Below are 144,179 nucleotides of genomic sequence, written 5' to 3' on the forward strand. Positions count from 1 at the left end.
AGCACAGCTGGATCCTCATGTATTGAGATGGGCTGCACACAACAGGTTCACTTCCATGGCTGAGCACTGGAGGATACAGTGGGACCTGGCCAGTATGGAGCCTCAAGGAGCCAGAGAAGGCAGTGATGGTGTAAACAGGGACAGGTAGGAACAGAGAAAGTGGCTGAATGATGGACTCAGAGGTTAATAAGGGGAGGACAGAGTCGGGGGGTCTGAATGATATGAGCAAGTGAAGTAGCCTTTTTTTAGTGCACAATGTCACATAGGACACACAGACAGGCCAGCTCTACATTACAACTTAAATTGGTATAGCTATGTTGCTCGGGAGTATGAAAAATCCACACCCCTGAGCAATGCAGTTATACCGACCTAGCCCCAGGTATAGGCAGCGCTAAGCCAACAGTGGGGCTTCTTCTGTTGTCGTAGCTACCATCTCTCATGGAGGTGGATTAACTAGGCCAATGAGAGCTATTTGCTTAGCTCCACAAATACATCTGACTTATTCCTATTTCACTGGCAGATTACATGAATTTTAATGCTCAGAGTCAAACTTATGGCCGATCCTGATCTGGCATGCCGTGATGCATCCATGTAAACTACCCTCAGTGCTAGAAAATGGTATGTGTACTATTCCAAGGCATTGCCAAAGCTCAGACTGCCTAACATCCCAAGTAGAGGCAGACTGTATGGTAATTCTGTGAGGCAAGTAGGCGCCCATGAGAGATTCATACAGCTGAGACCAACAAATTCTTTTCTCTTATAACGTGAAAGATCCTCCAAATATGAATTGCCGAGATGCTGCCCAACCCCTGGGATCAGGAACAGCTTGGCTTTATGCTGGCTTTGTCAATGTAGACAGGGCACAGGACCTAGCTATGCAGAAGGAGGTGTTCACCATCACTCACCTGCCACAAAGCACTGTAGGAGGCCAAGATAGCCTGAAAGCGGGTGCCGCCAGCAAAAAGGCATTGCTAGGGGAGCTGGCATAATGCAATGATTCCAAGTATCCCCTCAGCAGCCTCTGCCAGTGGGGCTCCCATGGCTGCCCTAAAGGAAGATGATGACAGTACCAACCACTGGGACTTAGGGAACAATGAAGAGACAATTCATACAACCTTCCCCCAGAGATCCTGGAACGAACAGGCTGTTTGCTGCCATTACACTGTTCGCTCTGCTGGTGTGTTCTACCCTCCCACACCTGCAAAGGGAGAGAGTCCTGGAGCTAGGCTCCAGCCCAAGCCTGAAAGTCTATATTGCAAATGTATAGCCCTGCAGACCAAGCCCCACAAGCCTGAGTCAGCTGACATGGGCCAGCCATGGGTGTTTTAGTTCAATGTAGACATACCTTCAGAGGTCAAGGGCATGCAGATCAGCGTTGTTAAAATTTCCAGTGCTCCCAAAGTTTGGGGTTGTTTCAGGCCAGTTTGTTACAAAACCTTATTCTCCTGGGCTATTATTTTTACTTTGCTCACTCATTCTACCTCTCTCATTCTCCCCCAGTTTAAATTTCTTGATTCAATTCATTGCTTTTTGAGAGCAGGATTAAAGATATATACTCCATAAGCAGATAGGAATGGTTGGTTTTTTTGTGACTACCAAAATTCATTTAATAAATCTGCAGATTAGGAATGTTTATGCAGACCAGAGTAATGAAATTAATGCCATGGTTCGGCAGGTTAATCTTTTTTTTTTTTTTTTTTTTGGGCGGGGGGAGAGGGAAGAAAAAAAAAAGAAAGAAAGCATCTCCAGCAACCCATTGTTCAGCTATTTGTGGATTATTCTGACCTTTGATGCTCTGCTGAAGGAAGTCAGGGTGAAGGGAGCACTGAACTTAAATGTGATTGGGGCTGGAGAGATGCCATCTGTGAAGAGTTTCAAATTTGCAATGCTTCAAGATTTAGATTTGGCACACAGCCCAGTTAGTGCATTACTTAAGAGGTCCGATCTGCATAAGCACCACGAAGGTTGTAAATATACCTTCCACACTTGGTCATGCTGTTACGCAAGAGCTCAGCTGTGTATCATTTCTACAGTGTTCTGGGGGTGCCTCCCACTGAGAGCCAAAAGGAGAGAGAACTTCATTAGGCAGTTTCTACCTGTCACCTCCCCCACATAAGAGAAACTGCTCCTGATTCAGCAGAGATTTTAAAAAAAGTCTACAGTAGCAAGCCAGCAAAGCTAGTTTTATAATTATTGCCAAACTAATTCAGCTCTGAAGTCTCCCAGGCATGTCTCCTTAACCAGAGGCATGGAAGTTTTGCAGGTAATCCTCCCCATAATACTCAAGCTCGATGCAGTCTAACTCTCTTGCATGACTACCTTTACGGGGCACTGTGCCCACTCAGAAATGCAGTACTCAGTGGCTCTCAACCTTTCCAGACTACTGTACCCCATTCAGGAGTCTGATTTGTCTCACATACCCTCAAGTTTCACCTCACTTAAAAACTACTTGCTTATAAAATCAGACATAAAAAAAAATACAAAAATGTCGCAGCACACTGTTACTGAAGAATTGCTGACTTTTTCCTTTTTACCATATCATTATAAAATAAATCAATTGGAATATAAATATTGTACTTTATTTCCGTGTATAGTATAGAGAGCAGTATAAACAAGTCATTGTCTGAAATTTCAGGCTGAACTGACTTTGCTAGATGACCTTTTCATGTAGCCTGTTGTAAAACTAGGCCAGTGTCTAGATGAGGTGATGTGCCCCCAGGAAGAGCTCTGCATACCCACGGGAGAACGCCTACCCCGGGTTGAGACCTGCTGCGGCACCCCATGTCCAAGGAGCAGTAAATGAACAGTCTACCTTTTGTGCAACCAATGCCGTTTTAATGCCTCCGTACATCTTCTGAAAGCGCCGGGCGGCTAACATGGCCCAGCTGAACAGTGGAATGGAAGACGACATTGATGCAGGTTTAATCTGATGCATTGATGCAGGGACCCCATAAGGAGGCAGGTCACTCAGCAGTGTTAGAACACCAAGGTAAATGGGGCAGACAACACATTCCTGTATGGTCCCAAACAAAAGGTTAAAACAACCGTAAAACCAGGTGCCCCTGAGAAGCCCCATAGGAGGAGGTGTGCAGCTGGGAGGTGCCGAAGGGATGCAGTCCCGAAGTAAAGAAGTGCAAGCTGCTTCCCGTGTGCTCTAAGGCTGTAATTCTGGCCCCAGCGAAGTCAACGGCAAAACTCTCATTGATTTTACTGTGGCGAGGATTTTACCCCAGGTTTCTTCAGCTCTTAGATTCTTTGTTCTATAAAAGACTAGTTTAAACTGTAGTTGTAACTTTTTTTTTTCAGTCTGCTAATGCAGAGTACCCCATTGTTTCTGACTCTGTAACACTGCCTCAGATAATCTTCCCGTATCTTAGATGGCCAGTCTAACACTATTCTTGTATTATCTATCGGGGGTGATATGGCTGTACATCTAAAACATCACATCACACAATTCTTTGATTAGCATTATTAATGTTTCCAGTTTGGGGCATGCTGACCTTAAACAGGGAGGCACACCATGGAAAAAACACCTACATCTCTGCAGTTCAAGCCACAATTGCTGAAGTACTAGAAGAGAGGCTGGTCTCACGGTCACGTGTCCTAACACACACACAGCAGCCGTATACGTTCGGTTGGAATGACCATTACTTTAAAAATTTTAAAGAAATAGAACAAAAGTCTTCACTGGATTCCAGTGATCCTGTAGCAGAGGTTTAAACTTTCTATCATAGGAATGGAGCTGCTGCCTAAGTTCCCCAAGGTCATTGAATGGTTAAGCTCCCCAGCTCATCAGAAACTCTGCCCCTCCCAGGGAAACAAACATCATAAACAAAACATCCAAAGATGCAATTAAGATCAGGTCCGTCTATAGCCAGCTGACCTAGGCTTTCCACCAAGAGGTTTAATGAACTCCCTTCCTGCTGCAGTGGAGGAAGCCGATGAAAGTTTCAACATAGCCTCTCCTATAGGCTCCAACTATGCACCCCTGAAAGGATGCAACTGACAACCCTTTCCGCCCACAATTTCCCCAGGTAAGGTCCCTTACCTCACCTAAATGTATTTGCCCCTTGCTGGGGTTCCCAAATACAGCTGATCAGAAATTTTTGAAATTCAGCATTTTTCAATCAGGAAAGAAAAAAAACCCGACATTTTAAAACACATGTTCCAGCTAACTCTATTGCTAAACAAAGTCCAAAAATAAACCACACTTCCTTGCCGGGATTTTTCCTTCTCTGGTGTCTCTACGAACATTTTATCCATAGTCCTTCGTGGTGTGCCTCACCTGCAAATCCTGGTCTGTCAGTCATCTGCACGATGGCGTACCTTGAAATACTTCCTGGTGTGAGGCCTAGAACTCCTAAGCATCCCTTGGAACTAGTTTCCAGGATGCCCTGCTGCACAATGAGGTAAAGAAAGATACTAGGCCTAGCTTAAAAAGGCCAGCACACATTGTTAGACAGGCCCATGCACCCTACTTTTATTTATATATGTATATAAAAATTGTATTGCTCACTAATTGACCAGTTCTCAAAGCTTTCCCCAAGTCTCACGTTTTGTCACTCCCTGGATGTCAGAGAGGTGAGACTGCCAAATCATAGTATGTCTGCCAAGGAGTCACACTCCTGGTATTGATAGTACATGAATTTGGCATAAAGCATGAGTTTTTCTTTAAGGATTACATGATAGTATTAAGGAAAATGAAATCTTCTGCAGAGGGTGAAAAGGGCAAATACTTTTGCTAAGAGGTTTCACTTAATCCCTGTCCAGAAAAAGCAATCTGAAGGGTCAGTTTTAGAAGGCAGAATTACTGTTTTCACCTTTCAGATAAAATAAGGGCACATATCAATGAGTAGAAGTAAAACTAGGACTTTTACTCATCATATCTGCTTACTTACCAAAGAAAAACAACAAAAACACCTCACCCTATCCTAATTGCTAGCTCTGACAAAACTCAATCTAGCAAAGTCAAGATGGGAGGGTCTTTCCTTGTCCTACATCAACAACCGTAATAAGAGTGCTGTAGACCTAATTTTGCTTTTAATTACATCTGTGCAACCCCTACTTCAAACTATGCTCTCCCTTATACCCATTGCATTCAGGTGTAATAAATTGTCTTCAGTGGGGTTAGGCAAGTAAATGAGGATCAAATTCAGTCCTGTGATAGTTAACAATGCTGTCGATATGTGAGATGTAGCGCTAATAAATATTTTCTACAGGGGTTTTTTTAAATGACAATTTTTTTAAATTATTCACAGATTTTTTTTTTCTGGTTTTCAGTTGATTTCAGTTTTTCAAAACCCAGAACATTTTGGGGTTTTTTTGTGAAAAAAAAACAAACCACAACTAAACTTCAAAAAACATTTTCCCATTACAAAAGGCATTTTTGTTTGTTTGCCCTAGTAAGAAGGAATAAAATACCCTCACTTTGTCATAGCAGTTTCCTCTGCACTGCTAACAGAATTAAAAGTATATGCAAAGCTGATGCAGTGCCAATAGTTAATCCTTTCTATAACAGCCGTCTTCCACCTCCAACATGGAGCTGTGTCTGCTGCCTCAGTATCCTCTCGTAGATGGGCTTCTCGGGAAGCTATCCCTGGGCTACCTTAATATGGGCACTTCATAACTTTTGAGTGCTCAACGTTGCCACTGTTTTAAGCATTTTTTGTGTGAAATGTATCTGATCACTGAACTAAGAAGATGCGGTGCTGAATACACAGGGAGCAGATTTGTTGCATGTGTTTCCAACAGACAGAAGCCCTCTCAGGTTTCACACTGAGAGAAAAGACTCAAACGTGTTGAATTTACAAGTTTACTTTACCAGGATGAATAGCTTCTATGATAAATCCTATGTTGTGATGTTGGGAGAGACTTGTAGAAGCGTGTAAAAGTGAATATGTTCTAGTGTCTGATCATGAGCGTATTTATGAATGACTTTAAAAGTAGGGCATATATCTGGCTGTGCTATAGGAGATCTGAGTTAAAAGGCACTGTCAGAGCAGGACGGCCTGGATTCCTTACTGCAAACAATCCTCATGACAAACTTAGTACCAAGTGCTTTATTTACAATGTGACTATAACAGCAAATCCCCACAGTTACATTGTCCCAAGGGGTGGGGCGGAGGGTCTCACCACTCTGAAATCTAGATCTTCACTAGTCCCTTCTTCCAGACTACCCATCCTCTCTTCCTCCTCCTGTCCCTCTTAACTTTCCTCAGCTGATGAGCTGAGCCACCTTGTTAATTGGTTTCAGAGTAGCAGCCGTGTTAGTCTGTATCCACAAAAGAAAGAGAGAACTTGTGGCACCTTAGAGACTAACAAATTTATTTGAGCATAAGCTTTCGTGAGCTACAGCTCACTTCATCGGATGCATTCAGTAGAAAATATAGTGGGGAGATTTATATACACAAAGAACATGAAACAATGGGTGTTATCATGCACACTGTAACCAGGGTGATCATGTAAGGTGAGCTATTACCAGCAAGAGAGCCGGGGGTGGGGTGGGGGGGAAGAAACCTTTTGTAGTGATAATCAAGATGGGCCATTTCCAGCAGTTGACAAGAACATCTGAGGAACGGTGAGGTGCGGGAGGGGGGAATAAACATGGGGAAATAGTTTTACTTTATGTAATGACCCATCCACTCCCAATCTTTATTCAAGCCTAAATTAATTGTATCCAGTTTGCAAATTAAATTCCAATTCAGCAGTCTCTCCTTGGAGTCTCTTTTTGAAGTTTTTTTGTTGAAAAATTGCCACTTTGAGGTCTGTAATCGAGTAACCAAAGAGATTGAAGTGTTCTCCGACGGGTTTTTGAATGTTATAATTCTTGACGTCTGATTTGTGTCCATTTATTCTTTTACGTAGAGACTGTCCAGTTTGGCCAATGTACATGGCAGAGGGACATTGCTGGCACATGATGGTATATATCACATTGGTAGATGTGCAGGTGAACAAGCCTATAGTGTGGCTGATGTGATTAGGCCCTATGATGGTGTCCCCTGAATAGATATGTGGGCACAGTTGGTAACGGGCTTTGTTGCAAGGATAGGTTCCTGGGTTAGTGGTTCTGTTGTGTGGTTGCTGGTGAGTATTTGCTTCAGGTTGGGGGGCTGTCTGTAAACAAGGACTGGCTTGTTTCCCAAGATCTGTGAGAGTGATGGGTCGTCCTTCAGGATAGGTTGTAGATCCTTGATGATGTGTTGGAGAGGTTTTAGTTGGGGGCTGCAGGTGATAGCTAGTGGCGTTCTGTTATTTTCTTTGTTGGGCCTGTCCTGTAGTAGGTGACTTCTGGGTCTGTCAGTCTGTTTCTTCACTTCAGCAGGTGGGTATTGTAGTTGTAAGAATGCTTGATAGAGATCTTGTAAGTGTTTGTCTCTGTCAGAGGAGTTGGAGCAAATGTGGTTGTATCGTAGAGCTTGGCTGTAGACAATGGATCGTGTGGTGTGGTCTGGATGAAAGCTGGAGGCATGTAGGTAGGCATAGCGGTCAGTAGGTTTCCGGTATAGGGTGGTGTTTATGTGACCATCGCTTATTAGCACCATAGTGTCCAAGAACTGGATCTCGTGTGGACTGGTCCAGGCTGAGGTTGATGGTGGGATGGAAATTGTTGAAATCATGGTTTAATTCCTCAAGGGCTTCTTTTCCATGGGTCCAGATGAAAAAGATATCAATGTAGCGCAAGTAGAGTAGGGGCATTAGGGGACGAGAGCTGAGGAAGCGTTGTTCTAAGTCAGCCATAAAAATGTTGGCATACTGTGGGGCCATGCGGGTACCCATAGCAGTGCCACGGATTTGAAGGTATACATTGTTCCCAAATGTGAAATAGTTATAGGTGAGGACAAAGTCAAAGTTCAGCCACCAAGTTTGCTGTGACATTATTGGGGAATAGTGTTCCTAATGGCTTGTAGTCCATCTTTGTGTGGAATGTTGGTGTGGAGGGCTTCTACATCCATAGTGGCCAGGATGGCGTTTTCAGGAAGATCACTGATGGATAGTAGTTTCCTCAGGAAGTCAGTGGTGTCTTGAAGATAGCTGGGAGTGCTGGTAGTGTATGGCCTGAGGAGGGAGTCTACATAGCCAGACAATCCTGCTGTCAGGGTGCTAATGCCTGAGATGATCGGGCATCCAGGATTTCCAGGTTTATGGATCTTGGGTAGCAGATAGAATACCCCTGATCGGGGTTCCAGGGGTGTGTCTCTGCGATTTGTTCTTGTGCTTTTTCAGGGAGTTTCTTGAGCAAATGGTGTGGTTTCTTTTGGAGGCCTCAGGGGGATCAGAGGGCAATAGCTTGTAGAAAGTGGTGTTGGAGAGCTGCCTAGCAGCCTCTTGTTCAAATTCCGACCTATTCATGACGACGACAGCACCTCCCTTGTCAGCCTTTTTGATTATGATGTCAGAGTTGTTTCTGAGGCTGTGGATGGCATTGTGTTCTGCACGGCTGAGGTTGTGGGGCAAGTGATGCTGCTTTTCCACAATTTCAGCCCGTGCACGTCGGCGCAAGCACTCTATGTAGAAGTCCAGTCTGCTGTTTTGACCTTCAGGAGGAGTCCACCCAGAATCCTTTTTTGTACTCTTTGGTCACTCGATTACAGGCCTAAAAGTGGCAATTATTCAACAAAAAAACTTCAAAAACAGACTCCAACGAGAAACTGCTGAATTGGAATTAATTTGCAAACTGGATACAATTAACTTAGGCTTGAATGGAGACTGGGAGTGGATGGGTCATTACACAAAGTAAAACTATTTCCCCCTTCCCCCCCCCCCCCCCCGCTGTTCCTCAGACGTTCTTGTAAACTGCTGGAAATGGCCCATCTTGATCACTACAAAAGGTTCCCCCCCATTCCCCACCCCCGCTCTCTTCCTAATAGCAGCTCACCTTAGCCTGATCACTCTCGTTACAGTGTATATGGTAACACCCATTGTTTCATGTTCTCTGAGTATATAAGTCTCCCCACTATATTTTCCACAGTATGCATCCAATGAAGTGAGCTGTAGCTCATGAAAGCTTATGCTCAAATAAATTTTTAGTCTCTAATGTGCCACTAGTAGTCCTTTTCTTCTTGTTAATTGGTTAATCACTTTATACTTAAACTGCTACCTCAGCAATTTACCTCATGTGAGGAGACTTCCAAAGTACACAGAGTGATGAGTTAGCCTAAGGCTATTCACTGTCATAGGCACATAGACTTGAGATTACGTAGCCAGGTGCAAGTAAGGTCCTCCCTCAACACAGATTGATTGAAGTGCTGTACTGTGCCTCCAGGAGCCACAGTACGGAAGGTGCAGCTCCAGGAGAGTGGGAATAAACGTGGCTTTAAACCAGTTGTGCTAATTTATAGCAACCTCCCATGGACTCTTTGAGCTGCTCCACTGTCTGGAGTAGCCCAGAATCATCCACTCAGCTCCTGATATGTCCCTGCCTCTGCATGACCCCTGCAATTCTATGCGCTGCCTTTACAGGGGATTCTTGCGCCATATTCCCTACTTCTGTACACCACTGCATCATGTATAGGGTCAGGAAACAGAACCTGCCCTTTTCTGTTATAGAGTTTGTTATATCAAAGTCGTACTGTTTTCTATAACCCAGTAGAGGACTCTGTGGTGACACATTTGTTTATTTTCTGTTAAAGAAGCCAACTAAGATTCAAGATCTATATCTGAGCCTGTCTCTTTTATCTATAGTCTGTTACCCACATCCCCACAATGCCCATTAAATAGCACAGATGGGTTTAAACTGTTTCCATTTTTTCTTTAACCAAACGTTCATAGAATTTGTTAAAAAACAGTTAGCTGAGGAGTAAAACAAAGTGAGCCAAATGTCTGTACATTACATTTTTAATGTTGCATTTTATGACATTAGAAGGAGGCGGGGAAACAAAGAAGTAAGCCTCAGAGGCAGAATATAAATACAGAGTGTATGAATATATGCACAGAGTGCAGCACATTGCATTTGTAAATCATTTAAATGCCGAAACAAAATTTACAAAAGCATTTATAATTTCTTTATACATGTTGACCTTCTTTTAAACATAAAAATAGTTTAGTGAATCTTACAAAGATCAAAGCCTTTCACCCTTCACCAAGTTAAGGATGGTGAAGAAAGTGTATTATTTAGAAAAACAAAATACAACTTCAAACAGGTACCAAAGAAACAGTATCTAGTCATCTTCGGTGAAATTCAGCCTCAGGCAAAAGGCCAGCAAAAAGCCAACACATCCTGAGACTTCAGTGGGCTTAAGTAGTGGGTGGGCTACTATTGGCTGAATTTTACCCCTAATTTCTGAAACTACTCCTCTCTAACATACTATTTATCATATACAATAATCAAGTGCCCCATTTCCTGCCCTTATCCAACAGATTTTTAAGATGTTTTCATTTACGTTATGATGGATATGAAAATAAAGTATTGTGCCTCATGTCCCAATATGAGACCTCAATCCTACAAAGAGTTTTGCAGAATTAGCTTTATGCATTGTGAATGGCCCCATCAAAATCAATGGTACTATTCACATTGTGTAAAGGTAATTACATGCATAAATCGTTGCAGGACTGGTGTCAATTCACATTACTGATATATATAAAAATCTCTCACTATATGTTCCATTCTATGCATCCAATGAAGTGGGCTGTAACCCACAAAAACTTATGCTCAAATAAATTTGTTAGTTTCTAAGGTGCCACAAGTACTCCTGTTTTAATTACAACACAGAATACAAAAAAAGTGTAGAGTCCTCACTTTATACTTTGTTTATTACAAATATTTGCACTGTAAAAATGATAAAAGAAAGTCTTTCAATTCATCTCATAAATACATTGCACTACAGTACTTGTATCATGAAAGTGCAATTTACAAATATCGTGTTTGTTACATAATTGCACTCAAGAAACAAAACAATGCAAACTTTAGAGCCTACAAGTCCACTCAGGCCTACTTCTTGTTCAGCCAATTGGTAAGATAAGGTAGTTTACATTTACGGGCGATAATGCTGCCTGCTTCTTATTTACAATGTCACCTGAAAGTGAGAACATGCATTCACGTGACACTTTTGTAGCCAATATTGCAAGGTATTTACGTGCCAGATATGCTAAACATTCATATGCCCCTTCATGCCTCGGCCACCATTCTGAAGGACATGCTTCCATGGTGATGACACTTGTTAAAAAAATTAATGTGTTAATTAAATTTAAGACTGAACTCCTTGGGGGAGAATTGTATGTCCCTTGCTTTGTTTTACCCACGTTCTGACATGTGTTTCATGTTATAGCAAAGAAGGTACCAATGTGAGATTTCTAAAGATCGCTACAGCACTCGAGCCAAGGTTTAAGAATCCGAAGTGCCTTCCAAAAATCTGAGAGGAACGAAGTCTGGAGCATGATTTCAGAAGTCTTAAAAGAGCATCAATCCAATGCGGAAACTACAGAACCCGAACCACCAAAAAAAGAAAATCAACCTTCTGTTGGTGGCATCTGACTCGGAGGATGAAAATGAACACGTGTCAGTCCACATGGCTTTGGACTGTTATCAAGCAGAACCCATCATCAGCATGGATGCATGTCCCCTGGAATGGTGGTTGAAGCATGAATGGACATGTGACTCGTTAGCACATCTGCATGTAAATATCTTGCGATGCCAGCTACAGCAGTGCCATGCAAAAGCCTGCTCTCACTTTCAGGTGACATTGTAAACAAGAAGGGGACAGCATTATCTCCTGCAAATGTAAACAAACTTGTTGGTCTGAGCGATTGGCTGAACAAGTAGGACTGAGTGGACTCATAGGCTTTAAAGTTTTACATTATATTTATTTTTGATTACAAATATTTGCACTGAAAAATGATAAACAAAAGAAATTGTATTTTTCAATTCACTTAATACTCTAGTGCAATCTCTTTATCATGAAAGTTGAACTTACAAATGTAGAATTACGTACAAAAAATAATTGCATTCAAAAATAGAACAAAGTGAGCATTGTACACTTTGTATTCTTTGTTGTAATTGAAATAAATATATTTGAAATGTTGAAAACATCCAAAAATATTTAAATAAATGGTATTCTATTATTAACAGCACGATTAATTGCGATTAATTTTTAACTGCTTGACAGCCCTAAACAAAACATGTTTACATGCTACTGTATTTTAACTTGTTGCTAAATGTACCCAAGTTAAAGACCATTTACACAGAAAATAAAATATTTGTCCCATGATGAATGATTAGAGTAAGGAACTTGCTGTATGATGTGTGTATGAGATTATTATGAGTGTAAGTGTTTGTGGAATCAGACCTTTAGTTTGTGTTCATCATGAATAACTGAGCTCCATGCCACAACTCAATAAATTGTTGAGGCCTCAATTCAGCAGTCTATCCCTGTTCAGCAAAGCACTTAAGCATATGCCTAAATGTTTTGCTGATTAAGGACTAGTTTTATTTAAAAATTAAATGTATACTGAAGTTCTCCAAAATCTTAGCAGTAAGTTTATCATACAGCAGTGTTTGCAATGGCGTGAGAGCTGACACTTCCAAGAGAGAGGTATTTTTATGTCTTTCATAAGCTGCTTATTTTAAAAATTATGTAGTATTTTATAGTGCTACTTGCGAGTAATGTCACTTGCATTTGTGAGTGTATGCAGGATCAGACTTCAATCTTCTGTGTAAGTTTACCAGAACTCCAAGTACATTTATAGGGAATTGGAATCCTAGGATGTTCAGCAGCGGAGTATAACCATGTTTGCATGTATTTAACATGAATATCTATCTGGATTTTTTTCCATCATAATCCCCAAAGACTAAAGACAACTGTCTCTCATCTGAAGCTCATAAGCACCACGGGCTTCTATCCCTGATATCTCTATCAGAGCAGTTAGTCTACGCATTCCATTACCGAATTTTAAGTTTTAATAAGATTTACAAAACAATCCAAGTATGAAATTTCTAGCTTCAATCATTAGCTGAATATAGAAGTTCTGATTATAACTTATGATATCATGCTGGGGGTTTTCATCCTCATGTAGCTAAACAGCTTCACTTATTTTGTTCTAAGATATCTGGCCTCAAACAAAGTGCAAAAAAGAAACCTGCCTGAGAAAGATAAGAGCAACTGAAAAGGAAGAACTACAATGGAAGCTGGAACTCAAGCTTAACAAAAAAGTAGCAGGCACTACCATGCAACCACCCATTGATACCCAAATACATGTCAGCCAGATGTTCATATTATCACACCTCTTTGTAACAACTGAGAGGTGAAACTGATCTTTGCTAATTTACGTATTTTCACATACAATAAGAAAATATGGTTTAACATTCATTTTAATTTAATCATGTAAACATTATGTACACTTTAGATTTTCTTTGGACTTCTTATTCTATGTTATGTTACTGGACAAATAGCAGCATGAACCACTTAACGTCTTCAAAGCACTGTACTAACATTAACTACTGTTAATCCTCATCCCCTTCTGTGAGGTAAATAAAACATACACCATTAAAAATAATCAGTTACTGCAGCATTGACTATGTATCGTCTAAGTTAAAACAGATACTGCAGAGAAGCATTTATACCATAAACATGGTAAATATTTACCATTTAATGGTGCTTATTGTAACCAGGTATTATCTCATTTTATAATTGGGATCTGAGAGTCACAGCGGGAGATTCTCATCTGGTGTATATGGCATAGCTCCATTGTCTGCAGTAGAACTATGAAAATTTACATGATCTGAAGATTTGGCCCACTGAAGTTAAGAGTCAATTTTCTGAATGTGGCCTCTAATTTTAGGTGCCACTCTTCAGACATCTAGAGCCTAATTTCAGAGATGCTGAGCAACCAAAATTTAAACCGAACTCCATGTTGGCACCTTTGAAGCTCAGGCTCCAGGGCCTATGTTCTCAGAAGTGACAAGTAATTTTAGGTGACCAACTACACTGATTTTCCCAAGGCCACAAAGCAAGTCAGTGTTATAGTTGGGACTTGAATGGAGAAAAGCTCATCCCATAAATCCCAGGCTCAGTCTATTAATCCATAATCCTTCTGAATATGCTAGCCTTCATGTTAGTCACTACAAGATCAAAAGCACTGGGGAAAAAAAAACAAACTGTAGATTGACAATAATAAGCGAAGTAAATTCTGGCACAGTATGAATCAAATCTGGTTCTGATGTCCAACACTCATTGAGAGTTTTTGGCGTTGTAAGCGGTTGTAAGAGATTCACGGTGGCATTACTTAAAGAAGGTATATGTACCCTGTGTCCCAGGACCCTTTGGACTTTTGGCACTATTATCTTGCTTACATAACTTGCTGCATTTGCAAACACTTTAAAAAATCTTCTGCCTCAAGTTATTTCTTTGGAATCCCGGAACAGATTCATTGTGACTGCTTGATTATCTGGCCAGTGGTGCAGAATAACTAAGCAACAGCTGCATCAAGCAAAAGAGCCCCAATGTTACCAGTACTTAAGCGTTCACGTAAAGTTAGCACATGGGCTAACAGCTGGCAGCATCAGTTCTTAGGTTGTTGCACAGCCTCAGATAAACTGTGCTTTCAAAAACCAGGATGGGTTGATGCAGCACACATACCCTTTTTAAGGAAAACCAGGCTGGTAAGGTTCATAGTTTTAAGTTTTAAAATACTGTTCTAGGGTAATTAGAGTACTGTGTAAAACATTGCTTCAGAAAAACTACCTTGATTCTAAAATAATGCACGCAAAGTAAAACGAAATTCTATCATCTGTTTTTTCAGTGCTGTGGCGTGCGTGTTTATTTAAATTAAACTAAATCTAGTATTCTGAATTTGCATCATAAGGAAATCAAACTTTAGATTCTGAACCATTTTATAAAAATCTGATGTTTGTTAAATAACCAGAGATTCACATTAAAATTTAGATAATTCTATAACACTGAAAAGGGACAGAATTTGCATGCTGTTAACAAAACTGAGGAATGCAATTACCTTATAGCCATCAATGTACATTGGGAAAAATTCTGCCCTCGGTTACGTCTGTATAACTGAGAGCAGAATTTAGCCCCTGGTTTGTAACTGCAGCATTAATGACAAAAAACTTTTATAATTAAGAAAGGAACTTCATTTGTTAGGCAACACTGGCTTCCAGCATAACAAGAGGGGAAGAAGTGTACCAACCCCACTGAGTGGACAGTTGTTTGGACAGAATGAATACATACAAAATATGAAAAACACCATGAGGTTTAACAGGTGAGGGATATTGAATATCATGCCATTGGTTATGATTAAAAAGACTTTACAACTCTCCAGCAATTTGCCCTTGGGAGTTTGTTCAAGTGAGTTTCTCTACTAGAAGTTCATGGATAAACTGGAAATGACAGTGGTGCTGTAAAAGTGTAGGTAGAAAAACAGTGCAAGGCCAAAGGCTGAACATTTTAATTTGTCATGAGTAACCCCCAACACTACCATTACCACTCCTAAAGAAAACACATACATAAAATACTCTCAGCTTATCATAAATCACATTGGCCTGCATTGTACTCTATGTTTAGAATGTACTGACTACCTTCCTGCTTCACTTAGAAGCTCTGGATGAAGAATAAATACAGTCTTTCAGACTAGTACACTGTCTACCTTCCAGTCATTATTGGTAGCAAATACATTCAACATTAATTTTTTTCAAAGAGAAGCAGACACTATTATTTAAGGCCTTTGTCCCTGTTAGTCTGTTCTGCAGACTATGCTTCCTTAAAATAAGATGTTTACCACTGTTTCAGCAGCCAGAGAGCGAAGTTGAACGAAAAGGTCACATTTACAGCTGCCAAGAAGGCAAAGTTCCTGAGGCTTAGCCAAACAAAATAAAATTGATGTTCACTTTAGTTTTCTCTTTGTACTCTGGGAGGGAGGGTAGGCTAGAGGATTGCATACCTTTTTCTGACTTTGCATCACATTTCATTCTCCTTACAGCCCTTGCCAACTGGGGTTGGAATTACTACTGATTGTAGAGAAAATGCATGTAAATTGCCACAAATATCAAATGCACAAACAGGATCCCATAACACAAGTAAGCACCAACTAATGGTGGTATAAACACCATGGATCAGAATTTGATCTCAGTTATTCCCATGCAAATCCGGAGTGAAGTCCATGAGCTTCAGAAGAGTTATTCTGAATTTACATTGGCATAGTTCAGATCAGGATCTGAATCATGCTTGCAGTGAAGAACCAAATTAAACTAGAACATTAAATAACAGCCTTTTAGAGACATAAAGTAACTAATAAATTAATAACAGTGCTCTTTACCCTTTTGGGGGATAGAAATAATAACTACCAATGAATACAGCTAATATTTATCCAGGGATTTGTGTTAGTTGCAATAATTCTAAAAGGGTTACTTGGTGGGTTGGGTTGGCCACATCTGAAACCTGTATGAGTAATTTTTACAAGTTTCTTGTTGCTACCCTGTATAACCTGTTTAAAATGTATAAAGAACTCTGTGTGTGTGCGCGTGCATAATTATTAATTATGTACTTTGTGTGGATACATACATACACACACCATACATATACATACATGCATCGTATATGGTTTCCTGCATATCCTATGGGAGATGTAGCATGGCCTTCGCTAAAACATTAGATTTGTTTCCAGAAGTTTACAACATCCACAGTACTCACAAAAGGCAGAGGGAAATGGAGCCACAAGTAGGTAGAGCAGTCAGCCCAAGAATGAAGAGCCATGTATATAAACCTAACATTTCAAGAAAGATGTGCCATGGTTGACTTGTAACATCACCTTTTAACACAGCATATACAAGACAGTGATTTCCACTGAGGCATTGGCAAATGAGGTTTTTGTTTTTTTTTTTTAAATAGGAAAGAATATTTTATTGGTTGCTACTGCTCCCACTGAAATCAATAGTAAAAATACCATTGACATCAACAGCAGCTAGTTTGGCCCCTTTTTCATAGTTATGAATATCCAATTAAGATCAGAGTGTGCAATAGCTAGATCATCTGGTTTTATATTTGTGCCGATTGTGAGATGCACATGGTATTTTCACAGTTGTTAGGTAATACACCTAAATAATATAATTTAAACATAGTTTAGTGTGGTGTAGATCATTGGTAATTTTGTAATACACCAAAAATCACTGGTGTGGCATAAGTGAGTGTGTTCACTGTAGTACAATCCATACAATACAATAGTTTAGCTATGAAACGATAATTACCAGAATCCATTCTTGGTAAATATCCTCTTCATTATTTCTCTAGTATTCCCCTGCCCCCACCTGCTGTGGCATCTGGTTGAAGGGAAGTTATCAAATATATATGTTATTTTAAATAGGTCACAAGCCAACAGATAATGGCAACATGCTTTTTCTTCTTTTACTTTATAAATCAGCAGAGTACTAAGAAGTGGGCTTGTTCATTTGCCTGTACTCCCTCTACTGGCTGCATGACTGGTTCTGCAGAAGCAGAAGACCAATATTGCATAATAAATACATGCTCAGATTCTGGAAGATCCCTCTTTCTACAAGATTTTAACAGTTTTAAAGGTGGATCATATTTGTGGCTGAATTACTTGACAGTGACCTTTTTTTAAAAATTACATTTACACACTACAATCCCCCAGTCATTTCCTGAACTGTGGTTTGCAAGCAATATAGTGGTCTGAAAACAATAGGCACTTAGCCTCAAAGTTGGCAAGTAGAGGGAGAATTATTTGGTACGTATGGCACCAAAACCCAATCTTTGTGCTTTCTCACATACATCTACTATATAGACTGAGGAAGAAACAGACAGAGTTTTAGGTTGTCGGTGGGGCATGCTTTTTCTTTTTGCCCCTGCAGGATTTGCAGACACAGCAGATGATGCATGGAGATGCCACAAGCAGCAAGGGAGAAGTCACCAGCGCTATGATACCCAATCCCACCAGGATCCCCACAACCTGCAAAGTTTAAAGGGAAAAAAATTAACCAACAGGAAAATAAAAAGTGTGTATGTGTGAGTTGCAATCTTGACAGATGATTGTGGTGAAGGAGATTTCACCTTTCCCTTAATGTTTGTCATTGCTCTGTTTGAGCTGGTTATCAGCATACCTGTGTTCTGTTCCACATAACTGAGGCTCGAGAATGGCCCAGTTTGTTTCTGCAGGGGCCTCTGTCATAATGTCGTAAGAAGATATCATTCTGAAAGATAAAAGAAAAACTGTACTGAGCAGGTCACACTAATGTGGGGAGATTAACAGGACAGGAGTAGAACTGCCACATTTCTGACAGTGCAGTAAAATTAACTGTTCTGGCAGAGAAGTTTGCTTGCCTGTTACTTAATTACTTTGAGAAATTAAATAGGAAACTTTAGATCTATAAGACACACTGTCTAAGGTATTTCATATCCCTAATATTTATCTTCTGTATTCCTAATTTTTCTCGGTTCTCTAGTCAGTTCTTCCATGGGGTTAATAGGCTGCTCTTTAAAATAGAAAGTCCCCACTTTTCTCCAACATCAAACTAATATTTATCAAACTAATTACTTTATCTCAAAAAGATGAGGGGCACTCAGTTTCCAAACACCCTCCCCCTGACAGTTCCCCTGTAGCTTGAGCCCTGCTTTTTCCATTCATTCTTTAACCTAACTTTATTGTTATATAAGCATTACCTTGCAGTAAAGTTTGAATACCTGAATCTTTAGGGGGTTTATAAGAGCTATATTGTAACCATGCAATGACTACACCTTGTCAAAGAAATCATTTAATTGCCTTATCTTTAACTGATTAAAACCAGCTAAGGGCATATCTACAGACAACTATCACAGCTTCACATGTTTAGACTACTATGGAAACTTGACACCCCTCCAATTTTTCATAGAGTTACACAATCATTGTGTACTCTGTGTACTCCAAAACAGACTTGAAAAAACCAGCACCCGTAAACAGACTGAACAGAAAGTTGAGCACACCCTGTTTAATGTATAGAGAATAAAGAGGAACAAGGAAGTTTCACCATTTCCAAACTGTGTAGCAAAAACCCATTTAACTTTATTTTACCTCAAGTGCTGGTACAAAGAGTTCTTTTCCTCACCTCCCACAAGTATTACTACTCACTGTGCCAAAAACTGATGTTATCATTGTACACCAGTATGTTCCACAGGACCTAATCCTGTGAGGAATTCAAAGTCAGTGCAAGTGGAGAATATTTGATGTTTTGGTGGCAGTGCTTGGCAACTTGCAGATCTGAGCACTTTTTAATGATGATAGTGTCCCTCAAGTTCAGACTTCCTGTTCTCCCCTCCTCTTGGGCTCTTTGTATCCCTAATAAGATTGTGAACATGGAAAGTAGTTTCCAAAACACTTTCATCCTCAAACTTATTAACTGGATCATTCTCTTCTGCTAATACAGCACTAGAGACTGACTATGGAGAAGTGACCTAGTTTAAATGAGCTCTGAATTGACCCCAATTTGAAACTGTAGCCTTTATCTGTGCCAGACCGAATCCGAACATTTTTAACAGGTTGGAATCCAATGAATTGGGGGGGCGAAGGGGGAACACAATTAAATTTGCTGTCCTTAGCTCTCAACCCAACTATCTTTAGCTATAGTATTGGAAAATCCCTCTTCCTCAAGAGAATTAGCATTGGACCAAGGGATATGGCTACAATCCACTTCAATTTAGGAAAAAAAGAAAAATCTCTTTGAGGCTCATTGGAGGCAGAAGTAACTTAAGCTTTGGCCACCATGAGGATCCATTTAAATATAAGAGCATTCACTCAAGTAAAGATCCTTTTATCCTTAGCATAAAGGAACAGAACTAGAACATACATGATTCCAGTTATGACATATGGAACTTATCCCCCAAATCCCAAACTAGCCTTGTTCTAGAAGCTTCATCACATGGCACTTACATCCAAGTTCTGTAGGCAGTACCAGCAAAATGTATGCTTGCAGTTCCTACACATCATTTGAGCGCAGCCTTCATTTCGTTCAATATAGATCCGGCACACTGGGCACTGTTTAATTGGAGCCTCTGTGTCCGTCCTGGTAAGTGCTCTAGAAGGGTAAGGAAATATATGAAAGATGAAATTTCAGTGCAAAACCTGTGGCTGTATGACTGGAGTACCAATGTCAAGTAGTATATCATAGAATCATAGAATATCAGGGTTGGAAGGGACCCCTGAAGGTCATCTAGTCCAACCCCCTGCTCGAAGCAGGACCAATTCCCAGTTAAATCATCCCAGCCAGGGCTTTGTCAAGCCTGACCTTAAAAACCTCTAAAGGAAGGAGATTCTACCACCTCCCTAGGTAACGCATTCCAGTGTTTCACCACCCTCTTAGTGAAAAAGTTTTTCCTAATATCCAATCTAAACCTCCCCCACTGCAACTTGAGACCATTACTCCTCGTTCTGTCATCTGCTACCATTGAGAACAGTCTAGAGCCATCCTCTTTGGAACCCCCTTTCAGGTAGTTGAAAGCAGCTATCAAATATGCATCATTAGGTTCTTTAGGGCCTCTAGTTTGCACTCAACTCCATAGTCTGGCACGGTCCGTGAGTTTCAAGATTAAGAAGCTAACATCAGGCAATGTACTGGAAGTGTAAAATCTCATATTCAAGGGAATGCATTAAAACATATACTAAGAGCAAAAAAAAAACCTGCTCATGCAGCATAGAGACAAATTAAATGTTCAATTCCACTGATTTTACACAATGTACAAAGTAAACACCCACTACAGCCATGCATGTAACAGATATAACATTAAAAGAATGGCACTGGACAATGTGGAAAAGAGCTTCTGTATTTTGTTAAGATGACTGGACTGTGTAACTCAAAGTACTGTCCTTGCTTCTGCATGACAGCTTTAACCGCAAGCAAAGCCAAAGATCTAGTTTGAAGATCAAAATCATATGAAGACCTCACAGGCAATTCCAGTTTGATGAAACACCTCCTGCTCACCAGAATGCTTAGTTGTAACTCTTTCAACTCGTGCAAAAATATTCACAGTGGTGGAAGCCACAGAGCACAATAGAGAGTTTAAAGATGACACTGTGCATGCCAGTGAATGCTGTTCTGTTTCTGTAAGCACAGGCTAGCCAGAGAACTGGTGTGATGTAAGCATAAGAGTATTTACAGAATTCAGAGACATACAGCCATTGCCAGAACTACGCATCCCCACTAATAGGCTGTTGTAAGCACACACCTAGTGCAGTCATTTTCATCCATGCAAAGTGAGTGTAAATGGCTACCAAATGAGAATTCTCCACTCACACCAGTGGAAGAATTTTGCACCTACTTAGCACAAGAGTTAGGCCTAGTCTATGTACCGTTTTTATACCAGTTCAACTATTATGGTTAAGGGGTACGATTTCTCTACCAAAATAGTTAAATTGGTGTAATACCTAGTATAGACACAGTTATGTCGTTTTAAAGGTGCCTTATGATGGTATAGTTTATTCCCCTTTGTGACAGGTTGTTCACCCCAACTCTGGCCTGAAGGGGTAGGCTAAGAAGGGGGCCAATTAACCAGACAGGCCACAGCCTGAATAACGAGGGAGCCCAGCTGAGGAGGAATGAGCTGAGCTGTGTTTTATAAAGGCAGGAAGTTGGCAATAGAGAAGAGTAACTGGAGTTGCTTTCTGGGAGAAGGGAGTTTTGGGGTGGGCAAATCCAGAGCAGTGGGGGAGCCAGAAGGTTAGGAAAGGCTCAGGGAAAAGGCAGTAAAATCTGAAGTGAAGTAGACCTTAGCTACTGATCAGAGGGTCCCTGAGATGGAACTTTGAGTAGAGAGTGGGCCCAGGTTCCCTACCAGCCATTGGGAAAGTGGCACTAGCTAGGCTGTGAATGGGAAGACTGCCTTACACACATGACTTGGCTGGAAGACTAAGCCATGAACACAGAGCATCTTGCCTTACTGAGAGCTAGGAAGAGAAGGTAAGAGGTGCAGTGAGATGAAAAAGAGGCATTGGACCTGGAATCAGCTAATCTCCAGAGTGACCAGGAGCAGGCGCACTAGTGGGGAGCAAAGCGGTGACACCCTTCCCTGTGGAAATAGCTATATTGGTATAAATCACCTTTGTATCGCTATACAGTAACTGCATCCACAGTAGGGAGGTTGCATCACTTTAACTACACTGATATCATTAAAGTAGTATAATCTGTGTGTGTAGACAAGGCCTGAATGACACACACAAAGGTGCAAAGCACTGGATAACCCAGACTGAGGACCAGTGGAGCTTCCAACTCCATAAGTAGCTGCTTAATGCAGGACTAACAGCAGCATGTGAATTATATTTAGAAACACATCTGCAATGATGTATTAGAAATAAGTCTAAAATACGGAGAAGGCAGGTCCATGAAGTAGATGTGGCACTGGACACCCATTTTGTACCACTAGCAGAGCTGAAAGATGGCACAGCCTAGCTGAATTCTGCTCTTACCCCTGCTCAGTTGGTATTACAATGGGTTGGTTTTCCTGGCACAAGTGCTCTGGGTGCCACACTTCTTTGCAGGATGAACAGAATTTCAGGTGACAAGCTGGGCATTCTACAGGCACTGCTTGCCCTGAATCAATCAGTTCAACATGGCACATGGTCTGGCAGTCAGCAGCAGGGCACCACGTTCTGCATGGGTCCAAGTGGACTTCTGAAATGTAAATACGGAAAGAAAACTGTTTAAATCTGCATTCATTATACACTCCTTTTTTTCACTCCGATTACCATTTCTCTAGTCATACAAGGCCTGATCCGATGCCCACTTAGATCTTTAAAGGATTCTACATTGCTAACACTATGGACATTGTGCAAACAGTGTTGCACTGGACACATAATTAAGATGAGAATTTGTCAGACACTGTCAGACAAACTTCAGTCTTTTGCCATAAGAGGCTGGTGATAAGTTAATGAGTGAATGTTAGATAGTCTCCCCATCTCTCTCTAGAAGAGCCTAGAACAGGAGTTCTCAAAGTGGGGGTCGGGAGCCCTCAGGGGGTTGGGAGGTTATTATATGGGGAAGGGGCGTTGCGAGCTGTCAGCCTCCCCCCAAACCCTGCTCTGCCTGGTATTAAATACATTTTAAAGTGTTTTTAATTTATTGGGGGGGAGGGGTCACACTCAGAGGCTTGCTATGTGGAAGGGGTCACCAGTACAAAAGTTTGAGAATCAATGGCCTAGAACAACATTAGCTGTTGCACTATTACAGGCCCCTGCTGAATAGCTGGCTTATCCATTTAAGGTAGTCTCTGGAAAAGCAAATGATATGAAAAACTTTTCTTCCTTAAGGGCTGGAATGATACTCCTTCAAAAAATAAATAAATACTTTGCCACGTTTGTACTGCTGTGATTCTAAATTTAAACTGCTCGTAAGCCCTGTCCTTCAAGTCTTAGGCAACAGGACTGAATTACAAAAATAGGAATAAATACAGCTAGCTAACAGGTCTGTTAAAGTGGGACATTTTTACACGTCAACATGAATATGTACCTAATATCCCTCTAAAAATATAAGCAATTATGATCTTGCACTTATATCAGGAGTAGCTCCACTGAAGTCTGAGTAAAGTCACTTACCTGGGCCTCATCCCCCTCCCGCCCCCCATATCTATTAACTAAGAAGAGCGATACCTATTCTCCTCACTAAGTGGTCATCACTAAAAAAACATTGGTCAGCTGTTACCACATAATAGCTTCTGTGATGTCACCATTATCACCCAGGCATTGATGTGGTATCTCATACACACTATCATTTGGTAATGAGTGACAAATGTTGACTTTTGCTACTGTGCCCCTGAGTTGACTAGAGAAATTTCAATGAGAACCCAGCTAAAATATGATCATGCTGACAGAGTTTCACTCTGTGATATATTTGATTTGATTTCACTGCTTTCCAGCACAAATTGGAGGAAGCCAGGTCTGATATGCAAAATGTCTATTAGGAGCAGGGTGCAACTGCTAGTCACCTGCAACTCCTGCTCCTCTGGGAGCCTCTGATACAGTGGTGGGCAACCTGAGGCATGCAGGCCTCACATGGTGCATCAGAGTAATCCGCTGGTGGGCTGCCAGACAGTTTGTTTACCTTTGCGTGCCCACCCGCAGCTCCCAGTGGCCGCGGTTCACCATTCCCAGGCAATGGGAGTTGCGGGAAGCTGCACAAGCCTCAGGGACATGCTGGCCACTGCTTCCTGCAGCTCCCATTGGCTGGGAACAGCCAAGCGTGGCCATTGGGAGCTGTGGGAGGCCGTGCAAATGTAAACAAACTGTCTGGTGGCAGATTACCCTGACAGGCCACGTGAGGCCTGCAGGCCGCAGATTGCCCACCACTGCTCTGATACAACCACAGAGAGGGGATGTGGATGGCCCACAAATGGGTGGGATTTTGCCCAGTTGTGAGATCTCATTCATCACATCTCATGGGAAGCCTCTACTGGTGGGACTCCAAATGGTAGAATCCTCAGTGAGGCAATTACTGAGAGAGCTTGATATTATGCAGTGAAATTAATTTGGGTCCCAGATATCCAGAGCCTAAAAATGTGCAACTAGAAATAAACCCCTGGGGTAGAACCTTCTACAAACTGTGGGGATTTCTCACACAGCTCCCATCTTTCTAATGAGCCAAACCAGAGTCTTATATCTGAACACCCCTGAATTTTGGAGATCTGAATTTCAACTGGGATCTGAATTTTGCAATCCATGCCCATCTCTAGTGGAAAACAAACATTTTTGTCTATTCTATTTTGGTTAAGAATAAATGATGTTGTCATGAAAGCTGCATCACTGGAGTCCTGATGCCACAGGAGGCTGAGCATTCTCAACTTCCATGGAATTCATTGGCAGCTGAGCGCTCAGCACTTCATAAGTTGGGCTCAGCACAGGATAAAATCAGTCCCTAGTAGATACTGACCTATTGTCCAATGCATCTAGCCTTTGCCACTACAGAAATGTAACACAAAAGTGTTTTCTTCTAGCATTGTAGTGCAGAGACAGCAAAACAAGTTGCAGTGTCTTGTAATGTACCCAACTCTGGAAACTTGAGTTCTTTCAAAAATAAGATGGGAGAAAGAGATAGAAGAATGCCTGTCTTTGTCATTCACTGTTTTTAAAGCTTATTGGCTTTGTGGTATCTTTGCAGCAAGATATAAATGATGCATGAAATGTAAATCCCTGCCCACCCAGTATACAAAGAACATACAGATGGTACTATTCAGTCATTGCTGTGATGTGCTATTTGCTTTAGCACAGAGCACAATGAAACCAGAAATGCCCACCAAGCCTAGAAAGTTGCAGCTAAAAATATGATGCAAACAACTCTAAAGGGTTGTTGAATACTTCTATTGAGGTGGTGGTCCCTCTCCTGGTCTCCTCCACCTTTCCTCTGACTTGCCACAACCTAGGCAGCCAACTAGATTCAGCTCTAAGCAGAGAGGTCTTCTCTAAACTGCATACCAGCCATACCACCAGAGGCTGTGCTCTAGTCAGTTCTCACAATATGCACAGTCAGATGTTATCTGGAAAACAGCCTAAGAAAATGCAGAATAGTGTTTTTGATTCTGCGGGTAATACTTTTTCTTCTGAATTGGTACTAAACCAATGCCTTTCACATGGTATTTGGGGACAGCGTACTGTTAAAAGTCCCATGCTTTGGATTAGACATAAAATGGAGGTTTTGGTCTCTTGGGGTCATTAAAGATCCCATGGTAATTTTCACAGAAATAGAAGCAAAACCCATTTGTCCTGGCCAAATTCCATTCAGCCAATTGCATTCTGCCTACCTCAGTTGGGATACAATATTCTTTAATTCATGTCCTAAGCTGTTGCATAGCGTTACTATGCACTATAAAACAGCAGCTGCCTTTCACTGCAAAGGCGGCTGCACTCAAGTGGTGGATTTGTTTTTTGAGTATCATTAAAAATTTAGTAGTGCCTGGATCAAGACTGGGAGCCCGCTGTGCTAGGTGCTGTACAAATATATATGAAGACCCACTCTCGGCCCTGAAGACCTTACAATATAAGAAGACAATCCAGGAGGAAGAGTAGAGTGATAGGGATACAATCAAAAATATGATATTAATATAAAGCAGAGCCAGCACCAGAAATAGGAGCAGCGCAAGAAGGAGACAGCAGCATGGGGCAGCCTTGAGTAACTCAGATCCTTGGCTGTTGCGGAGAAGGAGCTTGGAGAGCATGGCTACAACATGGGAAGGGATGAAACTGAGGCAACAGCAGCATTGGGAGCAGGTCCAGTGAGCAGGGAAGCTTCCTGGTGCTATGAAGGGAGCCAGACCCCTGCTTGGTGTAACCAATGGGAGAGAAGAGCCCCTGGCCAGGGCCAGTGGAGTGGCACTGGCAGATTGCACAGGACCACCACCTGTGAGCTCCTGGGCCCACTGAGCAGTGAAGTGGGCCCCTAGAAGGAGGTGGTGAGTCCTTGTGCCAGAGAAGTGGAATGCAGTTGTCAGTGTGAAATGGTGGTTCCTCTTCTCTGAGCCTGGGTCCTGCTCGTGGCAGTAGAGGATTTGTTTGTTCCTGGTTGGAGAGATACAGATTTGACTGGAGTGTGGGAGTTAGAGTGTTTGTGCCTGGTATAAGAGTAAGAACCTAGGTGATGGGTGACTGCTCGTGAGTAAGGTTAAGATTTTATCACAGTTATATTTAGTAAAAGTCACGGACAGGTCGTGGACAATAAACAATAAGTCACTGAAACCAGCAACCTGTCTGTGACTTTTACTAAAAATAACTGGAGGTGAGCTGACCTCTGCGGAAGACTGAAGGCTGAGCCCCATAGGAAGGTTGGGGGGAACGGGGTGAAGCCCGAGGCCTGCTCCCTGGGGGGTGGCATTCCAGCTGCAGCTGCAGGGACTGAAACCGAAGAAGTCACGGCAGAGTCTTAAAGTCATGGAATCTGTGACTAAATTGTATCCTTGCTCATGAGCAAATGCTGGTTACAGCAAAAGGTCATAGGCTGAAAGAGTGGCTTGAGGGCAGAAGGAGCTGGGCTGAATTAACTAAATATCCTAGCAACAGTTAAAACCTGTCAGCAAGCCCATAAATCTTGGTTGTGCAGCAACTCTGCCTCCACCACAATTGCACCTACCTGTTTCTTTGCTCATTATAAAACTACAGACTTTATAACCCTCCTGCCCAGGGAAGAGGATGTGGTATGGACATATCTTCAGTGGAAATGGAGTTTGGTGACCACCCTGCTTCTGGTCTAGGCCCTTTGGGACTCTGTTCCCACTCTTATACAAAGACTGGTGCCCGACAGGAATCAGGCCCAGGATGGTTTTCACAGGACAATTACTTGGCCAGACTTTTGAATTCTCTGTAAAATACTTGGTAGATTTCAAATCTACAGAATCAAACACAATCTTTTCCATGAATTTTTCATCAGACACTGCCCCTGGTTGTCATCAATGTATAAGTTGGGAAAGCTTATTGGTAAAATGTTTAGACATTTCTGAAATAAAAGAATCTTTCTTTGATTTCTGTATCACTTTGGGAAGCCTATGGCAGATATGGCAAGAGTTTAGACTCTAAGAAAATTGTTTAACTGATTGTGCATCTTCAATAGCTACAAAGCTGAAAAGAGGGCTGGATTTCCTCCATGCACGTAATCAATACAATGGCTCTGGCTTAAAGAGTTTTGACTAATAGTATTTTCAAAAATATTCCTACAGAAAGGGCAGAGACTCTGGCTCATTTGTGACACCAGATTTATATACTGAGAGAGCAGCACTGTATACTTTAATCTTTACAAATCAGATCTGTGGATAATAGACTTTAACCTACGTCTACAAGAATGTGTGTAGTTAGCATTTAAAAACTGGTGGGGCAGTTAAGCCCTCCATTCCCCGGATAGTCTTGTCTTCACTACTGGGGTAAGTTGACCTAAGTTATGCTACTCTAGCTACATGAATAATGTAGCTAGAGTCAACATAGCTGAGGTCGACTTAGCGCAGTGAAGACACTGGGGTATGTTGACGGGAGATGCTCTCCAGTCAACTTCCCTTATTCCTCTCATTCCAGTGGAGTACCAGAGTCAACCGGAGAGCGCTCTGCCATCCATTTAGTGGGTCTTTACTAGAACTGCTAAATCGACACCCACTGCATCGATTGCAACAGCATTGATTTCCCCGGTTGTGAAGACAAGTCCCTTTAGTTTCAGACGATACAGAATAAATAAGGTTAAAATTAACTAGTTTGGGAATAGCAGCAAAGAGTCTTGTGGCACTTTATAGTCTAACAGACGTATTGGAGCATAAGCTTTTGTGGGTAAATACCCACTTCATCGGATGCATGCATCCCACTTCGTCTGTTAGTCTATAAGGTGCCACAGGACTCTTTGCTGCTTTTACAGATCCAGACCAACACAGCTACCCCTCTGATAGTTTGGGAATGATTACTTGAACTCCTCTCCTCCTTGGTTAAGTGATAAAAACAAGCATAAAAAGATCTCCTAAAAATTCAGTTGGTCTTTATCCTGTGGTATAAGTACATCCAGGGGGGTCAGTCTTAGATTTTAATATACAGGAGTTAACATGCAATCAAAGGATTGAAGAGGGAACAATTGGGAAATCTAACCATAACTGTAAATCTAATGGGGTGATTTGTACTGATATCAGGATTCTCAATTAGTAAGTTAAGGAATTGACTTGACTAGAAGTTTCCCTCTGGATCCATGATAGTTATTGATGAATTCATGAAATGAATTCAACAGCCTCAAAAGCAAAGCCCTTGATTTGGAATTTAAGAATTATTTGTTGTGAAAAACCTTTAAAATCTCATCTCTATTTGATTTAATTTTTTTTTTTACAAGGAACTTGGCTCACCAAAGATGGATCTTTTTATCTCCCCAATTATGAATTTTGTTTTGAAATTTATCATATGTGCTAAGAAGGGAAGACCATTCAGTGGACTGGCCCTTTTAATTTCAGTCAAATTAAATGCTACAGTTAATGTATTAGTTCCAGGTAATCCCTATTTCCTTTATAATATTACTTTAGTTGCTTTGAATATGCTTATTTGCCACCATCGGGATCCTCCTATTATAACAAATCCTTATGGACAGAGCTAGAATCTTTTATTGACATATTGATTAATAAATTATCCATCAGCAAGCTTTATTTTTAGATCATTTTAATGCTCAATTGGGTGTAGAAGATAAGGAAATATGAAATGTATCATTCTTCATACAGTGACTGGTTGTTTGCTCTGCCCTCGAGAAATACTACAGATAAAATAATAAATTGAGCAATCCAAAAACTTTTAGTGATTTTTTGATAGATTCAGGTGGGAAGTTTCTAAGGTAGGCATAGTAAGGACATGAAGGGGCACTTTACCAACACCGACCAATGGGAGCGTGGAGCCGGTGCTTGGGGCGGGGGCAGCACACAGAGCCGCGTGGCCTATCTGCCTAGGAGCTGGACCTGCTGCTGGCCAGTTCTGGGGTGCAGCGCAGTGTCAGAACAGGTTGGGACTAGCCTGCCTTAGCTGGGCAGCACCACTGACGAGACTTTTAACGGCCCAGTCGGCAGTGCTGACCAGAGCCGCCACAACCCAGTGCCTTACATTCCACAACCTAGTACTGGGTTGTGACCTGCAGTTTGAAAACCACTGCCTTAAGAGAGTTTGAGGCCAAGGTATGTGCTCAAATTTTGTATGGTGCAGAAACATGGGAATGGACTGATCCCATGGGATTGGAATGATCCAAAACAAAGTGTTTGAGGAAGATACTTGGTCTCCCAAATAATACCTCAACTGCTCTTCTTAGAGCCGAGACAGGCATGAATTCTATTGTCTAAAGTGTAATATCAATTTTTGACTTCACATTCATAGTATGCATCCACAACAACATTTGCCAAGGCTATGCTTAGAGGAACAGCTCAGTAGGGCTTTTCCATATAAATTTCCTTGGTTAGGGTATATTCAGAACTATTTGCATTCTCTAGGCCTCAGAATTGGAAAAAGATTAGACTAGTGATTTCACATTTTAAAATTTCAAATCAAATTGAGATTAGAGGATACTAAAAAGCAATTAGACATGGCAGTTCTTTCCATTACAAAGATGTCTCCTTGGTTCCCTCTTGTTAAAAAGATTCATGGGTATGCCAATTATTTAGACAGCTTGTTCAATAGCAAGTTATGGACAGTCTTTACAGCTCTGTTTTCAATCTATGCAGACAGTTTACTTAGAAGGCAGCCATACTGGCATGGAGAAATGTAACCGCCTCTGTCTATGTGGCTCTGGGCAGGCAGAAGACCTACCCCATTATATTGTAATTTGTATTGCCACTTGAGGTCAAAATGGCTGTCCCTGGTTTTGGTATCAGATGCCTTTTTCCTACGACCTCTCAGAAAATAAAATGTTTATTAGGCACTGACAATGCATCTGATCTGAGCAGTTGCTGTACTTCCATGGTCAGTCACTAGACTGAGGGAAAAGGCAAATGGCACATGATTTTATATGCTTTAATTGGTTTTATGCTGTTAATTTGTATTTATATGTATTAATATTGTAAAAAAAATTAAGGTTTATTGTAATATAGCTTGGTTTTGGCACACTGGCCTACGGTTAAGTCACTATTAATAAACTTGACTCATTAGATACACTTATACATAATATTTAAAATTATGTATATGCCAAATAATCCAACCTGTCACTCAAGTCAACATAACTGTCTGATTTCTTACATATGCCATGGCAGAGATGAGCCCTGAGAAGCAATTCAAAGGACAAAAGCGTAGTGGCCTTGCCAGTCATTCCAGAATAGGTGTTCCATTCCTAAGGGGCAGCATGGAAGAAGATGCAGAAAGGTTTCGTGTAAAAAAAAAAAAAAAAAAAACTTGTGATGAGGTCAACATTGTTGGCTGAGTGGAGATGATGGTGGAGGAAGGTGGGACTACGTAAAACTAAAACAGACCACTTGGCAGGGGCAGAATTATGAAAGGTGAGCACAGGTAGCTTGATGGTCATCCCATCTCAAAAAAAGATTAGAATTGGAAAAGGTACAGAGAAGGGCAACAAAATGATTTGGGGGTACAGAACAGCTTCTGTACAGAAAGATTAAAAAGGCTGGAACTGTTCAGTTTAGAAAAAAGATGACTGAGGGGGGATATTATAGTGGTCTATAAAATTATGGTATAGAGAAAGCGAACAGGGATGTATTATTTGCCCCTTCATTAAAAACAAAAACCAGGGGTCACCCAATGAAAAATTAATAGGCAGCAGGTTTAACACAAACATAAGGAAGTACTTCTTCACACAATGCATCGTTAGCCTGCAGAGCTCATTGCCAGTGGATGTTGTGAAGGCCAAAAGTATAACAGCATTCAAGAAACCATGGAGGATAGTGGCCATTAACCCCCTAGCTCCAGGTGTCTCTACACCTCCTACTGCCAGAAGCTGGGACTGGATGACAGGGGATGGATCACTTGACAATTGCCCTGGTTCTGTCCATTCTCTCTGGGGCACCTGGCACTGACCACTGTTGGAAGACAGGATACTAGGCTAGATGGACCACGGGTCTCACCCATATGTCATTCTTATGTTCTTAATGTTATCGGCTTCTTTATGACAAAAGCTGTAGTCCAGTGGTCCCCTAACTTTTTACCTCACGCCCCTCCTTACCCCTATCTGCCCTTCCCCAAGCTGGGGCCAGGAGTGGGGTTGTCGCTCCAGGAGTGAGGGGGGATACAGACAGGGTTAAGAGAGCTGAGGATGGGGCCACAGCTGGGGGTGGAAGTGGAGCTGAGGCTGGGGGCTGAGGCCAGAAGCTGGGGCCCCGGATACGGGGCTGACGGCCACGGCCAGGAGCAGAGCTGGGTGGCAGTCCCATGGGGACTTGCCCAGGACCCCACCCATGTCTCCCAAATGTTCCTTGGAACCCCACTAGAGAGGTGGGCCTCACAGTTTGGGGACCTCTGCTGTAGTCAATAATGAGCCAGATCCCCTCCCATGGTAAAAACCAGGGGAGAAAATCTTGGTGAGGGTTCCATTGCAGAGGTCTCCCCACTTTCCCTTTATTGTCCTATCATGCAAACTGGGTTTGCTCACATGGAAAAACCCAAACATTGCAGATCCTCTAGGATCATGGAAGGCCAAGGACATCCACTTGGACGCTCCATGCCTCCATACCAATGCCAGCCCCTGGCATCCTAACCTAATGCAAATGCCACCTGGTCCCTTGCAGCACAGCTACACCCATTCTATCATGGATGCCGCCTCACTGCAGCTCTCCCAAGGACCCAGTATGGGGGATTCTGCAGGAAAGGTAATCTAATCTCAGGCACACAAGTTTGAATATTTTCGCTAATAAATTTAATTTTAAAAAATTGCCTTGTTGGTCCTGCTCCTGCTTATGTCCATGGGAGTTTTGTTACTGACTTGAGGAGGAATAGAATCCAGCCGACTCTTTGTAGTTAAGTTATGTTAAAAGGAAGGCCTTTTCCCTCCCTAGGGGAGAGGGCCTTCTAGTAATCAGTAGAACCCCGTAACCCCATATTTTAAGCCATGGTAGGATAAATATAAAATAAATGGTTCACACCTCGTTCAAATTTCAGTCGTTGGTATAACTGAAACTGATCAACAGGTACCAAACAGGCAATCTGAAATGAAACATAAGAATAGAAGAAATGTTAGGAAAAGAAAAAAAAAAAAAACCAGCCAGCCCCATATGCCTGCTCTTTTGAGTCTCATTTCAACCAACCTTCCTTTACTAGTTTCCCCTTCCCCCCCATTCTCCTCAATCCCTTCCTTCTCCAGATGCAAGTCTACGTAATTCCAGACCACCTGTATTTCAGGTCACACATTCCAGTAACTTAGTCCCTATGTTTATTATCCTTCACAAGAAATAGTTCTTCCTGGGTGCTTTATTTACTTCTAGCTTCCCCATGTATTTCATGTGGATTTATTATTAATGAAAGGTGATAGATTGCCAGCCCTGTTTTATTTATGTACAGAAGTAAAACAAGGAAAGCTTCCCTCTGCCAGTGTCCTTCAATCTTGGTGACAGGAGTCACCTCTAGGGTACTGAGAGGGGAGTTTAGTCTCCCTTCGTTGTCATTTTGGCTAAGATTGACGACAACAGTGTTGCTGGATTTTGTGATGTGCACCCTTGTCCACTGTGAACTGGACTGAAATTACCAACTCATTTCATATAGGCAACCACATAGACGTTAGCTGGTATGTCTGAGTCACTACCAACCATGGCTGGATTTGAACTGGTGACAGAGGTGCTGAAGGGCTGTATCCTCCATTATCTACCCTATAAAGACATTCAGTCACCCTAATTTTTTTAAGATTATTAGCCAGAGCCTCATCTGGTGCAAGTCAGCATGGTTCATTTGAGTCAACGAAGTTACATTGATTTATACCAGATGAAGATATGGCCCTTTGGATCTTAGATTTTGAACCCATCACCTATATTTATCCGTCACTGTAAATACTCTTCCATCATTCTGAAAAATGGTATTAGTCCACCTCAGTCTCTTCTCTTTTCTCCTGAGAATAAACCCACCTTCCTAAATTTTCCTGTTAAATTAGGACCTGTTTTCTGAGGTGCCTCAACTCCCACTGATACAAATGAACAGTTTCAGAGGGAGTTGATGGCTCTCTGCACTTCACATGAGGCCCTACAGCATTACACCCCCAGAATTTAGCCCTCTCCAGTACTCACTGAAGCAGTAAAACTCTTGGTTGCCTCGCCCTCTGTTGCGCCAGTATGAAAAGTATTAGAATACAGACAAAAATACAATACAAGTTATCCTGCTTGTAATTTGGATTGGTTTTGCCACTGGGAAGGAGCAAAGTCATTTGTACATAACTCATTTTACTCAAGGTACAAAAATTAAGCAGTCTGGAATATAAAGTTGCATTTCAAAGGCAGACGTTTGGATCATTTATTTGATCTAACCCATGTTATACAAAAAATAATGCCACTGACATCAGGATTTAAGTGTTTTAAAGATGCTTAAAAGATTTATAACTGAGGAAATCAAAGGATTTTATGTCAGACTTAGAAACATTAGCAAGTTTTCACAGGACACATTCTTAGCTTAATCAGTCACAGTCTTAAGGTTCAAAATATTTTTTCTTTCTAGTTCAGAGATTGAACAGAAATTACTATACACTGTCTTTTCAAGGGACAAACCTCTTTCCTCTGACAGCTCTCTAGGGTAATATGAGCTTCAAGACATTTTCATCTGTTCATTAAAAATTAGTTTGAAACATTCTTAGAAACACAACAGTAATCGAACTTGAAAAAAAAAAAGGAGCTGAGGAATTTCAGTAAAGAATGAAGCCAAAGAGTGAAAAAAGAAAGGTGCAATTTCAGCATTGTCCATATTCCTCCTGGTTGCCTTGAAATCTGAACAGAGTTTGGAGAAAGTAAGAGTTAATCCAGCTGCTCCTTTCTAGTCATTCAGGCTCTGACAGCTACTGTATTTTAAAATGTGTGGCATCACTAATGCATTAATTGGGGATTCCTAAGCATGCCCTTTACTACTCAAGAAACTATTTGTCAAAAAATCCTCAGTGCTAGAGTGTGCGATTTTAATTGAGGTTGGGATTTTCAAATGCATTCAACATTGGCCTTACGCTGCTTCTGTTGAAATCAATGAGAATTTTACCACTGATTTCAGCAGGAGCAGAGTTAAATCAAAGATGAGAGCTGACTGTTTAAATATATGCACCCACAAACACAGCCTTCCATCTAATCAGCCCCTCTTTTCCTATCTAACCTCTCCATGGCTCAGAACCACCTCCCTCAGCTCTGAAATCTCTCCCTCCCATCACTTCTCAGCTCAGAACCCCTACTAGCACACCCCTGTACACATAAACCCAGTGGTGAGCTGGAGCTGGTTCGCACCACTTCGCTAGAACCGGTTGTTAAATTTAGAAGCCCTTTTAGAACCCGTTGTTCCACGAGGGACAACCGGTTCTAAAAGGGCTTCTAAATTTAACTGGCCAAAAGTGACGCCTTAGGCGCCAACTCCACAGGTGTTCCAGCCCTGGAGCTCCCAAGCGGAAAATTTGGTGGGTGCAGACCACCCACCAGCAGCTCCCCGCCCCACCCCTGGCCCCAGCTCACCTCCGCCTCCTCCCCTGAACACACTGCCCCCACTCTGCTTCTCCGCCCCCCAGGCTTCCTGCGAATCAGCTGTTCATGCAGGAAGCCGGGGGGGCTGAGAAGCAAGCTGCAGCTTCCCGCTCAGGCCCAGGGAGGCAGAGCAGAGGTGAGCTTGGGCTGGGGGAGGGCTGCGCGCGCCGCAGTAGGTAACCTGGGGTGGGGGGGGAGGGTGCACAGGGGAACTGCTCCCTGCCCCAGCTCACCTCCGCCACCCTCGGCCTGAGCGGGAAGCCGTGACCTGCTTCTCAGTTCTCCCTGGCTTCCCGCCGAACAGCTGATTCGTGGGAAGCTGGTGGGGGGTGCGGAGAAGCAGATCGGGGCAGTGCGTTCAGGGGAGGAGGCGGAGTGGAGGTGAGCTGGGGCCGGGCAGGGAGCTGCTGGTGGGTGCTCTGCACCCACCAAATTTTCCCCATGGGTTCAGAGTGGGTGCTCCAGCCCTGGAACACCCAGGGAGTTGGCACCTAAGGCGCCACTTTTGATGTGATTAGTGGGGGAGATGCTGCTCCCCCTGCTCCCCCCTTGCTATGCTCCCCGGCCCCTAGGAGCCAGAGGGACCTGCCGGATGCTTCCTGGGAGCTGCCCCAGGTAAGCACCGCCAGGACTCCCCACCTCGCCCCCCGGCAGGTGCCTCTGGCTCTTAGGGGTGGGGTGGGCACCCACTACGGTGGCCCACGAGACCCTCCTGCCTGGTTCTGGGGGCAGTCAGGGGACAGGGGAAGGGGGTGAATGGGGCAGGAGTCCCTGGGGGTGGGCAACGACCCCCTCGTAGGGTGAGGAGGGAACCTGTTAATATTTTGGCAGCTCATCACTGCATAAACCCTTCAGGACTTTGAAAACCCATCTCTAGGCTTAGAACCCTTCAGATCTTAGGTACTAATATGACCCCTGTTGTCACAGTATCTGAGCAGCTCACAGTCTTTTACTGTATTTGTCCTCAATACACCCTGGGAAGGTAGGAAAGACATGAATTGCTACAGCCTGAGCTAAAGAACCATGGCTAACCCTTCCCCCTCATCTCTGATATCTAACACCGCTAGGCTCATAAATTGCTGGTGCTGGAGAATTAGGAGCAGAGGTAACCTGGACAGGTGATGACTTCAGGGAATGTATTCGGGGAGCCCCATATTCTGCCTCTATGGAGTTAACGGGAAATAGCCCCATACAAGCCTGTAATCCTGGTTTTGTGCCTCCTCCCTCTGCTGTCTGCAGTCTATATGCTGCAGGGATTTCCAGGATTGCAGCTCCAGAAGACACCAGTGGCAACGCAGGGAGGGTTCTGCTTATTCCAGGGACTGGAGCAGTATTAGCTCCACCAGGAGTCCCAGCAGACGGTATTGCATCTACAGTGTGGCTGGTAGGGATGGCAATATTTGAGGGGATTATCCCTACTAGTCTTAAAGGCCAGCTGCCCCCTGTTCACAAGAACCTCTGAACAAAAAATAAATAAAAAACAAAACCAAACAAAACAAAAAGCTGTTTTAATAGCTGCACTTAAAGTTAATGAATATACAGTGAAGTGCACAATAGGCCAAAGTTCATTGTAGACTTTACTCCTTCCATGCAATACATAAATATTTGTTCTTTCGGAAAAAAAATCCTAACTCTGAGAAGAAAATGTGTTAAAACTTTAACAAATACTATAGTTAAAAGGTTCATCCTGTAGAAAATATAAAGTACAAGAAATTTCTTTAGAGTAAATTCAGAGAAAAATTGCAATGTGGGCCTGATCCTATTGGTTTCAAAGGGTTTGACTCATGCCCTATGTTATAAGGGGGGGAAGAGAGAAATCTTGTAGCTACATTATGGGTTAAGGAGTCAGAAAGCCTGAGTTACATTTCCAGCTGTTACTGGCTCATTCAGATCTTCGGCAACTCATGTAACCTCTACCAGTTTTGCCATCTTTAAAATGGAGATAACATTTTCTCAGGAGTCTTGTGAGACTCATTTCAGAGTAACAGCCGTGTTAGTCTGTATTCGCAAAAAGAAAAGGAGGACTTGTGGCACCTTAGAGACTAACCAATTTATTTGAGCATAAGCTTTCGTGAGCTACAGCTCACTTCATCGGATGCATACTGTGGAAACTGCAGAAGACATTATATACACACAGAGACTCAGTGCATTTAAATGAAATGTGATACAGAAGTACAAAATAAAAAAAGTTTCTGCATATTGACCATTGGAAATTTCCTTACATAAGAAAATGTCACTCTTTACTTTGCAAACAAAAACATAAACCTATTGGTTATGTAAACAGGGCTAGATCCTCAGCTGTGACTAAGATACATTTAACAGGCAGGGAAGTAGCAAGGATGTCTTTATGTCTACTTTATGACACCCTGACCCTGGGACTGGTGAGTCGATGCCCAGCCCTTGAGATAACTTAATTACATCCAGCTGACTAGTTCAATGGGCCTTTCTAGCAACTGGGGATTGCAGGACTGGCCTGGAAAGTGGGTGGCATACAGCTAATTCCCCATTCCATGAAATCCTCACTCTGACAGACCCACCAAATTTCTGGCTCCTTTGCACCACAAAGCTGGCAAAAATAGGACCAAGGATCTATCCCACAATTTCCCCAGATTTCCAGGTGCCTTAAAAGACTCTATTTGAGTGTTTCTTAAAGAAATATCATCATTGCTTGTGTATATGACACCTTAATAGCTGCTAGTGCTGTGAATTAAAAAGAGCGATGAAATCATAATTATTATTTATTCAGCCCTTGGCACTTCATAGGGAAATAAAAGTGGCACATCCCTGACACAAGACGTTTTTAATCTCAGTTACATTTAATAAAGCAAAGATGACAAGCATTGGATAGGATCATTGTGAGATTAAATGTTTGTCTCCTCCTATCCTGGCATTTTTTCAGGCTGACTTTTAACGGCTCCCTTACACGTCTGTTACATTTCTACCCCCCACTCTCCTGATAATCCCATCCACTATATCCACACACCCAGAGCTTCCAAAGCCATTGGGAATCAGGGTTCGGAATCAAAGCTGTACCAAGTTTGATTAAAAAGTGACAAAGGAAGGAGAGCAGGTATGTGACAGAAAGGAAAATACCAAAGCTTGTTCCAGGCTAAGAACAATTTAAGGAGGCTGGTTGACAAATGCCAAAGGAAATATTTCAGAGCTGTTTTTAATTATGTTAAAGGTCTAGCGAAAATGTACATGGATAACAAGAGGACAAATGCTCTTCTCCTCTGAAAAGCTGTCAGGCATTACATTTGCGATTTATCATACGTTTTGGCTTTTAAATAAGTTTTAGATTTTGTACACATTAGGCACTTCTACAATATCGTTATAAAAAAATATAACTGTAGTGGGGATAGCGCCTTTCTCACAAAGCATAAAGACTTATAAGAAATCCCAGTAAACATATGGAGATGCTGTAACTCAGAACGCCCAGTGACGCCCTTGCACAGTGTCCAACAATAGGATTCTTAATGAGTTCTATAAAGGTTACAGTAACTGGGAGACACTGTAGGTCCCTGAGGCAAAGAAACAAATAAAGGAGGATGAAAGGAATGAGGTTCAATGCACACAAGGCTAGACTGTCCATTTATTTACAGCCCTCAGTACAGGGTAGCACATGGAAGCAGCTAGGAATTAGTCCTTTCTTGTGCCCTCCCTCACTTGCTCACCCACTACTCTAGTGGCCAGCACATTGGAGGCGGCAGAGCCAAAAAGCTCCATCTACTCTCCCAAGAGATGCACCAGAGAGGGAGCGTACTGGACACACAGCCGCTGCTTAAATCCTCATGCTTGCAATGGAGAGTCAGGGAGGTCACAGAGGGGAATGGATCTTACATCCATTTATGTCCCTGAGCAGCCATGTGGACCATGCCATAATCTTGCCCATAGAGAGGGAGGTTCCTCACAACAGATGATGTTCTAGTAAAATGGATGTTTGAATAAGTGAGACCACCACAAACACCATGAACCAGGCTACCACAGGGAGCTGCACCAGCCAGTAACCTCCTCTGCCAAAACCCCTAAATCCATGCCTGGAGGCAGCATATGTAAGCGGGGGAATGGTCCAGCTATTGTGGGGGAAACTTTCCTGGCTTCTGCATTACACCGGTGAAGTGGGCTAGTGAAAGGATCCGAGTCCTCGCTCCCAGTTCCTTTACCCAGAGGCCTCCCTGTCCTTGAGGGCTCCCCTTCCACTCTCCTGCCTGGCAGAGTCCTCGCAACCCCAACAAGGCTGGGCCCAGGATTCCTGGGGGGCTCAACCCCAAAACCTGCTGTGGTCACTTAGGATAGGGGCTAGGGTGTCCCCACTCCAGGGTACTCTCCGCACTGGGCACTTCCCTGACCCACTGATCACTACATACAATTTAAAGAAAATACAAGTTGTTTAATCAACAATTAATTTAAAAAAGAAGAAGGAAAAATGGGAAAGGTTAAAGGAAAATACATCACCCCGCTCTGTGGCAGGGAACATCACAAACAGTGTCTCTGGAATGTCAGGGCAGTTCACAGTCTGTTCCTTGTAGGTCCCAGGCCTCCTTCTCAGGCCCTGGCTGTGCTGCAGGGATGCTGCGTGTTGGACACTTGCTCTGGTGGTGGCCACACACCTCCAGGCTTTGGGTGGTGGGACCCTTCTTCCCAGCGTCAGCCCCCTGTTGGGTTAAGATCCCCCTCCCAGTCTGGCCTGCAAGGACCCTTGGCTGCTGGTGTCTTTCTGCGCTGGGCCCTTTGCCCAGGGTCCCCCCTTGCTCACCACACCTGGTTCTGTGGCTGCAGCTCTGCTCCCAGCACAGGGTCTCCTCTCCCTGGGCTGTTTCTGTGACTCTGCTCCCAACTCTGACCTGCTTCCTAGGCTGCTTTTCTGGTCCCTCTGGATCTGGTACGGCTCTGCTCTCCAGCTCAGCACGGTGCCCTGCTCTCACCTTAGCTCGGCCCCTCTCTGTCTGACCCAGGCAATTCCAGCTCACAGGGAGGATGGGACCTTCCTGGCCTCCTGACTCCCTGATTAGCCTGCCCGCCCTGTCATTCAGGCTGACCTGGACCATTGGCCTCTCCCCATTGTTCCTGGGGACTGTCAGTCTCAGGGTCCTGATTTCCCATCGACCCTTCCCCTTTTAGTACTGGGAGCTAGCCAACCAAGACACCCCCATTGAATGTTAGTAAGGGGGCAACAGTCCTGTAACTGGGCGCAGACTCACCGGTGGCCCCTCATGCTGGTCGTCTCAGGGAATTAGCGTTCCAGCCTCCGGAGTGCTCTCTTCAGGCCGGTGTCTCGCCTTGCTGCTGCTGGCTCCCGTGTCCCTCCCAGGACCCCAGTGCCCCTTTCGCTGGGTGCTGTCCCCTGGCAGTACCCCACAGTTCTGGGTCTCCCCTCCCAGGGGAGCCTCCCCCACCCACTATCCCTACCTCACCTCAGTCGTAGGCTCCTGCCAGTCACCAGCTAGCCCCCACACCCTGGGGCAGGCTGCAGTATGAGCCACTCATCACTGGCAAGGCTGGGTTTGGACCTGCTGCCTCTGCCTACCCATGGCTGCCCCTGCAACCCCTGTACCTAATTGGCCTTCCCAGGCCTGCAGCCTGGGGCTTTCCTAGGCCAGAGCTCCACAGCTCCCTTGGCCTTTCCCCAGCCCTGCTCCAAACTAGGTCCTCTATTCAGGTTTCTGCAGCCAGGTCCCTCCTCTCAGAGCGCGAGAGAGAGAGCGCGAGCGCACACTCTTCCGCTCCCGCCTTCCCTGGCTTTTATAAGGCCCGCTGGGTCTTTTGGGGCATGGCCCCCAGCTGTGGATGCTCTGCCAATCAGCCCAGCTCTTCCCCTGCCCCAGCCCTCTCCCAGGGCTATCTTAAACCCCTCTGGGCCCGAGCGGATGTCCACTCCGCTACAAGTCCCCTTACACATATACTTTTGTATATGAGAAAAGTTGAAAAATCATTCCTCATAGCCTTCCAACATGCAGACTTCACTTCTACAGAAAATTCACCTAAAAATCCCACACCTTAAATATTTAAAAGCACAAATTGTATGGCTTTGCATTTATGGCAGAACGTTATTGACACCACAGCAACAGGAAACACTTTGATAAGTCAAGACCAAACAGCGTAGGTTGGGTTTGGTTTTCATGGGCAGAGGGAGGTTTCAGCCTCCTCAGTGTCGGAGGCTAACCTCACTCCTCCCACCACCAGATACAGCATTCACTAGTTTCATCATAAAATATTTATCTTCACCGTTAAGGAGCTCGCTCATTTCAAATAGAACTTGCTTACTTGCTCCCTTCGCGTTTATTGAAAGCACCAGTGGATGACAAAGAGGAAAATAAAATAATTTGGATGCTGGAAAACAAAGATCTGATGGCAGTGGATCTCTACCTTCTTACACTTCACTTCTAGTGAATGACCAACCAGTTTTCAAATTAAAAAGAAAGAAAATAATTAACCTTTTTAAAATGCATGCTAATTGGATTTTTGCCCAAATAAGAACTGATATACAATCAGTAAGAACTTTAAAGATTTGGGCCAATGTTAAAAAAAAAAAAATCATTCAGACCATCCCTGCATCTCTTTACAAGACAGATGATGTGCCTGAGTCAGCTCTCAGTTATACTGGTGTCAATCATGTAAATCAGAACTCTACTGAAATCAATGGAGTGATGTGGTGCAAAACTAAAGAGAGAGAGGAGAGTCAGGCCAGATTTATATTTATGCCTGCAATGAAAACAGGACACTTACAGATCTAAATCATATATACATGAGGCCTACAGATACCAAGTGCTACACACTTCATGCTATATAGGAATCAGAAGTAACAGACAAATCATGAACAGAGAGGCTGTGGACTAATTGTGGCCAGTTGACCACTCGCTGGCAGTCTGTGCAGAGCTAGCTGGTCATATGATGCTGGCTCTCCTCCTTGTTTCAGCTGCTAAACTTCATTAAAAGACAACTAATGATACCATAAGTACTTTCCTAATATTACTTTTCAACATAAGTGATTGCTGTAGTTGGCAGAGGAATGCTACATGAGGACAAATGGAAGAGAAGGCAGCAGGGCTGGGAGAGAAGAAGGACAATCCCTCAGACACTCTAGTTGGAGAGCTCCTGCACTAGAAAATATAGGTCTTGCCTGCACTGGGGATTTGCTCTGATTCTGGTCATCAGTGCAAGCTGTGATCAGCACCATCAGCTGCATAAATGCAAACTGTGGCTTATGTCTACACCGGAGGTTGTGCACTAATGCAGCTCAGTCACTCACTGGTGTATTTCAGGGCAAATCCCCAGCACAGTCAAGGCCATTCGGTATGGGACAATTCTGCATCAGCAGAGAGAATAACTGGATAACATACTAGGTCCTTTCCATCTCTAACACCTATGAATCCAATTCAAAATTGGTTCTTAAAGAATAAAACGTCTTGTTTGAGAAGATAACTGGTTTGCTTTTTAAAATGCTTTTTATCTTGAAACAGACCTTCCTTCATCAAATATTGCCTTTTCATATATGTATGCTTTTAAAATGGCTACACTACGAGCAACTGTTGATTTAACACAATACCCAGGATTTGACCTAGGACTAGAGCTGGTAGAAAATTTTCCAACAGAACATTATTCTATTCTGTCAGAAAGTGCCATTTCATCAAAATCAGAACTTGAGAGACTGTTGATTTACATGAAATTTCATTTAGGAGAAAAAAAAAAAACTTTAAAAGCAGTTAAATAAGGTCAAAACTAAACATCAATTTTTTATTTTGAAATGACTTTTCATTTCAAAGTTTTTTAGAAAGTCAGAATGAAGTATTCCCATTTTATTAAATCAGAATGTTCCAAGCAACCCAAAACAAAAATACTTTAAAATTTTGTTTTGCAGAAAAATTCAAGTTTCCAAATCAAAAAACAAAAAACAAAAAAAAAATCAAATGTCTCGACATTTTTCATGGATAAAAATTCCTGTTCCAGCATAGATCTACCTACAACATACCTTATGACAAAATATGGCCAAATATTTATGTACTTTATGTCATGGCGAAAATTGGTTATTTGGATAATAAAATTAAAGTTCTTGTTTTCCAGAGCACCAGTTCCATCACCACTACCACAACATCGTTATACCAATGAGAGCAGAGAGCAAGCTGCCTAAAAGTAACATTTCAAATTGCAAGTGTCCTACTTGCTGACTATACTATGACAACATACTTAAATAGCCATCAGGATTATCCTTTGGATTCCATGGCCTGTACTTCCAGGCTGCCGATGGCCTTCTTGTGTGATAAACTACAGGCAAAATTTTGAACAATCTTTTTAAGTATTCATCCAGAATAACAATTCACACAACACTATTTATCTTGAAAAATGATTCACTTCCGATCCATTTTGGATTTAGTATCCCTAGCCCATCAGCAAAACAGTGCTTGCTATAATTTCTATAAACTGCATACTTCCCATGCCACTTAGGCTGGAATGAATAAAAATCATTCTCTTGGAAATCTGAACATTTTTGTCAGCATATCAATTAGCTGTAAACCTTATATTGACGTCAACCCTTTGGAAAGCTGTTAATACTGAGGATTATTAGGTGAATTTCCAGATTTGGGGCAATAGGGAACGCTGTGTCAGAGAAGAAGTAAGGCTTTTGGTCAAAGGTGGGCGGGGATAGATCTGTAACGAATCCTCTCGGCTACACCTCTTTCCTGCATGAAAGCTACTCTTCCCTGATTTCCTCCCAATGAGCTCCATTTCACCCTACATCTAATTCCCAACACCTTCCTCAGGCTGGGAGCAAGCAGTACATTCTACCCAAACATACCTGAAATGCTCAGCTGTGCTTTAAAAAAGACATGTTCCTATTTTCATTTGTTTTTTTTAAGCTAGTATGGCACATATACAGTCCCTGAGCAGCAAGTAATGCAACATTGTTTAACACTTTACTGGAATACAACGTTTAGCTTTTGCCGGAATAGAAAGCAACAAAACACAACAGGGCGTAGGCTTCAGAATGCAGCTCAGAACAAAGATTAAGCCTGTAAATGCATCTAAAAATATAGTTAGACACCCTGGAGAGTTTTACTGAAATATAAAACAGATATCTTATTTATACTGAAAAACAGAATAGGCTATGGAGTAGAAGAATAGAAATGCTGCACACCAAGAAGATAAAGTACCTTGACAAAGGGGTGTGTGACACATTCATAACACTAGCCTGCACTATGCCAAGTTATATCTTGTTTTATGGAGTCCTTCCATTTCATGAGCATTCAGGGCTTCAGTCAACGCTCATTGAAGTCAATGGAAAGACTCCCATCAGTTGGCTTTGGAAAGGATCCTAAATTCACCCCGTGACCTTGTATATAATAAAAGGTGGGGGGTAGAGCGGTTAATTGTTAGCTAACACAACTAGAAATCTTACTTGGCCTCTAGTGTAGGCACAGTTTAATGTGTTTAAAACCAGGTTAGAGGATTGTGAGGTTAAACTTGTGTTTAAATTAGGTATTAAATGGTGTTTCAAATGTCCACTAACATGATTGATTTTAAATCCTTTTTCCTGGTTTAGACAAAGGATATTCAAGTGTTCAATAAAACTGAAACATTGTTTGTTTTCATTTGTCTTTTATTGGTCCTTTTAAAGAAGCATATACTCAAATAAGAAATAAATCATATGAAGGTCTATTCCACCAAATGGCAGAGAGGGTGTGGCCAACTGAGTCACGTGGTCTCACGTAATGAAGTTATATCAGAGTTGAGTCTTTATAGGCAAAAGTTGGAGATCAACTGTCTCATGAATTCACAAAGTGGAATATTATAATGTTATCATTTTTCTGCCTGAAATGGGAACTTGCATTTTAGATCCTGTACTGAATCATGTATAATGTTTAATTAATATTTCTATGCCAAACACCTTCAATATTCTTGTTTGTACAATGCCCTTATACTGTCATCTATTTAAATACATAGCATGCAATTTGGAATAAAAACATTCTATACTATCCAAATTGTAAAGGTTTGGACTCACCCCTGTAGTGCCTCCTGCTGGTCATTGGGGAATTAGCTCTTTCCAGCACAGAGCACCCTCTGAAAGCCAGTGATCCACACACTCTGGCCCCCGTATCCCTCACAGACCCTGGTGCCCCTTTCTCTGGGGTTCTGCCCCCTGGCAGTACCCCCACACTCTTCCTCTGGGTCTCCCCTTCCTGGGGAACCCCCAACCCACTATCCCCACCTTGCCTCAGTCTGGGCTACTGCCAGTCATCACCAAGCCCCTGCTTCCTGGGGCAGACTGCAGTGTAAAGGCCACTCATCATAGGCAAGGGGGTTCGGACCTGTTGCCTTCCTCTGCCTCCAAGTACTTCTATGGGCCTTGGACCAGGCCTTACAGCCTGGGGAGTTGCCAGCCTGTTCCTTCCCCAGCACTGCACCACCCTCAGTACCCTGTCAGGCAGGTAAGCCCTACTCTCTCCCAGCCTGGAGAGAGACTCCTTGGGCCTCTGGCTCACAGCCTTTTTAAACAGGCCTACTCGGGCCTGATGGGGCATGGCCCAGCTGCGGCTGCTTCCCCAATCAGCCATCCCCAGCCACAGCCCTCTCCAGGGCTGCTTTTAACCCCCTTCTATTTTAGGAGTGGGGTATCCACCCCGCTACACAAATTAACTATTTTTATTTATTTATTTTTTTAAGTGGTGCAGTCCTGTAGAGGAGAAAGAGAAACAGAAATAAAAGTTTCTGCATATAACTGACACGTTTTACAAAATAACTTTTTAGATCACTAAAGAAAACAGGAGAATGGTTTTACTATTTTCTGCTATCTGTTGTGAACTATTTTTCATAGTAAAAAGATATATTCAATGAAACCCATAAAACATTTCATTTTAACAGACTTTTAAAATGCAAAAGTTTCATTTTTCTAGTAGCAATGCCAATAGGGAGTTTCAGAACATTCTTTCATTCATGGGTCATTAATGCACTTCTTGGGCTGTGTAGTCACTCAGCCTTTAGCCCCAGAAAGCACCCAAGGAATACATTAATGGCCATTAATGCATGCCCTGGAGTGGCCTCTTGATTAGCTAATGGGAAATAAGTCTTTAGAATTTCTGCAGCTCCACAAACATAGCTTAATAGAGTAAAACTCTTTGTAACATTTGTTAAGTGTTATGATACAACTAAAGCAAACATTCTTTTCTGTTCAAGGCTGGTTGCCTACTTCCCAAGATGAGAGAATGCCCACTAGTTTCTCACCAATTTCCATGCAGAGTAAAGGAGGAGAAGAGGAGATGCTGTGGAAGGTGAAGAATAACTCCATCATATGCCCATGTGCTGTAAGAACCCCAGATGTGGTTCTCAGGCCCCAGTTCACCAAAGTACTTAAGCACATGCTTAATTTAAGCATGTACTGGGACTTAACCAGGTGCTTAAGTGCTTTGCTGACCTGGGGCCTTGCAACATGCTCCTATTACAATATGCACATGCTGGCTTTTCAAACGAGAGGAAAGCAGACCTGGGATACCATCTCCAGTCTGCTAGTAGGAGAGGGCAGTCACAGAACGAGGTTGGCTCATCCTCATTTCCTACAGGAGTGAGAAGGAGTTATAGGAGAGCCATACCCTCTGAGTCTTTTCTTCACTCCTCAGCAGTGAGCACAGCTCTTTTTCTTTCATCCACCGGGTGCAGGCTCCTCTCCATACCTCCCTCATCAGGGAAGCATCATCATAGAGCAGGGGTCGGCAACCTTTCAGAAGTGGTGTGCCAAGTCTTCATTTATTCACTCTAATTTAAGGTTTTGCATGCCAATAATACATTTTAACGTTTTTAGAAGGTCTTTTTCCATAAGTCCTTAATATATAACTAAACTATTGTTGTATGTAAAGTAAATAAGATTTTTTAAATGTTTAAGAAGCTTCATTTAAAATTAAATTAAAATACAGAGCCCCCCGGACTGGTGGCCAGGACCTGGGCAGTGTGAGTACCACTGAAAATCAGCTCACGTACCGCCTTTGGCACACATACCATAGGTTGCCTACCCCTGTCATAGAATTAGGTCTTCTTCATATTGCCCCATAGCCCCAAGCCTTCTCTTCTGCTTCCTTTGCTTACTCTGAATTGGTGCGGGGGAAGGGTGCCACAGCCATTCTGCATTCCAAGAGGTCGAGAATAGCAGCTTACTACAGAATGACATTTCACCACAGCTAGAGTGAAGTTTACTTTAATGCCTTGTCTACATTACAAAATAAACCACATTTAAAACAGTTGTTAAAATGGCTTAGCCTAGGATGCAGGGGTCACTACCTTGGCTATTGTACAGTGCAAACATTCTGAACAAAGATACTCACAGGTCACATTCACTGGGGGATTCACAACAGAATTCCGCTGGCAATGCCCACGTTTGAACTGGGTTATAGTGAGCACAGCTATGCCATCTTTGAATACAGGGCTGTAGGAGGCCCACAGGATAACAAATAAGTATTTGCTTTTGTGCAATTCAGGGGAAGAAAATTCAGGGCTTGGGTCTCATTTATTTCATTCCTGCACTTGGGGATGAGAGAAAAGGAGTGAGGGCAAAGGTCGTTTAATGCTTTTAGCCACCTTTGCACTCCCTACATTCTCCCTCTATTTGCCATGTAAGCAAGACCAGCCTTGGGGCTGCTCTCTCTGACACTCTGTTTTTCATGGCCTCTGGGAAGCAGAGAATTGCTGCAGTGTAGTACACTCCAGCCATACTAGCGACCCATCTCGTGTGCCATGGTTGAGAGTGGGGCCATCTAGGAACTTTACATCCTTTCTACAATAGCCAGGCAGGCCATTTGACTAGGGGCTATTTCTGACCACTTTACCCAGACTAAATGGCATAAAGGGGACATAATATAACTGAGAATTGGATGCTACCTCAGTTTCTTTATTTCAAACCTTAGAAGTATATATGCATGTTCCTCTGCATGTGTGTTATACATATCTGTGTGTGTATACACACGTGTGTATGTGTGTGCACACACTAGTGTAACCTCCTTGTTCAGCCTCAGGGCTCCCAAAGTCTCATCTATTGGAAAGTTCTCTGTTTTGGGTTTTGAGACTCTCACTCTTCTCATCTGTCAAATCCAACTCCCACCCAGCTTTCCCTTACAATTTATAGAAAGACTGACACACAAGAAACTGTCCTCATTTTTCCTGCTTCACCCCAATATAAACACACCGGGTTAAATCCTTACCCCACTTAAACTAGTGGGAGATTTGCCATTTACTTCAGTGGAGACAGGATTTCACCCACCGTAGGTATCCATATCAAAGCCATTCCAACAGTCATTGCTAATGAATGTTTAGTGGTTCCTGGATGCAGAATATTTTGGTTAAATCACCTGCCTGGGTAATTCAGAAATTGTCTGGATCCCAAGTAAGCATTTTCTCAAGACAGAAAAGAAAAACATCTATTTGTCTCTAGTTCCTATGGTCAGGCAGGCTTCCTGTCACAGACTCATGAGAGGTAATTAAGAGGAGGAAACAGAACAATATTGTATTTATTATGGTGGATTTATTAGTTATTTATTAATTTATTATGAATTATTATTTATAATAATTTATTATTATAAATAAAGGTGGAACTAAAAAGAGGAGAGAAGACAAGTGTCACTACCTCTGCTTCTTGTAGGATCCCATGGTTCAAGCATACCATGTCTGGACAAGTGATGGGAGAACCACAGCCTTCTCGAATTGCCAGCTGCATATACTGCTTTAGGCACTAGAAAGGAGAAAAGAAAAAAAATGATGGAAAGTTGCAACCCACACGATAGGGAAACGTAGATGTTAACACTGCACTACACAGGTGCCACCTCCACTTCCTTAATTGGCTGTCCTAGAGCACTAGGGAAAACATAAATTATCATACGTGTGGATGCTAAGAACCATTACTTTGGGAAGAATGCAGCAAAGAACAATTAATTATGTATGACTTCATCCATCACATATTGAGTTTACTCAAGTCAGCAAGTCAAGGCCTGTGCTAATACATTTTCTCTATATTAAGCCTAGACTTGGAAAAGAACAGGCTATATTTCACTCTAATTAAAACAGGTTTTGCTCTTCTATTTTCCCTTCATGTTTTCTTAATTCAGTCTCTCACCTGGTGGCCACCATTATAGGGCCTCACTTACAAGCAGGAGAGTTGCTTTCTCAGCAATCTGCAATGAAGGCAGCTTATAGATTGGCTAGCAGAGCACGGATCTGGAAACAGTGAGGCTATCAACTTTCCTCCAAATAGATTGTGTCATTTCCATGAATTGCCATCAACCACTGGCCTACTGAGCAAGTGTTCAAAGTCCATTTCCAACAGAGAGGCCCTCCTGCATGTGTCCACATCACTTCACTGCACAAAAATAATTGTGTAGTATTTTTTCTTGGGATGAGAAAAAGCAGATCCCCAATGTTTCGTCCCCATTATGACACATCCAATTTGGATTTTAAGGGCCCTATTCTCCAGCCCGTTACACTAGTTTTATGCCCATGCAACTGCACTGAAGTCAAAGAATTTAAAGCAGTATGAAACTGGTGTAACAGAGGTTTCTAATTCTAAAATACACAGGAAGTAGTGAACCCAAAGGGTCCTGTGAAAAAAAATATTGACCAATATTCCAGGTAAAAGTGATGTAACAATGTATACTGCAAAATGATGTAATTCAACTCTACCGTGCATGCCAGCAAAATGTACACCTGCCAAATCCTTGTGGTCACTTAAACAGTTTATTTTAAAGGAAAATGAATATATCTTCCACCAAATGGCATGGCATTTAAAATAACATCTGATTTCCAATAAGATGTTTATTTTTTAAAAAAAATTGTATTTAAAGGGAGATCATCAGGTAATTTATTACCAAAATTTAGGGATTTAATTTTTTAAGAGTTTCAAAAGCCTAATTTTAAAACCAACAGGTTAAACTATAAGCCCTGCCACATGCCCCTGCAGGAGTGTAATAAGGTATAAGGAGCCCCTTTAAGTCCCTGCGTGGACTCCCTGCATTTCCAGCGCCTGTAGGGTAGGCCACCACTGGACTGTTATTCCCCCACCCATCAGGTGGGAGTCTTGGCTCTGCCCCTCCAATGCTCTGGTAAGCACAGCTGAGCTGGCACAGATGATGAAGTAATCTGTGCCAGCAATAGGTTGCCCCCGATCAAAGGGAAAGAAGGGACTAGATGTGACCCTGGGGGAGACACTCTGGTTTTGCCTTGCTCCCGGGTTTCAGTCCAGCCCCATATGTTTATGACTTACGTTTTAAATTTCAATCAACTTTTATTTGTTTACATTTAAACAGTTCCCTACATGAGAACTAGAAAGTGATACTAGTAGATATAAGAATAGAACTGGCCAGTCTATTTTCACATTCCAAGATGAGCAAAGGGCAAAAAGTAAATAAGCAGTATAACTATTCTAACAATTTTAATAACTTCAGGTGTTATTAGTAACACAAGGAATTTAGTGAAACTTAACCAGATGCTGTCCCTTTATTCATTCAAACAATGTAGTTAATGCTCCTTTCCAAAAGGAACCTAGAAACAACACGAGAAAGAGTCAGTAATTGAAACATAAAGTGGGTTTAATGGCCTAGCTACAAAAGACACCTCCCATCTGCATAGAAAAGTAAATGGAAACAGAGGAAGTAACATAGTCATGATTGATCCCAACAGGAAATGCTCTACTCCAAAGTCTGCCCCCAAAAATCCACATGCAATGCAGTGGAGGAAGGCTGCATAGCTCATAAGGGTAGGACAGCCCAGCAATAGGTGCCAACTCCGTGAGTGCTCCAGCCCTGGAGCACCCATGGAAAAAAATTAGAGTGTGCTTAGCATCCACCTGCAGCCAGTTCCTCCCCTCTCCCTCCCTCAGCACCTCTCACCCACCAGAGGCCCCACCAATCAACTCCCCCGCCCCGCAGCGCCTCCTACCTGCCACGGATTAGCTGTTCCACAGTATGCAGGAGGGGCTGAGGCGGAAGGGGAGGAGCGGGGATGGGGTGTGCTCAGGGGAGGGGCAGGAACTGGGCTGGAAGAGGCGGGTCAGGGTGGGGCCTTGGGGGAAGAGGTGGAGTTGGGTGTGGTCTGGGGTTGAGCAGGAGCTGAGCACTCCTGGGGAAAGGAAGATGGTGGTGCCTGTGGGCCCAACACATGCTCCCTGCATCCTGCTCCCATTGTTCAGAGCCCACCGTACCCTTTGGGGAGTGTAGATTTTCCTCCTCAGTGTGTCTCTCAGTTAGTGTTGGAGAACAATCCTTTTCTTTGACTGCAACCCCGGCTCCTGTCCCTTTTGGGATGGGTGACTATGTTTAGTAATTTACTTTGACAGTAGGATACAGTAGACTCAGATTCTAAGATCAGTTCAGGCCACCCCATTAAAGAGCGAGGACAAAGGCTAAGAAGTTACTGCAGGACTTATGGAAGCCCAAAGGCTTTTTCTTACTTTACCCTGCTAGGGCAGTTGACCTCAGCACTAACAATTATTTTCCTGTGGAAGAATGTGCGTGCAGCTTTAGGAATACACCTTCAAGGGACTAGATGGCTCAAAAGCTTGATACCATAATATGAAACCTTTCTCCTCTAGTTTGCTGGTTCAAATCCAGATCAGGTTAACAAAGGCTAGTGTGTCCTTTATGTTGTAGTTTCACAGACTGAGTTCAACAAGCTTTGGATCAGAAGCCAGTAGCTGAGGATCTCAAAAGTACTTTACAAACAACAGCCCTGTGACATAAATTTTACAAACATTAAATCTTTTACATATTACAGAACTGACGCTGAGGGACTATGGGCCCAATTCAGTCAGGTGCTGAGGAGAGCTGAAGGTGCTGAGTGCTACCCAGGTGACACACAGCACATTCCAGGACAAAGCCTTAAGTGACTTGCCTAAAGATCACACATCAGTCTGTCTGGGAACCAGGAATAGAACCTCACCTCTCCTCTTCCCAAAATTAGCAGTAAAGAAATTAAAAAAAAAAAAAAGTACTGTAGCTTTTAGCACAGCAGAACTGCTTTAAGCTTTTATTATTATTATTTATTTAAAAACACAGACACTAATTTAGTTTAATTATAAAGTAGCTGAAAATGAAGCACTGATGCAAGCCGTGACTGTGGTGAAGACAGGGCAAAGAGAATTATAAATTTATACAGTAAAATTCTTATTTGCATTTGCAGCATCATACAAACATTTCCACACCCCAGAAACACATCAAAAGTTGACAAAAGCATTGAAAAATTGCACTTTTTGCTTAGACATACACCACAGTAATGAAAATCTATTGATACATACAATTTCCTGTGTACAGAAACTATGACCCAGATTTTCAGTAGTGGGAAGTGGGCACCCAACCCCTTTTGAAAATTAGAACCCTTTAAGGCATCTTACACAGAGAAAGAGTGCGTGCAAGTAAATACAGTTCTTTAAAGATAGGATCATTTCAGAAACACAGGAAACAGTGGTTAGAGATGTGCACATGACATGTAGGCAAGAGTTCTGGGTTGTATTCATGGCTCTGCCACTTTCTCCCTGTGTGTGACATTAGCAAGTCACAAAGCATGTTTACCTTCTAGTCTAAAAGTAACTGCCTAAGAATAGTATTGTTTCTCAGCAAGAGACAATTTAATGAAAAAATGTGAACTGCCAGACCTGCAAATTCACCCTGGTCAAGTTGTGTTCTTCCTGGCTTGCATATTACCAACAGGAAATGGAATTTAGACGTGTATGTTCATGGTACATGAGCCAGAATAAAATCTTGTTCCTTCTCCCATAATTTTGCAGTGGTGACAGAAATAAGATAAATTTTAAGAGTGGGATTATTCAAAGAATTCGCTGCTAACGTAACTGCTCCGACTGAAGTCAATGGAACTTCCATTAACTTCAGTGGAAACAGAGTTAGGCCAATGCTGAGTGCTTTGGAAAAATCTTACCCAAAAAAGAAAGGGGAAAAATATTTTCTCATTAAAGCAAGTAGCTATGGCTCAAAACACACATAGATACCAAGCAAATTTATTGAGCAAGATGTGCCATTTTTGCAGAGCCACTCTTCTGCCCATAAATGCATTTCAGCCTGTCATTCCCTCAGATTTCTTATCTACAAAATGGGGATAATAAATATTTACCTACCTCCCAGGATGTTGTGAGGCTTAATTAGTTAAAGTTTATAAGAATGCTTTGATGAAATATATTGTTTTATGTACATATATACAGAGAGAGAGAGAGAGATTATATTACGATATATATGTTGTGACAAAGTTCCTCCTCTACCTTGATGAGTCTTGCGCTTATTGGCGGATTTGCTCGCCTTGGAGATTCACGGCAGCCGTCAGTTTGGCCGTTTTCGTGAACCCACAGTCCAGGTCAACTTCTCCTGTGTCTGACCAGGAGTTGGGAGGTTTGGGGGGAACCCGGGCCCGCCCTCTACTCCGGGTTCCAGCCCAGGGCCCTGTGGAATGCAGCTGTCTAGAGTGCCTCCTGGAACAGCTGTGCGACGGCTACAACTCCCTGGGTTACTTCCCCATGGCCTCCTCCCAACACCTTCTTTATCCTCACCATAGGACCTTCCTCCTGGTGTCTGATAATGCTTGTACTCCTCAGTCCTCCAACAGTACGCTTTCTCACTCTCAGCTCCTAGTGCCTCTTGCTCCCTGCTCCTCACACACGCACCACAAACTGAAGTGAGCTCCTTTTTAAACCCAGGTACCCTGATTAGCCTGCCTTCATTGATTCTAGCAGCTTCTTGATTGGCTGCAGGTGTTCTAATCAGCCTGTCTTAATTGTTTCCAGAACGTTCCTGATTGTTCTGGAACCTTCCCTATTACCTTACCCAGGGAAAAGGGACCTACCTAACCTGGGGCTAATATATCTGCCTTCCATTGTCTGTTGCCTTGAAGAAAAGCCTGGTGACGGTGGCAAATTGGCCCGTGCTTCTGGAAACTATGCCACAGTTATCTCCCACTATCTTGAAACTAAGAAAACCTGCGTGAAGCTGCCTTCTGGTTCTGAGAAGGTGATCTCTTCTGCAAACAGAGCTGTTGGTGGCATTGTTGCAGGTGGAGGTTGTATTGACATGCCTATCCTAAAGGCAGGTCATGCCTATCACAAATACAAGGCAAAGCAAAACTGCTGGCCACATGTCCGTGGTGTGGCTATGAATCCTGTAGAACATCCCTTTGGTGATGGTAACCATCAACATATTGGTAAGCCTTCAACCATCAGGAGAGATGCTCCAGTTGGTCGCAAGGTCAGTCTCATTGCTGCCCGTCGTACTGGTAGACTGCGTGGAACCAAGACTGTGCAGGAGAAGGAGAACTAATGTCTTTCAATACACAATAAAAGGCTTTAACCCCCCCGTCCCCAAAATCACTCTCCTTTAGCCATCTGGCCCGACCCTGTCACAATGTCTAATATAAACACTCCACTATATTCTATTATATATATACATAGAGATAAGGAATGAGAGGGCGCATATAGACTCAGACACATACTCATTATATATCTACAGCTCAAGTAGAGACAATATGACATTTTCAGAAAAGGAAGAAACTGCTAAGAGATACACTGAAAAGATCTGTCCTGGACTAACAGCATACAAAATTTCATTTGCAGTAAAACATTTCATGCAAGCTTCAGCCTAAAGGGAGTTGTTATGATAACATTCTTAATCTAACTCTGGAAATAGGTGCTTATATAGTAACTATGAATAAGTACAGCACTTCCAGTAGGAACTGTTCTAACTTCACTGATTTCACTAATATATACAACAGGATTAAACAAAATATTGCCAGAGATAAAGGTTTTTAGTGTAGGATTTAGTCTATATACGGCATTAGCACAATTGCACATTTTTACCTCTTGATTTTTAAATTAGTTCAGGCAATGTATTTAAATCTCATGTTGCTAGGCAATGACACGACAAGGGCACTTGTACTCCTCTCACTACAAATCCATATTTCTATTCAAGGCCACTTTCAAATAATCTTCTCCTTGCCACAGACAAAAGACTGGTCTCAGTCATTACTGCATATTGCTTTTTCAAGTACATCAAGTGCATTCAGTGTGTTCTATTAACTTTCTCAACTCCAATTTTGTACAAAGCTTTCCAGCTCACTAATTGTAACTTTTATTGCTTTTGGTAGAAAATATGAAAGGAAACCACAAACCTGATGTGACAAATTTTAATATCTAGTTTTTGATTAAGAAAAATAAAGGAGACAGTCAGTTAAAGAATGAGGGTGGAAAGGAAATCAGGTCAGCCCTTTCAATAATATGTCCTATAGGCAGTACTGTTGACAGTTGAGCCCTGTATCTAGTTAACATTTCACTGCAATTATTATATCATTTAAAAGGCAAAAGCAGTAGGTTGTGATTGGGATCAAAGTATGACCAGTGCTTAATATGAGAGTAAGGTAGTGGAAATGCAAAAGAACTAGGAGAGCTCCCTGAACATGCTCTGCCAGAACAATTTAGACTGAAAATGATTTTTCAACTAAACTTACAATTTCATGAAAAAAAAATCAATTTTTCATCAAAAACCCACAAAACTGACATTTTTCATTTTAAACTAAAATGTTTCGATTTTTATATGCCAAAAACTGATTTTTTAAAATTATTATTATTATTATTATTTTAGTTTGTAGTCTTTTGATTAAAACCAAAAAAAAAAAAAAAGACAAAGTTTTCAGCAAACACAAAAAAAAGGGGGGGGGGGGAGTAACTTCCCAACCAGCTCCACAAGTTACAATTTATTTACTATTTCTATAGTGGTAGCATGTAGAGGCTTTAATCAGGGAGCAAGGTTCCATTGTACTCACTATCTATTTTTATCATGTAGGACATAATGCTTCTTTCTTTAATTCTTTCCGTTCATAAAGAGCCCAGTTGTTCAATACATACCCATGTGCAGTGCAATTGACGTCAATGGGTCTACTCATGTGAGCTCTATGAATATTCACCACAGTGAATACAGATTTGCAGCCTGGCACCAGAAGTGCCTGGTCAGTGCCGGTGCATGTACACTTACATTCAAAAAGTACTTGCAGTGTGTGGAATAATAGGTATATTTATCTAAGGTTTTATAATGTGCTTGTCATCATGTTATTCAAGTGCCTGGTATATATATGGTCAGCTATTATAAAATACACAGCTTAAAGTATTTGTCAAGATAGATTTACCAAGTGTGGTTAAAAAATCAGCACCATTTCATTTTCCACCTCTGTAGCTTAACATTTAAGGGCCTGATACAATGCTCATTCAAGTTGTTGGTAACATCTCCATTGGACAAGGGATGAGGCCCTATAAAAGTAAGACACATGGAAAAAGAGTGAAAAATCCTTTTATAGTTTGATGAGCGTGTTGTGGTCTTGTGGTCAGAAAAATCAGTGGCTGTGTACATTTTTTTGGTGACCATATGGCCACAAATGGCGCACCAACTGTTGAAAGCAATTGAGTGTCAACAGGCAAGTGTGACCACAGGGCAGTGTATACTGCTTTCTAGCTCATCATTCCATAACAAGAAGTATTTGATTTAGTGGCTCTTTCTCACACCCAACATGATAAATGCAGTTATTGGGATTTGTTCCTTCATTGGATCTGCTTATAGTATTGGTAATCACCATTCTTATGTGCAATTTTAAATTGATTGGCTTATGCTACTCAAAGTCTGAAGAGCCATATTGTAAAAATTAAAATAAAATACATATTGGCTTCTGGTACCCCAAATGTCGTGGGATCGCTATCATTAAGCACCAGAGAGTGAATATACCCGAAGCCATAAACAAAGTGACATGTCACATTAGAGCTGGTCCCAGTGTGTTCTGGACTAAGGACTGAGTCCAGACACCTGTGTTCTGTTAGGCCTGGCTCCGTTACTGATTTACTGCTGGGTACTGGGCAATTTACTTATGTCTCTGTCTCAGTTTCACCACATATAAAATGGATAATACCTACTTCAAAGGAGCATTGAGAAGTTCTTTGAATACGTAAAGTGCTTTGAACATGTGCTACGTATTATTTTATATATGCCAATTTTATCATGTTTTTTATGAGCTCATCTAAATTAATTAGCCTCTTACTCCATCTTTTCATGTTCTCTATAGGTATATATATATATATATCTTCTTACTATATGTTCCATTCTATGCATCCGATGAAGTGGGCTGTAGCCCATGAAAGCTTATGCTCAAATAAATTTGTTAGTCTCTAAGGTGCCAAAAGTACTCCTGTTCTTCAAGCTTGGAAAGAAACCCAAATGCCACAACATGACAGTTGGTGGGTAGACATGGAAAACAATCTGAAGTGAGCTTTATTTAAAATCATTGGGGCGTTGCAGCACCAGGACTGAATGTTTGATCTGCCTACACTTAAAGAGAGGAGTATAAGAAAGTGGTGCATGGGGAGAGGGAATGAATCTTTTCTTGAAATTAGCAAGAGGAAAGAGGATGGCCTTTAATAATTGGATTTTTTTTTAATCTAATTTGCATCTTACACTGGTTTTACATCATGTAAACTCCATTAACTTTAATGGAATTGTTCCAGATTTACACTGGTGCAAGAGGAAATCAGACCCTTAACTACCGCTATGAACTGAAAACTATTATCTCACTGGGGCACAGGTGTGTTGATTTTGGAGATGGGCCATTATTTTCTTGTGAGAGAGAAACAACATGTGGAAAAGAGAGCGTGACTGAGGATCAACACTGGCCCAGGTAGGAATCTTCCCTTGCCCTGTGTTGTCTCTTTCCTCCTCCTCTTCATTTTTCACCTCCACCTTTTGGTTGTCTCTCACCTGTTTTAAAGTTGTCTCCCTCCCACTCTACTCTCTCTCTCTCTCCGTCTCACACACACACAATGCTGTCTTCTCACATCCGTTTCCTCTATTGTGCTGCTCAGTGCTGCCTGGGATGCACTAGGTACAGCAGAAAATTGTCCTCTCTCAAGCACCTGCAGATAAAGCAACAGATGCACAGAGTGTTTCATAAATCAAGGTGTCTCCATGTCTGTGTGCTGAGTCCTGGGAAAATGGCTGGCCCCTTTGTCTCCGCAGTAACTCGCACACGCTTAGTGGCATGCAGCAGCAGTATCGTGGAGGAAACTGAGATTGGGGAAAGACAACAGGGCAGAATGGCTTCAGGGCCTGTCTCAAGCTGGGCTCTCACTACACCCTTTGAAATGAAACTCAAAGTAGAAGGCTCTTCTCACTATAGTTCAAAAAAGTTGAGAGGTTAAATGTACTCTCACTTGCCCTGCTAGCATGGCATTGTCTATTAAAGTCACCCAGACCTAAGAAAGGGAAATCTTATTCTCCTTTACACAGAACTATTGTACCAGTGTGTGTGATGACACATGGATTGTTATAGTGGCATTTGTTTCATGCATTTTCCATTGTAGTTAATTCACACACTTCTCAAAAACATAAGACCACATGAATGATGAGTCATACCATTGCTGCATAAACATGTGCCAACACCCAGAAGCTAGGATGTGAAATTGTCTTTTGTTTTTGCAAGATTGGTCTGTTATTGTACATGATATTAGACAGCTCAAACCTTGTTCTGGTGAGTAACATACAACTTGAAATTAATTGCTGGTTGGTGACTTCAGCAGGCATGTCACTTGCAGTTAAACTCACTCATATAATACTGAAGATCAGAGTATTTGGAAAAAAAAGTTGAAGAGGAGATTGGAGCAGGATTTGGCATTGATATTCTGACATTCCTATTAGCAGGAGTGCAAGTAGAGTGGTATCCACCAGTACACATTACCGACAAGAGATTTTAGCTGGTATGGGCTACCGGAAAGACTTGGGGCTAGCCCCCCACCTTTGGAGGGGGGGTAGGGTGGGGCTGCACTCTGCTCCTTAAAGGAGCAGAACGTGGCTAGGGAGGGCATTCATTATTTAAATGGCTTTCACAGCACAATACATAAGCTAACAAACTTAAACAAAGGATTTGTTTGTTAGCATATGTATTGTGCTGTTACGTTGGTCCGGAGTCCTCCAGAGGGAAGGGGGTGTGGGGGCGGAAGGTGTTTAAACAGTGTTTTTGACTCTGTTTCTCCCCATTGGTCTGAATTATCCATGAAATCCATACTGCATCACATCAAGTCCAAATCATTAGAGGAATGCCTCTGCTTGCACTGACCAGAGGATGTTTGGATTCCGATGTCAGCCCAGTTCTGCAGCCTTACAGGAATCAGGTGTTGTCCCCAGTGTACACAGAATCCTTCTTTGCAGCCAAACTAGTCTAACATGCATTTTGTTAACTGGAACTGGAGCAGCAAAACAAAGAAAACAAATGCCTCATGTTTCAGCTTGTGGGTGAGAGAACTATAAGTGAAGATTATAATGCTGGACACTGATGGCCTTAAACCAGCTGCCTCAGGAATCTGTCAAGAACTTTGCTGAAAATATGCTCCTCATCTTAGCAATGGAGCTAAGACTTATCACACATCTGCCCACCTTTATTCGAATGAAGCTCCTTCTAATATGACAGCTCAGGCATTGTTAGTTTCACACAGAATAATTTACAAATTTGGAACCTAATCCTGTAAACCCTTAATCATTTGATCAATCTCATTGAAGACAATGGGACTATTTGCATGATTATAGACCACTTTTGTGGACTGGTAAGAGTTTCGGGAGTCTGTTCCTATAAAAAGAAAACAAGTACTTGTGGCACCTTAGAGACTAATAAATTTATTTGAGCATAAGCTTTCGTGAGCTACAGCTCACTTCATCGGATGCATGCAGTGGAAAATACAGTGGGGAGATTTTATATACACAGAAAACATGAAACAATGGGTGTTACCATACACACTGTAACAAGAGTGATCAGATAAGGTGAGCTATTACCAGCAGGAGAGAAAAAAAATCTTTTGTAGTGATAATCAAGGTGGGCCAATTCCAGCAGTTGACAAGAACGTGTGAGAAATGGTGGGGGGGGAGAATAAACATGGGGAAATAGTTTTACTTTGTGTAATGACACATCCACTCCCAGTCCTTATTCAAGCCTAATGTAATGGTGTCCAGTTTGCAAATTAATTCCAATTCAGCAGTCTCTCATTGGAGTCTGTTTTTCAAGTTTTTTTGTTGAAGAATTGCCACTTTTAGGTCTGTAATCGAGTGACCAGAGAGATTGAAGTGTTCTCCAACAGGTTTTTGAATGTTATATTTCCTGACGTCTGATTTGTGTCCATTTATTCTTTTACGTAGAGACTGTCTGGTTTGGCCAATGTACATGGCAGAGGGGCATTGCTGGCACATGATGACATATATCACATTGATAGATGTGCAGGTGAACGAGCCTCTGATAGCGTGGCTGATGTGATTAGGCCCTATGATGGTGTCCCCTGAATAGATATGTGGACACAGTTGGCAGCGGGCTTTGTTACAGGGATAGGTTCCTGGGTTAGTGTTTTTGTTGTGTGGTATGTGGTTGCTGGTGAGTATTTGCTTCAGGTTGGGGGGCTGTCTGTAAGCAAGGACTGGCCTGTCTCCCAAGATCTGTGAGAGTGATGGGTCGTCCTTCAGGATAGGTTGTAGATCCTTGATAATAAACCCCCAGGCTGCAGGCCTTGTGCAAGGCCCAGAAAGGTACAGGGGCTGCAGAGGCGCAGCCTGATGATAGGCAAAGGCAGCAGGTCCTAACCCCTTGCCAATGATGAGTGGCCATTACACTGCAGTCAGCCCCAGTGAGCAAGGACTAGATGGTGACTGGCAGTAGCCACTGAGGCAAGGTGGGTCCCCTGGGAGGGGAGACACAGAGTGTGGGGACACTGCCAGGGGGCAGCACCTCAGGGTGAGGAGGCACCAGGGTCCGGGATGGACACAGGGCCAGAGGCAGGTGAGACACCAGCCTGTAGAGGGGTGCGCCGAGGCTAGAAAAGAGCTAATTCCTGAGACGACCAGCAGGAGGCGCTGCACCGGTGAATCGTTGCCTCGCTACAGTGTAGCATTGTAGGACGACTTTGTTGGTACTCAGCTATTAGCAGCTTTTCTACATCTAAAAGAGAAAAATCCATTTTGAAATCTGGTATCTTATATCCCTTCAGAACTAGACACAGGAGTTTTATAGCCCTGGGAAGGGGCAATCCCACATTCCCAACTGGATGTGGAAATCACTTCTAGCCCCTGAAACATCTGACATTGGAATTTGAAGTAACATTTTGAGATACAGTAATCATCATTTTTAGAAGTTTCTATAGTTCCTTCTGAGCCCTGGACAGTTGGACTTTTGGTAACAGACACCTGGCTTTACAAGCAGAAAAATAAAAAATGTCCCAATGCTGTTATTTCAAAACTGTGTAAAACATTTCTCTGTGTATATATATCTTCCTACTGTATTTTCCACTGCATGCATCCAATGAAGTGGGTTTTAGCCCACAAAAGCTTATGCCCAAATAAATGTGTCAGTCTCTAAGATGCCACAAGGACTCCTTGTTTTTATTTCTAAAGTAGTTCTTCTGTAGTGTGTGGCCTATAGAGTACAATATATGTTAGCATGGTGCCCTCTAAATATTTTATTAGCACTTGTTTGGATGAACTCCATTATACAAGAGAACCATCCCAAACACATGCTAATAAAATCTTTACACCACACTACATCATCATATAGTCCCCATATGTATAGTATAGATTTATAGTACACACAGAGGAGCCAGGCAGAGACTCCAGACAGGAGGACCAGAAGGAGCCAGAGCAGGGACTGCTGCAGTGAGGGCCACTCATCTGCCTACCACTATCCCAGACCCAGAACTGTATACTCTGGGAGCACTAGGACCCAGTTGGTGCTTCCCTTTGTCCCTACGTGGCCTTGGAGGAAATCTGCAGAGATGAGTCAGACTAGGATGACCAGATGTCCCGATTTTATAGGGACAGTTCTGATATTTGGGGCTTTGTCTTATATAGGTGCCTATAATCCCCCCACTACTCCCGTCCTGATTTTTCACACTTGCTATCTGGTCACCATTAGCCAGACAGAGACTCCAGACAGGACACCAGGAGGTGCAGAAGCAGCCAAAGCAGAGACCTCTGGACATTCAAACAACTTTCTACAGTTTTGATAGGACTTTCTCTACCCTGTGCTGATTGGCTAGTTGCTCCAATCGTCCTTCTCCCTCATTGTCTCTTCATCTCAGCTTCACTCCACACCTGCCCCTGGCCCTCTTCTCCCCTCCCCCTTTCTTTCCTGCCCTTCAATGTCCCCGTTCCCTTCACTTTGCTTGCCATTTATCATAGCCCTCCCTAACTAACCCGATCTACCACTGTGAAATTAACTTGACGTTTGCTGCCATCACGTAGTTCACTCTGATGGTGTGTTCTACCCCTTCCCCCACCCTGTATCTGTCTTGTCTATTTAGATATTGAGCTCTTCATGGCAGGGATTGTCTACTCGTCTGTTTGTACAGTGCCTGTCACAATGAGCTGGCCCTTAGGCATTACCATAATAAACATGATTATTACCAATGCACAGTTTGTTGTGAGACTCATCCACGTTCTCATTTTAAACTAACACAATTCAGACTCAGCCAAGTCACCATATACTTTCTCACAGATCCCAAGAAGCTGCAGAGAATGATTACTTTGGGCTTGAGCTCATGAGTTTTTACTGTAGGCTTACTTGAACAGCAACAAACATTGCAGGGATATCTGGCTGATGCCATCTTATTTGAACTTAAGCACAGGTCCAAAGTGAAAAGTCCATGTACAAATCCATTAGGTTTTTCCTTTAAACAGCTGAAATCAAATATTTCTAGTTGAAATCTCCAGTCTTAATAGCACCGTTCTACTCAAATGCAGATACACACACTCCAATAAAATTTACTTTGGTTGGAATACAGGTTTTAGGAGGGATAATGTTTATTACAACAACACTAAGCTGGAAGAATACCAGATGCACAATACTAACCCATTTAACTTTTTTGTTTTACAGATCACAAATGATGGGGAGAAACATAAACCTCGATGCCTGAATAATTAAATTTCCATTAGCCCTCAAAGTTAGTAATGATGTAGAGGAAAACAATTGTGCTTTGGAGCATTTGGAAATACAGAGCCAAGGTAATTGTCAGCTGACAACATGTATGTGAAAACAACAGAAACCCATAGTAACAGCTTTGCATAGGACACACACTCTCCATGTTGAGCCTACCTGCTACATCAGGCTTAATGTTATCCTTGGCTCTGCATGGATAACCTTGTTATGGAAAACAAAACAAACTAGACTTGCTTAAAGCATCAGCACCCCAAAGACTGTTTATGTCTTCATTCCAGATACTAAGGCTGAGATTCTTACCCCAGCTTCAATCTTTTCATACAGATAAAAGGCTCAGAGCTGGGTAAAGAGGGGATCTTACAGCCGTGGAGGCAGCAGGCATAGAATTATACTTCAGTGCAGGAACTGAGGAAACCAGCTGCATAAGAATGGCCATACTGGGTGAGAGCAAAGGTCCATCCAGCCCAGTATCCTGTCTGCCGACAGTGGCCGGTGCCAGGTGCCCCAGAGGGAGTGAACCTAATAGGTAAGGATCAAGTGATCTCTCTCCTGCCATCCATCTCCACCCTCTGACAAACAGAGGCTAGGGACACCATTCCTTATCCATCTTGGCTAATAGCCATTAATGGACTTAATTTCCATGAATTTATCCAGTTCTCTTTTAAACCCTGTTATAGTCCTAGCCTTCACAACCCCCTCAGGCAAGGAGTTCCACAGGCTGACTGTGTGAAGAAGAACTTCCTTTTATTTGTTTTAAACCTGCTGCCCACTCATTTCATTTGGTGGCCCCTAGTTCTTATATTATGGGAACAAGTAAATAACTTTTCCTTATCACTTTCTCCACACCACTCATGATTTTATATGCCTCTATCATATCCCCCCTTAGTCTCCTCTTTTCCAAGCTGAAAAGTCCTAGGCCTCTAATCTCTCCTCATATGGGACCCGTTCCAAACCCCTAATCATTTTAGTTGCCCTTCCCTGAACCTTTTCTAATGCCAGTATATCTTTTTTGAGATGAGGAGACCACATCTGTACTCAGTATTCAAGATGTGGGCATACCATGGGTTTATATAAGGGCAATAAGATATTCTCCGTCTTATTCTCTATCCCTTTTTAATGATTCCTAAATCATTAAAGCATCCTGTTTGCTTTTTTGACTGCCGCTGCACACTGCGTGGACGTCTTCAGAGAACTAACCACGATGACTCCAAGATCTCTTTCCTGATTAGTTGTAGCTACATTAGCCCCCATCATATTGTATGGATATGTGATGGATTGGATCACAGAAATCCCCTTGGGGCTGCCAACTGATGTGCCAAGACTACTTCTGTCCTGCTTTCCCTGCCAGCTTGGGACTCCAGCACCCTGTCTTGCTGAGCCAGACACGCCAGTCTGCTCCAACACAGATGCAGGGTCTGAACCACGTGCCACAAAGCTGCAGACTTAACTGAAAGCAACTTACTGAAGTGTTCCTGTCTTTAACACTCAGATGCCCAACTCCCAATGGGGTCCAAACCCCAAATAAATCCATTTTACCTTGTATAAAGCTTATACAGGGTAAACTCAAATTGTTCACCCTCTATAACACTGATAGAGAGATATACACAGCTGTTTGCATCCCCCCGAGGTATTAATACATACTCTGGGTTAATGAAGTAAACAGTGATTTTATTAAATACAGAAAGTAGGATTTAAGTGGTTCCAAGTAGTAACAGAGAGAACAAAGTGAATTACCAAGTAAAATAAAATAGAACACGCAAGTCTATGTCTAATATAGTAAGAAACTGAATACAGATATAAATCTCACCCTCAGAGATGTTTCAATAAGTTTCTTTCACAGCCTGGATGCCTTCCTAGTCTGAGCACAATTCTTTCCCCTGGTTCAGCCCTTGTTCCAGCTCAGGTGGCAGCAAGGGCATTTCTCGTCATAGCTGCTCCCTTTGTTCTATTCCACCCACTTATATATCTTTTGCATAAGGCTGGAATCCTTTGTCCCTCTAGGTTCCCACCCCTCTTCTCAATGGAAAAGCACCAGGTTAAAGATGGATTCCAGTTCAGGTGACATGATCACATGTCACTGTAAGATTTCATTACCCACTTGCCAGCCCACAGGTATACAGGAAGACTTACAAATAAAACAGAGCCATCTACAGGTAATTGTCCTAGTTAATGGAAGCCATTAAGATTCCAGACCACCATAATGGCCCACACTTTGCATAACTACAACAGGACCTCAGAGTTATATTTCATATTTCTAGTTTCAGATACAAGAGTGATACATTTATACAAATAAGATGACCACACTCAGTAGATTATAAGCTTTGTAATGATACCTTACAAGAGACCTTTTGCATGAAGCATATTCCAGTTACATTATATTCACACTCATTAGCATATTTTTATAAAATCATATAGAGTGCAACTTTACAGTATAGTTGGGGTTATTTTTTCCAATGTGCATTACTTTACATGTATCCACATTACATTTCATTTGCCATTTTGTTGCCCAATCCCTTAGTTTTGTGAGATCTTTTTGAAGTTCTTCACAATCTGCTTTGGTCTTAATTATCTTGAGCAGTTTAGTATCATCTACAAACTTTGCCACCTCACTGTTTACCCTTTCTCCAGATCAGTTATGAATAAGTTGAATAGGATTGGTCATAGGACTGACCCTTGAGGAACACCACTAGTTACCCCTCTCCATTCTGAAAATTTACCATTTATTCCTACCCTCTATTCCCTGTCTTTTAACCAGTTCTCAGTCCATGAAAGGATCTTCCCTCTTATCCCATGACAACTTAATTTACATAAGAGCCTTTGGTGAGGGACCTTGTCAAAGGCTTTCTGGAAATCTAACTACACCATGTCCACTGGATCCCCCTTGTCCACATGTTTGTTGACCCCTTCGTGTCTTACTAATCTATTAGAGTTCTTTGATTTCCCTTTTGCAGAAACCATGTTGACTTTTGCTCAACAATTTATGTTCTTCTGTGTGTCTGATCATTTTATTCTTTATTATTGTTTCAACTAATTTGCCCGGTACTGACATTAGACTTACCAGTCTGTGATTGCCGGGATTGCAGCGTCTGCTTCAGGGGACTGCCCTCCCCACCCCCTCGGTTGTAGGAGCTGTGCCAGGGTCAGGACTGTGGTGGGAGGGACATATCAGGCACAGAGGCACAGCACATAGTACTGGGGAGGAGATTCTGGGCAGAACTGCTGCTCCTAGGCTGCTGTAACTTAGGTTAAGTTACACCAGAGGTCACATCAACCCCCACAGTAGCCCAAAATCAGGAGTGCATGTAAGTGGCTTAAAGCCACCAAACCTACCTGCCCCTGCTTTCTGGGCCATGAGTTTTGTGCTGCACCTCTTAGAAAAGCAACACAGAATTTTACCCCAGAAGAAAATTATCTATTTAAAAGCAGATAATGCTAATGAGGCATGTGCTGTAATTACCAGTGAAGATGCCTTCAGGCCCATACATAGGCAGTCCAACCTAATGGTTAAAACCTAGATTAGCGTTGTGGTCAGGGGTCACACCAAGGGTCACAGAGTAAGAGGCAGAAACTACGCCCAGGGTCAAAGCCAGAGTCAGTAACTGGGGTCAGGATGAGACAGCAGGGAACAAGGCAAGATAACATAAGCATGGCCATACTGGGTCAGACCAATGGTCCATCTAGCCCAGTATCCTGTCTTCCAACAGTGGCCAGTGCCAAATGCTTCAGAGAGAAAGAATAGAACAGGGCAATTCTCAAGTGATCCATCCCATTTTCCTGTCCCAGCATCTGGCAGTCAGAGGCTTAGGGACACCCAGAACACGGGGTTGCATCCCTGATCATCTCGGTTAATAGCCATTGATGGACCTATCCTTCATGAACTTATCTATTTCTTCTTTGAAGGGAAATCTGAGTGCTAAAGCATGTTCTTCATCTACAGGAGAACTCCCACTGTGGTCAAAAGTTGCACATGCAGTTTGAGAGCCGTTTGGCTTCGTGCAGAGTAGTCCTTCACTGTACTGAGAAGGATTACCTGCTCTTAGATAAGATATGTACAATGGAAACATTAGAACTTGCATCACGACTAGCTTATATAGATGTATCTGGCTCTCAGCAATCTCAAATAAGTGGCAGGAAGATAGCAAGGAGGAGCAACATGAATGAACACAGCATTCTGTGCAATCAGTGACTCAACCCTCCATAACCTGAGTCACATATTGCCACAATAGCCTTGTTTCTGTAAAATCGACCAGTTAACAGGAAAATGGGAAGTGTTCCTTCCTTGTCCATCCCTGACACCGCATACAAGACATGCACAGAACAAGTAAGAGAGAGAGAAGGAAACAGAATAAGCATGAAAGACAAAGGTACCAGAGAGACAAGGTGGGGGAAGTAATGTCTTTTATTAGACCAACTTCTGTTGGTAAGAGAGACAACCTTTGTCTTACCTCACCCACCTTGTCTTGCTAATATCCTGGGACTGACATATATATAACAACAAGGCATAAAGACAAAGGTAGACAGACACCAAAAGTGAGACAAAGCTTAAACACAAGGCTTAAGAGCTATTCAAACATTTAAAAGTCCATTGAAATGAGAGAGACATTTGGACACATTCTGCTAAGTATGTGAGTACTAGATACAGATTCCTAGCTGGTGTAAATTGGCATTGCTCCTCTGAACTTAAAAGAAAGAGGATGATTTACATCAGTTGAAGATCCGTTCAACTTAGTCGTTCTGTGATTAAAGATTGGGGTCTACTTATGTAAAGACTATCCAAAAAGGATTTGATAAAAATTATACTAACCAAGGCTGAGTAGAACTTTCCCATGTGTTCTACAGAAATTCCACAATCTTAAATTTACAATAGTCAAAACCATGTTTTCATATTACATTCTAGAGAAAAATTTGAAAACAAAAGATATAAGTTGGATAGCTTGAACGCTCTGTTTAATCAATAGGCAATTAAATCATAATAAAGGTCAAAATTAAAAACCACATTCACAGATTCTATTTCAATCCATTGAATATTGTCCATTTTAAAACATGCAGCTAGATGCTGATCTTATTTACCCTGGCATAAATGTAGACTAGCTCAGTTGAAGTTACTAGAGTTATTCTGGATTCACACAACAAAACAGAGATCAGAATCTGGTTCATGAGGTGAAATGAAAGCCAGTCAAATACTGAGGTCTAATTTTGGGTTGGCCACTGTATGACCTTTATCAAGTCACTTAACCTTATACCACTTAATCTTATGCCCTTATACCTCAATCAGCCTTACTGACAAATTAGGTTTTTAAAACAACAACAACAACACTTAATTGACAAAAAATGCTACCTGGGACCTCCACAGTATGACTGCACCGGAAGAGTTTGAGGGCTATTTTCTTTAGAGCATCTATAAAATATTTATGGGGAAGAAACATTTTAAGAAGATTCTACAGAACTCTATGGTGGTATTAATATTTTTCTTCAGGAAAAATAAAGATGCTGATTGAATATGAATTGTTTACTTGCTCAGCTAACCATAAAAAGAGAAGGTGTCCTACTGTAATTTATGATTCCACCAATATGCATTTTATTGGCTATGGGAGTATCTTCATTAGAATTCCAAGCTGATGAAAGCCTCATTAACGTCAACATTCTTTTAAGCAAGACCGGACAAAGCAGTAGCAAGAATATGCCAGGAAACTATCTGTATTGGCATGGATGGGAGTAAATGACATCACTGCCTGACTTGTGCCATAACAATATAATAGGTCCCTTGTACCTCCATAGTCTATTACTCTATTTCTTGGTTAAGGTGCTGTCACTGCTTACCGCTGTACAGAAGATGCAGCTGCATTCTTGAAGAGTGGTCATCTTATCAAGAGAATGTTCACAGAGGCATAGCTTGCAAGTGACTAGAGGTTCCAGACACAATTCCCCAGCTTCTGACACATCAGTGGTCATGGTGGGATGGCCGATCTTACCAGCAGAATCCATCCGTTCATTAATATCTTACTCTGGTCCACTCAACCTGCAAAAAGAAAACAGCTGAAACTCCCCAAAAGCAATGCCAGTAGCAAAAAAGTTTACATAATAATCCAATGTAAAGCCATCTAAGGGGTTTGGTTTAGTGAGCTTCCTCTAACCTACCTGTAGTTCCTAGTTCATGTTGGAGTTGTGTATTGTATATCTGGATGAAAACCCTTCTCAGCTGAACTGCAAGATGTTGATTGAAAACCTTCTAAGTTTTGTGCATGTTTTCAGACTGGGGCATTTAAAAAATACTGCACAATACTGGGGATAATTTCATTTGACTGTTCTGTTTCATGATCCTCATGTTAAATGAAGCATTTCAGATTCTGAAATGTGAAATGGTGGAAAGTAAATATACCAATTTTATTCAGAGCTTCTTACCATTTTCTAAATAGAGTGCAGCGATTAAGGCACAGGACAGAGAGTCAGAAGGTCTGGAATCTATTCAGAGTTCTGAACTGATTTGTTATGCAACCCTGGGTGCAGGTCTATACACAGTATACATTAGAGAGTGTTCCCAGAACTAGAAGCCTGATTGTCTGTTGGCCTGCAATGTGTGTAGTCATTTTCACCAGAGAAAAGCAATGGTAAAACTTTGGCAAATCAGAATGACACCATTATGCACTCACTTTACAAAGGTGGAAATCACTACAGTAATGGAGAATCAGGTCCAGTATTCATGTGTGCATGTGTGAATGAGAAAGAAATATATTTCTCCAGATGGAACTGAACCCATACAAAACCTTTTTGGAGATATAAAAAGTCTAGGTTATTTTATAAATTATTTTTAATTTCTAGACTCCTCTATACTTCCTGGTTGTGCCTGGCAGTGAAGTCCTGAAATACCATAAGAAGAGCCTTTCTTGTTAGGCTGTGGGCCCACTTTTGCAGACCCAAGCAATGTGGCTAAGGTTCATGCATCCAAATTTCCGGGTGCTCATCCAAAGCAAAGCTCTCCTTTACAGGTTCACTAAGTCCAAACCTCATTCCATTATCCTTAGCTCAGTCTCTTTATGGTACTATGCCATCCATAACAATGAGTTCCTTATAACGGTAGAGCAAGAACTATAGCAATTGCCAGAAGCCTTTGGAATAAAACACCTCTCTGAGTCAGAATCTATAATACGCTGTTCTGTAATTGCTGCAACAGTGATGTGTCAGTGAGTCACTGGAACTGTAATAGTGGATCAAGAACTATCTATCTGTTATTTAGTTCTACATTTTAGATCTTAACCCAATATATAAAGAATTACAACATATGTTTACTCAGATATATACACACTCACTTCTACTGCAGCTGTACCTTCACAGTATTACACTCTTACCATATGCTATGAAGCACTATGTTATTCACTTCAGTGCCATGCAGAATTTCCAATTTTGGGGGTACCTATGTAAGAGATGTGGCTGGAAATAGGAACTAGAAGGGGAAAAGAAGAGGGGGAATATTTTAGGTTTGGGATTTCAAGACACAAATGGCTGTTCATCTTTTCCAGGGTCAGATTTCCAACAAGCTCTAAGGGGGCTGTGTTGCTGGATTTGCACTGTGTATGAATGAAACAGTAAAGAGGTTAATAAGACTCCATGTGGGTCATGGAGTTGACAGATTTTTTTATTAATTTTAAAGATGGTCAAAATTTGGCAAAGTGACAGACAAGTAGCACTAGTGACTGTAAACACACCAGTCCTGATTCTCAGCTTTGTCTGAGCTGGGCTTGGATGTAGTAGAGAATGGAAGCCACAAGGAGCTGGTTGTGGCTCCCTGGTTCCCAGCTGCCTCGCTCAGGTGCGCACTCAAGTAGCATGAGACCTACTCTGCCAATTTGCAGATAAGGCTTGGTAGACCATGGCTCTACTACTGCTCCCTATTACTCCACCCCTTACACCACGGGTAGAGCAACAGCTGAGGCAGAGATTCCCAATACATGGGGAGAATTCTCCTGTGAGGATTTCCGGCCAGTGACGCAAAGTGAACTTGGTGGTGGACTAGAGAGTCTGGCTCATAATGAGGTCAAATCCATTTTACCTTGCTTAGCACATAGTCCCACTGCAGTGGGACTCTGCAAGTGAGTAAAGGAAGCAGGATTTCATCCAGTGTCCACATCCACACTGTGCAAGCTTTCCTCAGACAGCCCTGATGATACACCTCAATCCTGACCTACAACATTCCTGCTATGCAACATTTAGGCCTCCACAGAGCAGTCAATCCACAAACAATCTTCTAATTGGGACACAGGTAAACTGGAAACAATGAACGTTTTGTAGGCTTATTTTAATTAAACAATAACAGAGGCCTGTCGAAGTGCCTTTACAAAAGATTAAAATTCACATTATAATCAATAAGTAGACTGCTCCCAAGTCTATTTTAAGCACATGCCAAAAATTCAAGTTCAACACAAATAAATTAACCAACAGCTACACATGTCTGGAATGAAAAAAAAAATAGATGGAAGAAAAAGACGGTGCCCCATGTTTTGGTCAATAAAAATGTTAAATATAGCTATCTGAAGAAATTCAGAAGACCTGCTGTCACCAATTCAATGTCATTCACCCAAACAATGTCTTTGAAAACTGATTTTACAAGACTTAACAAATCTGTAAGCACTATGATCCATTCTATCGTCCCAACTTTTCTTTTCTTGCCTTTATCTTCCACAATGCTTTAACCCATTTAAAATAGGATACTCAAATCAATATGAAATGTATTGTTACCCCTTTTACTGGAGGCCTAGTCAAAGTTTGGGGACCTGTAGATGGTGTTCCAGTTGGGAGTACAAATGGGTAGTAGTCAGGTAATTCTTTGATGTAATTTTGTTTATTTACAAAGAATGTACAAGCCCTGTGTCACTGACCACAGAAGGAATAAAGTAGCAGGAAACAGTTTATTTTGCTCACAGCACCAAAAACACTCTGTTCAGCTTGAATCTCTGACTAAAAAAAAAAAACCTTCTCCCCAGGTTTCTTCCAGAGACAGCCTTTTAGCTGTTCCTTCTGGCTGTCTCTCTCACTTTGTCTGTTCTTGTCTGACCTCAGATTCTGTGAGATCTCTCTTCCCACACACATACACACCTACTGAAAACAATACTCAGCCAAAAAATCCTGGGTGGGTTCACACACCCTTTTGTTTTAGGTGGGGCTTAGACTTAGTGTTATGTTAATTGAAGAATATGTTCACACCTGCCAATCTTAAATCAACCCCATTACAAGGTTTCACCCAGCTCATAACAGTATCACTGAAAGCTGAGTGTACTAGAGTACAGGGCATAACTGTGCAATAAACTTCTTCACTGAACAATAAAGACTATTTGCTGTTTTCTGAACACAGTTATAGTATTCCAGAAACACTCTAACCCCAAGAGAGATTCTACATTAAATTCTTCCTTGATGTAACTCAGAGGCATTATCCCAGGGATGTATTTGAGCAGGTATATGCAATGGCTGCCTCACAAGTTGAAAAGGCAAGGGATCGAGACTATTTTTTTAAGTCATTGTCTATTCTCTTTAGACTGTACGTACTTTTCAAGACGTATGGTGTGTTTTCTTAAATTGCACCAGCTTTGTGAGATGTGCTCACATTTCCATAACTGTGCGTCTCTAAGAGTAACAGCTTTGGTGCCACATGACCAGGTATGTCCTGAAAATGCAATGAATCTGAATGGAGGTCCTATAGAAAAGGTCAGCTCAGGGGAGGGTAAACTGCATAGTCACCAGGAGTGCAATTCACTGAGTGGTCAGTACAGTCAATGTTTTTGTCCGTTCCATTCAATTGCCTGCAGACACTTTCACTTGTCTCTGGGATGTGACAGAGCTTTGTGCTTCAAAGCAACACTGAAATGTCTCAACGCAACCCATAAGCAAGAAAACAGAAAGGCATTCTCAATGCAGAACACAGATGGCCTGGAGGTGAATGAATGAATACAGACAAAAAAAATAGTAGAGGAGTTCATAATAAAACAAACAAACAAACAGAAGCATTCGAGGGGTGCATAGTTGTTGTTTGTCCTGGGGATTTTCTGGCAATGAGGTGTCCTGTTCTTAGAAAACTGTCTGAGTTTGGTGCAAAAAATAATTTTCAAGGAAAAAATAATTTTAAATCGACCAACTGCTCTCAGGAATTTACCTAGCCTGCCTGGTGTCTGTTTCCTGACTTAGTTGCCAGTGCAAGTCTTGATAGTAGTGTTTGGAGGGGGCGGGGGTGGAGAATAATCACTGGAGGCATACTCTCTGGGCTCTATTCACCCCTGTGGGCACAGAGCAGTGCAAATTACATTATCTGCTACTAATGTCACCTCACATAAAGAATTCACCACAAGGAGAGGACAGATAACATTTGCACTACTGCCCTACCTCAATGGTTTTTACCCTGTAGGGTTACAGGATAGAAGCTTCAAATTGTGTTAGTAGGAACTCCACAATTAAAGCCTAATGTTGGTGTAGTCCAGGGGTGAATCTGGCTCTGTATTAATATGTCAAAAACATCTATTGCGTGACTTGTCGTAACCAGGTAGGTGAGGTAATATCTTTTATTGGACCAACTTCATCGTTATCACAACCAATAATGTGTCCCTCTCAATTTCACTATATAAAGCTAAGAAGTATTATCAATAATAATTATTTTCAAACACTCTATTCTGGAATCAATATAAATTTGAAAAAGACATCTGATCCAAATCACAGAAAAGAACAGAAGCTTCTATTTCTCAGACGAAAAGGTAGGAACAACAAATATGATGTCACATTTCAGCATCTGATTCACCATAACATATGCAGTTCATATTCACAGGATTTAATTCTATTTTTACTGATAAATGTTGATTGTCATAAATATAAAGTGAAGGGTAAACACCTTTAAATCCCTCCTGGCCAGAGGAAAAACCCTTTCACCTGTAAAGGGTTAAGAAGCTAAAGACAACCTCGCTGGCACCTGACCAAAATGACCAATGAGGAGACAAGATACTTTCAAAGCTGGAGGGGTGGGGAAACAAAGGGTTCTCTTTGTCTGTGTGTTGCTTTTGCCAGGACCAGAGCAGGAATGCAGGTCAGAACTCCTGTTAAGGGTTAGTAAGCAATCTAGTTAGATATGCGTTAGATTCGGTTTTGTTTAAATGGCTGATAAAAGAAGTTGTGCTGAATGGAATGCATTTTTTTGTGTCTTTTTGTAACTTAAGGTTTTGCCTAGAGGGATTCTCTAAGTTTTGAATCTGATTACCCTGTAAGGTATTTACCATCCTGATTTTACAGAGGTGATTCTTTTACTTTTTCTTCAATTAACATTCTTCTTTTAAGAACCTGATTACTTTTTCCTTGTTCTTAAGATCCAAGGGTTTGGGTCTGTGTTCACCTATGCAAATTGGTGAGGATTTTTATCAAGCCTTCCCCAGGAAAGGGGGTGTAGGGCTTGGGGGGATTTTGGGGGAAAAGACGTTTCCAAGTGGGCTCTTTCCCTGCTATATTTATTTGTTAGATGCTTGGTGGTGGCAGCAATAAAGTCCAGGACAAAAAGGTAAAATAGTTTGTACCTTGGGGAAGTTTTAACCTACGCTGGTAAAAATAAGCTTAGGGGGGGTTTCATGCAGGTCCCCAAATCTGTACCCTAGAGTTCAGAGTGGGGAAGGAACCTTGACATTGATAAAGGTTGATTTCACCATCCTGAAACAAACAGATAAAAAAATATGTCCATCGATAGGCAAAGTAAGAAAAATCCTGCTTAAGAAATAAGAGTTTGATTTAAGGATTGTATATATTTGACATGCGAGGTTAACAATTTGTGGTTTCACCGTTATAAAGCTTTGACTTTTTTTAATCTCAACATCTGCAGTTATTAAATAATTATTGTCTGAGCTCCTCCCCCTCCCATTATCTGACTACCAATAATTTAAAGGATAGGTCATCAAAGGCTATTAGCCAAGATGGGATGCAACCCCATGCTTCAGGTGTCCCTAAGCATCCAACTGCCAGGAGCTGGAACTGGACAACAGGAGATGGATCAGTTGAAATTACAGTATTACAGTATGAAATTGCCCTGTTCAGTTCATTCCCTCTGAAGCATCTGGCATTGGCCACTGGCAGAGATGGGATACTGGGCTAGATGGACCATTGGTCTCACCCAGTATGGTCATTCTTATGTCCTAATTTCCTGCAACTGTGAAATTTAAATCAATGCAAATTTGAAAAAAAGCTAAAAACAAATGATAAAAAATAAAAATAAATATATTCCATTTTTAAAGACTATATAAGCATATTACTGTTAATAGTCCAGTATTTATTTATCAGGTCAAATGCTGGGTTTGGATATGCACATGGATATCACCATGAAGTGGAACAATCAGTGTTTTGAAAGAGCCACACAGATGAACACACTCAACTGAGGGGTCCTCAACTCCTAAAAATTGTACATTAGAATAATTAAAATCCATCCCAAATAATGTGTTTGACTTCACATGAGCAACCTTAATCATATATCCCAAATGTTCAGAGTCTGCTATCACAAACCAGGACCTTCAGACTCCAAATTTCTTGAGTGCATCGTATTCCATATGCATCATGAAATAAACAATCCACAAAAAAAGTCTCCTCAAATTCATTGTCAATAGGGAGTTTCCTGCACACATGTGATTTTATACATCTTTCCACTACATCAGAGATCCAAATGCAACCTCCAGCACTGAGGGACATCATGGAGAACTGTGAAGCCTTCTGCCTTGACGCTGATTGCATAAATGGATTATACTCATGTATATAAGTCATTTGTCCATCTTTTACATTCAATGTCCAAAACCAGGACCTAAACAGGACCCTGTGTATGCAGACATTATTCCACTGAAGTCAGTAGAGCTGTATGTGTTTGCCCAGGGTTGCAGTTAAAGGGTGTCAAGAAAGGGAAATAAGGAAACAGGAGAAATGAGGCTCCAGGAACGGTTAACTACACAGAAAGTGGTAGTCATGTTTTTGTCAGCATGGTCTACACTATGAGGAGAAGCTGGACTCTATTTTTGGCAGAGATGCCACCACTAAATCATGGTATCTTGTGGACGCAACCAAGGACATCTCCATAGATGCCGACCAGGACCGAGCCAAAGAAGGTTGATCCTGAAACTCAGGATCTTGTAGACCTGCACAACTCACTGAAGTCTGAAGCAGACACAGTGCTGGAGACCCCAGACTCTCCCGAATCACAGGCAGAGGACCAAACAGTGTAGGGCCCTAACACATCCCTGAACCTGTGTCCCTGACGAGTTGCAGTGTTTCATAAAGGCCACCTCTCTGGTTGTTCAAAACATTCAGCAAGTCTGTCCACTTCCTCTTCCCATCCATCAGCAAGGTTCTCTTCCTCACTCTCACATAGCTGCTTGCTGTGTTTTGTACAACCTAGCATACAAGGCAGATATTGCTCATCAGTCTCCAGTCTTGACATCAGGCACCTCCATCTCCCAGAATGACAGGAAGAAGGGCAACACCCTCAATGTCCATAGTGATCCTCAGAGAACGAATTCCATTTTTCATTGCAGAAAACAGTCCACAGTTTCTAAAGATCCTGGCATCAAGGACATTTCCAGATCACCCCACATTAGTATTGGTGAACCTTCCATGGTGATCAACCAGGCCTTGTAGCACCCTACAGAAATAGCCCTTTCTGTTGATGAACCCTGAGTCTGGTGGGGGAGCAAAGAAAAGGCATGTGTGTCACATCAAGGGCTCCACTGCAATTCAGGAACCCCAACCGTGCAAATCTATCAAAAATATTCTATGCATTGTCATGACTTATGAGCCAGGGAAACATCACCTTCTTGATAGCAAAGTGCACACCTCCATTACAACAACCCCAATGGTTGATCTACCAACACCAAACTGGTTAGACACTAACCAGTAGCTCTCATGTAACTGTTCCACCACTGCAGTGCCAGGGCATGCACTGCACAAATCTCTAGGAAAAGTAGCTTTTGACATCTTAGTTTTGCCACCAATGCTAGTCATCCCAGGTCTGCAGCACTACCGTGTCCCACCAGTCACTGCTAGTTGTCTGAAACCAAAAGCAATGGTCCAAAGAGTGAAGCTGCTCAAGGAAAAGTTCAAGCAAAAGCGTCTGCTTAATTTCAGCCACCACCTTCTCAAGTGCTGGTTCTAAAGTCATTGTACAGCTTGAGATATATCGCAGCAGCCTGTTTGAATTAGGCACCATAAGGATCAGAACACTCAGCAATGTTTCCTCCATGCTGCCTGACAGCACTTTGAAAATGGTGCTGGCTTGTAACAACAAGATGCTGAGCTGAAACAAGAGTAATCATAGGAACTATTTACTTTGGCCCCAAGTCCCACAATTCCAGTCCACTGCGTTCCAGTAGGTAACCCATACAGCCTAGCTGCTGAGCAATGCACCATGGAAAGACTGCCCAGAATGCTGAGCACTTAATCTGAAACAACACAGAGCTTTGTGGATGCAATGATCACCAAGGGAAGTAGCTTAACTAGGGATAACTATGTGGTGTGGGTGCACTGCTCATATAACAGATTCACAGAACCTGCAACAGCTTTCAAGGGTAGACATGCCCTGACCTACTTAAAGTTAAATGAGTGCTTTGCTGAATGAGGGCCTCAAAAAAGACAATTGACATCACAGATTGAAGGTCGGATTTAAACTGTAAACTACTGCATTCAGACTGATTTAGCATCTTAAATCTGTGCCTTGGGAATACAGCAAGTATTGATACATAACAACTCCTTTTCTGGATACTGTAAAATGCCACTGAGAACATGGCAATGTTTAAAAAAAAAAAAAGGAAAAGAAATTGTTCTAAACCTCTTCTTATTATGCAGTCCTAGGAAATCAAAGCTAGCACATCTGTAATCTCTTTCATAATGGGTCTTTTGCTCTGTAAAAATTTTATTTTAAGAAAAGATGTTTAAAGATCAAGCAGCTTGCGAAAACATACTGTCTGGTATAAAATAATACAACAAGAGCAATTTATCTCATTTGTTTCCATTGGGAACGGTTGAAAAATTAAGCACTTCAGCTGCTGTTCATGAGGCACTAGATATACAAAGTATTTTCATATCGTGCTGGCAACCAAAAATAAATAAAATACTTCAAAAAGAATGCAGTGGGTGGGAAAGCTCGGACACCGAAAGTGTTTTGAATTAGTTCACTCACCGTCTGTTACATTAACTAGCTTCCTGAAAGTATAAAATATAAAATCAATATAAGATAGATAATCAGTTCTTCTATTGTTCTATTAGCATTTTAGGATACCTGAAGCATGCATTCATAAGTTTCCTGGTTTCAGAGCCATTGTGAACAAATAGATATCATCACCCTCATCACGGCAAATCCCAATGGGATGTGGCCTCCTTGCAAACACGTAGATATACTTTAATTAAAATGAAAGAGTAATACAGTATTTATCCAAATCACTGTAGTCCACAACGGTGTTGCTGCAGTGTTTGTGGGCATAACTGTAGAGTACTTTAGCATTTCTATAAGGGAGTCCATAATGTGGGAGATTTTAGAACACTGATTCTTCATAGTAACAACTCCTTACTTCAAGACCTACTTGGAGAAGGGGATAATTGATCTTGACTGACCATAATGAACCAAATTCAGCATTCATATAACAAATGCAACGGCACAGGTACCAGCTAATGCTCATTATAATGATGGTTAGGGTGTCTTTTATCATACCTGCCACTAGGAATCAGAGGAAAAACCTAGGCAGTTTGGTTTTATGTTCCTATTTTTATTTAAGATTTTTAAAACTAATCAGTAGCTTATCACTAAAAGAGAGCTGCCATTATGCAATTGAGAGAAAGCTAAGAGAAGCTCCTCCAGATCACTGCCCCACAACATCTGCCCCATCTGTAACTGGCCAGAAGAAAATGAGGCTTCTTTTTATTACTAAACTGAATTGCATATCCGGAAAATGGGCTTTATGACATCTCCCTACTGGACAGTCACGAAACAGCAGTCTTCACAGATTTTAAGCCCAGAAGAGAGCATTACAATCATCTCATCCAACACACAGGCCACTGAATTTCATCCAGTAATTCCTGAATGGAGACCAATAACCTTGTGGTTGAACTAGAGCAGTGGTTTTCAAACTGCAGGTCTCGACCCAGTACTGGGTCACAGTGGCTCTGGACCACACCACCGACCAGGCCGTTAAAAGTCCCATTGGCGGTGCTGCCCAGCTAAGGCAGGCTAGTTCTTATCTGTTCTGACACCGCGCTGTGCCCCAGAAGCGGCCAGCAGCAGGTCCGGCTTCTAGGTGGGGAAGTCCATCGCATTTCATGCTATTCCTACAGCCTGTATTTCAGTGACTAAGAAGCAAGAGCAGAAGGATACACAGCAAACAGGGAAAACGAATGTATACACATAACATTTCCAAGCATTTTCTAACAACAAATTCATAATAACAGGAATTCTAATCCTAACTCATAGGAATATGTCAAATCTAAAAATTAAAACTAAATGAATCCAGACTGATACCATCTAATATTTGTTAATGCTAAACTACAATGACTTCCCAAACAATTATTTTAATGTACTCAGAGTGTTAAGAACAAAACAAGAAAAACACTTCACTACCCAAAGAACTCACCATACATTTTTATAATTAACAAAAGCAAATGACAGTTTTCCATAATATATTAAAATATACCACTCATCATTTTAGACAAAAGGATGCTGTTCAAGGTAATTTAGGAAGTTTTAATTTATATGTAAACACACTGGATCAAGGGCAACATTTTCAAGAGTGCCAAAGTGACTTATGCTATGTCTACACTGCAATTCAAAACCCACAGTTGACCCGTGTCAGCTGACTCTGGCTTGTGGATCTCGGGCTAAGGGGCTGTTTAACCACAGTGTACACTTTCAGCCCAGGCCGGAGCCCAAGCTCTGGGACCCTTCACCCTCATGGGGTGCAGACACAGGTATTTAACTGAAGTGCGAAAATACCCTTAGACACTTAGGAGCTTAAGTCTTATTGACATTCAGTGAAACTTTGGCTCCTAAATGCCTAATTCACTTTTGAAAATGGGAGATAGGGAGCACTTATGAAAATTTTATACCAAAAATGTGGGGTCACTCAGAGGTGAAAGTAAGCCGGTATGCCGCAGTACAGCATACCGACAAGAGCCAGTGCCCCAGGCCCTATAAATTGCCTCCAGAGCCCCACTGCTGAAGCCCTGGGGTAGCGGCTGCAGGGCTCCGGCGGCTATTTAAAGGTCCCGGGGCTCCCCTGCTTCTACTGCCGCGGTCATTTAAATAGCCGCCGGAGCCCCGCCGCTGCTACTCCAGGGCTCCGGGGGCTATTTAAAGGACCGCGGTGGTAGAAGCAGGGGAGCCGCAGGCCATTTAAATAGCCCCCAGAGCCCTGGGGTAGTGGGAGCTCCAGGGGCTATTTAAAAGGCCGGGGCTCCAGCTGCCTCTGCCGCCCCAGTCCTTTAAAATAGCTGCTGGAACCCCACCGCTTCCCCAGGGCTCTGGCAGCTAATTAAAGGACTGGGGCAGTAGAAGCAGGGGAGCCCTGGGCCCTTTAAATAGCCACCGGATCCCCGGGCTGCTGCTGCTGCCCCGGTGGGGGGGGGGCGGGGGGGAGGAGGAGGGGCACAGGGTGGGCTGGAGCTGGCTCTGACCCCCTAGCACCACCCCTTCCAGGGGCCAGAGCTGGCCCCAGTGTACCGGTAAGTCACTCAACTTACTTTCACCCCTGGGGTCACTCCATTGACCACGGTGGAATTTGACTGGGAATGAATTAAGCCCATTAAAAGGGGTTGCTGTTGTAAGCTTTGGCCCTGAGATATCTACAAAATGTTGTTCTATTAAATGTTTGAGCATTTATGGAAACAACCAGTGTCACCCCCCCACGATTCTTGTAACAGCTCTTAGGAAATCCTGAAATCTTTCCTCAATCAATCTCTTACCAATTTCAACAGGAATTTGCTTAAGTAAAAAATACATGATGAGAGAGAGAGAGGGATCAGTCCCTTCTGTGGTAAAATCTGCAGGAAGAGATGAGAGGAGGAAAATTCAGTAAGGCCCCCCCTCACTAAGGCTTCCCTCTCATTGTTCCATCAGGCATTTGAGTTGCAGTTTTCTCCCTTTCCCTCCCAGCCTGCCTATGGAATGAACCATGGGTCCAGCCCTCAAACCCCATGGATGCTAGGGAGAGGGAAGGAGATTGTTTTGGTAGAGGCATCAATTGTGCATCAATTCTGAGACCCAGCACTCACCCCCATGCTTCCTAGCACAGGAAGTGGGGTGCTGGAACTACAGGTTTGGGGTGCTCCCGCACCCCCTGGCTTGAAGTGGTATCCATCATATACCAGGTTTACAGTTTGGTTCAATGGCTCTCAGCACCCCCACCATACAAATTGTTCCAGCACCCCGGCTTCCTAGGAACATGGTTTGATCCATCACCCTCCCTCAGCAGTTCTGCAAAGGCAAGGCATCTTTAATCTCTGGGAGGAGCTGCATACGCAGGCCATTGGTGGAAGGATGCTGTGATTCTGAAAAAAAACACAGAATGTCTAAAGAGACGTTAACTGGTAGATTAAACATGCATATCCTAACAGCAGTTATTCTTTGGTAAGTCTGATAAATACTGTACTATGGTAACATTGTAATTTCTTGCCTTTATATATTTACTTTTACAGGGCAGGACACGCTTTGCTCTGCATTTTTTCAGCTATACAGAAAGGCCTGACATTTTCCTATCAGACTTCACCTAGAGAACTTTGACAATGATTAGGAAGCTGGTGTGCTAAGAGCACTGCTGAGCATGCGACCAACATTGTTTCCTTGTGCTCCCCATCTGTGTCTTTATCCAACTGTTGTCTCCTGTCTTGAACTTAGGTTGTAAGCTCTTTGGGACAGGGACAGTCTTTCTGTTCTGGGTTTGTACAGTGCCTAGCACAATGGGATCCTGGTCCATGATTTGGGCTCCAAGTTGCTACTGCAATGCAAATAAATAACAAATCGTGGGTACACTAGAAACCTAGTATCAAAGGAAAACAGAAAGATGTACATATTTGCACATGCTAGGTTCCATCTTTGAAAGCCTCACCAGTGTTTGTTAACTAAGAGCCAGCTTCTGCAAGCTTGTGTGAGCATAGTAAACATTGTGCACAAAAGTATTCCCATCGGCTTCAATGGGAATACTCACGTGAACAAAGTTAAGGGAGCATGCTCATTTCAAGGATCCAGCCCAAATCCCTGATCATCAGAAAGTTAAGCATCCATCTCTTTCCATAGAAACACCTTTCTTTGCAACTGTCTGACTATGACTGGCATTCTGTTAATGTTATCTTATCCTGTCTTCCTCCATATTGTGGAAATCCACTGGGGAAGGTTTCAGGGTCAGTGGCTAGCAGGAAATACTTTAGCAGAATGGGGCTGTGCTGGGAAGGGAGTGTAAAGGTAAATGGTCCCCAGGATTTGCTCATTTTGCCCCAGTTTAATCCCTGTAAACCACATCCTCCCCCCACAATCAGAATGTTTCCAAGTTTCCACAAGAACAATCTCATGGAGTTTCCCATCCCCTCTCTGGGAGTAATCTGTGTCATTGATGATCTGTCCCTACATTTATAATTTTTAAATAGCCTAGGAATTTTTTTTGTCCAAAAATGATTAGCATCTACCCTAATTGTTTCAAAATTTGTATTTTTGTTTTAATGTATACAGATAGGGTCTTGGAAACTGCAATGATATTTTAATTTGATTGTTTAATTTGATTGTCTGCAACCATAATTACAAGAACAAAGAATTTTGCCCCTTAGCCATGGTGATAGGCACCATATTAAAGCATAAATAGAGACAGCCTCACGGAACAAAATTCAGCCCTGACAACACTGGGTTCGGCTCTTTGGTTTTAAAAGGAGAAGTCATTGCAAACATGTAATAATACATCATATCATGTCATAAACACAGGGTTTTCAAGGCTTTAAAGTTACACACTTGAAGTCATGAAATAATAATCTGTATTACAATAAAAATCATGCACCACCAAGATAAAAGCTTCCATCACACATCCAGAGAAAGTTCTTTCTTTTATTAATGACTCATGTCTTGTACTCCTAGATGCTTTCCTCAGTTTATTCTCATTACTAGTGCAGATTAATAAGGGTGCAAGTAAATCTGTTGTGAGCTTTTCTACCAGGCCTGACTTTCAGTGTAAGTAGGAGTGAATGTGGGCATGACAGCTCAATGATTTTTTTTTTCTTGCAAAAGTAATTGTATACTCTGATCATGTCGCCCTCAGACTCAGAGACAGCCTGCAGAACAACTCCCTCTGCCTGGCATGTCAGAGATCCCTCCAGGAAGGAAGCCTACTTAGTTACAGCATCACACTGATGTACTTTAATAGCAGGGTATAAACACATAGAAGTTTGGGTTTTCCTCAGCATTGTGGCCCAACTCTGCTCCCACTAAAATCAACAGGAGTTTTACCATTAACTTCATTGGGAGTCAAATTAGAGCAACGCTGGGTTCTTCTGAAAATCCTACCCAATGGGTCACGATCCTGGAGCCCTCACATGAGTGATCCCACTGAAGTCATAACTAAACACTGTAGGATCAGTCCCAAAATCTTATTTGAAAGGCACAGTGAGCCAGAGCAATGCTGAAGTCTATAGTTATGTTTATATAAAAATACAGCCCCTAGATTACAGCATGCTTTGAGGATGTTAACAATTAGATATACAAAACTGTACATAAATTAAAACTGCAAGGATTAGTAGCACACATAGGTTCACAGTACTTTTAAAGAATTGCATCTAAAGCCAGAATTGCTTTCTAATTACAGTGCTTATCTAACCACTTGTTCTGCAGAGGTGGTGGTTGGTTGGTTGGTTGTTAAACAGAGATACAATACAATCTACCTGCTCCTTCAATAACCCTAGTCTGTTATAATTAAGAAAATACAATACAATTAAAGAAACCAGAAACAGAGTATAGTAATCTCACGGTGTATTTGAATGTGCAGATTCTTATATATTGAGGAAACAAACTCAGCAAAGCAGGAACAGGTGTTCAGAAATTTTAATTTAGAATGTAATTGTGTTTGCAATGCCTTTGGTCTGACCCCACATTCCTTAATTAGTGGAAATTTCCACTTTGGGGTGGAATATTCAAAAGCACTCAGGTCTGGTTAACTCTGTTCCCATTGACATTGATGAGAGTTTTACCTCAGATGAACTGAAGTATTGCTAGAGTAAGGACTGCCGGAGCAGGTCCTTTATGCATTGAGATCATGTACGGTATTATTTTTAATGAGTGTTTTAATGTCTGCTGACACTGATGCCCACTCTGTTCCCTCTGAACTGAATCCAGTTATCTGAGAGAGAAGTAGAGAGGGAATACTGAACACTGAATTTTCTTTGTGGATCAGCACAAAATTATTTGGCACAGGCAACTCTGCAAATATTTGTGAAACAGTGAGTAAATTTGCCATGTATGATGGCCCTCAAGCTTGTACTTCCCCCTCTGTGGTGTGGAGGCTCATAAATCCAGTGCTGGTGCTCAGTAATGCTGTAATAGGAAACATATTGATACAGGCTGCATCCAATGTCACTGGTAATTTTTTTCTTATATGACCTATTCAGCTTTGTTTAGCTTGATGTTTCCCTTTATTTGCAAAAAGCAGCTTATTTTTAAACTAGGTTCCTAGCCCTACAGGTTTTCCTCACCATAGCAAAGTGCACTGCCCAGTCAGACTTAGGCAAGCATGGAGCCTGCAAGCACAAGTTGTCCCATTCCTCAGGGGTTCCTCAAGGAGAAGAGGGAGTACAGTGGATGCCATTTTCACAATCTTGTGAAAGGTAAGGTAGCCTCTGTTTTGATTTGTGCAGGGGAGTCCCTTTGAATACAGGCCAGCTCCACGTCGGAGACAACTCCACATTGTAGATGGATGCCACAAGAACAGGTGAACAAAGTATGACTGTGAGGCTGCAATAATAGCTTTAGGTTTCATTATGCTACCGGCTCAGGAGGTATTTGTGTATCTGAGCCGGATCGTATCTAGACATTATGTAGTTTTAGACATATTTAAGTAAATATTTATCCCCCACATTCCATTTCCCCCGACCCGCAAAGAACATAAAAGGGGGGAAGTTAAAGCTCTAAGGACAATTGAGGCCTCACTCCACAGGCTTGCTCTTCTAGGCACTCTGTGTTTGGAACTCCCACTGAAATCAATGGCAGTTCCCTACATGGACACTCACAGGAAGAAGCCACAAGAACTCATGTTATGGGTATTGTATGAGGTGCTCTATTGAACTGGGAGTCATGTTTAAAATGATAGCTCTTTCTGTTTCTTTATGAAGTGACTCACTTCTTCCCATAGGACTATTTTGAATGTATTAGGATCATAATAAGGAGAAATTACTTCTCCCAACAGGAGGAAAAACACTGATAAACTGCTCTTTCAGTTTTCTAATACTTGTGAGGCACTTAGGCCAGATCCTTAAAGGTATTTAGGCTCCAAACTTCTATAAAATCATGCAGAGTTGACAGGGTCTTGTTTTTTAACATCCTACCAATAGTAAACTGCATGGAACAAAATGAGCCTAATTCTTCTCTCACACTGGCTTGACATGGGTATAATTCTATTTACTTTAATGGAGTAACTCCTCATTTACAACAGTTTCAGGCATTTTCTACATGGGAAAAAATTTTCACTATAATCCAAGTTGTGAATGAAAATCGCTAGAGTTACACTGGTATAACCCCTCGCCCACACACACACTCACTCACTCCCAGCCCCTGCAATGTGGGCACTCTAATTCTGATAAAAAAGTGCTTTGTTTTTTTATTTAGCTTATGTCATTTGGGAGGGCTTAAGGGGGTTAAGCTGTACCAAAAAAGCCACTTTTACACTGGAATAAGAGTGTCCAGACAGTGGGGGAGGGGGTTATACAGTTTCCTATGTAGGCAAACCCTAAGTGAGAGAAGAATCACATTAATGTGTCTAGTTCAGAAGAGATAAAGGGCTGCACCAACTCAGCCAGATTTTGAAACTTTTGTTTCAAGGTATCTAGATACTCCAAACCTAATGCTTAGACTTCTAAGGCAAGCCATCCCCAACCAAAGCACTCACCTTCATCTTGAGGGTTACCTGACAGGTCATGTTACTGCACCTACTCCTGGTAGGTTATTTTGGTACATGTAGGTATTTCAGTCCTGACCTGTGTCTATGCTAAATCCATTTCCTCAAAAATATTCAGTGTCTATTTACCAAAAGAGTGGCAAGCCATGCTACACTATTTCCTTAATTATAGTCCTTCTAAATATTTAACTACCTATAGTGCTCCCTGGAGGTGGATTTTTGCAGTGGATTCTACAGTGAAGGGTTTGCTATAAAGATTGTACACACAGTAAGAAGGCAGAATGCCTTCATTTTTTTTTATAATACGGAGCCTTATAATGAGACGTTAGAGTGCAGCACCCTTATTTTTGAGGTAGCCATGTACTGAGAAACCCTTGTACTGAGAAAAGGAGAACACTATATTTTTATATTGGTAAACATACAGTTTTCCTGTCTGTTCAGTGTCAAAAACCTGATCCACCTTAAGAATCAAATGTATTGTTCATTTAGTATTTATGTGCTTAATCTCGGTATCCTTAAACTCTGAATGGAATTAGAAGACTATACCAATACTGAGCATTCAGATCTGTAGTCTGTTTTCCCGATAGGAGTTACATGATGCCGTGACATACGGAATGTTTTTAAACCAGCAGGAAATCTGTGCATTTCAAGCCCACCCTCCCTTCAGCTCATTCAGATGTATGTTTCTGATGTAAAATGAGTTATTGTATGTAAGCAACTGTAGATAAGCCTAAAGGATATCATGCAATTTTCTCCACTGCTTTCACATACACAAATATGTCCTAATACTGCAGCATTTTCAAACAAACCCATCATGCAGATGCTTAAAAAAGTTATACTATAAAAACTAATTTCATTCTTTTGTAGCAAACCAAATGCATATTTAATTTTCTATGCTTTTAATAGCCAAGAATCCAAGAATTCTCTTTGCTTCAGGTGGCTCTGTGTACCACATGGTTACACATTTCAGTTAAAATCATGTATAAATGTTTTCTAGTTATTTAACCTTTCCCTTTTCTTTCCTCTCTCTCTTGTTTGACAAGCACTATATACAGAATCATTTAGCCTTTTCAGTCTCTCACTATAAGGAAAAGTAGGTTAAAAAAGAAAGAGTAAGAGAGCTATCTTCCAACATACCTTGCAAGGAGAGTACTGTTCACTCCCAGCTGTTTGACTTTTCAATACCTTCACTCACACTTCAGTGCTCCCAAGATTCATAATGTCACAATCACTGTGGACTTACAATTTGAAGCAGAAACAGATTTCTCTCTCTCACCCTTCCTCTCTTTCTCTGTGCAGCTGACAGTGTTACACTTTGTTAGGACTGTAACAGGACTTGTCTCCCAGCCCTTTCACCACTCTGATGAATAATCTCCTCCCTGCTATTAAGAGCATGTTACCATTATATCTTAAAAAGCACGTCAGACCTTGTATGCAGTAGCTGTGGGAAAGCTGCATTTATTTAAACAGGAAGCTTGAGCACAGCACTTCCTACTTCCCATCTGAGTCTCAGTTGAACTGCAGGTGATTGCTTTAAACCATCAAATTCCAACCAATACATATCCCAATCTTCTTATTTTGACATCTCTGCTATTTGTAATTATAATTCCCATCTGAGTCCTGACAAGGTAAAAGTAAGAGAGATATAATGGTGTATGTGACACTTATACATAGCCCTCCAGTTGTCACTTAACCAGCTCTAGGACAGTGGATTGTATAGCAGCTGACCTGTTGGCACGTTGCCTGAAATGTTACTGCTTTCTGCTCATCCCCTCACATGAATGAAATGTTTTGAATATGAAGTGATTTCCCCATGAGGAAATCACAAATTACAAATATAAATTGCAGGTGCAACTTCAAATCTGAATCTTATTGCGCTGTTGATTTTATTCAGCTTGCGTCATTAGGACAACTAAGGGTATGACAGTGCTGCAGAAAAGAAGGCTGCAAAACTAGATTCTGACTCCTTAATCTGAGGTTGTATGCAACAGAGGTGATGAATTCAGAGGATCCATTCTCCTTGCACGAGTGCTCTGTTCATCTAGTGAACCAGCAGTGGTACATACTGTACCATATAGAATCATAGGACTGGAGGGGACCTCGAGAGGTCATCTAGTCCAGTCCCCTGCACTCATAGCAGGACTAAGTATTATCTAGACCAGGGGTAGGCAAACTTTTTGGCCCGAGGGCCACATCAGGGTTGTGCAACAGTATGGAGGGCCGGGTAGGGAAGGCTGTGCCTCCCCAAACAGCCTGGCCCCTGCCCCCTATCCGCCTCCTCCCACTTCCCGCCTCCTGACTGCTCCCCTCAGAACCCCTGACCCATCCAACCCCCCCTGCTCCTTGTCCCCTGACTGCCCTCTCCCAGGATCCCACCCCCTATCCAACCCCCCCCACTCCCTGTCCCCTGACTGCCCTGCCCCCATCACACCCCCGCCCCCTGACAGGCCCCCCAGGACTCCACCCCCTATCCAACCCCCCTGTTCCCTGTCCCACCCAACCCCCCGGGACCCCACCCCCTCTCCAACCCACCCCATTCCCTATCTCCTGACTGCCCCCTCCCGAACCTCCGCCCTATCCAACCGCCCCCTGACTGCCCCCTGGGGCCAACTGCCCCTTATCCAACCCCTCTTCCCCCCACCCCCTTACCCTACTCTTACCCTTACCCTGATTCTCAGAGCGGCAGGACACACTTATTTGAAAGCCTGGGAGGTGGGCGGGCGCAAGCCGCGTGGCGGCATTACTACAGGGGAGGGGGATACAGTGGGGGAGGGGCTGGCGGTGAGCCTCCCCGGCCGGGAGCTATGAAGCTGGACAGGACCATCCTGCAGGCCGTAGTTTGCCCACCCCTGATCTAGACCATCCCTGACAGGTGTTTGTGACGTAGAGCCAGTTAGTACTCTTCTCTGCCTGCTGAAGGAAAAGTGCCAGACCACAGATGAGATCTGGTATGGCATTTCCATATGTCTTAATGGGTGTGAAAAAAAAATTGAGAAAGAAAAGCTAGGGACATTAATCAAAGTTAATCTGCAATCTTCTCTTTATGATGAAATGTGTTGTACATCATGTAATTCAGGATGGCAATATGCCTTCATACTTATTTGGGAGGACTGTTGAATGTATGCTCATTCTCCTTTTGTGTATCTCTCTCATTGCTGGGCTTTTCAGAGTTGATTTTCAGAGTTATACTTCATCCTATGAATTTTTATAAAAATTTATAAAGATTAACTTTCAAATTTTAAAAGCTAATACAGTTGTGGGTTTCTGTACATTTATAAATGTATACCTATGCATACAAAAAAAATCATGTTAAAATTACATTATTAAGGTTGCAAAGACAGTCAGAGGCTTAGGGACACCCAGAGCATGGGGTTGCATCCCTGACCATTGATGGACAGATGAATAGCCATTGATGAATCCACCCTCCATGAACATATCTAAATCTTTTTTGAACCCAGCTATAATTTTGGCCTTCACAACATCCCCGGCAATGAATTCCACAAATTGCCTGTGTGATGAGTTAAGTACTTCTTTTTGCCTATTAATTTCACTGGGTGACCCCTGGTTCTTGTGTTATGTGAAGGTGTAAATAAGACTTCTTTATTCACTTCCTCCATTCCATTCATGAGTTTATAGACCTCTGTCATATCCCTTTTAGTCTTCGCTGAAAAGTCCCACTCTTTTTAATCTTGCCTCATATAGAAGCTTTTCCTTAATCATTTTTGATGCCCCTCTCTGTATCTTTTCCAGTTCTAATATATCTTTTTTGAGATGGGGGAACCAGAACAGCATGCAGTATTCAAGCTGTAGGCATACCATGGATTTATATAGTGTAATTATGATATTACTGTCTTGTTATCTATCCCTTTGCTAATGGTTTCCAGCATTCTGTTAGCTTTTTTGATTGCCACTGCACATTGAGTGGATGTTTTCAGAGAATTATCCCACCGTGACTTCAAGATCTCTTTCTTGAATAGTAACAGCTAATTTAGACCCCATTATTTTGTATGCATAGGTGGGATTGTTTTCCAATGTGCATTACTTTGCATTTATCAACATTGAATTTCATCTGCCATTTTGTTGCCCAGTCACCCGATTTTGTGAAGTCCCTTTGTAACTCTTCACAGTCTGCTTTAGACTTAACTACCTTGAGTAATTATTTATTGTCTGGAAACTTTGCCACCTTCCTGTTTACCTATTTTTCCAGATCATTTATGAATATGTTGCAAATCACTAATCCCAGTACCACTATTTACCTTTCTCCATTCTAAAAACTGACCATTTATTCCTTCCCTTTGTTTCCTGTCTTTTAACCAGTTACTGAACCAGGAGAGGACTTTCCCTCTTCTCCCACGATTGCTTACTTGCCTAGGAGCCTTTGGTGAGGGATCACGTAAAAAGCTTTCTGAAAGTCCAAGTACACTACATCTACGGGATCACCCTTGTTCAGCTGTTTGTTGACACCCCCCCCCCTCAGAAAACTCTAATACATAGGTGAGGCATGATTTACTTTTACAAAAGCCATGTTGACTATTCCCCAACAAATTGTGTTCACCTATGTGTCTGATAATTCTGTTCTTTACTATAGTGTCAACCAATTTTCCTGGTACTGAAGTTAGGCTTACTGGCCTGTAATTGCCAGGATCACCTCTGCAGCCTTTTTAAAATCTGGTGTCACATTAGCTATCCTCCAGTCATCTGGTACAGAAGCTGATTTAAGTGATAGGTTACATTCCATAGTTAGTAGTTCTGCGATTTCATATTTGAGTTCCTTCAGAACTCTTGTGGAATACCATCTGGTCCTGATGACTTATTATTATTTAATTTATCAATTTGTTCCAAAATCTCCTCTATTGATAACTGAATCTGGGACAGGTTGTCATCTAAAAAGAATGGACTGGGTGTGGGAACCTCCCTCACATTCTTTGTAGTGAAGACCAATGCAAAGAATTCATTTAGCTTCCCCACAATGGCCTTGTGTTCTTTGAGTGCTCCGTTAGCACCCTGATAGTCAATTGGCCCCATTGATTATTTGGCAGTTTCCTGATTCTGATATACTTTAAAAAAATTGCTGTTAGTTTTTGAGTCTTTTGCTAGTTGTTCTTCAAATTCTCTTTTGACCTGACTATTTATACTTTTACACTTGACTTGCCAGAGTTTATGCTCCTTTCTATCCGGTTCTCCACCTTTTTCTTTCTGAGCCCCCTCACCTCCAGCATGCTATAAAACCTCCATGGCCCACCTGTGTCACAACTGATTTTCTGCATATAAAAGTCAGGGCTGGCATTAGGAGGTAGCAAACAGGGCAATTGCCTGGGGCCCCACGCGACAGGGGCCCCCACGAAGCTAAGTTGCTCAGGATTTGGCTTCAACCCCAGGTGGCAGGGCTCTGGGCTTCAGCCCCATACGGTGGGGCTTCGGCTTTCTGCCCTGGGCCCCAGCAAGTCTGACGCTGGCCCTGCTTGATGGACCCCCTGAAACCTGCTCACAGGCCCCCAGGGAGCCCCAGACCCCTGGTTGAGAACCACTGGACTAGACTATTATGTGCCACAGGCAGAGCACAGAAGGAACCAAGGTTCACCAGGGCTCAAGGCCCCTGAAATGGCAGAGAAATGATTAGGTGAGATATTCCCAGACAATGCTGGCAACTGGCACGCGCACACACACACACTGCAGAGAAAAAATACCAAGGTCACTGCCAATCTGACCTGGGGAAAAATTCCTCCCTGACCCCCTTATTAAGTTGTTTAGCCCCACAACTCCTATTTGGAGGCTGTTCCAGAATCTCACCACTCTGATGATAAGAAACCTTCTAACTTCCAATCCTTCTTCAAGTGACATTCTCACCTCCTGTCCTCTCAGCTTCGCTCCCTATCCCCACCCATTATCACCTGATCTTGTTTACCCTCCCTGTGCCTCATAGTCACCTGGCCCTCACAGTGTTCCTGCCTGTCTCCTGACAGCCTGGCCACCATTTGCATAGGAAACAAAGCAAGATGGCATCCACCTTTACTAGGGCAGACTACCTGCCACCTGTAAAGTCTATAGGGAAATAGTGGTCATCTTCACTATGGGCATTCTGTGGCTTAAATCCCATTGAAAATCATGGGTGATGGGCATACCACCCCATATTTCAAGTAGCTAAAGTGGTATGCAATTGGTCACCGCTAATGCCTGTGGAGCCATCCCCACTGCTGGTCCCAGCACCTCACCTTCCAAGTCTGTGCCATGCTCAGCTCCCACCTTTCAGTCCAGCCCACCCAGGTCCAATGTTAGTCCCCACCCTGAGCTCTCCTGCCAGGCACTGAGCGTGCCCAGGAGAAGCTAAACCCACCAAGGTGCTTGAGCCCTGGAGGTTAGATTAATCTGCAAGGTTAGACTAATCTCTTGTGGACCTGGACCATGGCTCCACCCCCCACTTCACCCGTGCTCTGCCCCAAGGCCCTGCCTCACGCTCAGCCTCTTTCCCCTGAGGCCCCGCCCACCACTTGCATGGTGGGGGAGGGTGGAGAAGAGCGAGCTGAGATGAGGGGTTGGGGAGGAGCGAGTGGTGGGCAAGGCCTCGGGGCAGGGAAGAGCCGAGCACAGGCAGGGCCTCGGAGAGGAGCACAGGCAGGGCCTCTGGGGGAAGAAGCCAAGCGAGGGTGAGGCTTCGGGGTGGAGCACAGGTGCAGCAGTGGGGCTGGGCCATGGTCCAGATGCCAGGGCCCCTTCTGCATGTGGGCGCGGCCCCACAGCGCCATTGGTGCCATTTTAAACCTGGTACGAGCACCCACAAGCCACAGTATTGCTGACAGTTTCATCCAGAAGGCTACAGTCAGATGTAATGTCTTTAAACTGGGACGTTAATGAAGTCAGCTTGTAGGTGAGTACAATGATTTTAATATACTGTAATTCATAATGTAATTATGTAGTTCATTACTATTTTAATAATGATTAAATTGTTAAGATACCAAGAATAGACACATATTAAAAAACTAGAATATGAAAGAAGTATATAAATATGCTGAAAATAACCTCCCCCCAAAACTGGCAGAGCTCCTTCCCCCCCCAAACACACACACCTCTTCAAAAGCACCCACCAGCAAAAACGAAAGTCAGCACCTGTGCCTCCCTAGGTTTGCCCCTCTCAGTGGTACACATTGTGCATAATATGCATATGTCTGTGGGCACCACTGAATGTAGAAAGTGTTCTACTTAACCAGGAGAGGACGTTTTGTGGGTTAAAGCAGGACAGTCCCATGAAACCCAGGACTGTTGGGAGGTATGGCTGGGTGGCCATTTTGAAAAAGGCAAAACTTTACAAGTGTGTTCCTAATTATCCCTAGATCACAAGACATTACACACACACACAACTCAGTTGGCAACTCTGTCAGGCCCCGTCATCACATGTGTATATATATATAACATACACGAAAGCCCCCATAGCCTGATAACTGTATGTATCTGTGTGTCCGGTTGACAGAAGAGGTAAGTCTGTTACAGCCCTAGCTTAGGAGCCTTAGCTCAAGTGTAACAGCTCGTGCTTTCAGATTTGGGGGTTGTTGGTTCAATCTGTGGTGTATGTCAACTAAAATTGTGTCCATCAGACTATTGTATAAGAAGAATAGAAAAGGATAAGATTAAATAAAGAGCAAAATGAGACAATATGATTACATTTTTCCAGGAAAAAAGCATAAAAGACAACTAACACGCATAAATACTTTCCTAATATTACGTTTTGCATAGCTACATAGAAAGGGAGGTGGTCCACATGAATGTGAGAGAAAAGGTGTCCATGAGATGATTTCACATACAGCATCTTAGACAGTATATTTGCTCAGGCACGGAATTTTTGAGATGTCATGGTGACTCTTTCAAATGCCACCAGTGAAAGTCCAAATTTATCCCACTGTACCATCCTTCTCAAATACTTGTGGTCTATTTTATAGAATTACAGTCCCTACCAGCTATTCCTCAAGTCTGCTAGTACAGCGCATAAGAGCTGTAAAGAAACCCATCTTCTAGGTCAAGCTAATTTTGTGAACTGTAATAAGTCATGCTAAAATTGCTACCCAGCTGGATTCCCCTGTCTCCCACAGCAACCCACATAGATTCAGTATTTTTTTTTTGTTCATTGAAAAAGAAAAAAATCACAAAGGCATGTCATGTCATATGTCAGCTCTCACAAACTAAATGCTTCCTAAATTAGATTTCTTTTTAAATTATGATGATGGAGTCACACAAGCATGGAGTGTCACACTAACCTTTTAAATTTGAAAAGAAAAAAGGCTCTTAACTGAGATGTTATATGCCAAGATAAGTCTCCAAGTGAATTTTTAGATGAGTTTGAAACTTCTAGAAGAGTAAATGTTAACACAGTTGAACTATAAACAGCTACCAGGTCTCTCTTTCCATCTACTGTAAGTATTTCTAACATGTCCATCACTGAACTATCAGTGCACAAACATGTCACTTCAATTACTAATTATTCATTTATAAGGTAGCCTAGCCACAAAGCAATAACATGACCACTGACCATTTTTCAAGTACCATAACCACAATCCCATTAAGAGCAAATGAATATGTCAAGTTAGTGTGATACTAAAAGCCTTATTATAACTCTGCATAAAGAGCCAGGATCAGACTGCAAAAATAAATGCTGCTTCCAGTTCTCAGACTGACTGAGAATTGTACAACCAATAAATTAAGAACGGCAAAAAAAATGAATGGCTTACCACTCGTTATAAAAAACAATGTCATGTTATGGTAAAAGTTTTTAATGCCAGAACCTAACTCTCACTTACACACACACACACAAAAGAAAAAGTGTCTTCATGTATTTCACCCACTGAATATGTAAATCTTACATTTGCATGCACAAAAAGTATTTATATATGCAAAAGGGGCAATTTCACAAGGAAATGTGGTGCTTATATGTGACATTACTATCAATTTTTAAGAAAACAAATGCCTTTTGTGTGCAAAATAGGTAGAAGTGTATTTTATGTAGTTGCAAGAGCAGTGCTCATAGTGTCATTGGATGATAATGGTCCTTTGCAAAACAGCAACAGAAAAAGTTTTCAGAAGAGAGATTTCATCCTAATAGTTATTGTGCAAAAGCAGTGGCTTTATTCACCTTATCATGAGGTTCTATGCTATATATATGTATCATGCAGGTGGTGCTAGAAATCAGATGACCGCACAAAAAAATGCAAAGCTTCATGGTATATTTTTGTAAGCATTTTTGCATACCAAGGCTTATTTTGATTCATTACAAGAAAATCGAGATCCTGTCTTTTCCTGTTAGATTGTTCTGCAACTCTGAGTTGGTATGCAGGTCCCTCACTGATATACTAGGCTTGAAATCTTAATTCTCTTTGGCTAAAACATAATCAGACTTTATAATAAAAATGTTTGGTGGTGAAGTATAATACAATCAAGTAGACTTTTTTTAAATACTGGTAAAAAAAACAAACAGGGAAAGAAACATACCTACAGTGAAAAATGTGAGTGAAAGGGCTTGGCATTCTGCCATTGACAGCATGGTTATTCCTCATCTGATTAAAAAGTGACTGCAGTTTCCTTCTCAACCTTTATGATCCATAGGACCTCAAAATATGTGGATGTGCCTCACATGGACACAATGAAGAATAGGAAGAAGTGATTGTAAATCACCCAGCTCCATAAATAAACCCAAATGCATTACTTGTTATGAGATGTTGGTCTGTGGGGCCCCATGCAAACATAACACAGTTGTGTAACTCCCACAAGAACCAGTATTTCTCCTAAGGATGTGACAAATACCACTTTGAGAACTTTCTCACACAGAAGATATTAATTATTGGTATCTGTCAAATAGAGAAGAGATGTAGCCAAAGAAGAAGCCAGTGAGAGGTCTTGCTAGAAAGTGGTCAGAGTTAGCATTTGTAAAGGGTAAAACCTCCATCAGCAACTAGGGACACCTGTATGTGGAATGCTTGCTCCAGAGACAGATTCACAGAAATCTTGGCATCCAGTGTAGAGACTGAAACCACAATACCGGGATTCCATTCAAATTTTGGGGCTGGATCCTGCAGGGACTTACAAGTGTACTTATTTCCATTAGAAGTCCCCTTGGGAATACTTATGGTAGTAGGTATTTGCAGGTTCGGGCAACTTTGTCCTCAGCAACTCAACAGCTCTGCAAGATCCCTCTGTGATTTTTAACCTAGCTCCTCTTAATGACTGTTCAGCAGTATGAAGAGTTAGCAAGAGGGGAAAACAAACCAAGCTAGGATGGAACTGCCATAAATAAAATGCTAATGAGTTTTCAGTTAATGACTAAACATTATTTCCTGAAAATCACGTGTTTTTCATGAACAGTTTGCCAACAGAAAAATGGGCTAGAATCATCACATTGTTTGTTCAGCTCTAACACAAACATGTAATACACACTGTTATAGAGTTGCTGGGTTCTTCTGTGGACTCACCCTAAGAGCAGGTGTTGAAACCCTGAAGGGAGTTGCTGACTGAGCCCTGTTGACTCACTTTGGCTTGTCAATATGTAATTCTATAATAGTTCTGAAGAGAAGGGATTGGTCCCCTAGGCAGTGGTGCTGATATGTCACAAGACAGCAACCCTACAGACAACCAAGCCTGGCACAAAGGCTTGGGCTGGAGTTTAAGTTGTTAGTTTTGTGTTGCCACATTAATAAAGCCAAATACAAGGAAAGGGGTGAGTGTTGACTCTGTACAGTGTGTATAGTTTGTTCTGGAGTGGAAATGTGACCTGTTTATAGACATGTATTCATCCATATTGGATCACAGACCTGTAACTGTCCAATAAACATAAATGAAATCTACTATAAGAACATGTATCTACAAGCTTAAGGCAGATGGAAAGAACAATTTGTAATCTCTAGCATTCAGGGTGTCACACGTATTCTTGCAATAAGGACTCACTAAAGTTTTTCTAACTTTTAAAAATAGAAACCTAAGGGCAGCAAGTGTGCACTGGTAACAGACCAACACAGTGAAGATTCCAGGTTGAGTAATAGGAATTCTTATTCCTTATTAACTATGTTCACAGCTAAATTCAGAGCTTGGGCCTTAATTTATGTAGTTTTTGTCTTCTCGTTTTGATTATGCTCCCAAAGTGATACAAGCTGTTGACTGGTTTCAGAGTAGCAGCCATGTTAGTCTGTATCCGCAAAAAGAAAAGGAGGACTTGTGGCATCTTAGAGACTAACAAATTTATTTGAGCGTAAGCTTTTGTGAGCTACAGCTCACTTCATCGGATGCATTCAGTGGAAAATACAGTGGGGAGATTTATATACACAGAGAACATGAAACAATGGGTGTTACCATACACACTGTAACGAGAGTGATCAGGTATGGTGAGCTATTACCAGCAGGAGAGCCGGGGGGAGGGGGGGGACCTTTTGTAGTGATAATCAAGGTGGGCCATTTCCAGCAGTTGACAGGAACAGCAGGGGAGGGGGTGAATAAACATGGGGAAACTACAGTGCTAATAAGCGATGGTCACATAAACACCACCCTATACCGGAAACCTACTGACCGCTATGCCTACCTACATGCCTCCAGCTTTCATCCAGACCACACCACATGATCCATTGTCTACAGCCAAGCTCTACGATACAACCACATTTGCTCCAACCCCTCAGACAGAGACAAACACCTACAAGATCTCTATCAAGCGTTCTTACAATTACAATACCCACCTGCTGAAGTGAAGAAACAGACTGACAGAGCCAGAAGAGTACCCAGAAGTTACCTACTACAGGACAGGCCCAACAAAGAAAATAACAGAACACCACTAGCTATCACCTTCAGCCCCCAACTAAAACCTCTCCAATGCATCATCAAGGATCTACAACCTATCCTGAAGGACGACCCATCACTCTCACAGATCTTGGGAGACAGGACAGTCCTTGCTTACAGAGAGCCCCCCCAACCTGAAGCAAATACTCACCGGCAACCACACACCACACAACAAAACCACTAATCCAGGAACTTATCCTTGCAACAAAGCCCGTTGCCAACTGTGTCCACATAACTATTCAGGGAACACCATCATAGGGCCTAATCACATCAGCCACACTATCAGAGGCTTGTTCACCTGCACATCTACCAATGTGATATATGCCATCATCTGCCAGCAATGCCCCTCTGCCATGTACATTGGCCAAACTGGATAGTCTCTACATAAAAGAATAAATGGACACAAATTAGACATCAAGAATTATAACGTTCAAAAACCAGTTGGAGAACACTTCAATCTCTTTGGTCACTCGATTACAGACCTCAAAAGTGGCAATTCTTCAACAAAAAAACTTCAAAAACAGACTCCAACGAGCGACTGCTGAATTAGAATTAATTTGCAAACTGGATACAATTAACTTAGGCTTGAATAAAGACTGGGAGTGGATGGGTCATTACACAAAGTAAAACTATTTTCCTGTGTTTCTTCCCCTCCTCCCCCTGCTGTTCCTGTCAACTGCTGGAAATCGCCCACCTTGATTATCACCACAGAAGGTTCCCCTCCTTCCCCCGCCCCGCTCTCCTGCTCTCCTGTTGACTATTCATTAAGTGATTTCGCAACCTACCTAGAGTTGTAGTGATTCCAAACAGTGAAGTTAAATTGCATTTAAAAACTGGAAGAGCAAAATATATAGGTAGCATAGGGAGACAGGTAGCTTCATCTGTAACATCCGTATAGTGCTCAGGATGGTATTTTTTCTCCCATGGGCCAATTGGCAGAAGACCAGGGAGGGGTTGTTGTTTTTTGCCTTCTTTGTAGCACCTTCAAGCCACAGTAGGAACAAATTTAGAACTTAACTAAGGTACTGGGGTGGTGGTGTTTATTCATCACAACTTGTGGATGGTTTCCAGTGCAGTTAAGAGAATACAATGAATGGTTCCCAGAGGTGATGGGCTTTGGGCTCATGTGATAGTGTGAGACCTTGTGGCCTTTGCAGGCTGAGGGACCTTGTGTCCCTCATAGGCCAAAGTCCCCACTCTCCTGTACCCTCTGTCCCCATTACTGGGGAAAGGGTGCTAGAACTCAGAAAGAGCTGAGTCCTTTGGGGCAGGGTATGCTGAGGAGAGCCTGGGTAATATGGTACAGAGCCCTGTAACCCTGGGTTATATGGTACAGAGCCCTGTAACCCTGGCACCAGTTAACGGATCATATGGTAAGGAGCCCAGTAAACCCCGCACTGGAATCAATTAAATGCCTAGTATAATAGGAGAGTATGGGTGATGGGCTGGTAGCGCCCTTCCCCTGTGTTAAAGTTTAATAAAAGTTGAAGCCTGCCACTTAATTCCATGTATGTGTCTTTCTTCATTTTGCCACTTTGTCCATATCAATACCTCCAGGGGGCAGAAATTAGAGACCTGATTCTGTGTTCATTAAAACCAGTTGCAGATTCCCCACGAACTTCATTGGGGCAGGACCAGGACATAACAAATCTTTGAGTCACCTATGAGTGATGCTGTTTCTCTGGTATCCAGTTCTGAACAGGGACCAAATCTGTAATTCATTATTATTGGACATAGCTGCCAAGTTTTGAGGAGCTCCTTGAATGTCGTTTGTCACAGAAGTGAGTTTGGCTTGAAGAGCTGGGGCTGAGGATGCACCCCAACCAGAAAATTGAGGATTTTCCCCATCTCACCCAAGCTTCCTCTTCTCATTTGATTCCCATTTTGTCTCTCCCACACTTGCCCTCTCCCTTATTGCACTCCCTCAGTCCTCCTTCCCCCACCCCCTACTTTCCCTCAACTCAGTTATACTGAAAGCAGATGTGACAAGATTAACCCAGCTACTCTTCACTCCCCTCTGGGACTAACTGTCGCAAGAACAGGATCCAGGGATTTATCATTACTCCGTCCCCAGCTGGGTGATGGTAACTTCTCTTCCCTGCCCCTGCTCAGAGGAGGGGGAAATTATGCTAAATCTCCTTGAAATGAGACACTTAACACCCACTACCTGGCAGGTGGGTGGTAAATGCTGCATTTCTAAAATTACCACAGTGGAAGCTCACAATCAAGCAGATGGAAGCTTCGCTGTAAATTGAGTGAGGACCCTTTCAATTGCACTGAAGCAATGTGGGAGTTTCACTTCACACTAAGCCCTGGTCTACACTAGGACTTCAGGTCGAATTTAGCAGCGTTAAATAGATGTAAACCTGCACCCGTCCACACAATGAAGCCCTTTATTTTGACTTAAAGGGCTCTTAAAATCGATTTCCTTACTCCACCCCTGACAAGTGGATTAGCGCTTAAATCGGCCTTGCCGGATCGAATTTGGGGTACTGTGGACACAATTCGACGGTATTGGCCTCCGGGAGCTATCCCAGAGTGCTCCATTGTGACCACTCTGGACAGCACTCTCAACTCAGATGCACTGGCCAGGTAGACAGGAAAAGAACCGCGAACTTTTGAATCTCATTTCCTGTTTGGCCAGCGTGGCAAGCTGCAGGTGACCATGCAGAGCTCATCAGCACAGGTGAACATGATGGAGTCCCAGAATCGCAAAAGAGCTCCAGCATGGACTGAACGGGAGGTACGGGATCTGATCGCTGTATGGGGAGAGGAATCCGTGCTATCAGAACTCCGTTCCATTTTTCGAAATGCCAAAACATTTGTCAAAATCTCCCAGGGCTTGAAGGACAGAGGCCATAACAGGGACCTGAAGCAGTGCCACGTGAAACTTAAGGAGCTGAGGCAAGCCTACCAGAAAACCAGAGAAGCGAACGGCCGCTCCGGGTCAGAGCCCCAAACATGCCGCTTCTATGATGAGCTGCATGCCACTTTAAGGGGTTCAGCCACCACTACCCCAGCCATGTTGTTTGACTCCTTCAATGGAGATGGAGGCTACACGGAAGCAGATTTTGGGGACGAAGAAGATGATGATGATGAGGTTGTAGATAGCTCACAGCAAGCAAGTGGAGAAACAGGTTTTCCCGACAGCCAGGAACTGTTTCTCACCCTGGACCTGGAGCCAGTACCCCCCCAAACCTACCCAAAGCTGCCTCCCGGACCCGCCAGGTGGAGAAGGGACCTCTGGTGAGCGTACCTTTTAAAATAGTATACATGGTTTAAAAGCAAGCATGTGAAAGGATTAATTTGCCCTGGAATTCGCAGCTCTCCTGGATGTACTCCCAAAGCCTTTGCAAAAGGTTTCTGGGGAGGGCAGCCTTATTGCGTCCTCCATGGTAGGACACTTTACCACTCCAGGCCAGTAACACATACTCGGGAATCATTGTACAACAAAGTATTGCAGTGTATGTTTGCTGGCATTCAAACAACATCCGTTCTTTATCTCTCTGTGTTATCCTCAGGAGAGTGAGATATCATTCATGGTCACCTGGTTGAAATAGGGTGCTTTTCTTCAAGGGATACTCAGAGGTGCCCGTTCCTGCTGGGCTGTTTGCCTGTGGCTGAACAGAAATGTTCCCCGCTGTTAGCCACGGGGAGGAGGGAGGGTTGAGGGGATAGCCACGCAGTGGAGGGAGGCAAAATGCGACCTTGTAACGAAAGCACATGTGCTATGTATGTAATGTTAACAGCAAGGTTTACCCTGAAAGAGTGTAGCCACTGTTTTATAAAATGTGTCTTTTTAAATACTGCTGTCCCTTTTTTTTTCCTCCACCAGCTGAATGTGTTTCAATGATCACAGGATCTTCTCCTTCCCAGAGGCTAGGGAAGATTAGAAAGAAAAAAAAACGCACTCGTGATGAAATGTTCTCTGAGCTCATGCTGTCCTCCCACACTCACAGAGCACAGACGAATGCGTGGAGGCAGACAATGTCAGAGTGCAGGAAAGCACAAAATGACCGGGAGGAGAGGTGGCGGGCTGAAGAGAGTTAATGACGGGCTGAAGACAGGGCTGAAGCTCAAATGTGGCGGCAGCGTGATGAGAGGAGGCAGGATTCAATGCTGAGGCTGCTGGAGGATCAAACCAGTATGTTCCAGTGTATGGTTGAGCTGCAGCAAAGGCAGCTGGAGCACAGACTGCCACTACAGCTCCTGTGTAACCAACCGCCCTCCTCCCCAAGTTCCATAGTCTCCACACCCAGACGCCCAAGAACGCGGTGGGGGGGCCTCCTGCCAACCAGCCACTCCACCACAGAGGATTGCCCAAAAAACAGAAGGCTGGCATTCAATAAATTTTAAAGTTGTAAACTTTTAAAGTTCTGTGTGGCATTTTCCTTCTCTCCTCCACTACCTCTCCTGGGCTGTCCAGGCTGCCTGTGTACGGCTTCATGAGCCAGGGCATTAAGGGGTAGGCTGGGTCCCCAAGGATAACTATAGGCATTTCAACATCCTGAATGGTTATTATTTGGTCTGGGAATAAAGTCCCTTCCTGCAGCTTTTGAAACAGACCAGAGTTCCTGAAGATGCGAGCGTCATGTACCTTTCCCAGCCATCCCTCGTTGATGTTGGTGAAACGTTCCTTGTGATCCACCAGAGCTTGCAGCACCATTGAAAAGTACCCCTTGCGGTTTATGTACTCGCCGGCTTGGTGCTCCGGTGCCAAGATAGGGATATGGGTTCCGTCTATGGCCCCACCACAGTTAGGGAATCCCATTGCAGCAAAGCCATCCACTATGACCTGTACGTTTCCAGGGTCACTACCCTTGATATCAGCAGATCTTTGATTGCGTGGGTTACTTGCATCACAGCAGCCCCCACAGTAGATTTGCCCACTCCAAATTGATTCCCAACTGACCGGTAGCTGTCTGGCGTTGCAAGCTTCCACAGGGCTATCACCACTCGCTTCTCAACTGTGAGGGCTGCTCTCATCTTGGTATTCATGTGCTTCAGGGCAGGGGAAAGCAAGTCACAAAGTTCCATGAAAGTGCCCTTACACATGCGAAAGTTTCGCAGCCACTGGGAATCGTCCCAGACCTGCAACACTATGCAATCCCACCAGTCTGTGCTTGTTTCCCGAGCCCAGAATCGGCGTTCCACTGCATGAACCTGCCCCATTAGCAACATGATGCATGCATTGGCAGGGCCCATGCTTTCAGAGAAATCTGTGTCCATGTCCTGATCACTCACGTGACCGCACTGACGTCGCCTCCTCGCCCGGTATCGCTCTGCCAGGTTCTGGTGCTGCATATACTGCTGGATAATGCGTGTAGTGTTTAATGTGCTCCTAATTGCCAAAGTGAGCTGAGCGGCCTCCATGCTCGCCTTGGTATGATGTCCGCACAGAAAAAAGGCGCGGAACGATTGTCTGTCGTTGCTCTGACGGAGGGAGGGGCGACTGACGACATGGCTTACAGGGTTGGCTTACAGGGAATTAAAATCAACAAAGGGGGTGGCTTTACAGCAATGAGTATTTTAGGCAGGACTTCACAGAGGGTTCCAATAAGAAATGGTGCACCTAAGTAATTGTTCTTATTGGAACAAGCAGGTTGATCTGGCCTCTAATTGATACATGGCTAGATTTACCTTGCTGCACCTTCTCTGTGAGTGACTGCAATGTGACCTAGAGGAATGAGTCCCCTAGATGGGGGAGGGGGGAAGCAAATGAGTACAAAACAAATCTGGTCTATTTCTTGTTTTGATCCGCTCCATCTATATTTTACATCTTTGGCTGGCAGCATATGGTGCAGAAGGACTGCAAGCCATCCACATCTCATGGCTGCTCGGCAGAAGATGGTGCAGTAGGACTGCTAGCCATCCTCATCTCTTGCCTGCCTGGCAGAAGATGGTACAGTAGGACTGCTAACAATCTGTATCGCCTGCCTACTCACCATAAGATGGTTCAATAGGACTGACTGCAGGACTAAAGAGAATGACCTGGTCAAGTCACTCCAAATTTAGTCCCTGTGCCCATGTCTGCCCAGGTGCTCCTGGCCGACGTGGCCAGGAGCACCTCGGACATGACGATGACGGCTGCCAGTCCTACTGTACCGTCTGCTGCCACAAGGCAATGGGTTGATGCTGCTGTGTAGCAATGCAGTACCACGTTTGCCAGTACCCAGGAGACATACAGTGACAGTTACCTGAGCGGGCTCCATACTTGCCGTGGGATGGCATCTGCACAGGTAACTCAAGAAAAAAGGCGTGAAACAATTGTTTGCTGCTGCTTTCACGGAGGGAGGGAGGGAACGGGGGCCTGACGATATGTACCCAGAACCACCCGCGACAATGTTTTAGCCCCATCAGGCATTGGGATCTCAACCCAGAATTCCAATGGGCAGCGGAGACTGCAGGAATTGTGGAATAGCTACCCACAGTGCAACACTCCGGAAGTCGATGCTTGCTTCGGTACTGTGGAAGCACTCCACCAAGTTAATGCACTTAATGCACTTAGAGCATTTTCTGTGGGGACACACACACTCGAATATATAAAACCGATTTCTAAAAAAATGACTTCTATAAATTCGACCTAATTTCGTAGTGTAGACATACCCTAAGTACAGTCTAGCTACCATTGAGTTCAATCTACTGGATTTCATAAAGAATGCCAGTCTTTACATGGTATGTTTAAAAAATTTCTTCTTTTAAGTCAGTGGCTGTCCTAGTGGGTAAAGAGAGGTTCTTGAAGCTGAGCGAAGGTGACATGAGCGGGGCTGGAGCTGTATGAGGCCCAGTGGAACAAAAGCGCAGGAGGCATAACATTTACTTTTCCTGTTCAAGCACCGCTTAAGTCCAAGCAAAGAATGTTTCTGCATCACGACTGACGGCTGTCATTGAGGAAGTGACTTGGGAATTAATCTGTTGGTGAAGCATGACTTCACTTTTGAAAATCCATGCTAGCTATGTCTAACTCTTCTGTACTTTTCTACAGGAGATATGGCTCAACAGAAGATTTTACAGTAGAACCCCCCTGAAATATGCAATTATCTGTCCAGCACTCAAGGCACTGTTTCCTGATACAAATAACTAGAGCTGGTTGAAATTTTTCTTTTAAATTTTTTGATGAAAAATGGCCTTTTTTAAGCAAAATTTTCACTATTTACTGTTTCTCATCAGAACCCCAAATTAAAACATTTCAAATTTTGACATTTTAAAAATTTTGAATATTCAAGGTCTTTTTGCTTCTTTCCCCTCATTTTTCCTTTATTCCCTTCTACCTCGTAATGCAATAAAATGAATGATGTAATTCCCCCACACACATACACTCTGGAAAAGATACAAAACGGCAAAAGGAAAAATTAAACTCTGATATTCATCAAAGGTGGGGGAAGAAGAGAGGAAGACAAGGGAGGAAAATTATATATTCAAATTTTCAAAAAAATCTGAATTAATATTTTGTGAAAAATTACCCAAAATGAAAAGCTGTTCTATTTCAACTCCTGTAAAATGGAAACAACTTTGACAGTTCAATTATTTTGCTAAGTGTTTTTTCCATTTTTTGACCGTTCTACAGATAACATTGCAAACTACTGTCTATTATTTGTTCAATGGTGTTCTCTAGCAACAGCTAGCCTCTACAAATAGCCTAGACCTTTTCCAATCATGCTTTAGATCAGAACGTGCCATAGAAATGGTATTAACTGCAGTACTGAATTATTTTCTTCAGGCTAAAAGAACAATGCGGTATGATTAGTTATTTAGTGTCTGAATACTGTGCAATTACATTAAAAACAGGTTTTTTTTAAAAATTGAACCAATCCATTTGTGCTTTTCTTGATCATATCCTCTAACAGTTTTGGTGGCTGAGAGGCATAGAACAGCTTTTGAAACTCCTCAATTCATTCTTTTCTCTTTTAGGAGAAAACATACATTTCTCTCCTTTGAAGCAAAATGACAAGAAGGGTGGAACAAAACCACTTGAATATTGACATAACTTCCTTTGTGCTTACTGTCATACATGCTTCTTTTTATAACCTGGGTGGATATTTTTGTATGTTTATTGTGGAAATCCCATTAATTGCTAGGGACTCACCATTTTGATGTAATGTGGTATATAACATACATAAAACAGTCAATTCTTTGTGTCAGTCAAGTTGATATGAATGAGACTGGTAAAGAGGAAGGGAATTGAAGAATATAGTATGGAAAACAAATAAAATGTCCGTTTTAAAGGACAGCAATCAATTTCCACTGAACACAGCAGAACAGGGGTGACTGGAGGAAACTACTTACAGCTCTTTGATTCTCTGTCCCATCCCCAGCCCTAGTGCAGGTTAGAACAGCCTTGGGACTATTCTAACTTGTTTCAACTGGCAACAGTCCCTAAAGAACCATCTGCCAGCTGGTGATACCAGACTCCACTCCAGCCACTAGTCTTCCTGTCCCAGACCATGCCACCTGGCACCTGCAGTGGCTCTAAACTTGCTGAGAATTTCCCCATGTGAGTTATCCCCAGCTAGAGAACTATAGAGAGTTTCTGCTTCCTTTGCACCATTTTCAGAGAGGGTGGCTCAGCATTTTTATCTTTCAGATTTGAAGTTCCCAGGGGAAAAAATGGTACAAAATGCTAACAAAATTAAATCAAACCCTTTAATATTTTTGCATCCAAGCGTTTTTGGAAATGTGGCAGTAAAAGAAATGAACAAGAGTTTCCTCCTTCAGAAGGTATTTCCCTCAGGCTTGAAGATTTATTGATGATGTAGTTACTTTTCTATAAAACTAAATATCAACAACAATACAGTTTCACAATTTTTAAGGGCTTGATCCTAAGGTTGATTTAAGCAAATGATTTGGCATTGCTAATAAAGATGAAAAAGCTAAGTGATTTTGTAATGTAGTAATCTTTACTGAAGGGAGTGCTGACTAGACTTGTAGCTATTTATGCACATAGCTATTATGTTGGGTATTTGTACTTGGGTTTTGCACATATAGTCGCCGTATAATAAGCAAAGAAGCAGAGCTTGCGTTTCCCTGATGATCTGGTTTTCTTATCTATAAATGGTTATAATAATACTCACCTGCCACACAAGGGCATTGTGAAGCTCATTTAACTAATGATTGTAAATTACTCTGAAATTCTTGGCTGGAAGTGTCAGGGGGTCAGTGGGGGTCCGAGACGCTGAGTGGCTTTGGGACATCAGCGCCCCAGCAGCGGGAATCTAAGAGGGCACCTTTTCTGGCAGGGTAAGTAGCGAAGGTCTCTAGAGCCGCATTCTCTCTGGCGGCGGCCATGCCTAGTGGCAAGAGTCCAAGGAGCTGCCTTCTCTCTGGCAGCAGCAGTGCCTACTTGCAAAAGTCCAAAAATTCGCCCTCCCTAACAGCAGTAGTGCCTGATGGCAATAGTCCAAGAAGCCGCGCTCTCTAGTGGCAGTAGTGCCTCATAGCACTAGTCCAAAGAGCTGCCCCCTCTAATGGCAGTCGTGCCTGATGGCAATAGCGGGGAAGGTAGGGGAACCCTGGCACAAACTACTCCACCGGGTTCTAACCCAGGGCCCTTCAAAACCAGTTACCACGTTGCAGGGCTCCATATCCCCAAACGTGTCTTTTGGGTCGCTTCCTACCCTTAGTCTTTGCTCTGGAATCTCCTCTGCAGGTAGCAGCTGGTTATCTCCTTCAGTCCCCGTGGTTGACTGGGCTCCTGCAGCATAGTCAAGGTGCTCACCCTGCGTGGTTTGGAGTTCCATCAGCTTCTCATCAGGAGCCTGCAGCACATGTCTGCTCTCCTCCTCAGTCAGCCCAGACTTCCTTTTATATGCTCTTTCCACTGGGAGCATGCCCAGCAAGGGCAAGGGGGTGTGACCTCTTGAGCCCAAAGCAGTTTGCCAACCCCTGCATCACCAGTGCGGGGTTGATACACCCCACCACAGGAAGACAATGCAACAAACAAATGCAAAGCAATACTATATTTGTTATTTAAAACAAGGTGTTTTTTTTTTTAAAAAGAGTGTTCCATATCTGAACTATTCAGTGATTTGACTTTGTTTCTATAGGTCTGTGGATTGGTGGAAAGGAGTGAGGGTTTTAGGAAGGGTAAGTCTCAGTGACACAGGATGGGAAAGCAGGAAGTATGGCTCTTTGGATGAAGCAGACAGTGGGATCTCTAGTTAGGTGGGAAGAAGTATCCCACATTGGGGCTTGTGGGAGAGTCCAAGAGCCTGAAAGTACCAAGAGACCCATGGAAAGATACTTGAGATGCCTTAAAAGGGGCCTGGATTTTCACAAAGTGCTCAGCACTCACCCTCTGAAAATTAGACATTTTTAAAGGTATTTCAAGCTGGGAATACACAAAAAAATGGAGGCCTCCAAAATCATTAATCACTTTTGAAAATATTGCTTATGTGTACAGAAATGTACATTAAACTCTAAAACTTTCCAGGTTTTTGGGGGGCAAGTTCAGGTGTACGAAGCACTGAAGGGTCTGTTCCTAGGAGGTTCCAGGTAGTTTTTGAAGCAAGGTGGTACGGGAGGAAATCTTCATTTTCAGGTGTTCCAGGTGAGGCTGGTATGTCAGGCTACAGTTGAGTTTTACTTCCAAGTATGTAACAAAACTTGATGGAATGGCAATAGCTGTTCTTGGACACGGATCGAGATGGGCTCATGGGCAAGATGATTGTTTTGCTGGAAACCAGTTGCCACTGTTTCGGTTTCATTGAGAATTAGTCTCCATTGGTGGAAGTAAGTGATCAAAGTAGCCATATCTTGTCTGAGATTCCCTTTGATCCTGTGGATGTCGTTTCCATTGTCAACAATACAGATGTCATCAACATACATATACTTCTTGGCCTATATTTCAGGAAGGTCATTTGTGTATATATGGAACAAAAGGGGAGCCAAAACCAACCCTTATAGACAGCCACTGTGGGGTCGTTTAAGGTGACTGATTTTCTCCCAGTCTTTCAGGATGAAACTTTGGTTGCTAGTCATTTCTTGGATGAACTACACCACCAGCCTACAAAGAATAACTTGCAACATCTTGGTAGTCAGCCTGATGTGCCACACAGCGTCATAAGATGCTGTCAGATCAATAAAGACCATGGCAACTTTATTTCCTCACTCAAATACATCTTCTATGTCTCAAGTCAGGCGACATACCTGATCTCGGGTGCAACAACTCCACCTGAATCTAATCTGAACACAAGGCAGCTGAGGTTCAACTACCTCATCCATCAGCATCAGGATTAGTCTTTCCATCAGCTTACAGGTAACGCTCAGCAGAGAAACCTACACTTCGTCTCTCTGACCTCATGACATACCCCTACCAACACAATCTTTACATCCCTCCATTGGCCTCCTGTTTTCCACTGCATTGAATTTGTGCTTCTCGTTGTCACTTTCAAGGTCCTTCACAACTCATTGCTGCCCTCTTCACCAGTGATGCCTGCCTTGAACTCCCATTTGTCCACCCTTCCCATGGTTACAAGCTTTTTTCTAAACTGTCCCTTATGCAAGCACCCTCTCAATACTAATTCATAAAGCCAATACCATCTCTTCCTTCAAATCCTTCATTTTTAGTGTGATGCCTACAAAAAGTCAGCCAACAAGGATAACTAGATTGAGCAGCAATCAAAGAGAGAGGCTATTTATTTTTTAGTAGGTGACAACAAATTCCAAATCATTTGAACCATTACTCTCTGCACAAAGCTAGTCTATGGAAACATACAATCTTATTACGGGTTTCAGAGTAACAGCCATGTTAGTCTGTATTCGCAAAAAGAAAAGGAGTACTTGTGGCACCTTAGAGACTAACCAATTTATTTGAGCATGAGCTTTCGTGAGCTACAGCTCACTTCATCGGATGCATACCGTGGAAACTACAGCAGACTTTATATATACACAGAGAATATGAAACAATACCTCCTCCCACCCCACTGTCCTGCTGGTAATAGCTTATCTAAAGTGATCATCAGGTGGGCCATTTCCAGCACAAATCCAGGTTTTCTCACCCTCCACCCCCCCACACAAATTCACTCTCTTGCTGGTGCTAGCCCATCCAAAGTGACAACTCTTTACATAATCAAGTCGGGCTATTTCCTGCACAAATCCAGGTTTTCTCACATCCCCCCCACCCCCATACACACACAAACTCACTCTCCTGCTGGTAATAGCTCATCCAAACTGACCACTCTCCAAGTTTAAATCCAAGTTAAACCAGAACATCTGGGGGGGGGGGGGTAGGAAAAAACAAGAGGAAACAGGCTACCTTGCATAATGACTTAGCCACTCCCAGTCTCTATTTAAGCCTAAATTAATAGTATCCAATTTGCAAATGAATTCCAATTCAGCAGTTTATCGCTGGAGTCTGGATTTGAAGTTTTTTTGTTTTAAGATAGCGACCTTCATGTCTGTGATTGCGTGACCAGAGAGATTGAAGTGTTCTCCGACTGGTTTATGAATGTTATCATTCTTGACATCTGATTTGTGTCCATTTATTCTTTTACGTAGAGACTGTCCAGTTTGACCAATGTACATGGCAGAGGGGCATTGCTGGCACATGATGGCATATATCACATTGGTGGATGTGCAGGTGAACGAGCCTCTGATAGTGTGGCTGATGTTATTAGGCCCTGTGATGGTGTCCCCTGAATAGATATGTGGGCACAATTGGCAACGGGCTTTGTTGCAAGGATAAGTTCCTGGGTTAGTGGTTCTGTTGTGCTGGAAATGGCCCACCTGATGATCACTTTAGATAAGCTATTACCAGCAGGACAGTGGGGTGGGAGGAGGTATTGTTTCATATTCTCTGTGTATATATAAAGTCTGCTGTAGTTTCCACGGTATGCATCCGATGAAGTGAGCTGTAGCTCACGAAAGCTCATGCTCAAATAAATTGGTTAATCTTATTACGGTTACACTTTTCCTCCCATCCCCTTGGTCTCCTGTTGTTTGTTAAATTCCCTTGTTGCCTCTGCTTGTAATTTAGACTGTAAGCTCTTCAGGACACAGATTATGGCTTCTTATATGTTTGTGTGAACCCTAGCACTTGGGGCCCAAAGAAAACCCTTACGATAAATATAAAATAATAAATAATGGTAATAACCATCCCGAGTATATGTGTCCTATTTCATTTACTTTCTCACAACTTCATAATTTGCTATGTACTATGTCACTGGTTCCATTTTTACAGTAGGAGTTTCAACACAAAATCCAACAGATATGAAAGGTTTGCCAAAAAGGTATTAGTTAACGGAGATCATTTCAAATAATCCCCCACATATACAGTAATGACTAGCAGGAACATATTTCAGCCAAGCATATTATATTGCCAGTGAAACCGGAGATCAAATAAATATACAATATGTGTTTACTGAGGGGGGGAAATGATGATCAAACACATAACACAGGGAAGTCTGTCAGGCAAGAAGAAGATCAAACACGTTTGAGCACGTTATAACTTTTCCTAAATAGATATTTGAGACTTTGTACATAAATGTTGTGTTTGAAATAACATCATCTGGCTTCTGTTGACTAAAGTAAATAACTGTTTTCATCACAGAGAAGAGGAACTTCAGGTTTAAAACCCTTGGAGCCTGCTAACAGTTCGATAACACTGTCTAGTTGTTCAGGAGTGAGTTACAGAGTAACCAGTGAGTCAGAACAGGAGAATAAAGAACATGTTTTTGTTTATGTACTTGTTTGGGTAACCAATAAGATGATCAGAATGCTGAATCATACAACAGATGTTGTCAATAACTGAGAATGTGAAGCTAAGTTTTTTGTATATTGGCTTCAGATACATTTAACTAAATTACAATCATATCATACAGCTGGGTATAGTTTGTTTTATGTTAAGGCAATTACATATATTTTATGTGGGCAACAGATCTTAGGAAACATGCAAATGTTTGAAAAATTAATTTAGTGCTTTAACAGTAGGTTCCTTTAGATCACCAATGCATCTGGGTAGACTTTTAACTTTGTTGTCTTTGAAATGCTAATGCCAATAGATTAGATATATGTATTAGACAGATTACATGAAGTACCAGTGCAGTTTCTTAAATAATCCCTAGGGTCTCTATACCAGCTCATGCGCTCAGTGACCCCAAGTAAACTTTTCTACAAGGCCAAACAAAACATACAATGTCATTCAGACATGCAATGGAAATTTTAAAATGTAGTAAAAACATTTCCCTATTCAGAATGCCATATAGGGAATCACATCAGCATCACAAAGTTATCAGGACATCTGCATTTCAGTGTCATAATGCAATGACTTTGTGTTGGCCCACAGCTATCTCAGGAGGCTTGTGCTCATGCTTGACTTTAGAAAAAATGGCCAATGAGCATGTGATGAGTTCTGGGCATTACCAACTCAGTTAGGAACCCTGGATGAGGGTTGCTTATGACAGTCTTCCAAAAGTCATCTGAAGTCACTAGTGTGCTGCCTAAGCCCTGGTCTACACTAGGAGTTGAGGTCGAATTTAGCAGCATTAAATCGATTTAACCCTGCACCCGTCCACATGACGAAGCCCTTTTTTTCGACTTAAAGGGCTCTTAAAATCGATTTCCTTACTCCACCCCCAACAAGGGGATTAGTGCTGAAATCGGCCTTTTCAGGTCGAATTTGGGGTACTGTGGACGCAATTAGACGTATTGGCCTCCAGAAGCTATCCCAGAGTGCTCCATTGTGACCGCTCTGGACAGCACTCTCAACTCAGATACCAGGTAGACAGGAAAAGGCCCGCAAACTTTTGAATTTCAATATCCTGTTTGGCCAGCGTGGCAAGCTGCAGGTGAGTGCAGAGCTCATCAGCAGAGGTGACCATGCAGAGCTCATCAGCAGAGGTGACCATGATGGAGTCCCAGAATCACAAAAGAGCTCCAGCATGGACCGAATGGGAGGTACAGGAGCTGATCGCTGTATGGGGAGAGGAATCCGTGCTATCAGAACTCCGTTCCAGTTTTCGAAATGCCAAAACATTTGTCAAAATCTCCCAGGGCATGAAGGACAGAGGCCGTAACAGGGACCCAAAGCAGTGCCGTGTGAAACTTAAGGAGCTGAGGCAAACCTACCAGAAAACCAGAGAGGCAAACGGCCACTCCGGGTCAGAGCCCCAAACATGCCGCTTCTATGATGAGCTGCATGCCACTTTAGGGGGTTCAGCCACCACTACCCCAGCCGTGTTGTTTGACTCCTTCAATGGAGATGGAGGCTACACAGAAGCAGATTTTGGGGACGAAGAGGATGATGATGATGAAATTGTAGATAGCTCACAGCAAGCAAGCAGAGAAACCGGTTTTCCCAACAGCCAGGAACTGTTTCTCACCCTGGACCTGGAGCCAGTACCCCCCAAACCTACCCAAAGCTGCCTCCCGGACCCGCCAGGTGGAGAAGGGACCTCTGGTGAGTGTGCCTTTTCGAATAGTATACATGGTTTAAAAGCAAGCATGTTTAATGATTAATTTGTCCTGGCATTTGCGGCTCTCCTTTGCAAAAGGTTTCTGGGGAGGGCAGCCTTATTCCGTCCACCATGGTAGGACACTTTACCACTCCAGGCCAGTAGCACATATTCGGGAACCACTGTACAACAAAGCATTGCAGTGTATGTTTTCTGGCGTTCAAACAACATCCGTTCTTTATCTCTCTGTGTTATCCTCAGGAGAGTGATATCATTCATGGTCACCTGGTTGAAATAGGGTGCTTTTCTCAAGGGGACTTTCAGAGGTGCCCGTTCCTGCTGGGCTGTTTGCCTGTGGCTGAACAGAAATGTTCCCCGCTGTTAGCCACGGGGAGGAGGGAGGGTTGAGGGGGTAGGGTAGCCACGGTGAGGGGGAATGGGTGAGGGGTTAGCCACATGGTGGGGGGCGGCAAAATGCGACCTTGGAACAAAAGCACATGTGCTGTGTATGTAATGTTAACAGCAAGGTTTACCGTGAAAGAGTGTACCCATTGTTCTATAAAATGTGTCTTTTTAAATAGCACTGTCCCTTTTTTTTTTCCACCGGCTGCATGTGTTTCAAGGATCACAGGATCTTCTCCTTCCCAGAGGCTAGGGAAAATTAGAAGGTGGAAAAAATGCACTCGCGATGAAATGTTCTCTGAGCTCATGCTGTCCTCCCACACTGACAGAGCACAGATGAATGCGTGGAGGCAAATAATGTCAGAGTGCAGGAAAGCACAAAATGACCGGGAGGAGAGGTGGCAGGCTGAGGAGAGTAAGTGGCGGGCTGAAGAGAGGGCTGAAGCTGAAAGGTGGCGGCAGCATGAGGAGAGGAGGCAGGATTCAATGCTGAGGCTGCTGGAGGACCAAACTAATGTGCTCCAGCATATGGTTGAGCTGCAGGAAAGGCAGCTGGAGCACAGGCCGCCTCTACAGCCCCTGTGTAACCAACCGCTCTCCTCCCCAAGTTCCACAGCCTCCACACCCAGACGCCCAAGAACGCGGTGGGGGGGCCTTCGGCCACTCAGCCACTCCATCCCAGAGGATTGCCCAAGCAACAGAAGGCTGGCATTCAATAAGTTTTAAAGTTTTAAACTTTTAAAGTGCTGTGTGGCCTTGTCCTTCCCTCCTCCACAACCCCTCCTGGTGCTTCTCTCCTCCACCACCCCTCCCGGGCTACCTTGGTAGTCATCCCCCTATTTGTGTGATGAATTAATAAAGAATGCATGAATGTGAAGCAACGATGACTTTATTGCCTCTGCAAGTGGTGATCGAAGGGAGGAGGGAAGGGTGGTTAGCTTACAGGGAAGTAGAGTGAACCAAGGGGCGGGGGGGTTTCATCAAGGAGAAACAAACAGAACTTTCACACCATAGCCTGGCCAGTCATGAAACTGGTTTTCAAAGCTTCTCTGATGCACACCACACCCTCCTGTGCTCTTCTAACCGCCCTCGTGTCTGGCTGCGCGTAACCAGTGGCCAGGTGATTTGCCTCAACCTCCCACCCCACCATAAAGGTCTCCCCCTTACTCTCACAGATATTGCAGAGCGCACAGCAAGCAGTAATAAGTGTGGGAATATTGGTTTCGCTGAGGTCTAAGCGAGTCAGTAAACTGCGCCAGCGCGCCTTTAAACGTCCAAATGCACATTCTACCACCATTCTGCACTTGCTCAGCCTGTAGTTGAACAGCTCCAAACTACTGTCCAGGCTGCCTGTGTACGGCTTCATGAGCCAGGGCATTAAGGGGTAGGCTGGGTCCCCAAGGATAACTATAGGCATTTCAACATCCCGAACGGTTATTTTCTGGTCTGGGAATAAAGTCCCTTCCTGCAGCTTTTGAAACAGACCAGAGTTCCTGAAGGTGCGAACGTCATGACCTTTCCCGGCCATCCCACGTTGATGTTGGTGAAACGTCCCTTGTGATCCACCAGTGCTTGCAGCACTATTGAAAAGTACCCCTTGCGGTTTATGTACTCGCTGGCTTGGTGCTCCGGTGCCAAGATAGGGATATGGGTTCTATCTATGGCCCCACCACAGTTAGGGAATTCCATTGCAGCAAAGCCATCCACTATGACCTGCACATTTCCCAGGGTCACTACCCTTGAGATCAGCAGACCTTTGATTGCATTGGCTACTTGGATCACAGCAGCCCCCACAGTAGAATTGCCCACTCCAAATTGATTCCCGACTGACCGGTAGCTGTCTGGCGTTGCAAGCTTCCACAGGGTATCGCCACTTGCTTCTCAACTGTGAGGGCTGCTCTCATCTTGGTATTCATGCGCTTCAGGGCAGGGGAAAGCAAGTCACAAAGTTCCATGAAAGTGCCCTTACGCATGCGAAAGTTTCGCAGCCACTGGGAATCGTCCCAGATCTGCAACACTATGAGGTCCCACCAATCTGTGCTTGTTTCCCGGGCCCAGAATCGGCGTTCCACCGCATGAACCTGCCCCATTAGCACCATGATGCCCACATTCCCAGGGCCCATGCTTTGAGAGAAGTCTGTGTCCATGTCCTGATCACTCACGTGACCGCGCTGATGTCGCCTCCTCGCCCGGTATCGCTCTGCCAGGTTCTGGTGCTGCATATACTGCTGGATAATGCGTGTAGTGTTTAATGTGCTCCTAATTGCCAAAGTGAGCTGAGCGGCCTCCATGCTCGCCTTGGTATGATGTCCGCACAGAAAAAAGGCGCGGAACGATTGTCTGTCGTTGCTCTGACGGAGGGAGGGGCGACTGACGACATGGCTTACAGGGTTGGCTTACAGGGAATTAAAATCAACAAAGGGGGTGGCTTTACAGCAATGAGTATTTTAGGCAGGACTTCACAGAGGGTTCCAATAAGAAATCAACAAAGGGGGTGGCTTTACAGCAATGAGTATTTTAGGCAGGACTTCACAGAGGGTTCCAATAAGAAATCACTTCACAGAGGGTTCCAATAAGACATGGCTTATAAGCCAATAAGACATGGCTTACAGGGTTGGCTTACAGGGAATTAAAATCAACAAAGGGGGTGGCTTTACAGCAATGAGTATTTTAGGCAGGACTTCACAGAGGGTTCCAATAAAGAAATCAACAAAGGGGGTGGCTTTACAGCAATGAGTATTTTAGGCAGGACTTCACAGAGGGTTCCAATAAGAAATCAACAAAGGGGGTGGCTTTACAGCAATGAGTATTTTAGGCAGGACTTCACAGAGGGTTCCAATAAGAAATCACTTCACAGAGGGTTCCAATAAGAAATCACTCTCATCATCGCGCTGACGTCGCCTACTCATCCGGTTTCGCTTTGTCAGGTTCTGCTACTGCATATACTGCTGGACAATGCACGTGGTGTTCAATGTGCTCCTAATTGCCAAAGTGAGCTGAGCAGGCTCCATGCTTGCCGTGGTATGGCGTCTGCACAGAAAAAAAGGCACAGAACGATTGTCTGCCATTGCTCTGACGGAGGGAGGGGCGACTGACGACATGGCTTACAGGGTTGGCTTACAGGGTATTAAAATCAACAAAGGGGGTGGGTTTACATCAAGGAGAAACAAAAACAACTGTCACACAGAATGGCCCCCTCAAGGATTGAACTCAAAACCCTGGATTTAGCAGGCCAATTCTCAACCCACTAAGCTATCCCTCCCTCTGGTATTTCAGGCAGGACTGAATCTCCATTAAAGTTTTCAAGGTGCCCCTGACAGACCTCACCAAAATGATTGTCGGCCGTTGATTTCACAGAGGGATGGAGGGAAGAAGGGAGCGGGGAACAAATGAATAAAAAACAAATCTGGTCTATTTCTTGTTTTGATCTACTTCATCTATCTTTTACATCTTCGGCTGGCAGCAGACAGTGCAGTAGGACTGCAAGCCATCCTCATCTCCTGCCTGCTCACCATAAGATGGTACAATAGGACTGCCTACAGGACTAAAGAGAATGACCTGGTCGAGTCACTCCTAATTTAGTCCCTGCGCCCATAAATGCCCATATCTGACCGACCTTACCGAGGCGACCAGGAGCACCTCGGACATGATGAGGATGGTTTTCAGGCCTATTGCACAGTCTGCTGCCACAAGGCAATGGGTTGCTGCTGCTGTGTAGCAATGCAGTATTGCGTCTGCCAGCACCCAGGAGACATACGGTGACAGTGAGCTGAGCGGGCTCCATGCTTGCCGTGGTATGGCGTCTGCACAGGTAACTCAGGAAAAAAGGCGCAAAACGATTGTCTGCTGTTGCTTTCACAGAGGGAGGGAGAAAGGGAGGGCCTGATGACATGTACCCAGAACCACCCACGACCATGTTTTTTGCCCTATCAGGCAAAGGGATCTCAACCCAGAATTCCAGAATGGGTAGTGGAGACTGCGGGAACTGTGGGATAGCCACCCACAATGCAACACTCCGGAAGTCGACGCTAGCCTTGGTACTGTGGAAGCACTCCACCAAGTTAATGCACTTAATGCCCTCAGAGGACACACACAATCAACTATATAAAAACGATTTCTAAAAAAATGATTTCTATAAATTCCACCTAATTTCGTAGTGTAGACATACCTTAAGACCAGCTGCACACTGCTGTGCATTCATTATGACTCAAGTCCTCCGCCTCATCTTCCACAGACGGTGAATGGCCCCAGTATGATGGAATAGCTGTGGTTGCATGGGAGAAGGAGGATTGCACAGTCCCTCGAGGATTCAGGGCTTCCTGAAAAAGCCTGTTTTTTCCTCCGTGGCTCTGACAGATTGGGAGAACGGTGCATGGAGGTTATAAAGATCTTTAACACATTTTTGACTCCTGCATTATGATATATGTTAACTGTCAATCAAAGGGGTTCTTGGAATAGTCAGGTGTTATATTTGCATTTTTAAACTGGACCAAGGAATGCCTAGGGCAAAGGAGAGGGGCTTCTCTGTGGAATGAGAATGTAGGTCAAAATAAACAAACGTGTTTTTGGCACAGTCATATATAATGGCCACTTGGGGGAGAGGTCAGAGGAATCCAGCATTACTTGGTTTGCTTGGCCAACTCATCCCTCAAAGAGGAAGTAGTGGGTGGGAGAAGGCAAGAGCAGAGAAATGGCCACAGAGGCCACTCCCAGCCTTAGATAGGACAAGTGCCTGCACAGCTTTGCACTGAGAGGATCACAGGCAGCGGCTTCCAACTTTCCCCGGGGGTGCTCAACCCCAGCTCAGTCCCAGGCCTCGCCCCCACTCCACCCCTTCCGCTAAAGACCCACCCCACCCCACCTCTTCCCGCTCCCACTCTGCCCCTGCCCTGCCTCTTCCCAGCCTGTTCAGTACCCTCCCCTGAGTGCGCCCTGTCCTCGCTCCTCCCCCTCCATTCCTGCACCTCCTGCATGCTGCAGAACAGCTGATCTGCGGCAGGTGGGAAGCGCTGGGAGGGCCAGGGAGAAGTTGATTGGCAGGGCCGCCAGCGGGTGGGAGGCGCTGGGGTGGGAGGGAAGGGAGTTGGCTCCCAGTGGGTGCTAAGCACCCACTAATTTTTTTCCACTAAGTCAGCGCCTATGGTGCACGCCCAGAGGCAAAAATTCAGGCTCAGGTTGGGGCCCAGGCTCTAGGACTCTGTGAGGTGAGAGCGTCGCAAAGCTGAGGCTGCAGCCCAAGCCCGAACATCTACATTGTAATTAAGCAGCCCTTAGCCCAAGCCCCGGGAGCCCAAGTCAGCTGCCACAGGCCAACCATGGATGTCTAACTGCAGCGTAGACATAGCCTTAGGAGGCTAGGTGCCTACAGGGTTAGGAAGCAGCTGAGTAGAATTTTGGTAGATCACAGTGGTGCCTACATTTGTGGCTCACTCCCCTAGCTCCTACATAAAGAAGCCAACACTCACTTCTTAAGAGCCTCAAAAAGCTGCATTTGAGTGGTGAAGGGTTAGTGCTAATCATTGCTGTTCATATGACCCAGTGGATACTGATAGATTTGACGAACATCATCAAAACCACAGAACTCATTTAGCCTTTCCATTCCCGCTGGTAAATATGAAAGTAATAGGAAATCTTTTTTGACAGCTACCTCCAGTTTTGTAGGCACGTAGTCAGGGCCCAATTTGAACACATTGCTTTGCACCATACATGCATCAAAACCAAGACACAAACTGTCTTCCTGACTCTTTTTCTGCAATTGTAGAACGCATTAACTTGCCTGCTCAAGAAAGACATGTTCTCAAAAGACAACGGTAGTAATAGTTGTCCTGAAAATCAAAAGATTAAAGGTTAAGTTGTGTTACAATTTAGAGAGGAAAAAACAGAGATTCCCTAACTTTTAAAAAAAGGCTCCTAATGAATTTCACAGACCTCCTAGAATGCTTGTCATTTTTCCTTATGCTGATGATTGAGCCAAACCTATTGGTGTCAGCCAGGTGATTAACTCACTCATAGTTACAACCTCTTGGGAGAATAAGGGTAGCTTCATACTATCCTATTTATCTGGGCAGGACTCATGCACCCCACTACCATCCCTCCATATTCTGTATGTTTATACCACTTGTGTCAATGGTTAGGAAAACTGTCACAGAGGAGCTTTTCTTCCATTCCGCACAAGTGGGCATGGATTCCCTAGATGGGGAATTGTCATAGTCGGTGGAGAGGTGCTTTTTTAAAATAACTTTTAAACTTTTTTGAGATGTGATCCCAGGTTTGGAAGAAACAGTGCAGAGACTCCTCTTCCTCCATGAAGGGAGACTGGGCATTACTTAATGCATGATAAGTAATTTGTGCCAAATCATGATGCACAGTAGGTTTGTTAACTAGTCCTGGAACAAATTAGCAGATTATAATTACATGGCTCTTCATTCTGACCATGTAATTTAAAATGATCATTTAAAAATTTCTAAACATTTTTTCCAATCATGGCTTGATTTACATTCCTCCTGGAGAAAAGTACAATTCCTGCCAATTTTAAAATCTATTCCTGAGGCTGATTGTTGAGTTATACAAGTGCAAAAAATAAAGTTATTTAAATATTTCAAATGGAGAGTGTGTATTTTAGTTGACATTAGCAAAACTTGAAAAGGGTTAAACTCTCTGAGCTCAAGCTTTCCAAAACCTCTACCTATTGTATTCAATCTAAAGCTAATCAAATAGAGCTAGGTCAGCTCCCCAATCCATGGGCCACTGGCTGTGACATCCAATCCTAAGAAAAGCATCTTGGCAGCTTGTCCTCTAGGTGAAGGATCCAGGGTATACCCCCCCACATCCATTGTCTTCACTCATAAACACGATGCCCCCTGCTGGTTGTTTTTTCCTGTCTAATATGACCACACAGGTAGAGGAGCCCTGCAAATCTGTGGATACCTGCTTTACATCTGCAGATATCTGCAGACCATGTTTGCAAATCGGATATGGATACAAATTTTGTATCCTCAAAGGGTCTCTCTAAATCCTGGCCTAAGCATTCATGGGACCAACCATTGATTATGCCACAGAGGCCTCAACTTGCCAAATGATTGATACTGATTGGCATTTTCACTAGGCAAGTTTTTGTTTGTTTGTTTGTTGTTTGGGGTTTTATACAGCTTTATGAACTGTATCAGAATGCATACTATTTTGGTTCTGTGACGGCTAGAAGAACCATCTGAGACAGACCCAAGCCTGTCATTTTCTAATCTAAGTCATCACTTGCTCCACATTTAATCATTTGGGGACAAGTAGAAATATAACAGCTGCCCTTCTCTTGGTACAGGCTGAATCAAATTTGTGATCCTACAGTTTTCATATGACTTCATAACCAAAAAAACAAAGAATGATATCTTGAATCCTTTTGGTTCCAGTAAAGTGTATTTTACACATACCCACACCCCCTGCACTAATTGTTTAAGAGAAATGAAAGTGCTTTGTAGGTGGAAATTGTCAGGCATGACCTCAATTGTATATAGGGAAAGAGAAATTGTAATGACCTCGGTAATCAACTATTTGTAAGCGGGGGCATAGACCCGCTGTTGTGGGGAACTTTCCTGGCTTCTGCACTACCCCAGTGAAGTGGGCTAGCAAAAGGATCTGAGTCCTCGCTCCCAATTCCTTTACCCAGTGGCCTCCCTGCCCTGGAGGACTCCCCTTCCACTCTTCTGTCTGATAGAGTATTCATAACCCCAACAAGGCTGGGCCCAGGATTCCTTGGGGGCTTGACCCCCAATCCTGCTGTGGTCACCTAGGACAGGGGCTAGGGAGTCCCCACTCCGGGGTACTCTCTCTGCACTGGGCACTTCTCTGACCCACTGACCATTACATACAAGTTAAAGCAAATGCAAGTTATTTAATCAACAATTAATTTTAAAAAGAATAAGGAAAAATGGGAAAGGTTAAGGGAAACAAATCAACCTGCTCTGTGCAGGGAACATCACAAACAGTGTCTCTGGAATGTCAGGGCAGTTCACAGTCTGTTCCTTGTAAGTCCCAGGCCTTCTTCTCAGGCCCTGGCTTTGCTGCAGGGATGCTGTGGGTTAGACACTTGCTCTGGTGGTGGCCACACGCTCTCAGGCTCTAAGTGGTAGGACCCTTCTTCCCAGTATCGCCCCCGCCCTGTCGGGGTTACGATCCAAGCCTGGCCTGCAGAGCCTCTTGGCTGAGGCGTCTCTGTGTGCTGGGCCCGCTGCCCAGGGTCCCCCTCGCTCTCCCCAGCTGCTCACCGCACCCAGCTCCGGACTGCTCCTGCCTCAGCTCCACCACTCGGTCTCTGCACTGCTGCTGCTGCTCTGCCCCCACCTCCCTGGGCTGCTTCTTTGGCCCCTGTGGCTCTGGTTGCTGCAGCTCTGCTCCCAGGACAGGTCTGCTCTGCAGGCTGCTTCTGTGACTCTGCTCCCAGCACTGACCTGCTTCGTGGGCGGCTTGTCTGGCCCCTCTGGCTCTGGTTGCTGCAGCTCTGCTCCCAGGGCAAGTCTGCTCTCTCTGGGCTGTGCATCTGGCTTTCGGGCTGCAGCTCTGCTCCCAGGACAGGGTCTGCTCTCTCTGGGCTGCTTTTCTGGTCCCTCTGGATCTGACACAGCTCTGCTCCCCAGCTTAGCTTGGGCCCCTGCTTTCTCCTTAGCTCAGCCCCTCTCTGTCTGACCCAGGCAAATCCAGCTCACACGGAGGACGGGACCTCCCTGGCCTCCTGACTCCCTGATTAGCCTGCCCTCCCTGTCATTCAGGCTGACCTGGAGCATTGGCCTCTCCTCATTGTTCCTGGGGGCTTTCAGTCTCAGTGTCCTGATTCCCCATCGACCCTTCCCCCTTTTTAGTACTGGGAGCTAGCAACTAAAACACCCCCACTGAATGTTAGTAAGGGGGCAACAGTCCCCTTACATATTTACTGTTATAAAAATGAAACAAGGAAACCCGCTGCTATAAGAAGATCTCAATAATCACAGCTTTTACTGCAATTCTAGCACTGTGAGGAAATATACTGTTAACAATCTAAACTAATGCTACCCTTTAACCACTCAGTTACAGAATGGATGAATGTGATTTGTCAGACTGTTACGAAAAAGGCCTGTATAAGAATGCTAGTCGGATTTAAAGAAAAATGTCAGCCAATGCAAGGAAAAGGGTTTAGCCACATCCCCAAATGAACTCAGGTTTACACTGCAAAAGCAGTATAGTCTGGCACTAATCTGCCACATACACACACCAGCAGGAATAATTGTTATGGTGGACTCTGAATGGGGCCATTTGCAGGTTAGATGTCTACACACACAAACGTGTCCAGGGCCTCAATGCAAAATGATCCTCTACAACTCCTATCATGTGTGTAACTTTAGCGCCCTTGGGGCCAAGATGGAGACTGCTCCTGCAGGCAGCTCTGGCCAAGAGATGGCGCGCGCAGGAATGCAGCAAGAAAAATCCCTTCCACCCGAGGGGCACCTGTTCCAAACCCCCAGAGTGAACACACACACCCACAGGAAAAGTACAATGGATATAACAAAGGGAGATATTTATTTGCAGAGGGATGAGAGGAGAAAAACAACAAGGGGAAAGGTAGGGGGAGCAGTAGAACAGGGGTGCATCCAAACAAAAGCCCCACAGGCCCAGTGGTAGCACAGTCTGGAAGGGCAGACACTGCACAATGTGTCTGCACGCAGAGTTCAGGAGTCCTGAGCAAAGTTCCAGTCCAATGGTGAGTCTTGGGTGCTCCTGGTCGTCTTCGGCGCCAGTGAACTTTCCCCAACAAACCCCGCCGGTGCCCTCTTCTGCAGCTCTCTGCAAAGCCACACAGAGCGACAACCTCCCCACTTAACTAACTAGCAGCCTCCCTCCTTATTCTCAATGCAGAGTTGCAAGCCCCAGTACTCACAGCCCCATGCAGCTCTGGGCAGCAGTGATACTGGGTCCAGCTCCAGCCTGTCCTTCTCGGGCAATTCCTCCCTGGCACAGTGCTCCTCCTGGCTCCTGTGGGTTTTTTACCCATGAAAGCTTATGTCCAAATAAATCCGTTAGCATATATAGTGGCTCTAACATCCCCAAAATAATTTGTTTACAGGACAACAAAGTCCATTCTTTCCTTTACTCAAATACCATGATTTTGTTTTTATTGAAAATGAAAGACGATAATTATATATCAGTATAGATGGCTAATTACATTATCATTTAGCTATTGAATTATTGAGAGTAATATGCAAGAGAGAAAATGCCTTAGATTTTTCTTAGACAAGGTGAGTGAGGTAATATCTTTTATTGGACCAACTTCTATTGGTGAAAAAGAGACAAGCTTTTGAACTTATGCAGAGGTTTTCTTCAGGTCTGGGAAAAGTACAGTACTCAGAGTGTCACCTGAGTGTTAGATATCAGAGTAACAGCCGTGTTAGTCTGTATTCGCAAAAAGAAAAGGAGTACTTGTGGCACCTTAGAGACTAACCAATTTATTTGAGCATGAGCTTTCGTGAGCTACAGCTCACTTCTACACTTTCCACAGCATGCATCCGATGAAGTGAGCTGTAGCTCACGAAAGCTCATGCTCAAATAAATTGGTTAGTCTCTAAGGTGCCACAAGTACTCCTTTTCTTTCTGAGTGTTAGAGTTTTACATGCAAACACTGCATTCTACTACTTTCTATTAGTCTAAAGAGCCCTCTAGTGGTCACATATAGAGTTCTTTATCAACCATTTCAAATGGTAAACTACAACCTCCTTGCAAATTTGTACTTACTCGTTCTCTTGAAGTGAGGAAAGTATCCTTAGTTTAAGGGAGGGAAAGTAGATTGTAAACATTGGGTGATGATAAATTTGAATAATGATTTTGCAAGACTAGACTGGTCTCACCTTAAATCATGAAATCATGGAGGCTATCTGTACCCCAGAATATTATATATTCCTATTGTATATGATTTCATGGACACTGTGATAGTGCCCATGTTCAAAATCATACCCAAGACTATATAATTATAGGATTAAAAGTGGACCTTAATCAAAACACCTATCTCCATTTGGGATCCAGAGCCACAAACCCTCTCTTGGAGTCAGGCACCTTAGCAAGATTGGCAGCGGTGCAGGCCTAACTCCACATATAATGGCCTGGCTGGGGGAAGAGAAGGAGAACAACTCCCCTCATGACCTTTAGGCTAGTGATAAGGATACTCATCCAGGCTCTGGGGAGACTACAGTTCAGTTCCCCCCTCTGCCTGATGAGGACCATGCGTTTCACACCTCTTAGGTGATTACTCTAACCACTGGAATACAGAACAGAAGCGTAGCCACGGGTGGGCCTGGTGGGCCACGGCCCACTCACTTAGCAGCCAGGCCCAACCCCAACCCAATTCTGCTCTGGCCCCAATGCTAGCCCTGCCCAGACTGGAGGATGTCACACCCCCGGCCCAACTGGAGGGGGAGGGACAGCAGCGGCACAGCATTAGAGGGCTAGACAAGCACGCCGTACATGCATGCACACCACAGCAGGAGGAGCCGGGCCCAGCGTGGGACGGTGAGATGAGGACGGGTCCCAGGACCCATGCGCCCTGGAGAGTGGTGTCTCCTCCTGGAGCTGGGTGTGCATGCAGGGCCACGGGGGGGGCCTGGCTAACGCATCCATTGCCCCCCACAAGGCCAGCTGGAGGGGGCTAAGGAGGGAGGTGGGCCCCCTGATCCATCCTGGCCCCCTGATCCTTTCTGACCCCCTGTCATTGCCTGCCCACCTGAAGTTAGGGCCCACCCAAATGTCCCATGCTGGCTACACCACTGATACAAACTCATTTTTACTTTTTGTCTGGCCCAATGCATATTAATGATTTATACAAAGTGGAACATCTTGAACAAGAAAGATTGGGAAAGTCCCACATCAGAATATCCCTGAACCCCAGTAGTTAGAGTGATCACCTGAGAGGTCTCCTACCAGGACAAAATTAGAACAAATAATGCTGATTTCCAGGTCTTACCGCATAAACTCTCTTAAAGGGGAAAAGGCATAGTCATTTCCCAACAAGAATCCCTAAGGTGGCAGGGAGAGAGAGGCCTAATAAGTCTCTTTCAAAGAGTACTTGTACAGAGGACCAGGGGAAGCCCTCTGACAACAAATATGGCCACACCAGGTACTTTAATGTTCATGAAAGGAAAGATATTAAAATATATAATATATATACAGACTGTATAATACATACAGACAGTATAACAAAACATAAACCTCAACCTAAGCTTTCTCTCCCCCAAGCTTGGTTATTCCTAAGACTTCCCTGTAGGCCTTTCTCTCGCCTAGTCACTAGAGCCCAGACCCACAAAAGGAACTTAGGTATTCTGACACTAAATGTCTTGCAACACCTAATTTTTAGGCACCTAGAAAATCACAGGAACAATGCTAGGGTTGCCAATTTTGGTTGGACATATTGCTGGAGCTTTCATCACATGACATAATATTTAATTAAAGATTAATCTTTAATTTCTGGAGACTCCAGGACAATCCTGGAAGGTTGGCAAACCTAAGTGATCCACAAAGCCTGAGTTCATTGCCTAAGCTCCCTTAGGGTTGACAACTTGGTAACATTTAAAAACCAGACACTCCAGCAGGAGTGCTGGAACCTCCCCTGCCCCACCTCTTCCCCTGAGCCGGCACCCCTGCCCTGCCTCTTCCCCTGAGGTCCCAACCCCATCCACTCCTCTTCCCCTCTCCGCCCATCACTCGCTGCTTTTCCCCTCCCAACCAAGGCAGAAGGCGGCCCTAGCTGAGTAGGGGCTGCCATGGGTGATGATGCGGTACCTCCCATCTTTCCTGCTAGCAGTAACCAAACTCTGGGTGTCCAGTCAGTTGATCTGACCAGACACTGAAAACCGGACACCTGGCCACCCTAGGCTCCCTATACAATGAACGAGAAGAGATAGTGCCTACACTGTGATCCACAAAACCAGCACACCAGGCAGGGAGCTGCCTAAGCTACCCAATGGAAGATGCTGTTGAGTAGGGCCAGATTTCCATTTAGGCACAGTAGGCACATGCCGAGGGCGCCAGCCTTACCTCTCTAAAACTGAGTGTAACATGAAGGTCAGCTGTAGGCAATGGGGCGCTGCAGATGCTGTGCCTAGGGACGTGTAAGGTGTAAATCCGGCCCTGCTGGTGAGAGGGGTGTGTGCTAAGCCCTGCCCCCTCCGAATTCAGCACCTCCCTCTGCTAGCAATCCATGAACTAGGGGAAGATAAGGGTTTGGCCACCTAAGTTCCACGTGGGGCCCAATCCAGTCGGTGCAATCAGAGGCCTCCTAACTCCACATAAGAGCTGTGGAAGGAGGACCTCCCTTAAAATCTTTAGCCCAGTAGTTAGGGAACTCACCTGGGATGTGGGAGAAAGCCCCTGTCAGTTCAATGCCTCCCTCTAGCTAATGAGGAGAAAGGATTTGCCCTAGGCTCTGTCACCTCCCAGGCAAGTGCCTTAACCACTCAGGTATGGGATATTCTGATGTGAGTCTCTCTTAGTGTCTCCTGTTGAAGTTGTTCCACTTTAATTACACACTTGAATAATTAAATATTAGTTGAGCCAGACACATTGTTAGAGAGATTCTGTAGCCCACTGGTTGGAGCACTCACCCGAGAGGCAGCAGATTCCTAGTCTGTGGTAATGGTCCACTTGGTGCACTTCACTTACAAATACAGCCCGGATGAGCTCATCTTATTTTCTGGCTCTCCGCAGGCACTGTGGAACATTCCACTGCCTGGCCGCACACACTTCAAATGCCTCACAATAGCTTTTCAAAAACTCCAGAAGAAAGTTTTCTTACTGAGAAAGAAGCATGAGCTGAACATTAACCTTGGCCTCCATTCTGAGAAAAAGGCTTGGAAGTAGCATCCGCAGGGGAATTATGGAAGTTTCCCAGGAGAACATGGGAGTTTTACCTCTTCTGTCACAATTCCCCTGGGTGCCATGAGGTATACCACAGTTCATTTTGAAACCTCCCAGAAGCCATTGCTTCCGGGAGCTGTGCCTGGAACTGTATCATATTTGTACTTAGAGAGCAGGGCAGCTGAAACAGTGAAGAGCAACAGTGTCTGCAGAGGTCAAAAACTGTAGTGTCCTGGAACAACATGGCCAGTATGGACACAATGCTTACACACCAATACTATCCCTCCAGTCTAATTAGGAACAGTTCAAATTCACTAGTACAGATTTAAATTTAAATTCTCAACCTTAACTTTGCATTAACCTTTTTTTTTTCCCTCTAGGATTCTTATCTATATTATGAGTATGATGTAATGCCTTTACTTGGAATCCTCACCTATGATGAACTTAATCACTCTTTCTGTGTCCTTGTGGCTTCCCAGCACAAGGGTCATTTCTCTGGCTGCATCAAAGGTTGTTCTTTAATAAGATAATTCAGGAAATAGCAAGGGTGGCTTTTAAACTCATCTTTCCACTCTTCCTTATAATGTTTACTATTTCTTAACTCCCATTGCATGCTACTCGCAGCTGTGAATGAATAAGAATTGTGACCTTGCAGTGAAATAAAATTTCACGCCTTTAATAGTGATATAAAGATTGATGATCGGTTATTCTAACTACTTTTTTTTTTTTTACCATGGTAAGAGGTTTTGAGTCTAAAAGTCTGATGACAAAGATATCCCCATGACAAGAATATTTCCCTCCAGGATGCTTTATAGTATATTGAAGATTACTGCTCGGGAGCAAATATCCTTTAGAATTCAGTACAGCCTAATGATACATTATGCATGACCAGCAATATAGCTAAAATCATGGGATTAGTAACATAACATGAGCCTTCATCTTGCTCCTGTTCAGTAAGCCAGAGACATGAAGGGTATTTAAATAACTACTTGCTCATTCTTCCATCAGGGACAGTGAAAAAGAGAGATAGTATCTTAACACCCAGGCATTTGTTTAAAGGATTCTAACTGCAGGGATCTGGAAGGCTACATGTGTGCTGCTTGTGCTTTAAGTAGGATTTGACTCATTTTAGTGTGGAAAATGGGAATTCAATTACCTGGATTATGTAGCACTTCTACAATAGCTTTCAGACTTTCATCTTCCTAGATTTAATGCAAGTTCACTATCAAAATGTAAACCAAATTTATGTTTCCCGCCAGTATAAAAATATTTATCATAGCATAACATGCAAGAATAATATATGTAGCCCTGGAGTGATTACGAATCTGTGAGAGGGCTCTGCTGTGGTCATTAACCACAAGGTCAGAGCTCACAAAATTTATGAATGGCTATAGAACCAAAAAAGTAAGCTTGTATACCCAGAGGAAATTCAGTTCTACTTTATAACTATTATATTTTTACAATGTAAATTATGGTAGAGCTAACAGATTCATGTTATGATGCTAGTCCTGAAATCTCTGCTGGAAAATGAAAGAGTAGTATGAGTGTGGGAGAATGTCGAGTGATGCTAGAACAAAAGAATTATGATGTTTCCACATGATAGATCAGAATTTCTGTTTTATTATATGAACTATTACTTTCTATTAGCTTTTAATTCTCTAAAGGTCAGGATATAAAAAGGAGGAAAATAACTCTCTTTTATGGTGAAAAATTGTAATGGCTAACATTCCACTTATATATTACATATTTAAAGAAGAATTAACAGTAGCTTTTCAGAAGGAGAGAATAATTTACAAGAATTGGTTTTCAATATTTATTGTTCTACAGATGAAGAAAAAAAGAAGTGTATTTAAAGTATTCACTGTTTGAAATAAGTCCTATCGGAGAAAAAATATTCTGAGGGTGGAAAGCCACAGAGACCCTTCAAAAATGAGCAGTACGTCTTCACAGCCACTTTTTTTACCCTGCGCTGCTGCCCCATTCTCCATTCAAGTGAGTTGCCTGTGTAGTGCCATGGAGATGTTAGTACAGCTCAGCTAAGTGCTTCCAAGCTGGTAAAATCAAGTAGCTTCAGTGGAAATAAAATACAGATAAATCCATACCATGGAGATGCATATTTAATGGAGGTGACTACAATGCCAAAAGAAATTATAAAGATTCCAGAGCCTCAACTGTACCTTTATGAAACCACGAATTGGATCTTAAGCAAATGAATACTTGAAGCAGGGACAAAATCATTAAACAACGATTAATTAATAAAATACTTTATTCTGCAAGGCTCCAGTTCAGCAATCCATCTTTATTCAGCACAGTACTTAGGCACATGCTTAATTTAAGCACATGCTTAAATTGTTCCATGGACCCGACCCCTAAGCATAGGTTTAAATGCTTGGTGAATAGGGGCTTAATCTATTACCAGTTAGTGAAGATAGATATTAAGTAAATCAGTGAAGAAGGGTCACAATCTTTACCTTCTCGTTCCAAGATCTTCTCTTGTTGATTGTGAAACCAAATATTTCATAGATTAAACAGGAAAGAAAAGATCAAGTTCAGTGAAGCTTTTAGTTTAATGCTTTCAATAATAATGGTGCCATTGTCTTTCTTTTGCAATAATTTGTTTAATGTTAAAACACTTGATTTATGCTACAAATATAGCAAAGATCACAAATCATAGTATCAAACAGCTGCTGTGAAATTAAGAGAATTTACACAAAACTAACAAAAGATTAAGTAAATTAAAAAATTGTAGGAGGTAAGCAACAGAATTGTTATAATATCAACACCCCCCACCTCCTTGAAATTCTAAGGAACATTAAAGAGTTTTTTTTAGTTATGATTAATCCTGTCTAAAAAGAAAATTTAGAAGGGTTTCACAGATTGACTTTGAAGGGTTATATTGATCCTCCTTCATGAGGTTGTAGAAGCAAGATGCATATGCTGTTAAAATACATATTATTCTCTAAGGTCAGGAATGAACTCTGCAAGGTAGTATTTGAAAGGAACATTTTCAAATACCTTCTATGACTTGATATCATACACCTGTTACAAGTCACATGTCACAAATGCAGGTTTCATTTTAAATTTGACATAGCCCAGAATTATCACCTAGTTTGTACCTTGGAATATGAAGAATTTTAAATAAATACATGATGCTATTCTCCTCTCAAATATAACAGACTGGGAAAAGATGGAAATACATGTTTTAGAGATCCGTGCAAGGTGTTTTTTGAACCAGCAAATAAAGTAAGCAAGCAGATTTCTTTCATCTTAAAAATGAAATCAATTTAGGATGAATAGTGTAAGTAAGTTGTTTATAATGTAAAGAGAAAACCAGCAGTAATATGAGTACTACAAAGATAAATAGTGCTCCACTCTTTAATTATTTTGAAATACATTTAAGTAGAAGTCATTGTCCAGATCTAAACCCACTACTATGTGTTTCAAACCCCAAATACAACATGAGTCATACTGTGTTTTTCATTCCCCTCTTTCCGAAAGACATTTCAGGGGTCAGAATATTTTCTTTCCTATCAGTGATCCAGGACCAATTCTAGAAAAAGTTTACTGGTCCTATGAGCATTTACACTGGTGTTCTCAAATGTTCCTACCCCCCTAAAGACCACATAGTATTTTAAAAGCATGTTATTCTGATTACCAACTTGGGGAGGTGGGGTAGTTCTTCCCATTTCTGTTGAAACATAATTCTAGCAACAGATATTTTATGAAACGTTTGATATCATGAGAAACTCCAGATACCAGCTTTCCAATGATACAGAGCATTCATTTCTATTCATAGCAGCTCTTGAATCAGCAGCCACTAACCCTTAGCAGAATTCAAGTGGGAATTCTGAAATAAGAACGAAATAAGTGATTTTAAAACTTAACATCTTATGATCTTCTAAGGCTTATAATAATAATGATATGCCCCTGGGATTCTATAAATCAAAGCCTTCTGTCTCAGAAGGTGTGCGTGTGGTATCAGTCTTCTAAATGGTCCCTGCTTCTTGGTCCAGCTATGGTTTTTAGCACTGGTCCAGAGGCTGACTAGAGCAGGGTACAGATTTCAGATCAGTGTAATTTTCATTCCCTTCATACACAATGTTCCTCCTCATGGCAGTATATGACATATGGGGCAATATATGACACAGTCTCTAAATTTTAAATAATGCTGCAAGGCCTGATAACATCCTTGTGTTTATATTTGTACTTCTTGTAAAAATGTGCTCAAACCTTTATGTCTGGGTTTTATGTTCCTGTTTTCAAAGCACACATTTATTAACACTGATATGATCTGAAAGAAAAAATGTCCAGTAGCTGCAATATGTTATAACTTAAAACTAATGAACCTCAGCAAGTGACATTTGCTATTAATAATGTTATTTGTTAAAGTATTCTTGATACAGATTGGCTTTCTCTGCTCAAAAGTTACTGTTTTATGCCTTGAAATGAAAAGTGCAATACGTGGTCTGAAAAGTTGTCTAGTTTCACAGTAACTTCTTTGGGTATTTCTGTATCCCATGCTGACATGGTGATTTTTTTTTATAACAGAGCTATTCATTATTGAATCACAACATAAATCCCTCAGTTTTCTGTAGCAGCAATACACTAGGGAAGCTGCCTCTTTTCCCACAGCACAGCAAAAAACACCAGCCTCAAAAATTTGTGCTAAAAACAACACTGGCCCTCTCTACACTGGTACTAATACATTGTACTAGAATTAGCGCCAGCCGCTGAATAATGGTAGCGAACAAGCTACTCATTAGTTTCTCAAAACACTTTTCCCTACCATTAACTCAGATTTATCTGAGTGGAGCAGGAGCCAACTGTTCTACATTCAAGCAAAAATGTCTGCTACCCTGTCAGAGAACCAGAAAGAGACACACAACAAACTGGTACTAATGAAGGCATAGAACTATCAGCTTACTAATGGTAACTCCACGCACACACATATCTTGTGCTCTAGCGACCTCATATACATGTTGAAAAACCAGAGGATGAAAACCAGAATCATGAGGCTCCACGTAAGGGAGAACAAAGGCCTATCAGTACCAAGGGAGAACAAAGGGCTGTCAGAACCTTATTATTCTTCAAGTTGGGTGACAGTGAGTGATGTGGATTATATGACAATGGGGACCAGGCTGGATCCCTTAACTCTTCATTTCCAGACATTCTAGTGTATGGGGTTTTTCTAAAAGGAGTAAAATTTTTATAAAGAATGCATACTTTTTTGGGTTGTTAACAGGACTCTCTTGTAACAGCAACCTGACATCTTCTTGAACAAAGTTGTTTTGTTTTTTAATCAGTTTTTACAGTGAGTTATATTGGTGCTGAGAATTTTGGGAACTGTAATTTTCCTATTGGTTCAAAAGGAAAACTTTAGTTAAGAATTTAAAAATGAACATTTTCTCTAAAAAGTCTCCAAAAAGGGAATGTTCTTTGTTTCTGGAGGGTTTTTCAGTGATGTTGAAATAGACCCAAATGTAGGCAAAACTGTGAAAGGGCAGGGAAATCAGAAATTGGATACCTTATGTTCATATAGTGCTAGGTGATTTACAGAAGGTATGAAGACAAGAGCCCTACTCTAAAGAGTTGACAAAGACCATGCAAAAATCTTACGCATAGGCTTAACTTCACATCCTGTGTCCCTAATTCAGCAAAGCATCCACATTTAGGAAAACGCTTCAGCATAAACGCCTTTCCAAATAAGGATGGATTTAAGCCCATGCTTAAGTGCATTCCTGAAATGGGCCTGTGAGTAATTCCACTGATTCATATGCATAAGTCTTTATAGGACAGGAGCCTTGTATACAAACAAAATGAGAAAACTGAGAGGTGATGAATAAAGCAATCCAAATCAGTGCTGAAGTTGAGCACACACCGCAAGCTTTTACTTTTTCTACTGTATTACTTTTTTAAATACACATATTTTGTAGTATTTTGCAACTGTAATTTTGTTTACTTACTACTCAGCAGGGATAGTCACTAAGTTTGATAAGCCTATGAATCAGTTAACGTGTAATATAAACCTATTCAGAAATCATAAATGTTGTTATGATTTGCATTAAAAATCAGTTTTCTTTTTTAAAAAAGTAATAAAAAAGTCTCAAATATGTCATTTCAAAATCTGAATGAACAAAATAGAAATCAGAATTATTTGATTCAGGTTCTTTGTGAAGCCCTGAAAAGTCAGCCCAGAGAGTCAAAATGCATTTTAAAATCTGTTTGCACATTGCAAAATGTTGTACTCCTAACATTTCAGGCACAAACCTTGATTTTACAGAGAATAAAAGGAAACGTTTCATAACAGAGGTAAAAAACTGAAACATCAAATGGTTGAATAGCTCCAAAGATCATGTTTTATCATTTTTATATTATTAATGTTTGCTTCAGAACTCTGATTTTTCACTCTGTTTCTCATTTACCACTATGTGGGGAGAAAGAAGGCTACTTTATAATCAAGAAATTCCAACTGTGAAGCGGGAAAAGGCCCATTTTAACTGCCATTTTACTCATATTAATTATTTCTATTTTTAAGTATTTGGGAGCGACTCAGATACTCCAGTGATGAAGGTGGCAGAGATAGATAGATGTGCCTAAGTAGACTGGTAAATGTGAGCAATGAAGGAGAATAGATGAAAAATCAGCAAGACTTGTCTTGCATACGACAAGTTCAGATAATGTGCCAGTCATCAGAAAAATGTAGCTTAGTGTATTTTTGCAGTGGATTAGCAGTCCTCCACTGTATATTTTTGTTTTTATATTTTAAATTCTCCCACTTTGGGGACAGTTTAATATTACTCGTACTTTTCACTAAAAATGTAAATGAAAAACCTAATCCAGTGCACAGGGCACTAGACTAGGGGTTAGGAGACCTGAGTTATTTTCCTGGATCTGCTGCTATGTGATCTTGGGCAAATCACTTCACCTCTCTGTGGCTGCTTCCTCTCCCAACTTTGTCTTGTCTATTTAGACAGTAGGCTCTTTAGGGCATCGGCTGCCTCTTGCTCTGTATATATACAGGGCCTAACACAATGGGTCTCTATTCTTGGTTAGGGCCTCCAGGCCCTACTGTAATACAAATAATAAGCAACAGTACATGTATTTTAAAATAACCTATACATGAAACAAGTATTTTTCAAATAATAAGAAAACTAAAATCTAATTACTTAAGTATACAAAATTATTGACAAATAGTCTGTAGAAAGAGAAAATGGGCCAAATTCTCCTCTCACTTTAGGCTGCATAGGGTGTAAATGAAGGCAGAATGTGACCTAATGCGTACCAGAGTGATTTAAAAAAAAAAAAAGTTGATGTGAAATAAAAGTTCATTCCTATTGAAAGGTTGAGAAATGTTATTGACAGGAACAAAAAATAACTCTGATTACTGCAGTCATACTGCATGTGGTTCTTCTAGATGAACACAAAAGCTACCTGCTGCAGAAAAGCCAGGCACCATCTGAAGAAGGTGCAAACCAACATCTTCTGGCACAGCTACAGAGCCCACTTCAGCCCCAGGCCGTATAGCTTTATTTTTAAGTGGGAGTTGATGTTGATAGAAAGAAGGTTTTTTGAGATGAGGAATAAGTTTTTATGCCAAAGAATGTGATCTGTTTGGCTAATTCAGAGAAAGTATTTTATCTGAGAAGCGTCAGAAATTCTTAACGTGACATAAATCTGGACTTTTTGCAGTTTATTTTATAGCTCTCAAAATTGACAAAGGCTGTGACCAATTCCAGAAGATTAGGGCTGGATTCAAATAGAATGCTAAAAGACAGTAAGATTATGTCTGCCTACATCAAGGTTATGAAGGATTTTGAGGTAGTGGTAATACATACCGATTTTGAAAAGTACAAATTTTTTATAGCTGTGTGGGTTCTGGCCATGGAAGCGCCACAGTTTTCCCCAAATCAGCAGGCGTGGAACTTAATCACAGTGTCAGAGAGGAAAAGTGTTTCCCTTTACTACACCATCAAATGCATTTGGGATTCCCTCTTCTGTGCACTACTGTCACTAATAAAAAAATATCTGCAGAACGGTCTCCCCAAATGAACGCCTTTGATGACCTCAGTGATAGCAACACCAGGAAAAAGAGTATCCTGAGGCAGATAGCAAGTCAGCTAATGACTAGCCAAGGACATTCTTAAAGGGCTTTCAAAGTATTTAGAAATACTGTAATGATATTCAAGGGCATATTGCCCCTGAATGAATAGAGAAAGATTCACTGTGTCAGGAGAACACGTACTTAGTTTTTAAAAAAAAAATAATGAAACTTATATTTTTTTGTGTTTTTCAGGTGAGAACAGTCCAGTGTTTCTCAATCTGCAGACAGAAATTGCAGTTAATCCAGTTTTAATTTGAGTTCCCTAATAAAGTTCAGTGAAGACAGAAGCAATTTTTAGCACTAATCCATCAGGCAAGCAGGGTCTTATGAAGAAGTGTACAATGACTGCATTTCCAGGCTAATGTTTTTGTACAGAGTTCATAGCAATGACAAAGACGGTTCATTCACTAGGTCCAGTTTTCAAATGAATTATTTGGCCTGATGAAGAGCCAATATCTGTGATCTTCTGTGCCAAGTAAGGTCACATATCTCATTTTCTAAATAAAGTATAAATTAGATTCTCCTTTAAAAAAGAAAAAATTATCTGGAGGGAAGTTATTAGTGGAGTTCATCAAGGATTGGTCTTGGGACCAATCTTACTTAATATTTCCTTTAATGACATTTACACAAAAAATAGGAGTGTGCTCATTAAATATGCTAATATCACAAAGTTGGAAGGCATTATCTACTCAGAGAAGGATAGGATATTATACAGGAAGAACTGGATGGCCTAGAGAAATGGAATAATAGAAATGGGATAAAATCTAATGGTACAATGTGCAAGGTTATGCACATAGGGACTAATAAGATTTTTGCTATAAACTGGGAACTTATCAATTGGAAATGACAGAGGAAGAGAGTGACCTGGATGTATTAGTCGAACACAAGTCATGTGGCTATAAAAAGAGCAAATGTGATTCTAGGAGGTATCATCAGAGGTATTTCCAATTGAGATAGGGAAGTGGTACTACCATTGTACAAAGCACTGGTAAAACCTCATCTGGAATTCTGTCTACAGTTCTCATGACCCATGTTCAAGAGAGAGTATTTCACATTGGAACAGGTGCAGAGACAGGGTACTAGGATGACCAGGGGAATGGAGATCTTACAAGGAGAGACTAAAAGAGCTTGGCTTGTTTAGTCTACCAGAATGAAGGTTGAGAGGGGATATGATTGCTCTCTTTAAATACACCAGGAGAATAAACACCAGGAATGGAGAAGAGCTATTTAAGCCTAAGGACAATATTCACACAAGAACAAGTAGAAACTGGCTATGAATAAATGTAGGCTGGAAATTAGAAGACTGAAGTTCTGGAACAGCCTCCAAATAGGCATAGTGGGGGCAAAGAACCTAACTAGTTTTAAGATGGATCCTGACACATTTTCAAACAGGATTATATGGCAGGGTTGCCTGTGATAGCAGCTCACTGGACTTGATGACCCAGGAAATCCTTTCTAGTCCTATATCCTATGTAGGTTCTTATCTGGTACTATCACTGTAGTATCTGAGCACTTCTTAAAGACAAACTAATATAGAACAGGAACCAAAAAGTGGATCTGATTTCTAAGACTCTAAACTCTGCGACTTTATCTCACGATCCAGGTCCCTGGAGACCCACCATAACATCCTTGGGGATGCTGATCCACTGTTTGAGAAACTCTACTGCTTCCAAAATAGAGAGAGGCCCATGAGGCAGTGAGATGTCAGAAATTTGTGAAGCTTTTGAGGTGCAGCAGTTACCAAGGCAAATGTGGCCCTCCTTATATTCAGGTACTTCTCTATTCTAGGATCTTATTATAATAATTCTCCAAGAACCTCTTATATTTTAAGAGTTCATCTCATTTTGATTTGCTAGATGTGGATTTGCCAAGGCTTTTTTCCCTTCAGACAAAAATATATATAATAGTTTCCCTAAAGCGTTTAGTCCTGTCATATCAGAGTTTCCATTGAAGAAAAGTATTCAGAAAAGAATGCTTGTAGCTTTTAGCCACACAAAACAATATCGTGTTTTTTTGTCCCTATTAAAACCATGTGTTGCATGTGTACTCACAATTATGTAAGTTCCAGACTACCAAAGAGGAGAACCAGTCAACTCATGGATTACTCAATTTACAGATAAATCCTATATTAAAATAATGTCAAGAGTCTGGCTTAAACTGACAAAAATCCAGAAAGCTCTGGGCCAGATTCTGCACTCAGTTACATCAATGTAAATCCAGAGTTATTCCACTGAAACCAATGGAGTTACAGTATTTCAGATTTATACCATGGGAAGTGAGAGCAGAATTTGTCTGACTACCCTTAGTTTACTTCACTGAATCTAAGTACTGAAAGGGTCATCAAACAATGGATAACTTTACATAATATATTAAAAACAAAATCTTAGGTATAGTACAAAAAGGTAAGTTAAGGACACTGTTTTGACTTCTTTGCCAAACCATTAAAATTACTTTAGTATGTGAGTGAACACAGATCCACTGGGAAACTGCATTAATTTAAAAAAAAGACTCAGATGAAAATGTATATGACAGGCCATGACGTTACTAAAGAAGCATGTACAATCTATCATATATAGGTATTATATACATATTGTGTGCCTTTAGACAATCTTAGTAAGCATTTTTTATTCAGAATGTTGACACTAAACACTAAGAGACTGTAACATCTGTCACTATCTATTGTTTATATATTTCTGAATGCACACAAAGAGCCCAGTCCTGCAAAATCATTGGAACTAGTCATAGCACTAAACTCTTTGCCTGAGTACGTATGTGGCAATTCTCCAAAAATCTTTGGAGTTTAATGTATCCACCTTACACACATCTAAATCATATATAATTTGAAAGCTTGTTTTATGTATGTTTAGATGAAGTGGAGCTGTCAAATGGTACTGTAAGCCTGTAGGAGAGGTGAAACAATGGAACCCAAAATGAGAAAATGTCATTTTTTGCACAGTTCCAGACACACTGCAACATGACTATGACTAGAGTTTAAGTTCATTTCAATACCTTAATATGGTGTTTATTGGTTAAAGCTATCAAACAACTATATATTAAAAAAATTGATCGAATTTGCATGGGCAGGTATTTTTTTCAGAAACAATTAAGCTTTTTGGCATGTGGCAAAAATGGTGTATATCAACATTTTGCAAAATACTACCATTAAGTTTTTTCACATCACATTTTCTTAAATGTTAAAGTATCTCACAAGTGATTATAATAGTTTTCTACATTTTCAATTGAAATTTGCTGATCAGATCAGGCTCACACTGAAGGGTGTGCACCAGCAGCGGTAGATTGCATGCCCATAGTTTATATTGCATAGTGGGTAGATATAAATGTATGTGAATTCTTAACGTAATGCTTCTCCATTTGTAAGCTTTTGAACATACACTGTTTTCATTTGTAATTGCCTTTGCATGCAGTATTAGCCTTTGAAATATTCTAGAAACTATTTTTTTAATTTAGTAATACTTATGCACAGGTCAGTATTAATGTTACAGATGGGAATACACAGCTTTATATTATGAATATGAAAAATGTTATGAGAGACAGAAGTGGCCTAACAACAAGTAGCAAAGACAAAGTCAATAAGCAATTCTTTGCCTGTGCACTGAAAAGGGATGAGGAGCATGTTACAGATCTCATCAACAATATGACAAACCCAGAGGGGAATTAAGATTTATTGGGGCTCTAGGCACAAAGAACTTTTGGGCCCCTCACAATGCTCTTGCCTTGGAGCCCCACCCCCTGTTCCTCTTCTTCCTCCTGAAGCCCCACTCCCTGGCCAGACTGGAAGCTGGAGCAAGGTTGTGTGTTAAGAGCCACCCAGGGACCCCGGACTGCTGTGAGGTGCCCCAGACCCTCCACTTGTCCTGGGCGGCATGCCTCAGGAGGCAGGGACACAGGCAAGGGGCTACTCTTGGGCACCCCAGCCCCCCACCTGACTCCAACTTCTGGCCTGGTGGTGGGGTCTTGGGAGGAAGAGGAGGAGCTGGGGCAGGGTCCCAGGATAAGAAGAGGTCGAGGAGTGTGGCTGGGGCCAAAGCTCTGGTGCAGTGACCCCTCACACACACTTCTACATAGGTTCTGGCAGTCCTGTGGGGGCCCCCAAATTGGCTGGGGCCCCTGGGCATGGCCCACGGGCCTATGTGTTAATCCGCCACTGGACAAACCCAGACCCTGAATCCCATCCAGAGGTACTTGTCAACATACCTACTGGACTGCCTGTAACATCAGATGTACAAGAGTGTCTAGTGAAAATAGCAGATGTTGGTGAAGAACAAATGGAGACATTTGTGAGTGGTGCACTTGATTCTGATAGGACATGTAGCTTCTTCAGCCCAGCCAAGAAATCTGGCATAAAAACATTTGCTGAGATGGCCAAGAAGACCAAATTTAAGTCTGACAAGTGTTGTATCAACCAGGCAAGGTACTAACAAGCTTCAACATGACTTTATTTTCAAAATGGAAACCTCTTTACCAAGGTGCTGCTGCACCCTCTGTAGCTTTCTCCCAGCCTCTCAACTCCTCCCCCCCACTTCCTGTTTCCTGTCCTTTCAGACTCCCAACAGCCAGTGCTCCCAATTGTAACCCTTCTGCCCGTCAGAGTTGGCAGCAACAAGGGCCGGGTTCAATATCTAGGGAATCCATTCCATAACAAAAAGCAAACCGGCTCGAGCCCCCACCCAGTGACCTGGGACAAATATATACCACCCCTGCTGGGCGCCTCCAAGAGGCAATACTTCCCCTCTCGCAAGCACCTAGTCTGAGTGTAGCAAAAAGCCTTTTAATAACAGAGAGAAACAATGTGGCATTATGTTGGGGAAACACCATCAATAGGATTCATAACACAACCCATGAGCAAAAACCCACCCCAAGCAAATTGGGGCATGCCCTTTCCCTTTGGTTCTTGAGTCCAGCAACCCCAAATCACCCAAAGTCCCAAAAGTCCAATGACCCAAAAGTCTCTGTCCCTGGTCAGGGCAGCCCCAGAGTTCAAAAGTTTTTCTGCAGAGCTTTACCTCCCAACCTGGGTGGAGATGGGGGCAGGGGTAAAAGGCACCTTACATGATCTGAAGCTGACAGCCCCACAGCTCCATAGGCCTCCACTCCGCTCCGCTCTGCTCCGCTCCACTCCACCAGCCGCCCCACAAACTGCTTCGCTCCGCTCCGCGGCCCACCAGCAGCTCCCGCCGTCCCACGAACTGCTCCACCAGCCGGTCCACGAACTGTTCCGCTCCGCGTCCCACCAGCAGCTCCCGACATCCTATGAACTGCTCCACCAGCCTGTCCACAAGGCACTCCAGCCGTCCCGCAAACTTCTCCACAATATATCTTCAGGCTCCCCCACTACTTAACACAATGCTCAGTGATTTCAGCTCTTAGTCAGTTCAGCTCTTTGGTGAGTTCAGCTTGTAGTGGGGAGCCTCAGTGCTGGTGCACCATTAGCCCAAAGTGAGCTCAGCAGCCTGTAACTAGACTCCTAATGGAATCAAAATTAGCTCTGATATTCCACAGTGGAGAGAGGAGGAAGTGCAATTAGCATGTAAGGCCCTCACCAAGGGGCCCATACCACCAAGTATTAATACTTGTCCCCAACCTCTCTCCATTCACAGAGTTTTGGAACCCATGACCCTTGCCTAGCGAGTGCTACTTAGTTGATGGTGAGTCCCTCCATCGTAACAAAAGGCCAAGTACAGTTCCAAGCACAGTTCCCATAATCAGGGTAATAACAATTTATTCTTCCTGCCCCAATAACAGAGACACTGGGGATCCCACAGCAGCCAAAGTGACCATTTGGGCAGCTATGGCCTCATTCTAGGCGGGGTGGGTGTGCCTATGCAAATGAGATTGGCCCCTGAAGTTCTTTTCCACAACTTGCCACACCTCACCACCAGATGTCAGGGTGGATCTCATCCTGACACTGCTTACATCATTCTAACAATTACAAGCAACATCTAAACACCACATTCCCTGCTCTCTTAAGAAACTCTCCCAATTAAAATAAACATTATTGTTCTAACCACAGAAACAAATATGAAACAAGACACTATACTGTTGGCAGAAATATTACACTGAAAACACTGTAGATACTACATAACATAGTCTCTAGTCCAGACAGGTGGTCGTCTGGGTCTGACAGGCTGTCTCTCAAGCCCCGGGTCCAGTGCAATGTCTTGTTATGTTGGTACTACGGTGAAGTCATCCAATGCAGACTGGGTGTTGGTATAATCTCCTCTTGGCGCATAGTCAGGTGCAAGATAAGAAGCATTCCATACCCACCCATCAGAAAGTCGATAGGTTTAAGGTCCCTTCTTCTCTATGATTTTAAGAGGAGCTGTGAATTTATGGTCCCCTTTGCGTAAAATTCCAGGTTTTCATATTCTAACGAAGGAACCACACTCAAACTTTGGTTCCTTAGCACCCCGCTGCTTGTCTGTGAAAGCCTTAGACTTTGCTTGGTTCTGTTCAACTGTTTTTCTCACATCATCCTCGTTTGGGGCATCAGGTTGTGCCTTTAACAATCCAGCAATGGTCAGTTTAGTATTCATCTGTTTCCCATGCAGTAACTCTGTGGGTGATCTTTGCATTGTGGCATGTCGTGTAGCCCGGTATGCTTGCAAGAAATCAGTACTGAAGGGTATCCAAAATCGCCCTTCCAGTTTAGCCGTTTGCAAACTCTCTTTCAAACTTCTGTTAAACTGTTCGATTTCCCCATTGGCTTGAGGGGAATATAGGGATGACCTTCTGTGTAAAATGTTCCTCTGTGCTAGAAAAGTTTCAAACTCCAGGGAAGTAAATTGACTCCCATTATCTGAAACCAGTTCTTTGGGGTTACCTTCTCTGCTAAAAACTGAAGAGAGGAACTTAATTACTGTAGCAGAAGAGATTTGCAATGTAAATGCTACCTCAGGCCATTTACTGAAATAGTCTATTAAAGTGATGGCATAACGGCAGTCAATAGGAGCAGTGTCAAAGGGTCCTACAATGTCAATCGCCACTTTTTCCCATGTAGATTCAGGAAGAGGAACAGGCTGTAATGGAGAGGTACATGTCACTGCTGTCTTATCATGCATTTGGCAAGTGACACAGGATTTTATAAAAAGAAAAGGAGTACTTGTGGCACCTTAGAGACTAACCAATTTATTTGAGCATAAGCTTTCGTGATGCATCCGATGAAGTGAGCTGTAGCTCACGAAAGCTCATGCTCAAATAAACTGGTTAGTCTCTAAGGTGCCACAAGTACTCCTTTTCATTTTGCGAATACAGACTAACACGGCTGTTTCTCTGAAACAGGATTTTATGAGTGCTTCAGTTTGAGAGTCTATCCCTGGCCACCAATACAGATCCCGTAGTCATTGTTTGGTTTGGACAATTCCTTGATGAGTATCGTGTGCCAGGTGTATGAGTTATGACTGTAATTCTTCTGGCACAAGGAGCCGGTGTGTACCTCGTAGCACACAGCCATCAAACAAAGAAAGTTCATCCCAAACTCTAAAGTAAGGCAGCAAGACTGGGTCATGGTTTTTAGGGTGACTGGGCCATCTCTTTGTCAGAAATTCCCATAGTTTTTGTTGAATTGGACACGCTGAACAAGCAGCTTGAGATTGTTCTCTTGTAACTGCAGTGAGAGTGCTTGTAATAAGTGCAACCACTACATCCTCATCCTCCAGTGGACCATCTGGTGAAGGCAAAGGCAGGCGAGAAAGGCAATCAGCGTCCACATTTTGGTTTCCAGGCTTATATTCCAGTTGATAATTGAAAGTGAGTAGTCTTGCAGACCATCGAGCAATATAGTATCCTTCTCTTCCCAGTCCTTTCATGGTGAGCAACGTCGTCAAAGGGCTGTGGTCTGTGCGCAACTTCAACGTGCGGCCCCACAGGTAAGTTCTCCATTTTTCAGTAGCCCAGACACAAGCAAGTGCTTCTTTTCCGACTGTAGAATATTTTCTCTCAGCATTACTTAGTGTCCTTGAAGCAAATGGAACAGTCCTCTCTGTGTTATCCTCATGCAGTTGTGTGAGAACAACCCCAAGTCCATAATCAGAAGCATCAGTAGTTATAATTGTGGGCAATGCAGGACCGAATAGTGCAAGTACTGGACTATGTACAATCAAGTCTTTCACCGTTTTGAAACTAGCTTGTGCATCTGTTGTCCACACTAAGGTTGAACTTCTCTTAGTAATTCCCGTAACGGTTCAATGACAGAAGCATAATTGGGAATTAATTTTGCATACCAGGAGGTAAGACCGAAGAAGGAATGTAAGGTTTGCAAATCTGTTGGAGGAGGAGCATTTGAAATTGCCAGGATATGATCTGGATCAGGTTTTTGTCCAGTCTGTGAAATAGTATGTCCCAGAAAGGAGAGTTCGGTTTGTCTAAATTTGCATTTGGACCTATGGAGCTGGAGGCCTGCTGTGCTGATGCAGTTTAGTACAGACTGCAGGTTATTGTCATGCTCCTCAGAAGTATTTCCAAACACGATACTATCATCCAGATAGCACTG

The 144,179-nt window shown here is 42.7% G+C and overlaps 1 protein-coding gene and 1 long non-coding RNA gene across 3 annotated transcripts; one reads left to right on the forward strand and one right to left on the reverse strand.

The window, feature by feature from the left end:
* Window positions 1-9,816: 9,816 nt before the first annotated feature.
* RNF144B (ring finger protein 144B) lies at window positions 9,817-87,756 on the reverse strand. Of its 2 annotated transcripts, XM_048839984.2 has the most exons (8): window positions 87,251-87,752; window positions 68,814-69,012; window positions 48,637-48,741; window positions 32,481-32,541; window positions 22,387-22,591; window positions 19,858-20,002; window positions 18,056-18,145; window positions 9,817-17,904 (listed from the first exon to the last, which is right to left on the reverse strand). In XM_048839984.2, exons 2-8 carry the CDS (start codon window positions 68,976-68,978, stop codon window positions 17,764-17,766), a joined length of 912 nt encoding a protein of 303 aa, XP_048695941.2. In that variant the 5' UTR covers window positions 68,979-69,012; window positions 87,251-87,752; the 3' UTR covers window positions 9,817-17,763. The 2 variants fall into 2 exon arrangements, with proteins under 2 accessions (XP_048695941.2, XP_074981461.1); XM_075125360.1 differs by lacking the exon at window positions 68,814-69,012 and having other exon boundaries at window positions 87,251-87,756.
* Window positions 57,420-63,515, forward strand: LOC142071066 (uncharacterized). Its single transcript, XR_012667017.1, has 3 exons — window positions 57,420-57,707; window positions 62,931-63,058; window positions 63,318-63,515. It is a non-coding gene; the product is annotated as an uncharacterized LOC142071066 (long non-coding RNA).
* Window positions 87,757-144,179: the final 56,423 nt, after the last annotated feature.

Source organism: Caretta caretta, chromosome 2, assembly GCF_965140235.1.
Source record: "Caretta caretta isolate rCarCar2 chromosome 2, rCarCar1.hap1, whole genome shotgun sequence".
Classification (NCBI taxonomy): Eukaryota; Metazoa; Chordata; order Testudines; family Cheloniidae; genus Caretta; species Caretta caretta.

What these genes read in the sequence shown, in the direction of transcription:
- RNF144B (XM_048839984.2), bottom strand. Translation starts at nt 68,978, where the DNA reads ATGGATTCTGCTGGTAAGATCGGCCATCCCACCATGACCACTGATGTG. An exon ending in GTAATACCAACTGAGCAGGG is followed by an intron (nt 20,003 to 22,386) that starts GTAAGAGCAGAA and finishes TTACCCTTCTAG; the next exon opens with AGCACTTACCAGGACGGACA. An exon ending in ACTGCCTACAGAACTTGGAT is followed by an intron (nt 18,146 to 19,857) that starts GTAAGTGCCATG and finishes TTTATCTTTCAG; the next exon opens with AATGATATCTTCTTACGACA.